This window comes from Dromiciops gliroides, chromosome 4 (genome assembly GCF_019393635.1).
Source record: "Dromiciops gliroides isolate mDroGli1 chromosome 4, mDroGli1.pri, whole genome shotgun sequence".
Lineage (NCBI taxonomy): Eukaryota > Metazoa > Chordata > Mammalia > Microbiotheria > Microbiotheriidae > Dromiciops > Dromiciops gliroides.
The window spans coordinates 154,245,464-154,389,642 of NC_057864.1; the positions used below are offsets into that span (position 1 = coordinate 154,245,464).

Below are 144,179 nucleotides of genomic sequence, written 5' to 3' on the forward strand. Positions count from 1 at the left end.
ATAATGCTGTTAAAGTGCTGCACTCAATATGCCAGCAAATTTGGAAAACTCAAGAGTGGCCAATGGATTAGAAAAGAACAGTTTATGCCCCAATCCTAAGGAAAGATGATGCCAAATAATGTTCAAATTATTAAATGATCACACTCATTTCATACAGCAGAAAGGTTATACTTAAGATTCTGCAAGCTAGACTTCAACAATATGTGAACTGAGAATTACTGGTTTTCAAAGAGGTAGAAGAACTAGAGACCAAATTGCTAATATTTGCTTCATTATGGAGAAAGTAAGGAGGTTTTAGAAAAACATTTCTTTCTGCTTCATGGATTATACTAAAGTCTTTATGTGTATCACAACAAAATATGGCAAGCCCTCAAAGAGATGGGAGTGCCAGATCTTACTTATTTCCTGAGGAACCTGTATATGGGTCAAGAAGAAACAGTTAGAACTGAACATCGAACAACTGATTGGTTAAAGATTGGGAAAAAAAGTACAAGGCTGTACATTATCGTCTCATTTATTTTGTTTTTGTTTTTGGTGAGGCAATTGGGGTTAAGTGACTTGCCTAGGGTCACACAGATAGTAAGTATTAAGTGTTTGAGGCCAGATTTGAACTCAGGTCCTCCTGTCTCCAGGGCCGGTGCTCTATCCACTGTGCCACATAGCTGCCCCCGTCTCATTTATTTAACTTACATACAGAATATATTATGAAAAATGTCAGACTGAATGAATCAAAAGCTGAAATTAAGGTTGCCTTGAGAAATGGAAACAATCTCAAATATACAGATAATATTATTCTGATGGCAGAAAGTAAAAAAGAATTAAAAAACCTCTTGATGAATGTGAAAAAAGTGTAAAAGATGGCTTGAAGCATGACATACAAAACCTTAAGTTTCATGGCAAATAGAGGAAGAAGAATTGGAAGCAGTATCAAATTTTATATTCTTACATTCAAACATCACTGCAGATGATTATTGCAGCCATGAAATTAAGAGACCCTTGCTCCTAGGAAGGAAAGCTATGGCAGATCTGGACAGTTTATTGTGAAAAAAAGATCTATCCATGACTTAAAAGCAGAAACACCATCTTGCCAACAAAGGAGGTCAGTATAGTCAAAGCTATAGTTTTTCCAGTAGCAATGTGTGGCTGTGAGAATTGGACTATGAGTGCTGCAGAACTGATGCTTTTGAATTATGGTGCTGAAGAAGACTTTTGAGAGTCTTTTGGATAGCAAGGAAATAAAATTAGTCAAAACTTAAAGAAATTAATTCAGATTATTCACTGAAAGGTCAAATGCTGAAGCTGAAGTTTAAATACTTTGGCCACATAATGAGAAGACAGGCCTCATTGGAAAAGACCCAGATGTTGGGAAATATTGAAGGCAAAAGGAAAAGGGGAATGCAGAGAATGAGATAGATAGATAGTATCATGGAAACAATAACATGAACTTGGATAGACTTTGAGAGATAGTGGAGGATAGAAGGGCCTAGAGTGTTATGGCTCATGGGGTCACAAAGAGTTGGATGTGACTGAATGATTGAACAACAAATTAATTGTCTCACTTAGTATCTTTGCTGATTCCCTGGTATTTTCCAAGTAAACATCAGCAAACAGGGATAGTTTTATCTCCTCTTTACCTATTTTTATTCTTTTAATTTCCTTCTCTTATCTTATTGTTAACATTTCCAACACTATATTAAATTATTGTGGGGAGAATGGGCATCCTTGCTTCACCCCTGTATTTACTGGAAAAGGTTCTAGTGTATCCCCATTGCATATGATGCTTGCTTTTGGTTTTAGATAGATGCTTTTTGTGGAAAAAAAAATCTCTCCAAGACTAAAGAATATTGTACTTTGTCAGTTCTTTTCTACATATCTTGAGATAATCATATGGTTTGGTATGTTTTGAGTTTTAGTATGATTAATTATGTTGCTTGTTTTCCTAATTTTGAACCATCCTTGTATCCCTGGTATAAATCTTAGATGATCATAATGAATGATTTATTGGAAAAATCACTATAATCTAATTGGTAGAATTTTATTTTAAAAAATTTGAGTTGATAATCATTAATGATATTGTTTTATTTTTCCCTGGTTTAGTTATCAGGACTATATTTGTCTCAAAAAAGGATTCTCATTAGGTTTTTATGTCATTTTTTGAGGATAATTTGTGAAGTATGGGTACTAGCTTTTAAAAAAAATTAATAGAATTCTCCTATGAATCCATTAGGTTCAGGATGCCAGTGTAACTCCATCCCCCATTGGGTAGTTTCTTTATAGCTAGATCTATTTCCTTTTATGAGATTGGGTTATTTAAGATCTCTATCTGGTCTTCTGATAGTTTGGGTATTTTATATTTTTGAAAATATTCCTTTCTTTTGTGTTTTTAGTTTGTTAGCATATAATTATGTATAACATGTACTGATTATTCTTTTTATTTCCTCTGGTTTTGCTTTGATTTACCTTGCTCATTTGCTATTTTATTGATTTGATTTTCTGTTCTCTTCTTTTTAATTAGAATAGTTAAGGGTTTGTTAATTTTATTAGTCTTTTAAAATGCCTTTTAGTTTTATTTATCATTTCTATGGCTTTTTTTGTTTTCAATTTATCTATTTCCCCTCTAATTTTTAATATCTATCCTTTTGTGGTTATTATAGGTCTATTTGTTGATTCAATAAGTAATTTTAAAAAATCATTGAATCTGATAAACATAGCAATTTCAATCATTAGATAAGGCTGATATTATCATCTTTAATTGAGAGGTGCTTTTCTTACAATTTCTTTAGCGATTTGATTAGGAACAGAAATAAGTGCAACTCATAACCCCATACCTGAATGGCTCCATGGAGGCTAAGTTTGGCAATGAGGATGAAATTGCATCCAACATCTAGTCTTAGTTTTTTGTTTTTTGTTTTGTTTGCTGGGCAATGCGCATTAAGTGATTTTCCCAGGGTCACATAGGTAGTAAGTGTCAAGTGTCAGGCCAGATTTGAACTCAGGTACTCCTGAATCCAGGGCTGGTGCTTTATCCACTGCACCACCTAGCTGCCCCCTTTTTGTTTTAGTCTTAGTTTTGTGTAGCCTCTCAGTGGTTGACCACATAAGGAAGTCAAAGTGAAGTGGAGGGCAACCAATAGGGTTTTAGCCCTATGACTCCAGAAAGGATGTAACACTTTCAAAACAAGTGCTTCATCAATTTTTATATAATCCCAGTCCCATGCCAATGGACTTGGGTGGAGATTAATGCCCTACTCCTGCATGAAGGGCAAGGCGGAGTTGTCAAGGGTAGGAGAAAGGAGAATGCTCTCTTTGAGTTACAAAGTCTCTTTGGGTTCTACAGTCATTTCTGGGAAGAAGCCAATATGAGAAGAGCTAGCAGTCTCCATCATGTCCTTATCCCCAGCTTGTTGCCCTAGAGACTTTGGGGGGCATTTTCCCTTGGGTCAGATCTAGGACTCTCTTGTTTGAGCTGAGTTACCTCCCTTTAAATGGGAGAGTTTTTTTTTACTCCGTATTGTTTAGTATATATTCTTCTATGTATACTTTCTCTGATTTATATTCGGTTTACCAAATTGGATAAATAAGTTTTTTGCTAATTTCTCTGTGTGTTCATTGTAAAACTTGTATTTAGTAGGAAAAGGGGGTCAAATGTTGGATATAAAGCTTGGAGTCCTGCTTTTCCAATTAGTGAAATAGCAATCAGAAGTTATATTGAATCTAAAAATCACATCCCCTAGACTAAAAATATCCAAGGGAGCAGGTACAATTCTAGCCCGGTACTCTCTCTCTCTAAGGAGAGTAGAGTGGTTAAGTTTCTGGCCTCCACCTCCTGCTTCTTTTCCTGGCAGGAATTAGTCTCCCTTGAAGAAGGGTGGGAGGAGAAGGGGGTGGAGATATCTATTCTGCCTCCCTTCAAGTCACACAATGATATCCACGTGCTATATGTGGAGCACAGCCCTCACAACATTCACAGCCCATGGCTAGTTGCTAGACCAGATCTGGGCAAAGTGTCTTCAGTGTCTTCAATTGCTTCTGCCTCTAACCATTTTTTTTTGTTAGGAGGGATTCTAGCCAGATTAGAGCCACATTAGAGCGCATTCCTTTGAAAAAGGCTCAGAAGATTTGTCTCTGGAGACAAATGCTGCTGTCTGGAGCACCTGATGAAATATTCTTCTCTGTCCTTTGTCACTGTAATCATCACCTGAGTGGGGCTACCATCACCCAATGTCATGATGCTGGGTTTTTTTTTTTGTTTGTTTTTGTTTTGTTTTTTTAGTGAGGCAGTTGGGGTTAAGTGACTTGCCAAGGGTCACACAGCTAGTAAGTGTTAAGTACCTGAGGCTGGATTTGAGCTCGGGTCCTCCTGACTCCAGGGCCAGTGCTCTATCCACTGTGCCATCTAGCTGCCCCACGATGCTGTTTTAAACAGATCAATGAAAGCACTGAGTGCCAGAGACCACTGAGGTTTCAGGGGAATCTAGTTGTTCCTGGACTAGAAGAGGTACTTCAACAAAACTTTGTAATTTTAAATCATAAAGACTTAATGGCCATGGTCACTGACACCACAGTCTTCTATGAAAACAGATACTTTGCATTTGATTAGGCCAGAGCTGACAAAGGTTGAAATACCCCACCCTAAGGGGCCAGCATTTGATTTATGAGCCAGTACAGAGTACATAGTGACACTAGGTGGGGGGCTTTGGGAGGGGGGAGGACCTGGACAATGAGTTTGTGTTACCCGGATGAAAAAATGAGCCAAGATACTGCAACCTTATGGGAAAGTTAATGGTGTTCTATTAGATGAAGAAAGGGAAAAGCAAGCTTTAGAGAGGCAGTGACTTGATATACTCAAAAGTATACTAGCTCTAGAGTCAGATGACCTGAATTCAAATCCTGTCTCTGATGCTTACTACCTGTGCAATGTTGGCCAACATTTCTCTGGGTTTCAGTTTCTTCATCTGTAAAATTAAACACTTGGATGAAATGATTTCTAAGATCCCTTCAGTTTAAGATCTAATTTTTCCAAGATCATATGGAAAGCTTCAGTGACTTCCATTAAAACCCAACATAGGGGCAGCTAGATGGTGCAGTGGTTAAAGCACCGGCCCTGGATTCAGGAATACCTGAGTTCAAATCCAGCCTCAGACACTTGACACTTACTAGCTGTGTGACCCTGGGAAAGTCATTTAACCCCCATTGCCTGCAAAAACAAAACAAAACAACCCAACATAACTAAGTTCCCTAGCATAGCAATGGGAAAGGATGATGAAAACTTGTGAGACCATTCGTCCCAGATTTCAAAGACACAACTTTGAAATTTCCAAGTTTTTGAGCTGTGCTGTTGAGCTCTCTAGTGACACCTAGGGGGTAATGCTCAGAAGGGGAGATTGGAACCAACACTACCCAATGGTCACCTCCAACAATATCATCCCTTTCTACATATATGTAGACTTTCTACATATATCTAGACTTTTGCCCTAGGCAAAAGTCTAGAATTTTCTATCTAAGATGCAGGAGAGGGAGGAAGCTCATAGACCCTACCTTTGTCAAACAGATGTGTCTGAGTGAGGATGGGGGCAGCCAAAGGGAGGTATCTCAGCAAGAGCAGGTCTAGTGCAGTTCCTCCCCTCCCCCACTTGGTCCTAGTGGGCATGACCCAGAGGAAATCCTATCTTCTCCACCCTCTCTTTCACTGCCATGGAGAGGCAGACTATAGACCACCATGGCCCCAGTGAAAACTAACATTCTGAATTGAGGCAAGTCTGCACTTCCCCTTGCCTCATCCCTATCTCTGTGCCCAGGTACCCAGTTCCTTCCTCACTTGGAGGTTTGTGATCTGTTCCTATTGTCATTTATACCTCCTAGCTTTCACTTGTGTGGGAGGTATTCAGCATGGTAAATTTGTCTAGAACAGCATTCTCAGGAATGGAATGGCTGTCTCTCACTTCTGTAGAACAGCTTCCTGCATCTTCACCACCCCACCCCACCCCACCCCAACAGGGATTGTCATAGTGAATGAACCTCATTTGCTAAAACAATAATCAGGAGTGTTGCTGGTCTTCCACACATGGATCAATAGTTAAATTTCTTGTGTCTGGTGGATCAATTTGGCACCCAGAGAATTTAGTACCTGAGACAACAACTTGCTTTCCTTACCCTGGTTTTAGTTCTGGGAGCTACCATTTACCTGCCTCTTTTCCCTAGAAAAGGCAGACTTTAAGCCTGTTATCACTACCCGCCCCAGTCCCTTATGTCCTCTAGGTCCCATCTTCTTAATCTGTGGGTCATCACCCCATATGGGGTTGAGTAACTGAATGTGGGGACCAAGATAAAATTTGGCAGTAAAAATTTGATTTGTATACTTATTTTATATACCTATATACCAGGGGCCATGTAAAATTTTCTTGGGTGAAAAGGGGTCATGAGTAGAAAAAATTTAAGAAGCCCTGCTCTAGGTATAGGTGTCTGGGCCTGGGGTTCCTTCCTCTCCTGACTTCTGTGACCTTTCTCCCCACCAAGACAAGTTTCAGACCCTAGACTCCATCCTGAAGGTTATATCCCTGAGAAGCCACAGTACCTCAGTGTTACTTCCAAATGGATTTCACTTTTTTAGCTGAGAGCTATCAGCAAGACTGCTAGGGCAGCTATGGTATCAATACCACCTCACCAACTAGCAGGTACAGATGCACTAGCTCTTTTCTCTCTACTCCCCAGAGTCATGGCCTGGCAGGACTCCAGCCCAGTGGTCATTTAGTTCCCCCATGTGATCTCCCATCATAGCTTTTCACCCAAATCAGACTATTTTAGAGAAATCCCAGAGAGATACCATTGCAGGCTGCTTTGATTTTGATTGCCTAAGTCTGACTGACCAAACCTTGTGTGACTCCCCAGTGGATTGTATTTGACTGACCATACCCACTTATTAGTTTGACTGTATCTGATTGGCTTGTTGACAGGTCTTATTGTGTTTGACATCCAGAATAGTCTATAGGACTAGCTGAATGAAGTATGGTTATCTAGTGGTGCCTATCTCATCAGCTGGTGTCTCACTGACTGATTAGCTGATGGGCTGCACTGACAGCATCTGATTTGCTGATTGACTCTACAGCACCAGGTGACACCAGTTAAATGGCTGATTGTCCAACTGCATCTTTTTAATCGGTTGTGGTGTATCTGTCGTCACAGTGCTTTAGCATGTAGCAGGTGTTCAATAAATATCTTTTAAAATTTGAATGAATCAATAGCCAACCAAGTGACTGTCCATATCTGACTGACTTCAGGACCTGGGAGCCAGACTTGGCTAGAAGCTAGCATTTACATAGTGTTTTAAGGTTCCCCAAAAGCTTTCTATGACTTCTCCTATTTGATCCTCACAATAACACAGTGGGGTAAGTGCTATCATTATCTCCATTTTATGGATGAGAAAACAGGCTAGGCTATGTGTCCAAGATCATATAGCTAGTAAGTATCTGAGGTGAGATTCAAACTCAGGTCTTGCTGAATTGAAGTCTGGCAATGTTGCCTCTTAGCCTCTTTAATCATTGAATACTATTGTTGTTCAGTTGTGTCTGATTCTTCATGACCCCATTTGGGGTTTTCTTGGCAAAGGTACTGGAGTGGTTTGTCATTTTCTTCTCCAGCTCATTTTACAGATGAGGAAACTGAGGCAAATAGGCTTAAATGACTTGCCCAGGGTCACACAGCTAGTAAGTGTCAGAGGCCAGATTTAAATTCAGCAAAATTAATCTTTCCTGACTCTAGGCACAGCACTTTATCTACTTTGACACCTAGTTGCCCTGGGTAGGGGTAGGGGTTGGGGGGGGGTTACCTCTCAATTTTCTACTCCAGTATTAACATGATTACCTGCTCTCTTCCTCCTCTTTCTCCGTCTCTGCCTCTCTTTCCTACTTCCCAGTAGAAACAACCAACCCTGACCTCTCTTTCTCTTCTCTTCAATTTCCACTTTGGTGCCAGGATTTGTTGTGACAGGGCCAGGCGCCCCAAATTATATCTGGGAGAGCTCTGAATTTAGAAGAAAGGTAGGTTTGCATGCAGCATTCAAATCTGTAGTGTGTTTTCCAACTTTTAAAAAAGTTTTTTTTTAAACAGAAATCCATTTTTCTCCCATCTCCTAACTCCATTGAAGAAAAGAAATAAAAACCAACTTTTTATAATAAATAAGTAAACATTTATTATAACAAATATAATATATTTATAACAAGTGAGTAAATATAACATATATTTATGCCAGCTGAGTAAATTTACTAATATGTGTGTAAATATATACATATATGTATCTATACATAATATACACACATATATTTCATTCTGAATCTTAAACCCATCACCTCTCTGTCAGGAGATGGATGGTATGTTTCAAATCAGTCCTCTGGAATCATGGGTAGCCATTGCATTAATCATAGGTATTATAGCTTTCAGAGTTGTTTGTTTTTACAATGTTATTGTTATTATTGTATAAATTGCTCTGCTTCTGCTCATATAAAAGTCTTTTAAATTGTTCATTTTTATAATATTGATGTTATGGTATAAATTGTACTTGAAGTTCTGCTCATTTCTCTCTATGTCAGTCCATATGTCTTTCCATGTCTCTGAAATCATTTATTTCCTCATTTATTATAGCATAACAGTATTCCATCACATTCATATACCATAATTTATTCAGCTATTCCTCAATTGATGGACATCCCTTTAGTTCCTTTTTTTTGCCCCCACAAAAAAAAGAGCCACTATAAATATTTTTGTACATATAGGAGTTTCCTCTTTCTTTGATGACTTTGCTGTATAGGCCTAGTGGTGGTATAGCTGGGTTAAAGGACATGTACTATTTAGTAATTGGTGGGGCGTAATTCCAAATTGCTTTCCAGCATGGTTGTGCATTGGGTGGGTTTCAGAGATAATCTCTTCCTCCCTCTTGCTTCTCTCACTGTTTTTGTTGGGTCCAAAAGTTTCACAGCATTTAGGAGTTGGGGAAACAGAACCTGAACCAGGCTGCAGAGAATCAGGAAGATGCTATGGTGAGTCTGGACCAATGCAAAGGTATCACTGCTTTGGGAGGAGCTCCTCACCTTGCAAAATGACCTCACCCACCCCCAACCTCTAGGCAATGCTGAATGAGTTCACCAAACATTGTAATGTACACTGCTGTAGCACAGATGCACCAGGACAAGTGAGGTGTCTTAGAGTTACTATGGTTTTCAGCATATAAGATGCCATACCCCCGCCCCATCATAAATTGACTTACATTTAACCAGAGGCATGCTCAATGATCGTTTCTTCTCCTCTTTTCCTGAGAGTTGAGGGCAGCTAGGTGACACAGTTAATCGAGCTCCCAGTTTGGTATCAGGAAGAGTTGAGTTCAAATCTGGCTGCAGACACAGCTGTGTGACCTTGGGCAAGTTATTTAACACTGATTGCCTTGGTTTCTTCATCTGTAAAATGAGCTGGGGAAGGAAATGGCAAACCACTTCAGTATCCTTGCAAAGAAAATGCCCAAAGGGGCCATGAAGAGTGGGACACAATTGAAAATGGCTAAACAACAACATTCCTGAAAGTAGGAACAACAGATTAGGAAAAAAAGCATTGGACTGGTTGGTTCTAGTCCCAACTTGATTACTAACTCACTTTGTGACCTTGTTAAGATTCTATTTCACTGCTTGGAACTCAGTTTCCTTTTCTGTAAAACCAGGAGATTGGAGTAAATGGTCTCTAAGGTCCCTTCTACCTCTTGAGATCTAGAATTTTGTGTCAAGATAATGGAACGCGGTAGATAAGGGGATTTAGCAGGTACTCAAAGGCCTACCTGGAGATTAATCTAGACTGATTGAATTAAGTGAGAGTGATTGACTACTGACTGATCTACTTCCAGATAACTAGATTGTAAGCACATCTGGCTAGCCCTTAAGAAGTTATTGTTCTCAGAAGCTAAAAACTTTGAACTTAACTGGAGACCACCTTCAAGTCCAGTGAACCAATGGATTTGAATGACGCCAGCCAATCAGCTTGAAGAACCTCCCATTTCTGGGAGGAGGACATGAAGGAGGAAGTTGACACTGTCGGGGGGACTTCTTCCTCTTCTTCCATCGGTTTGGTGGCAGGACTACAAGTGGGAGGTTTAGGAAGGCTAGGATTTCCATGGTATAAGAAATCTGTTCTCAATCTTTCTCTTTCTTTAATATCTTATATCTTTTTTTTTTTCAGTGAGGCAATTGGGGTTAAGTGACTTGCCCAGGGTCACACAGCTAGTAAGTGTTAAGTGTCTGAGGTCAGATTTGAACTCAGGTACTCCTGACTCCAGGGCCGGTGCTCTATCCACTGTGCCACCTAGCTGCCCCTATCTTATATCTTTTAATAAACCCTTAAAAAGTCTAAACTCACTTATCAGTGATTTTAGCCAGTTTCCCCCCAAAACTGGGGGGACAGATCAGAACCCACATTTAGAATTTTAAAATACACAATTTTAAATGTGTTTATGGATATAAACTGCCTAAGGAACTTATGAGTCCCTCACTGTCTAGCTTCCCTGGCTTTCTTCAAGACTCAGTTCATCCTCTGCCTTATTCAAGAGGCCTTTCCTATCCCCACCACTGCTAGTTTCTTCCCTCTGAGATTACCTCCCCCCTTTCTCTCTCTCTGTCTCTCTCTGTCTCTGTCTCTTTGTCTCTCTCCCTCTCCCTCCCTCCCTCTATCCTGTCCATACATAGTTATTTGCTGTTTGTTTCCCCCATTAGAATATAAGCTCCTTGAGAAGCATGTATTTGATTTTTTTCATATTTCCAGTGCTTAGCAAGGTGCCTGGCACATAATAAGCACTTAATAAATGCTTGTTGACTTGTTGACTTGAGTCCTTGTGAGTGGTTTCAACAGTAAGTTTCAACAGAGAAGCTTTGGAGAGAAAATTACCCTGAACTGTGCTGATAAGATGTGGGGCTCTGAGAGAGGAGTTATGACCCAGAAAAGAGATCTTGAAGAAAGACACTGTGGATTATTCTCTATCAGTAGAGGTTTTAAATAAAGTCTGGGTGTCTTTGCAGATGTTGTTCTGGGACTTCCTAGTAAGGTACAAGTTGGGATGCTCTCAGGGCAGGGAGGGGGCAGGGGGTTCTCCTCAAACTTTGAGTTGGAAGTTTAACTCATATACAGCTTAGAAATAAATGTATAGGGCAGCTAAGTGGCACAGTGGATAAGGTGTCGGCCCTGGATTCAGGAGGACCTGAGTTCAAATCTGGCCTCAGACATTTGACACTTACTAGCTGTGTGACTCTGGGCAAGTCACTTAACCCTTATTGCCCTACAGAAAATAGATAGATAGATAAAAAGAAAAAAGGAAAAAAGAAAGAAATGTAGCACTCCATGGAATAGAAATGCATTTTATGATGTTATGATACTGGCAAACTAAGTTCAATTCTACAAGCCTATGCTATGCATAGCGCCATGATCAGCGCCAGTGATGCAAGGTTGGAAAACAGGATACAGAGCTTCCTTTCAAGTGTTGGTAGTCTCATACAGTGTGTTCATAAAGTAAAAACAAAATGCTTGGCCTGTGAGGAAAGTGGGACCTGCTTAGTCTCCAGTGCATGAGTGATGCAGATTTAATTACAGATCTGGTCCAGGTGTTTCTCTCATATTCTCTTTTAAACTGGGGTCTGGCTAATCCTACTTTGAGTTCTCTTCCTTATATACACTCACATTCTAGCTGATACTAGAATGCCTCTCTCTTCATGGATTTATTTCTTCCTTCTCTCCCCAGATCCTAAACCAATGGGTTTTAGCATAGTATTCATTAATTACAAGGGATGGGGTAGAAATAGATTAACATCTTATAGAAGTCAAAGACTCATAAATTTCGTGCTGAAAGGTATCTGAGAGAACATTAAGTTTAATCCCCTCATTTTAGGGATGAGAAAACTGAGGCTTCTCAGAGGTTAAGTGATTTATCCAGGGTCACACAGTTCAGTTAGTGTCTGAAATGGTATTTGAATGAAAGTCTTCCTGACTTCAAGACATCATGATCCCAAGTGGACAGGGAGTTAGAGAGTGGTATAAAACTGTTTAGAGTGGGGTGACTGGAGCTGTGCCTCTACAGCTTATGTGATGGCCACTAAGCAGAGAAGGGAGAAGAAGAGAATAAGCATTTATTTAGTACTTACTGTGTTCCAGGCACTGTGCTAAGTGCTTTTTACAAATATCATCTCACAACAACCCTGTGGGGCAGATGCTAACATCATCCCCATTTTACAGTTGGGGAAACTGAGGCAAACAGAAATCAAATGACCTGCCCAGGGTCACATAGCTAGTATGTGTCTGAGGCCAGATTTGAGTTCAGGTCATTCTGACTCCAGATCTAGCACTCTTTCTGCTTAGTGTCACCAGCTGTCTCTAAGATGCTTTCTGACTCAAACTCTGTAATGCTGGGTGCTGACAGCACTTGCAATCCTTCAGCAGCATAGAAACAACAGAGATTAGCACTTACATTATAGTAATAACAATTAAATAAAATAGGTAGCTGCTAGATGGTAGCTGGGGTGGGCTTTTTTTTCATGCCCTGGCCTGCTCCCCTCAGTCAGGTGCACAGGGAGCTAATATTCTGGGTTTTCCCTTTACAATCAATTATCTATGATCCACCTCCTGAAATGAGGGTAAGGTTTGCTTTCTTGACCTGGGTACAACAATTCCTAGTTATGGTTCTAGAGTTCAGAGTTTCTGTCCAGGTACCCATTTATTTTACTAGTAAGTGGAAATAATCAGGTCATCAACTTGCTAGCATGAGCTTTCTATACTCCTGTTCCTTTCTGCCACCACAAGAAGGTGGCTTCCACAGTATTCAAGAGAAGAGCTGATTTTCGTTTACTTCCTGTATACTCCCCAAGCCCCACTAATTAAGGAGCAGACGATCATAGGTTAAGGCTTGAAAAGGACCTCAGAAGCTATAAAGTCCAACCCTCTCATTTTGGAGATGAGAAAACAGAAGTCCAGGGAAACCAAATGATTTACCCAAGGTCATACAGGTAGTGTTAGAGGTGGAATTTTAACTCAGGTCCACTTTTCTTCTCTTGGGAAGTTAAGAGTCATGTGTGGCTTCTCCCCTCAAATAATCATGAAATCAATTGTTCACTACCATCCCCTCCCTGAATGTGTTCTGCCCTGTGAATGAGTCAGCATGGAATCAGCCTGAATGGGATCAAATATGGGATCAAAATGGATTTTTGTGATCTCTAAAATCCAGCAAATCCCCACTCTGTCCTGGTCTCCAAAGCGTATCTGGTAAAGCATTTCTTCAAAGGACCTGACGAGGAAGGATATTGAAAACCCAAATTCCTGACATTGGGGCAAGGGATAGGAGCAGAATAAAAAAGTCTATGGAATTATAGAATCCTATAAACCGGAAGATAGTTCACATTTTATTTAGTCAAACATTTGTCTGCAGTATGAATCCTCTTTGCATCATCCACGGCAAGTGCTTAGCCACCCTCCAATTTAGAAATGATCTTAGAGAGATTATGGAATGATGCAGAGTGCTGCTGGACCTGAAATCAGGGTTATGTGTGTGGGGGGGGGGGGGTGGGGGGGGGGAGAGTGAATCCTGCCTAAGGTATTTACTAGCTGTGTGACTCTGAACAAGTCACTGAACTTTCAAAGCTTCAGTTTCCTTAATTGCAAAATGGGACAAATAATCCCTCTATCAATACTTTTTGTGGGGTTCATGAGATCATGGATGGTAGATGTTGAGCTTGAAGGGACCTCAAAGGCCATTTGATCCAATCCTGTCATTTTACAGAGGAGCACACCAAGGCCAAAGGAGGTAAGAAGTGAAGTGACTTGCAGTGAGTTTGCAAAGAGACTTAGGTATCAGAGGGGAAATTTTTACCCAGATCCTCTAATTCCAAATCCAGAGTTCTTTCCACTGTGCTACCGTGAGGAAGGGGCAACTAGATGGCACAGTGGATAGAATGTTGGGCCTAGTGTCATGAAGATTCATCTTCCTGAGTTAAAAATTGGACTCAGACCTTTACTAGCTGTGTGACCCTAAGCAAGTCAATTGACCTCCTTTGCCTCAGTTTCCTTATCTGTAAAATGATTTGGAAAAAAAATGGCAAACCACTCCAGTATCTTTGCAAAGAAGACCCCAAATGGAATCCACAAGAGTCAGACACAGCTGAAAAGACTGAACAACAACAATTGCTCACCAGGAGCAGCCTATGGTGCCTTCAAGAGGAAAACATTGTCAAAGATCTAGATCTTGAGAGAACTTTAGAGGTCATCTTGCCAAACTTCTTTATTTTATAGATGAGGAAACTGAGGCCCAGAGAAATCAAGTGACTAGTTGAAGGCCATATAGATTGGGAGCATCAGAGCTAGAGCTGGTACCTTCTGATTCCAACCCCAGCACTTATAATAGCAGCGCTTCCCTTCTGGTTTTTCTTCCAGAAACAGAGGCATCATTTACTGGAGATAGTCACAAAAATAAGCATCAAGTTGAACAGACCTTTTCCCATCTCTGTCCCCCGCCCTCACTCCCCTTTCCTGTGATCCTCACTTCCTCACCCCACTCTAGTCTACTTCGGGCTCAGGGCTTTGTAGCCTACAACCGAGGCAGTGGTGAAAACCTCTTCTGAAGTACCTCACTGCCTCCCTATGGTGAACCAAGCTCTTCACAACTCTTAAGACTGGGGATTCATTTCAGTGGATTTGGTCAGCCTTAAGAAAACCTTTGAGGGGTGAACATAAAAGACTGCAGAATTGTGAGATGTCACTTTCCAGAGAGTGGGGATAGTCAGCTAGTTTAGCAGACTTTAAAAGGGTACAGAAATAGAAAATATAGGGAATGATGCAAATGATCAGTCAGCCTTAGCTAGCATAGGTGAGAAGGCCATTCATTAGAAGAGAATGGGGCACCCAGGGGTGGGGCTATGGGAACCTAGTGGCTCTATAGTAAGTAGGTTAGCTAAACCAGAGTCTTAGAAGTCAGTCTATGTAGAGTAGATTTATTTTGTGTGTATTATTGACCCCTTTCACCCTTTGAATACTGTCCTTGTATATTATCCCCCTTTCTCCTTGTGAATTAAGCTTTAGAAAATAGAAATTAATTTAGTCAAGGTTGGGGGGGGGGAGTGGAAGGAAAGAGAAAGTGAATGCTGGCATCAAGAGCCCCAGAGAAGGAGGTAAGCAGGAAAGTGAATGGGTACCAGGAGCTTATTCACCAGGGTCCAGGATGAGCTCTGAGATTGAGATCAAAGCTTGTTATCCAGAGTTAGAGGCTCAGACATTTATAGATGATAGAGAAGAAATCGGGATCCTATGTAAGGGCTTCGAAAGCTAGGAAAACGCATATTCTGATCGTATGTGAACAAGAGCTCTTAATCTTTTGTGTATTATGGACCCCTTTGGCAGTCTGGTGAAGCCTATCAAACTCTTCTCTGAAGAATGTCTTTGAATGCATAAAATAAACTACACGGCCTTACAAAGGAATCCAATTATATTGAAATACAATGATCAAAACAGTTTTTTAAAAGGACACAGACGCCAGCTTAAGAACCCCTCCCTAGAGTTTAAACATCCTCATCTTGGCAGAGTCATGGGTAGCTGGACCATCAGAATGAAAGGAGAGTGATAGACAGACCATAAAGACAAGATTGAAGAGTTTGATTAGTTATAGTAACCAATAGGGACCCACTGTATATTCTTTTTTTCTTGGTGGGGCAATGAGTGTTAAGTGACTTGCCCAGGGTCACACAACTAGTAAGTGTCAAGTGTCTGAGGCCAGATTTGAACTCAGGTCCTCCTGAATCCAGGGCTGGTGCTTTATCCACTGAGTCACCTAGGTGCCCCCCCCCCCACTATATATTCTTGAGCAATGAAAGGAGAGGATCAATGTAGGAAGAGCAGGAGGCTGTTTATTCTGAAGAAAAGAAGACTTAGAAGGGACATGATAGTTGTCTTTGAGTTGAAGGGCAATCATGGATTATTTTTAGATTAGAGGAAGGATTAGATTTACTCTGTTTGATTCTAAAGTGCATACGTAGAAGCACTGGGTGGGAGTTATAGACAGGTAGATTTGGGATAGATGTAAGGAAAAAAAATCTCTGAGCAATTAGAGCTATCCCAAAGTGGAATGAATTGTTGTATTGGGAAAAATTTTCATTCAAGTGTGGGACTGGACTTCCTCACTTCTGAAATCCTTTTTTAACTCTACAATTCTGTGATTTAAAAAATTTCTCCTGCTAGGCTGAGTTGGAGTGACTTCACCACCATGATGGATCAGGACCTGAAGAATCTGAGTTGTGGCAGAGCAGGTAGAGATCTAAAGCCTGGCACAGGGATTGTAAAGAATCATCTTAAGAATCACAAGGTCATCCTATGGGTCCCCAATTCCTGAAGAGGCAGCAACTCCCAACTGAGATAACTCAGTTATCTGCTCCTGGCTCTATTCCCTCTTTCCCCACCTCCAACCATGCATACAACCCCATGATTGCCCTTCTGCTTTAGAAGATATGGCAACTCTACCTGAATACAAGCCTTCTGACCTTAAAGGAATTTTGCTTGGTAAAAGACAATAATTATATAGGGCTTTAAGCAGTAGGGTGCTGGAAAATGTTTAACAGCTGCCTCTCTGAAAAAAAATGCATGCATGACATACTTTTAAGTTTAATCTGCATTATTATTTTCTCCATCACCTTATTAAGTCTAGACAACCAACGAAATAATAAATCAAGCCCTGATTTGTAGCACTTGCCAATTTCAGAGGTGTAAATGCTCACATTGAAAATTTATCAGTCAGCTCTCAGAGAGCCAGTATGAGCTGGTTCCAGCACACCCCTGGCTTTAAGCCTCCATAAAAGTCCTACTTTCATTCCTCATTGTGGCAGTCATGTTCTCAAAGGCTATGCCAGCTAAGCACAAGCTCTGGCAAGTTCTATCATGATGGAAAGGTCTCAAGTATGGCTCCAGGAATAGACCATCTGTTTTTTGTGGACCAGCCTAGCTAATCCCAGAAAGGCACATCACCAGTAGGCTGGCTAGCTAGTGATACATGTGCTTTGATGGAGAAAACTCATGAATCAGAAAAATAAAATATGTCCCTCAGCCCTTTTCCTTATGCAGCAGTAACTTGTCAGAGTGGTGGGAAAGGGGGCAGAGGGTGCTAAGAATCATAGAGTCTTTAGATCATCAACACATTTTAATTTGACTCTCGGTACTCTAAAGGTGAGATCCTTGTCCAATGAACAAATGAGTGGACATATTGCTGGAGGAGCTGAATCATATCGGTCTTGACATTTTCCTATAAATTAAACCAAAAAAAGAGGGAATTTGCTGCTGAATGTAAGGGATGGCTCACATCTTTGGAGAGATAAAAAGAGGAATTGGCAGTATGTATTTTCTCTTGTGCCCTAAAGCTACAAATAACATTATTTCATGGGACATTTGGCCATCATGCATAGCAGTACTAATGAGAAATATTTTCAAAAAGCTCAATGTGAAAATAATTCCAGATTTCATACCATCAGTTGCAAATGATGAAGTGGTTGAGAAAATCTATGAACAATTTGTTAAGACTATTCAAGTCAAATCAACATATATTCCGATGCTGGCTTACTTCAATATAAAGATGGAAAAGAGTGAGGACAGGGGAAAATATTTAAGAACACTTGCTCCAGAAGAAAGAATTGAGAAAAACCAAAGATTTGTTGATTGCGCAGATGTCTCACACCTTTCCATATTAAACAGTTTTGCTTTTAAAATTTGTTAAATTAAAAAGAATTAGGTTGTACTGGACACAGTGAGCACCAAATAATATCACAAAGGATGGAAGTGACTACATTTTAATGCACAGGAAAAGATTTATTTTGGACAAGACAGTCACCTCTCTGTGCTGTCAGATTATCAACTTGTCAGAGCTAAAATCAGAATTTATAATAAACAAGAATAAAGAATAGTAATGAAAGAAAGATGGCACCAGGGGTACACTGTGGCTGTCCACCTATTCATGTACCTTTTACTAGTCAATGTCTTCTTTCTGTCATACAATTTCTATTTTCCTTCGGAATTTCTCATTGGTTACATGCTCACACCTGTCATATACATTTCCTTTGTCCCTAATGACGCTTATCTTTAGTTTTTCAGAGAAAGCGGTGTTCCCCTTGTTGCCATGCAGAAACATTGGTAAAACTTAGGCATGGTAGTTGTTAGCCTTTAAATTTCCAACTTAGAAGATTCTGCTCTTCTAAGAAGGAATGACACGTGTTTGTCAATAATCATTCATTAAGCACTTTTGTATCAGGCACTATGCTAAGCTCTGGAGATACAAATATGGTCCTTGACCATCAAGGTCAAGATGGTCCTTGACCTCAAGGACTTACAATCTAATGGGGAAAGACAATAAAAGGAAGCTGAAAAGGCAGGGAGGGAAGGCACTTGGTGATGGAGGGGCATGATGGAGTCTAGTGCAAGGAGTACAAGCTGGTGGTAAGGAGTTGAGCTGGGAACATTGTCTGGCTTCATTTAGGAAAGTATTTTCTCATCCTTCCCCTAGACATCATCATGTTGGTCCTCTGAGAAAGCATCAGAAGGACACAAGAAAGGACCTGAGAGGGATCAGTGAGAAGCGGAGATCCAGACCACTATAGACTAGGAAGTATAAACTAAACATTTAAGATTTAAGAAGAACCTAAGCAGGGGCAGCTAGGTGGTGCAGTAGATAGAGCACCAGCCCTGGAGTCAGGAGAACCTGAATTCAAAACCGGCCTCAGACACATAACACTTACTAGCTGTGTGACCCTGGGCAAGTCACTTAACCCCAATTGCCTCACTCGAGAAGAAGAAGAAGAAGAAGAAGAAGAAGAAGAAGAAGAAGAAGAAGAAGAAGAAGAAGAAGAAGAAGAAGAACCTAAGCAAGGAGTACAAGAGAAAATGGAAGATGCCTCCACATAACAGGTAAACCGACCATAGACTTCAGTAGATGGGAAAAGCCTGTGATATAGAACCTCACTCCACCCCAAAGAAAAGACTGGCAAATACTTCCTTCTTTTCTACCCACTCCCCACTGGGTGTAACTCTTATAGGAAGGAGGTAATTAATAACTGTGGTGAATTAACAAGGAGAAAGGATTCTCCAGAAGATTTGAGTAAAGAGCAACTATCCCAAGACTTTACCTGGAAAGTAAAGAGATTTTTCTGGATTCCTTGAGGATCCCATTTTCCCAGATCCAGTCCAGTTCCCTAGGGAAAGAAAGTTTCCATAAAGAGATTAGACTTGTTCTTCTTGGTCCCAAAGGAGTCAGTAAGTGGAAGTTAGAGAGAGGTATATTTGAAATGGATAGACAGAAAAATGTGCTAGTTGTTTAAAAACAAAATGGGTTACCTTTTTTTTTTTTTTTGTGGGGCACTGAGGGTTAAGTGACTTACCCAGAATCACACAGCTAGTGTCAAGTGTCTGGGGCTGGATTTGAACTGAGGTTCTTCTGAATCCAGGGCCAGTGCTTTATCCACTATGCCACCTAGCTGCCCCAAAAATGGGTTACCTTTAAACATAGTGAGTTCCCTGTCACTGAGATGTTTAAGCAGACAGTGAGTGACCCCCAACTTCTTGGGATATTGTAGAGTACATGTATGCTTCAGACAGATTGCACAAGCTGGCTCCTGAGGTTCCTTCACAGCTATGACTCAGTGGGGTGACACAGACAAGGCCCGAGATCAGGAATAAAGATTTTTGGTCAGAGTTTTTCCTAGCCTAGAATCAGGGGATTTAACACCGGGTACTCCAATGCATCTCAGCATTTCCTAAGATAGAAAGAAGCCTCTGGAGGCTTTATTATCTGGAAAAGCCCAATTATGCTTCTGTTTTGGAGAGGTAATAGAAAGAATACTAGACATCAGGAGACCTGGGTTCCTATCCTGGTTCCCTCCTAGTGATGTGACCTTGGGCAAGTAACTTCACCTCTCTTACCTCATCTTGAAAATGGGGATAATTGCATCATCTTCCTTGAGGGATTGTTATGAGGAATCTTATTGACTTGGGAGTTCCCTCCAATGATGCAGCTTGCAGCATCTCCATGGCTCCCCATTCTCTGTGTTACTCTCATTCATGACTTATAAAAAATTCCACATGGTGGGGTCTATCTAACATCTTGGAAATTTTCCTTACTCTCGCACAACATTGCAAGGAAGGAAGGAAGAAGGGAAAGGGAAGAAGAAAGGAAGGAAAATTTACTAAGTGCCTCCTATATTCCAAGCACTGTGCTGAACATTTTACCAATATCTCCCTTGATCATCACAATAACCCTGGGAGATAGGTACTATTATGATTCCCATTTTCTAGTTAAAGAAACTGAGGCAAACAAAGGTTAAGTGACTTGCCCAGGGTAACACAGCTAATAAATATTTGAGGTCACATTTAAATTTAGGTCTGCCTCTGGGAATCAGAAGCCCTAGCTTTAAAATTTGGTACCATTATTTTCTGTTTTTTTTTAAAATAATATTTAATTTTATGTTTTTTCAGTTACATGTAAACATAGTTTTCAACATTCATTTTTGTAAGATTTTGAGTTCCAAATTTTTCTTCCACCTTCCCATCCCTTTTCCCTCCCAAAGCCAGCAAACAATCTGATATAGGTTATACATTACAATCATGTTAAACATATTTCTACATTAGTCATGTTGTGAGAGAAGAATCAGAATACACGGGAAAAACACAAGAAAGAAAAAACAAACAAACCAAATAGTATGCTCCCCCCCCCCCCCGCCCCCCGGCCATGTGGAGAGCATTTTCCATCCTGAGTCTCTTTTGGCATTGCCTTGGATCATTGTATTGCTGAGAAGAGCTAAGTCTATCACAGTAGATCATCACACAATGTTGTTGTTACTATGTACAATGTTCTCCTGGTTCTGCTCACTTCCCTTAGTATCAGTCCACTTAAGTCTTTCCAAGTTTTTCTGAAATCTGCCTGCTCATCATTTCTTACAGCACAAGAGTACTCCATTCCATTCATATGCTACAACTTGTTCCACCATTCTTCAGTTGATGGGTATACCCTCAATTTCCAATTCTTTGCCAATTCCATTGCTTTCTAATTGTAAATACATTCGAGGTGTATCTAAACCAGGACGGAGTACAAGACTATGATGATTCCTTATGAACATATTTACTGTGAGCCCCAACACTGTAAAAAGGCAGCTCAGTGTTTAGCTTGAGTGGAGCTGCCTTTATATTTCAGAAGATCTCTCTTTTTCATGCAAAGTGGGAATAGAGAGAAAGAGATGTAAGATAGAAAGTGATGGTAGAAACAGGAATGACATTAAATAGGCTTGAAAGGGAACAGCTTTCCCACCACTGCCCTTCCTATCATCAGTGACAGTGGAAATCCTACTTTATCAAGAAAACATGTAAGGAAACTGGAATGGTTGCTGTCAACAGAGCTGGGACAAGGTATATGAGGAAACCATATAATGAACACAGCTCTTCTTTTTTTTTAAAGCAAGTTGGGGAAATTTTTATTAACTTTTAATTCTTTTTAAAATTTTTATTTAAGATTTTAATTCATTAATTTATTTTAGTTTTCAACATTTGTTTAGTTAAGATTTTCAATTTCAAATTTTTCTCCCTCCCTCCCCTCCCTCACCCCTCCCCTAGACAGCAGTTAATCTGATATAGGTTATATATATATAAATACATAATATATATACATATACATAAAATAACATTAAACATATTTCTGTATTAGTCAGGTTATACGAGAAGAATCAGAGCAAAAAAGGAAAAACCTCAAAAAAGAAAAACAACAGCACCAAAACCAAAAGAAATAGTATGGTCCAATCAGCGTCCATATTCCACAGTTCCTTTTTTTTTTTTTTTTTCTGGATTTGGAGAGCCTTTTCCATCATGAGTCCTTTGGGACTTTCTTGTACCGTTGGATTGGTGAAAAGAATCTAGTCTATTACAGTTGATCAACACACAATGTTGATGATACTGTGCACAATGTTCCTCTGGTTCTACTCATCTCACTCATCATCAGTCCATGCAAGTCCCTCCAGGTTTCTCTGAACTCCTCCTGCTCATCATTTCTTACAGCACAATAGTATTCCATTACATTCATATACCACAACTTGTCCAGCCATTCCCCAATTGATGGGCATCCCCTCAACTTCCAATTTCTTGCCACCACAAAAACAGCAGCTATAAATATTTTTGTACATGTGGGTCCTTTTCCCTTTTCCATGATAACACAACTCTTCTTGAGCAGGTACTAGCTGTCAATAAACACAGAAGGGAAATATCAGAGAAAAGTCACCTATGTGAGATCATTAAGAGTTGGCTTAGGGAGTGGGAAAGTCCCTACTCTGCCCAGAGCTGCCCTACTATGCCATGGAGAGGAAAAGGCAGGGGTGGGGCTGTGAAAATGGCATGGATGCTTCCTTTGTCTGCATAACTTCCCATGTGGGCTCAATACCCTGAGAGTGACATTCACTTCAAAATATTTCTCCCCATATCTGCATGACTGAAAAAAACTGGTTTGGAGACTCCTTCCTTCAGGTTGGTTCCTTCATTCTGTGTTAAAATCTTAATACCCCTGGAACAAATAAACTACTAACTCTATTAGAAATTAACTATAAGCTAAGGAGTTGATCAGTCTTTACAAAGTGACTCATAAAATTCCTAAGGGACTATATTGTAGAATCACACACACAAAAGCTGGCAAGCTTCCAGGGAGATGGGTAGGGGAAAGAGGGCCTGGTTATAGTGTTTCCATGTAGGTCCTGAGAAGCCTCTCTGCTGAGAGGAGTGGGAGAAGGTGAGATGGGAGGGCTTTTTTTTTTTTTTTTTTGCCAAGGCCAACTCCTCTACATACACAAATGATCCTTTCCTATCCCATCTTCTCCAGCTGATTGCCTCCACTATGACACATACTTTCTCACTTACCTTTAATCTCTCCATGTCTCCTGGTTACTTTCCTACTGCCTACAAACATACCCAGGTCTCCCTCATCCTTAAAAAAACCCCTCATTTTACCCATCCATCTCCACTAGCTATGATCCTTTATTTTTCCTCCCTCTTGAAACTCCTTGCGAAGGTCATTTGTAATAAGTACCTCCATTTCCTTTCCTCCTACTCTATATTCTGGCTTCCTATTCCATCATTCAATGGAACCTGCTTTCTCTAAAGTCACCACTGACCTCTTAGTTGTCAGATCCAATGGTCATTTCTTTTTTTTTTTTTTTTTTTTGCGGGGCAATGGGGGTTAAGTGACTTGCCAAGGGTCACACAGCTAGTAAGTGTCAAGTGTCTGAGGCCGGATTTGAACTCAGGTACTCCTGAATCCAGGGCCAGTGCTTTATCCACTGCACCACCTAGCCGTCCCCCAATGGTCATTTCTCAATCCTCATCCTTGACCTCTCTGCAGTCTTTGACACCGCAGATCACTCTCTTCTAAGTCTTCATGACACAGTTCTCTCCTGGTCCTCCTTCCTGTCTGACCACTCCTTCCTAGTCTCCTTTGCTGTATTTCCTTCTAGGTTGTGCCTACTAACCCTGTGCCCACCAAGATTCTGTCTTGGACCTTCTTTTCTTCTCTCCCTCTATACTATTTTACCTGGTGATCTCTCATCAGCTCTTATGACTTTACTTATCATCTCTATGCAAATGATTTTCAGATCAAAACTGAACACATTATTGCCCCTGCCCCCTATGGTTCCCTCTCTCTATTACTGTTGAGGGTGCTACCATCCTCCTAGTCACCCAAACTCACAACCTAGGAGTTAGGCTCAACCCCTCACTATCTCACCCTTTCCATATCCAATCTGTTGCTAAGTCCTATCCATTTTACCTTAGCAACATCTCTCAAATATCTCCAACACTACCATTACCTTGGTGCAGAGATTATATAAATTCAAACTATTATCAAGGTGCTAACCTATATTTTTCTGGGGGTAAGGAAGTAAATTCAATTTTGGGAGTCCCCAGTTTTCTTTTTTGTGATGATTGATCTACAAAAGGCACCATGAGTACCTCTTTAAGTAGGTGTCAGGGTCAGAGGGAATGGTTGGCAGCAAAGTTATTGTTTATTCTGATTGCCTCTATTAGGTTCCTTTTAGGGGCCTGTTCATTGAAGCAAAGGGTCTTCAGGCTAGAATAGGGAATCATAGGATTGCAGAATACTCAAACTGAATGGCACCTGGAGAACTCATCTAGGCCAACCTCCTCATTTTATAGATGAATAAATTGAGGTCCAGAGAGGTGATGACTTGGCTAAAGTTACACGGCTAACCTTCCTCCCTTTAACTATTTTTTTTCTCCTATCTTCTTGGGAGAGGAAAAGTTAGGAGGATTAGGAAACATCAAGCAGCCTGGATGAAGTCCAGGGCTAGGGCTAAAGACACAAGGCAAGAAAAGGGGAACCACAGTTTCTCTTTTTATTTAAATGTCTATTGGCTCCACAGCCTTTGTTTTGGAGATCCTGTCTAATGTTTTCCAGGGCCTTGGAACCCTCTGTACATCAATCAATCAGCACCCACTTATTAAGCACTTATTAAGTGTGCCAAGCACTGTAGCAATGCCTCGGATGGCTGGTGTCAGTTTTGGTAGTGTCCATGGAGGTAATGTTCTAGGCATTAGGTATCTATAGGGTCGTTAGTTCCTATGCCCCACTTTCTGGGACTAGTTCTACAAAACTTTCTGCTTCTTCTGCCTCAACTTCCTCCTCACAGCAATAGGGAGGAAGACATTGATGGTGCTGTGCCACTTGGAAGGATGGTCCAACATCTTCCTCCCTTGAGAACCTGCTCCATTGGCCTGTGCTATAAAGGAATCCATAAGCTTTAGGAAGAGTTGCCCAGCACCAGTATCCCAGGAGCTGAAAGAGATTCTTGAGAGAGGTAAAGGTACTGGGGGTGGTTTATAAGTGCCGAGCCATTCCCCAGGGCACCACAGGCTAAGCGAGTACTCCAAGGATGATCCCAGAAGCCCTGGCTCGATGGTGTCACAAGTATTCTTGGCAGTTGAACTACACCAGTGGTGTCTCTGTCTCTATGGTCACTCTGTCAGGAGAGTTGTTTCTTCTCTTTTTTCCTGACAAGGAGTAAAAGAGAAAGCACAGAATTTGGTATAATTCATTTCAACAAACATTTACTAAATGCTCACTATGTGCCAAGTACCATGCTAGATGCTGATGATTTAGAAACAAAAATGAACGTATCTCTCACCCTTAAGGTGCTTCTGTGACTCAGGAAGAGAGAGTGAGGCTGACAACTTTGAACACTTCTGTCTCACTTAAATTCAATTCACGCACAAGTCAAGATATCTATCACCTTGTGATGTCATTGGTCCTCTTGGAAAATGAAAGACTAACAACAGCAACAATAAGGAGCTTATATTCTACTGGACAAGATACAACTAAAATGCTGTGTAAATCTCAGCCCCACTGGGCTAGGAAGACCCTCTCTGTGCCATTTGGCTCTCAGGGCAGCCTTTCCCTAAATCTCTCCCAAACTTCTGAATCGCTAGGGGATAGATTTCATAACTTTCCCTGCCCCACTGCCCCTGATCCTTAATATTTAGGAATGAAAAATTCATCTTAAAATCTAACTTCAGGGGACAGCTAGGTGGTACAGTGGATAAAGCACTGGCCATGGATTCAGGAGGACCTGAGTTCAAATGCGGCCTCAGACACTTGACACTTACTGTGTGATCCTGGGCAAGTCACTTAACCCCCATTGCCCTGCCCCCCCAAAAGATGTAAAAAAAATCTAACTTCAGTCTCTCCTGATACAAATTTATTCACATAAGGCGAACAGAATCGGAGCCAGAAATGACCATTGAGACCATTGTCTAACTTGGAAGTTGGTAACTTTTTGTTTATTTGTTGTGTTTTGTTTTTTTTTTTGCTGGGCAATGGGGGTAAAGTGACTTGCCCAAGGTCACACAGCTAGTAAATGTTAAGTGTCTAAGGCCGGATTTGAACTCAGGTACTCCTGAATCCCGGGCTGGTGTTTTATCAACTGCACCACCTAGCTGCCCCTGGTAACTTTTTGGATATCATGGACGCCTTGGGCAGTCTGTTGATGCTTTTGTCTTCCTCTTTCTCAAAATAGTGTTTTAAAATCCATAAAATCCATAGGACTTTAAAATAAATCAATTATGTTAAAATATAGTTTTCAAAATCTCAAAACCCAACAATTTTATGGCCCCAGAGGGTAAGAATCCATGACACCCTGCCTTCATTTTACAGATAGAGAAATGGAGACCTTGTGGTGATGTGTCCAAGTTAATGGGAGAGCTTGGATTAGAACCAGTGTCTCCCAATACCTAGCCCAGTGTTCTTTGAATGACATTATATAAATGTCACTCCAGGAGAAACTTGGTTTCTGTAGCCTTCACTGTATGCTGATGTGCTTTCATAATCCATATTTGGTGGGGATATAAATGGACTCAAAATGACTGCATCAGCCTTGCAAAGGATTTTCTAAGTTAGTTAAACCTCTGCGCAGTGTTAGCAGAGGCGTAAAATATATAGCCAAGGACATACATGACCAAAAAAGGAAGTAGGCAGGCCATGAAATTCAAGCGTGAGAGATAGCTGATGGATGGACAGTGTGAATGCCAAAATGGTGTCCATGATTTACTGCAAGAAACAGAGAAAGGTCTGCACCAGGCTGTTTCTCAACTCAGTTTGATTCCTCAAAGGAGAGATAAGGGAAAGGCAGAGATGAGAATTGCAAAGCACGAGGAAGCATGAATGGGCAGTGTGGTGCAGGAGGGAGAATACCATTTTGGGGGATCCAGTCCTGGCTCTAGTATTTAACTATCTGTCTGACCTTGGGCAAGGTCTAACGTTACGTCCCAGGGTCTCAGTTTTCTCATTTGTAAAATAATGGAGTTGGGCTAGATGATTTCTAAAGTCTCCTCTGGCTCTGATGATCTGTGCTGTTTTTATTCTATGCCAGGCTGACCCCTTCCTTCTAGTCTATAAATCCTGCCTCCCAACTGAGGAGGCTGCTTAGCATAACACATGCTATAGCTTTTTACAGACAAGAATACAAGTGGTTTCATCTCCGTGTCTTATCCCCTTCCCATCTCTTGTGCCCCTCCTGCAGGAACATCAAGGAATCTTACCTGAGCAGAGGGCACAGTGCCATACAGAGAGGACCCCAGCCAGCAGCAAGAGCAGGGAGATGGGCACTGCCACTAGCAGAATGTCTTTGTAGGATTTATCGCCTGGCCCTGGGGCAGAGGAAGTTAAGGGTCAAGGTCAGAGGTAGTCACTGAGTGCTTGAAGCTGCCCAACCTTCTGTGGGTCCAAATAAAGTGCCTTCTCTTTTCCTCACCCTTCTTATCACCCCATCTCCCTCCTATGCCTCTTCCCTTCTATCAGGAACCCTCTGTATCTATCAGGATGGGGATGAAAGAAGGGTCTCTGTTTCAAATGGTATAAGTAGTGTCACCAAGAGCTCACACCTCTGCACTTTCAGGTTTAGAGAGCTCCTTCTTCACAACCTCTCTGTGAGGCAGGGAGTATAGGTATTGCCCCTATTTTGCAGTAGGTCAAGTAGACTTGTAGGTGACTCCACTCCCATCAGAGCCAGGACTTATACTCAGGGCTTCTGACTCCCAAGTCAGTGAGTGCCGTTTCCACTATGCCGTGCCAACCCTTAAAAATATGTGCTAGCGTGCATTCTGCACTTTAGCACCTGTCCACACATGGTGTTCACACTCCCATAAACTCAAGAGCAAAGTACCAACTTGTCACAAGGCCACTTAATATAGTGGAGGAAGCCTGGGAAACCTGTTTTTAGGGCTCAGGCCAAGGCAGTAGAGGCTAGGAGAGTGAGGGGCCAGGCTCTAGGGCAGAGTTCACCTCCTACAACATAAACCCTCATAGAGAACTCAAAACTGTTCTCAACTCTTAACTTCTCTGTTATGGGGCTTATGGTGGAAAGAACCTGAATCTGGAGTCAGGTCCTGGGGTTAGGTCTTGTAACTAGCTTTGTGACCCTCAATGAATCACTTAATTTTTCTCTGCCCTGACAATTTCTGTCATTTGCAAACCAGAACGTTTAGTGAGAACCTCTCCCTCATTGTGTGGATGAAGGAAAAACTTTCAAGCGCTATGAAAATATGTACTATTATTATGCCTAAGGGACCTTATTAAACCAAGGTCAATTACACTGTGGGGGAAAACCCTCCCTCCCCTACCCACCCCAATGTTTTTATCCAGGTGAAGCCAAATTAAAAAGATCATTAAAAATAAGGTTATAAGGACCAAGGAGTTATAAAAGGGAAGCCAGGCGGGGGTGGATGTAAAAGAAAGGACAATTTCACCTCTTGGCCTTGACAAGGCTGATCAGTATACTTGTGGAAACCTCTTTAGAGAGTTGTGGGTTTGTTTGTATTTTTTTAGCCTCAGGTTGCTGTCCACTTCCTTCTCCCTACTCTTCCCCCTCCCCCCTCTCCCAAAGTCATTGACTATTAGACTGAGTGAAGCCTTCACAGGTTGGGACCCAAAAGATTGGTCTGACCATATAGCATACCAGTTTTCTGGGAGCAACTTTCCCAGGGGGTGACAGCCACAGAGTCCCAGCTGACAGGGTTGGACACAGTGCAGGAGTAGACAGTATCCTCATCTCCTGGCCCCAGGGAAATCCTCAGCACCTGACTATCTATGAAGAGGCCCTGTTGGGGGTCCCCATGCTCAGCTGCACCCTCTCGCTGCCAGCTGTAAGTCACTTCGCTGCTATTGGGAACTACACAGGATAGGAAGACTTGGCAGATCTTGGGTGGCTGGGTACCACCTGCTACAGCAATGAAAACTTGCACTGTGGGTCTGGAAACAGCTTCTGGGAACAAAACACACAACACAGAGCTAAGATAATTACACTGGAAACAGTCATGTAGAGTGGACTTTGTGACTTAGATTGTGTCCCCCCTTTTCCCAGCTAAGACCTACTGCACCAGAGGATATACAAGGAAAGAAGGAAGGAAGGAAAGAAGGAAGGAAAAAGCATTTCTTAAGCACCTACTATGTACCAGTCAGGAGGACCTGGGTTTCAATCCTTCCCCCTCACACACTGAGGTTCTGCAATCCCAGGCAAGTGATTAAGCCTCTTGGAGCTCTAGGCAACTCTGTGAGGCTAAGTTGATGCTGACTTGCATAAGTAGAAAGAATATCCTCACCAGACAATTCCCTACACCACTGAAGTCATGGACTTAGCTTCCCTGTGTGCCGTTCAAATTTACCTTTATCTAAGCTTTGAGCCTTTCACAACCAACCCTATGAATATGCAGTGAAACATGGAGTTCATAGAATGCTAGATTTGGAGTTTTTCTTTTTTTCCCCTCAGGGCAATGAGGGTTAAGTGACTTGCCCAGGGTCACACAGCCAGTCTGTGTCAAGTGTCTAAGGCTGGATTTGAACTCAGGTCCTCCTGAATCCAGGGCCAGTGCTTTATCCACTGTGCCACCTAGCTGCCCCAGAATGCTAGATTTGGAGCTGGCAGGGGCCTCATAGTTCACTCAGCCTAACCCCATCATGTTACAGAAAAGGAAATGAAAGCCTAAGGAAGTTAAGTGTCTTGTTCAAGGTCCCACAGAACTAAGCTTCAGAAGTTGGATTTGAACTTAGGTCCTCTGACTCCAGAGCCAGGGTCTTTTCCACTTTACCCTACTGCCTTCCATGGTTCAAATATTATTACCTACTGTCATTTCTGATGCTTACTACCTGTGTCAAGGGCATCGAGGTGGCTCAGTGGATAGAGTTTAGGGCCCAGAGTTGAGAAGATGTGAGTTCAAATCTGGCCTCAGACATTTATTAGCTGTGTGACCCTGGGCAAGTCACTTTACCCTGTTTGCCTCAGTTTCCTTATGTGAAAAATGAGTTGGAGAAGGAAATGGCAAAACCACTGAGTATCTTTGCCAAGAAAACCTCAAATGGGGTCAGGAAGAGTGAGACACAACTGAAAATGGCTAAACAATGATACCTGTATTAATGTGGGCAGGTCACTTATTCTTTCTGGAACTCAGTTTCCTCATCTGTAAGATGGGTTGACGTTGGGTGATGTCATGACTTGCAGTAAATTGGATTTAAATGAGGGAGGGCTGTGCAAGGTCACCAATCTCACTCTCTCCTCCAGAGCCATCAGGGTCCAGTGGCAAGATACATATCAGGATGACTGGAGAGGGCCCCGGATGTTTAAGGCAATTGGGGTTAAGTGATTTGCCCAGGGTCACACAGTTAGTATGTGTCTGAGGTCAAATTTGAACTCAGGTCCTCCCAACTTCAGGACCAATGTTCTATCCACTGTGCCCTCTAGCTGCCCCAGGGAGATGGGTTGTACTACCTGGATTCTATTGTCCCTTCTGGCTTTAGATCTATGACCTATGACCTTATGATCTCCATTTTGTAGAGTGGGTAATTGGGGCTTAGAGAAATTAAGTAACTTGTCAGCAATCACATTCTGACTCCAAATCCTGTATTCAGACCACTGTACCAAAACTGTCTAGCACTTATTAGCTGTGTGAGCCTGTTAGCTAATAAATATTTATCAAGCAACTACTATGTGCTAGGCACTGTCCCCTTCATTTCCCCTCTTTTAACCTCAGCTTCCTCTTCTTTAAATGGAGATAACTCTACCTACCTAAAAACTATATCAATGTGAGCTAATAAAAAGAGTGTGTAGAGATCCTCTTTAAAAATTTATGGGAAGGGGCAGATAGATAACACAGTAGATAAAGCACTAGCCCTGGATTCAGGAGGACCTGAGTTAAAATCCAGCCTCAGACACTTGATACTTACTAGCTGTGCGACCCTGGGCAAGTCACTTTAACCCTCATTACCCTGCCCCCCCCAAAAAAAAAAGAAAAGAAAAGAAAAGTTTATGGTAAAAGGTAAAGAATAACACCAGGGGGAGCAGTAGGAATCTGCTTGAGTAGAGAAAGTATCCCCTGGACTTGGAGTCAGAAAGACCTGAGTTCAAGAGTTGGCTCAGATATTTATTAGTTGGGTGACCCTGGGCAAGTCACTTGATTTCTCTCATCCCAATTTCCTCATCTGTAATATTATGGATTTGCCTATAATGTCTCTTCTAGCTCTAAATCTAAGATCCTTTGCGGATATCAAAGAGAGAGAACAAATTGCTTTTAAACACTTCAAGGACTTAAGAAATGCCCACTGAAATTCAGACAATTAAGAAGCTAATTATAAATCATTGTTATCTAATCATTAAGCAGATCCACTAGGGACTCCACTGGGCAGCCTTGCAGGCTGAGTTCTAGCGACTGAGTATTTGAAAGTAATGAAAAAGATTTATTTGAGTACACCAATTCAGATGTTTCTTGTGATGAGTTTTCATCCTTCTCCCATCTGTTTTCATCCTGAACCCCCAATGAGAGAATCTAAATCTGAAAAAGTTTTCTGGCACCATTGATTGTGGATCATTCGTGTCTCTTCTTACCCTCCTTACAGGATAACTGAGATCTGAGTTTGTATGAAAGACAAGTCACTTGTTCTTCATTACCAGCATTTGTGTCTCTCAGGCAAGGTTGGAAAATTTTGCCTCTTGTCAGATACCATCCATCAAAGCTTTTGAGTTCCATGCGGGCTTATCCCAAAATAAATACCAATGAGCCACAAGGGAGAGAATTTTCTAGGAATAGGAATATATTATTTACATAAAGAAATATTAAAAAGTGCCTATCAGCTGCTGCTGAAAGATGCTCTGTACTTCTTGAGACAGGAGTTATGAGCTCAGGGGGCAGGAGGAAATCAACATTCTCACCCATGGCTACCATATGGATTTGTTTTGTTTGACTATGCTTATTTGTTACCAAAAATAAATAAATAAATAAGCTTTTCTTCATATCCTCTTAGCATCTAGACTGCTACATAGTGATTAATAAATGCCTGTTGACTGACTGCTATCTTCCTGCATTGCTTATCCCTTGTCCCTATCCTCCAGCTTAGGTGAGACTTGAAAGTTCTGGGCTCATTTTCTTTCTCTCTCCAACTGAAGTAGAAGCATCCAAGAAGCTGTAGGGATGGGATGGGAGGTAGAGCTAGGGAAGAAGGGCATGAAGAATGAGAGTCTGGGGAGGAAGTACTAAAGGCAGGGAGGGAGGTGTTTCAAGAAAACAGACTCTCATCTGAGTTTCTGAAGGACAATTGTATATGTGACAGTGAACAGCCTGTTCAGAGGGAGGCTGGAACTGGAACTTAGAAATTTCTATCCCTTCTGCTTAATAATAACAATAACAATAACAATAGCAACAGCAATAGCAACTATGGTGATGATAATGATAATAATATCAACAATGATATTGATAAAATAGTTATAATTAGTAATAATAAAATTTATCTAGGGCTTTAAAGGATTATTATGAATAAAATTAGGTTTAATTAAAAATTCTGATTTAATTAATAAAATATGGGGTTTATTATGAATATTTATTATTAAAGTTTCTATTAGCATTTCCAGTACTTAGCACAGAACCTGGAATACAATAGGCACTTAATAAATGCTTGTCAACTAACCAGAAATCACTATACATCTCATTTGACCCTCACAACAATGCTTTGAGGTATTAGCCCCAGACAGGGGGTGACGGATGGTGGCCAGGGCCAATGGTAGGCTCTACTTACCATACACTGTGAGCTGTATGCTGTGGCTTTCAATCCGGCCCCTGGTGTCCACCAGCAGCAGTGAGAAGTTGCCACTATCCCCTTGTTCCAGAGGTTGGATCTCCAGGCTGAGGTTGCCATGCAGCTGGGCCCTGCCCAGGAATCGTGAGTCATACAGGATCTCCGGTGCTCCACGGAAGAATGTGGCCACAAGCTTCTCTGAGGGCCATAGGGACCTCCAGATAGCATCACGGACTCGGAAACCAGGGGGCACGTCTGCCTCCAGCAACGCAGAGCCCCCCACAAGTCCCTGCACCTGGGCCCAGACAGCTGGGAGTAACACTGGAGTGAAGAACAACATGATCAAGTTGGGATGTGTCCCTCCCCCTTCCTTAGCATCATGAAACCTTGGAGTGGAAGGAATCTTGGAAATCAACAGTCAAACTTTCCCTTCTGGGGCAGCTAGATGGCACAGTGGATAGAGCAGTGGCCCTGGAGTCAGGAGTACCTGAGTTCAAATCCGGCCTCAGACACTTAACACTTACTACCTGTGTGACCTTGGGCAAGTCACTTAACCCCAATTGCCTCACTAAAAAAAACCCAACCCCCCCCCCCCCCCCAAAAAAAAAAACCCTTTTCCTTCCCCCCATTTTACAAGAACACTTTGGGCCAGAGGTATTGTGACTTGTCCATAGTCACATACCATACAGGTGTCAGAGCTAGGCCTTAAACTCAGGTCTTCTGATTCTAAATACAGTGCTTTTGATTTTTGGATTTCACTACAGCACAGGTGACTTTATTTTAGGCCAGGATGAGACGTAGCTTTGATTTCAAGAAATAATAATAGATAATAATAGATAGATGATAGATAGCACTTACTTAAGTAAGCAAAAAGAGCTTTGCAAATATTGTTTAATTTAATCCTCATAATAACCCTGGGAGGTAGGTGCTGTTATTAACCCCCTTTAAAAGATGAGGATACTGAGGCACACAGAAGTTAAGTGACTTTCTCAAGGTCATATAGCCAATAAGTGTCTGAGACAGAATTTGAATTCAGGTCTTTCTGATTCCAGGTCTGTTGCTCTATCCATAGAGGCACAATGATAGATTGATGATGATGGTGGTGATGATAATGATAGAAATAATTATAATAAATAGCCAGCATTTATGTAGCACTTTTAGGTTTGTTTGCAAAGCATTTTATATTTGTTAAAGTCAGCTGATCCTCAGCACAACCCTTTGAAGCAGGTGCAATTATCATGTTCATTTTTCCCATGAGAAAATTGAAGATGAGAAAGGTTAAGAGACTTACCCAGGGGTCCCATATCAAGTAAGGCTTCCAACACAGGTCTTCCTAAATTCAGCGCTCAATCCACTGTGCCACCTACCTGACTGATAGAATATAATCTGTCCCCTACCAGAAAAACAAATTTGCGTTTTTTTATTCCAAAGACCATCTCTCTGTACCTTATGTGAGTGTTTACAGATTATAGCAGTTAATATTGCCAAGAAGGGAAGAGTCTTATATTAATGAATGAATTTCATTTACTAAGCACTAACCGTGTGCCGAAAGTCTGTACTAAATGCTCAGGATTTAAACAGAAAAAAACAAAAAAAATGAGGCAGTCCCTAATGTTAGTGACATTGGCATGGAGTGTTGACAGCAAAGGATAGTGGGGACCAGACTGGCTGTTTGTCCTGGTTGTGTTCTGAATGGCAGGACTACTAGCCACGTTTTTGTAGCCCTCTGTGGTTTTTGTACCTTTTCCCCCATCCTCACCAAGCCTGAGAGCTCTTGCCTCTGTTAGTTGAATTTTCAATCAGGTTCACAGTGAAGGGGTCTACCCAGTTCAAGTAACTCCTTTCTGAGATTCCTCCAGACTCATGATGGTCAGTGACCACCCATCTGGCTCAAAGTTAGAGAACTGTGGGGTTCCCCATACTTAGGAGACCAGGCCCCTGGGCTATGTCCAGGGTCTCAGACTGCTCAATCCAATTTAACAAACATTGATTAGAGGCCTACTATGTGATTAAGGCAGAGAGATATGACATCTACCCTGCTCTTAATTAGTTGTTGAAGGGGGTAGGAGAAGGTAAGAAGGGAATATTACAACTATGATACTGCAATTGATTTCCTTTGTGACCTTGGGCAAAGGACTTCTCTTTCTGCCCCTCAGTTCCCTTATCTATAAAATGAAGGAGTTAGATTAGATAATTCCTAAGGTGCCCTCCAGCTTTACATTTCTAATAATCCTCTAAGGGATTAGGCAGTGAATAAAACGACAACATTCCAGATTGGCCAAATTTGAAGGAAAATTAGATTATTGTGTCATAGGTCATCTAGTCCAACCCCTTTGTTTTGCAGGTGATGAAACTGAGGTCTATAGAAGTGAAATGAAAGACCCAGGATTTGCTTCCAGACGCTCAGACTGTGAATCCATTCTTCTATGACATATGTAAGCCACATTACTTCTTGGTTGTATGTATAGGTGCATGAGTATGTGTGTATGAGAATATGAGCATGAGCTTGAGTGTATGAGTATGTGTTGTGAGTGTGTGTATTGTTTGTTTGTGTGTGTGTGTGTGTGTGTGTGTGTGTGTATGTGAATGTGTATGTGCTTGGAGCCCGTGTCTTTGAGAGGCAGCTAAGAACCCTAGTGGAAAGAGCCCCTGGCCAGTAGTCAGGATAGACATGAGTTCAAATCTAGCCTCTAACACTTACTAGTTGTGGTGACCCTGAGGAGGTAATTTAATCTGTTTGCCTCAGTTTCCAGTTTCCCCATTGTACTTCTCAGGGTAGTTGTGAGGATCAAATGAGATAATAGATATAAATAACTTTGCAAACTTTAAAGTGCTATACAAATGCCAGTCTTTATTATCTACCTCTAGTCACCAGGGCAGGTGATAACTTCATTCCCTGGGTCTTCTACTACAGTCCTGTTGAGCTTGACCAATGTTTATAAAGCAAAACAGGGCTATGCTGTAGGCGCACACTATTAAATTTAATCTGCATTATGAACTCTTGTTAAGTCCAGACAATCAATAAAACAAGCCCTGATTTATAGTGCTTTCTATTTCTGAGGTGTAAATGTTCACACTGAAAATTGATCAGTCTCTTGGCCAGCTGTTTGGAGCTGCCTCCAGCATACCCCTGCCACTATTGGAAGTTAAAGAGAGAGATGTTAGAGCCCCAAACCAGAAATTTGAAAGTTTGGAAGACAGAACAATAAGGAAGCTGTTTCTTCCTTCAAGTCTTCCAAGGGGGGGACCTTCCTGGTGCAGTGGCCAGTCCTTTTTGGCACACATCTTTATTCTTCTTTCAGGAAGCAAGCAGCCAACCAGGAGTCTCTAGGGGCATGTGCTATTTAGCAAGAGGCAGGCACATATGTCACAAGAAGTGACCAGATATCTGCTTGGCCCATTTGCACTCCTCCTCCCCCAGTGCCCCTAAATTTTATAGTGTCCAAGAAGCCAACTGAGAACTTCTGGTCAAACATGCTCTTTAGCAAGAAACCAGTGCATGTATCCATCCCCACACTCTACAGCTGTGCCTGTTATACCTGCAAAATGAGATCACTGGACAAGACATCTTTTCTAGCTCTAAATCCTATGATAAAGGTTTAAGATGTGAGTCCTTTCAGGAAGTATTTGCATTTTTGCAAAGGAATTTTGGCTTTAAGAACAGAAATATCTTACCTTCCTTCGGGGAGTGAATAAAAGCTTGGCAGGCAATCCCTGAAAGATTGCCAACCTCTAATCTAAACCCTTCTGGAACCCAGTTTTATTTTCTAGCTGGTGCCATTGCCTGAGATAACAAGTGCTGTAAATATGCCAACTGAGTTCCAAGGGCACACTAGATCATCTGGGGATCACAGGATTTAGCATTGGAAAGGGATTTATGATTACTCGGTCTAACCCATTTATTTTGCAAATAAAGAAACTGAGGCCCGGAGAAGGCCCAAGATCATGTCATTTTATTCTTCCTTAAACTCTCTTTTCTCAGATTTCAAGGGTTCCTGTTTGTTATGGAATGTATTGAGCACATCTATGTTCACTCTTAGCAGTCAATCATCTCTCTTCTTAGCTCTTATCTTTCCACAGTGAGGAGTCCTAATCTATTGGTCCCTGGCTAAAAGCAAATGGAAGTTATATTGTCTAAGTAAACATCAACTGTCCATGAGCAGAGGCAGGAAACCAGTCTAAATTAACCATTTGCCATGGATAAACTACAGAGTGGATGTGTCATATGTGAATAATTGAGAATTGATTAGTACCATCAATTCTATCATCTCCTGTTTCTCAAGTCTTGACTCTCACCGTAGGTTGTCTGATTTCAGCAATAATGTATCCTCCTCTCTTCCACATTCCCAATCTTAAAAACTCATTCCATTGGTGTTTTATTTTTAGAAAAAATAAATGAATGTTAAAGATAAATATGATTTTTTAAAAAAATATTAAATATGGCACAATGGAAAGAATGATGGATTTGGAATAGTAGAAACTGAGTTCAAAGTCTAGTTTTTCACTAATTATCTGTATATCTCTAGGTAAGTCACTTAATTTTCCAGGTTTCTATTTCCTTATCTGTAAAAGACTGCATATATACTCAGGCTAGATCAACTACATGGTCTCTAAGGTCCCAACTATCTCAAAATCTATGCTCCTGTGATTTCATGAGAAAAAACAAACATCCTGGCTTTGGAAGGGAGATGCATTTGTGATCATTGAAAATATTGAGGAAAAAAAAAAAGAAAATACTGAGGGTTTCCTCCTCTGATGAGACAAGATAGAAGTGCTGGAATATATTTCCATTAACCACCATTTTGTCGAGGTGGGCAACTCCCTCCACCAATGAAGTTTTTGACGACCCTTCTGTGACTCAAGAGTCACTTTGGTCCAAGTGAGTCATGACCATCGATTAAACTTCTCTGAACATAGCCAGAGTGGGTTCACAGATGGCACGCATATAGGCAATAGCTAGGCACATTTCCAAAGCCTTTCCATCTATCAGGAGCTGCCAAAGTTTCTGCTCCATTGCCTTGGACTTCAACCTCGAAGGGTTATATACCTCATGGGTATTGAAGCAGGACTTTATGGGGAGAGTTGGAATATAGGAAAATTTAAAAGGAAAAACGTTTACTCAACAAAATGGAATAGCATAAAAATGAAAAGGAAAGCAACAGGGTATCCAAAATACACGAAGAACTAACAAATACAAATAAGAGGTCAACAATCAGATCCCCTTTGATGAGTGATCAAAAGAGATGAATGGACAGTTTATAAGTGAGGGAAAATAGGCATTAGCAAATGATTTTCCTCTAGTGGACAGAATGATGTCCTAGACTGCAGGAAGACCTAGGTTTAAATCCTACCTTTGACACTTGCTAGCTGTTTGACCCTGGGCAAATCACTTAATTTTTATGAGCTTTAGTTTCCTCATCTGTTAAATGAAGGAATTGGACTTGGTGGCTTTAATGTTCCTTCCAGCTCTAAAGTTATTATCTTTTGAGTCTATGAATTATTCTGTTATTATGAATTCTTCTTCTTCTTCTTCTTCTAAGGCCTTCATGGTGCTGAGGTTAGGACTCTGGGTCCTTTAAACTTATGCCAGTGGGTCCCAAACTCAGGAAGATGCTACCAAATTGGAAATGCTTACAGTATGAGTCTGGTGACAGGCTATTTGTCATCCAAGGACCAACCTCAATGAGTTCAGGAAGGTTCATTACCAGAAAGTGGGGGAAATGAGGGTCAATAAACACAAGAAGATTGTCTACTGATGTGTGGCTGGTTACCCATATGGAGAAAAGCACAGATGTTGTGAAACACTTGAAGAAGGTGATGTAATAGCAATTCATATTTGTATAGTATTTAAGGTAAACAAAACATTTTATTCTTTCCAAAGTTATTTTCACGCATTATATCATTGTTCCTCAAAGTCACTCTGTGATCACTGATACTATAAATTAGTTTGAGCAAACTCTAGCATGTTAATGATATGGAAGTGCATGTCCCAAAGAGTATGTGAATCAGAATCTTAGCTACAAAATCTCTAAATGTAGAAGGCAATGTAAAGATTATTGAATCCAATCTCTTTATTTAAGCATGAACAAACAGACCCAAAGTGGAGAAGACACTTTTCTAAGTTCACACATCTAAGATTAAGTTGGAAAAAACTCCCACCAACCAATAGGGCAAGCAGGTGCAAGTAGGTCTTGTGCAGTTACAAATCTGGACCCTTGGAGCTTATTAAGAGTTTGGATTTGATACCCAACACACAAAAAATCTGAAGTCTGAGGATCTAAGTTTGAAACCCAGGCCAGGTTTTAGCTGTGTGATCTTGGGCAAGTTATTTTAATACTATGAGTCTCAGTTTCCTGTAAAATCTTTTCCAGCTCTAAGTCTATGATACTTTGAGCTTTAGTGGGGAACTCCCAGCATAAGAACTCTTTCCACCAAATTGCAATCTAGGAACTTACCTAGGCCTCTTATCTAAATACTGCTTCTAAACAAGCCATTATAAACTATGTTAAAACAACACATTTGAAAAGATTTCTTTAAGGAGAACTTAGAAACATGTCAATAGTTCCTTTTTCTCTGTAAAGTTGTGTAAATTCTGATTATGTTAAAGAAGGAACTCTATAATAAACACCATGATCAAGTTCTGGTCCCCTGGAGACAAAAGAGGAACTGGGGGCGGGGGTGGTCACTAATCATTTGGATTGTCCAAGCTTCCCAAACACTGAAGTTTTTGGTTAAGAAGGCCAGTCTTATGCTGTCGGTGTCACCCTACAGGAAACTAGCAAACCTAGCTGGCCAGAAGTGACTTCTTTACCCTTTCATAGAAACCTACCTCTCTCCCCAATGAGGCAGTTGGGTATCACAGTGAATAGACCTGGAATAGGACTTGGAATCAGAAAGACATGAGTTCAAACCCTACCTCAGATACTTAATAGCTGTGTGGACTGGGAAAGTCATTTAACCTCCGTTTGCCTCAATGTCTTCAACTGTAAGATGGAGATAATATGACCATTTACATCTCAGGGTTGTTGTGAAGATCAAATGAGAAAGATAATCTTTCTGAGGTGCTTTGCACAGTGCCTGGCAAATAGTAGGCACTATATAAATGTTAGCTATTATTACTACTATCAATACACATAGTTGCTCAAACCTTTTATTACTTTGTGACTATAGACAAAGGTGTTAGATACACAGAGCAGAGCAAAGAGTAGCTGCCGAATGATGTTCATTGAGTCAATTACATGTTGGCCAAGAGAAGCCAAGATAGAAGATTCCACACTGGGCCTTAAAGTTCACAGATGACATACTTAACCTTCCTTTCACAACAACCTTATGAAGTTGGTAGCACAAGTTGTTAATACATTCATTTTACAGAACAGGTTCAGGGAGTGAAGTTACCTATAATAGCATAGTTCATGTCCTGAGCTGACACTCAAACACTGGATTCCTACCAGTGGTCTTAGACTGTAGCATTTCTCATACCACTTAGTGGTCAAAATAGATAGTACACTGGACTTGGAATCAAGAAGACCTGAGTTCAAATCCTGATTCAGACTCTTATTAGCTGAGTAAGTCACTTAAGTTATGGTAAGTCACTTAACTTCTCTGATCTTCAGTTTTCCCATCTGGAAAAGTGAGGGTGTTAGTCTTGATGTTTTCCAAGGCCCCTTTATGATTTGAAAGTGGAGCCAGAGGACCTACCTTGAAATTTTGACTCTGTTATTTACACCATTGACCTAGTATTGTTTAGGGGAAGAGGGTATTGGATGTGGACTTAGGAAGAAGTAGATTCAAATTCCATCTCAACTCTTTATATTAGCTCTGGGACCTGACAGTCACTTAATCTCTCTGTCTCTCAATTTCTTTTCTTGTAAAATGAGGAGGTTGGGTTTAATGATCTCCTTATCTGCAAATGAAGGAATTTTAATCCAACAAATATTTATTAAGAGTCTACCATGTCTACCAAAACACTATATTAGGATCTGGGAATAAAAAAGACCCCCAAATTAAATAGTGTCTGACCACAAGGAGATTGTATTTTATTGTGGGAGTGGAGGGAATACAATATGTATAGAGATAACTAAGTGCAAAATATGAACCAAGCAATATAAAGTTAGAACAGAAGGTGGCTAGGCGGCGTAGTGGATAGAGTGCTGGACCCGGAGTCAGAAAGTCTTGAGTTCAAATCCTGGCTCAAATCCTTGCCAGCTTTGTGACCCTGGAAAAGTCATTTAATTATTGTTTGCCTCAGTTTCCTCATCTATAAGCTGGGGATAAAAATACTACTTACAAGTTGTGAGGAACAAATAAGATAATGTTTTCAAAGTGCTTTGCAAGCCTTAAAATGCTAGTTTTGATTGTTATTATTTATCATCATTATTATTTGTAAGTGATTAAATTTGAACTGTGATTTGAAAGAAGCCCTACAATAATGAATGTTGCAGACACAGGGGACCAGGAACAGAGAGTGCATGAAGTGCAGTAATGTGAAATAAGATTAAAGAAGGTAGGTGGGAGCCAAACTGTGGAGGGTTTTAAATTCCAGCCAGTTTGTGGATTTTGCATTTTATTCCAGATGCAATAAAGAGTCATGAATATTTTTAGTATGGGGTGACCTGGTCAGATCAATGTCTTAGGAATATCAATTTGACAGCTGTGGGCAAAGAGTATATTGGAGTAGGGAGTTGCTAAGAAGCAGGGAGACCAATTAGAAGGCTATTGGAATAGTCAGGGCAAGAGATAAGGGTATGAACCAGGGTAAAGGCTGTGTGAGTGGAGATAAGCAGACAGATTGTGAGAGATTTGGAAGAGGAATGGAGAAAACTTGGTAATTGATTGGATGTGGTAGGTGAAGGAGAGGAAATGAGTCAAAGATAAAGCCAAGGTTATGAACAGGAATGACTGAAAAAAAAAATGGAAGCACCTTTTATAGAAAGGAAAAAAAGATGGAGGACAGGTGGGCTTGGGGGAAAGAATAATGAACCACCTGAGATCTTGAGCCTTGGGGGTCAGAGGTGCTAGAGAGCCAGGACAGGAGGATACCTACAGCCTTCAACAGAATTTTTGTTTTTGCCTGGGAAGATGGGGTTGAAAAGGTAATCCCTTCCAACTTGAAATGATGCATTCTACACACACTTCTTGGACCAACACAGAAATCACTCAAAAGGAAGGCTATACCTTCTTTCCCCTTCTAGGCAAATACCCCTTTACCCCCTGGGGGAGGTTTTACCTTTCCCTCCAAACTGTCTTTAGAAATAAAGTATTTTGAGCCATCCAGATGTGCCTAGTTCTCTCACATCATCTCTACCCAAGAGTCACCATGATGTCCTATTGCCACTGACCCCCAAAAGTGCTCTTTCAACTTTAGTTCTTCCTGGTACCCTCTCCTGTCCCCCATAACTCTCCATTAGTGTTTTTTCTTAGTGCTACCTTGCAATTAAACCATGATAACATCTTGGCTTTGGTGGTTCTCCCCCATCTTCCTTTGGCCTTTATTGGCCCTTCAGATGCAAACTCACAATGAATCATGGTTTGCCCAGACCTGGCTGGTGGAAAGACCTATAGTCAGATGGAGATCCAGCTCCCTGGTCAGTCCTCTTGATCCCTCTCCCTACCCCCAAACTCCCCCTACCTTCCCAGAGAAGGAGACTTTGAAGTGTCCACGAAGCCATCTTGCTCCAAGGTGGGTGAAGAAAGGACCCAGGGAATGAGTGTGCATGCATGTGTGTGTGTGTGTGTGTGTGTAGTGGAAACCATTCAATAAGAAACCAACCAATTGGAAACTGGAACATCCTAGGCTAAGAGGATGTGGGGAACCTCACTGTGTCCAGTAATGGAAAACCCCATCCCAAGAAGGAGGAATCTTGACTCAGAACAAGATGCCCTGAAAACACCCCCCCCCCCCAATAAAGTAGAAGTTGGCTCAGGCCAGAGTGGACTATTTTAAGAACAGATTCTTATAAATCAGCCCCTTTCAGATGCTCCTATTCTGCTAATGCAACCATGACAATTTCCTGGGCACGTTATTGGGAAACAAAATTGTTCATCTCTTTACCATTCATTTCCTGAAACAACATTTTTAAAGTGGCTACTCAGTGCTAGTCAGTAGTAAGAGGAGAGGAAAGCCGACTTCAAGGGGGTAAAAAGGAATGGCTAGGAAGGAAGACCTGGTAGACAGTTTTTTTTTTTTCTAGAAGGTTATCAGTGAAGAGAAGGAGAGAGACAGGCTTCAAGGGCCAAAGGTGTGTTTGCAGGCTGATACGAAGGAGCCAGTGGCGGCTGAGTGATCAAAGACTGATGATACAGGAGGGAGGGGCTGCCTGCCTGCCTGCCTGCCTGCCTGCCTGATGGAGCAAGGTTTGGAAGGGGTGACCCAGCTAGTGAAAGAGAAGGGTTAACTCTGCGGTTGGTCCTCCAAAGCCTTCTAATCACTAGTACACAGCACTGCTCATTACCCAGCCACAGGGGGGAGTTCACTCAGGTAAATTAGTTGTGGAGTTCAAAGGGGCCACTCCCAGCACTCCCTAATTAAGACAGCAGCTTGCAGCCGGAGCTTCCAGCTCCCAGCTCTCTATTCCTCAGGGCTTTTTGGGGAAGCTAAGTGTCTGCTACAAATGCAAGCTCAGTAGCTCCATCTGCCACCCACAACAGACTGGCTGCAGTTAAAAAAGACTTTTTTAGAACAAACTGATGCACAGAGGCTGGAGGAGGGGAGGAAATCTTTGTAAACAGACTGCTTTGACCACCCTCCTGGGCCACGTCCTCCCATTAACCCTTTCTTGCCTTGGTTTTTAGGATTTAGAGTAGTGAGGGACTCGTGATCACCTAGTTCAACTTCCTCTCTTAATAGAAGGGGAAATAGAGGCCTAGGGAGGGGAAATGACTTGCTCTAGTGATCAGGCAAGCAAAGTCAAGATTCAAACCCAAGTCTCATGGTGTGAAGTATAACACTAGGTACACGCTTGTAGTCTTATTTACCAGTCCTTTAGAAACACCAATTGGAGGGGCAGCTAGGTGGCACAGTGGATAAAACACCAGCCCTAGAGTCAGGAGGACCTGAGTTCAAATCCAGCCTCAGACACTTAACACTTACTAGCTGTGTGACCCTGGGCAAGTCCCTTAACCCTCATTGCCCCACAAACAAACAAGCGAGAAAAGAAACACCAATTGGACTTATACCCAGTGGAATGATGGTAAATGTTTAATAACCTCCTCTGAAAAAAAAATGGACAGCTTTCAAGTTTAATTTTCATTATTAACAATTTATCTATCACTTTTTGAAGTCTAGAAAAAACAACCCACACTCAAAAAAACAATCTATTGAGCCCCAATTTGTGATGTTTGCTGATTTCTGAGGTATAAATGCACACACTAAAAATTTAACATTCAGCTCTAGATAACCAGCTGGCTCCAGTAGACGCCCCCCCTCCTTTATACCTCTCAATGAGTACAATCAAACTTTATTAATCAATATATACAAATGATACAATTATTATCCTCCTTAAGGAAAAACCACCAAACTGCTTCTTAGAGGTCCTAGAAAGAGTTTTGTACTGATGCTTAGCTGGGGACTATGTGTTTCCCTCCATGGCCAGTGTCCAGCAGGTGTCTATTAATCAGCACTGCCCTGAAAGAATTCTAACAGCTGAGTCTCAAGTTTGGGGGAACAAAGGTACTTGTCCCTGGAGCAGGCTGAATGCTTGGGGCTCAAGTGGGTTTCTTATAGTTCTAGCAATGGGTGTTCCTAATTTGTTTGCCACATAATTTGATTGTCTAGTTTATTATATAAGTCCTTTTTAATATTTTTGCATCAATGATATTGTTATGGGAGAAATAGCTTCTCTCTGGGTTCATGTGGTAGGCAACTGCTGCCAAAATATATTTAACACAATATAAAAATTATAGAGGTAAAAACCTAGGTTTTATTATTATACTCAAGCATAGGTTCAGACTTCAGAGAAAACAATAAACCTGAACAACCATTGGAATTCTAACAAGTCCTCTTATAGACAAAATTACATCAGAGGGACAGAGAAATAATTCTTTTACATATTGCAATCTTGTACATTCCTCTTAGGCCATAAAAGTTCAAGAAAAGCTAGATCTATAATCCTATGCTTTCTTCAATGTCATAAAAGTTGAATAAACTTGGTTAAACAGAGTCATAATCTCATACATAAACAAACCTATTTAAACAGACTCCATAGGTAAACTAAGTTAGATTAAACTACATTTAGAGGGCTCACAAATAAAGGCTGATTGAAGGGGAGATTTACATGTTGAAAGAGTCAGGGACAGTTAAAAATCTTCCTCTGGCTCCTCATCTAAGGAATGTTTAAGGTATTAGGTAAATTTTCACATCTCATGGGACACATTTTGGTCAGATGAGGTTAATATTAACAGAAGATAGGCTTTCAGTTTACCAAAAGTTCTATGAGGGATAAAAGGAAATTGAAACCCTAAAATTCCCTTTACAATATGTCCTATCAGAAGATCCACATGTGTTTATTAATGTTTTTTTACTGGATCATATGACCCAAATTCTCATCTTGTTATTGAAAAACAACCTATATGCACAAAAACATTTTTGTGGTGGCAAAGAATTGGAAATTAAGGGGATGATCAGTTGGGAATGGGATTCCCTAATTGGGGAATGGCTGAACAAAATGTGGTATATGATTATGATTGGAATGCAATTGTGCTATAAGAAATGATAAAGGTGATGGTTTCAGAAAAAGCCTGGGAAGACATATATGAACTGATACAAAGTAAAGTGAGCAGAACTAGGTCAACTTTGTACACAGTAACAGCAATATTGTAAAGATGATCAACTGTGAAAGACTTAGCTATGCATAACAATTCCAAAGAACTCATGATGAAAAATTCTAACCACCCACAGAGATGAACTCTGCATGGAGTTTGAATTGAAGCATATTTTTTTACTTAATTTTTCTTGATTTTTTTTGCAACATGGCTAATGTAGAAATATTGTGCATTACTTCATATCATAACAGATATAGTATTTCTTGCCTTCTCGTTGGGGTGGAAGGAGAGATTTTAAAACTGAAAATAAAAAGAAAAAAGAAAAAATTTATAGGAAAGCAACTTAAAAAACAACTCAATCACAAAATGAAGATTTAAAACAAAATAAAAAAGACTTAAAACTTAGTTAAATTGACAAACTTATTTATACTCTCTTGGTTTTTTGTTGTTGTTGGGCAATGAGGGTTAAGTGACTTGCCCAGGGTCACACAGCTAGTTAAGTGTCAAGTGTCTGACGCCGGATTTGAACTCAGGTCCTCCTGAATCCAAGGCCGGTGCTTTATCCACTGTACCACCTAGCTGCCCCTATACTCTCTTAATAAGTTAATAAAACTTAGTGTCACTACAAGGTACTGTCCACTATACCAGTCCGTCAATAAATATTTATTGAGCCTGCTTACTATGTTCAGGTCATGATGCTCAGCACAGGGATGCAAAAGCACTGCACCCTTTCCCTACTTTTGAGGAGCTCATGCTATAGGACAATTGAGGACTGAGAAAAAACTAGAAAAAAATCCTGAGTGCTACTGCACAGCAAGTGAAGAGCAGAGCAGTCCTCATCACCTTTCTGGGAGTATCTGGAGGGACACAGCAGATAGAGAAGGGGAGAGGCAAGATGAAATAATTTGGGTTGCCTTGGCTTTTATCCTGGGTATGTGCCTCCTGGTTGTGGTAGCTAGTACAAAAGAAAAGAGGAGAGGGACAGGTAGGTGGCGCAGTGGATAAAACACTGGCCCTGGAGTCAGGAGGACCCGAGTTCAAATCCAGCCTCAGACACTTGACACTTACTACCTGTGTGACCCTGGGCAAGTCATTTAAACCCCATTGCCCCACCCCCCCCCAAAAAAAAGAAAGAAAGAAACAAAAAGAAAAGAGGAGAGTGGTAGGGGCAGGGAGAAAGGGGGAGAGGCAAAAACAAACAACCTGGTTTGAAGGACTGGACTGGGTTGGTCTCTGAGAACTCAATTCAAAAGTGTGTGTAAGGAGAGGAGGGGGCAGGGCAAGTTGTGTAGCCCAATGCATCCTCTGCTTCAAGGGACTTTCTCTTCTCAAAATCAGCTGCCATTGGCTCTGACTTTTGAAAACTACATTGAGAGAGGAATAGAATCTGGGACTAAGTTCTTTGTATCAAACCCTGGTCCAGTACCCACCTGAGGTAATGTGTTCATTCCTGTGTAATGTTCCTGCAGTAAATTCTTTCAGTAAACTGTTCATTCCACAGTTTAGGAAGGACATTGATAAACTAGCTAACAGAGGAGGGCAACTAGAGCAACTAAAAGACCTCACAAATGTGACACATGAAGACATGTTGAAAGGGCTGGAAATATTTAACTTAGAAAAAATAAGACTTAGGGGTGATGGGACAGCTCTCCTCAAATATTTGAAAAACTATTTGAGGAAGAGGGAATTAAATTTTTGGCTCCAGAGGGGAGAATGGGTAGAAGCTGCAAAGAGATAACTTTTGTGCTTGATGTCAGGAAAAATTTCCTAACAATTAGAACCATCCAGATGATGAATTTGGAGGTCTTCAAGCAGAGGTATGTTGCTGAGGGCATCCTTGTTTAGACGTGGGTTGAACTACATTAGATGGCCTCCAAGATGCCTCTCAATCCTGAGATGCTATGATTCTATGACCTGTACCTTAAGGGTTCATATGACAGGTCTCTAGGCACCAACTGGATACTGTTATTAGCACTTCCCAGCATAAAGGTAATTGTCTAAACACCACATTAAATTAAAGCTTCTTTGAGCACAGAAAGCAGACAGCTCTCCAGCCATGTCAAATGCATCTGAGAGCACCAGAAGGATGAGAAAGAATAAGCAGGTTTTTGGGCAGAAGGTGGGTGACCACTTGCTGGGATGTCGTGAACAGAGGTGCTTCAGGCTGAAGAGATGGGTTGGAATGGATGACCTCTGAGGGTTGTTTACAATTCTAAGGTCTAGAGTCTAGCTTCTATGAGATAATTGGGTGAGGCCTGTAGGAACTGAACCTGTTCTGATGGAAGGGAGGTAGTGTAATAGCTTAGAGGAGAGAATGGAAACAATAGAGTTGAGTTATAAAGTTTACTTATGAAAAACTAGAGAAAGGGAGGTGCTCTGTCATTGACAAATGGCAATAACTAGAGTTGAATGAAGGTCTTTTTTTGTTTTTTCTTTTTTTCTTTGTAGGGCAATGGGGGTCAAGTGACTTGTCCAGGGTCACACAGCTAGTGTCAAGTGTCTGAGGTTGGATTTGAACTCAGGTACTCCTGAATCTAGGGCCAGTGCTTTATCCACTGCACCACCTAGCTGCCCCAAATGAAGGTCTTTTTAAAGAAAGGGTCATAGGATCTAGGTCCAGAAAGAGGATCCAAGAAGTCATCTTGTCCAAATCCTCCATTCCACAGATGAGAAATCTCAGGTCTTTTGTCTCTGGTTCATTTTTTTTTTTCTCTCCCCTACTATTAGCACCAAAAACCTTCTATGGAAAAAAGTGATCCATTTTCAAGCGTGTCTCCCACCTGATGTTCTTGCCTCTATTCTCCCTCCTTTTCTCACCTGTCACATAGGGAGCTAGGTAGCACAGTGAGTTAAACTTGGAGTGTGTCTGACCTGGAGTCAGGAAGACCTGAGTTCAAACCCTGCTTTAGTTACTCCTTAGCTGTGTGACCCTGGGCAAGTCACTTAACCATTCTGAGCTTCAGTTTCCTTATCTGTAAAATGGAGATAATGATAGTATTCACCTCATGGCCTTGTTATGAGGATCAAATGAGATAACGAAGAAGAGAATAAGCATTTATATAGCGCTCTTATGTGCCAGGCACTGAGCTAAGCACTTTGCAAATATCAGCTTACCATCTGATAAACTATGTACAGTGTTTTGCAAACCTTGAAATGTTATATAACAGCTAGTTATTATTTTTATAATCTTCTACATAGATCTAACCATCTTATTCCCTTGACCAAAAACCTTTATGGGCCCCCCTTATATTTAGGATAAAACATAAACTCCTCAGCCTGGCTAAATTTTAGCCACCAGTCTAATCTGATTCCAACCTACTTTTTGGACTTATTCAACATAATTCTCCTTCTCACACTCTATGTCTCAGCAAACTGGGTTATGAGATGTTCAGGGTCTCCTCCTGTCCTTTCCCATTTGTATTTGCAGCTGCAGTTCCCAGCAACATCTGTGGAAATTCTTTTCTTTTTTCAAAGTCAGTATCAGGTGTCTGTTCCTTCTTAGAGATGTAGGACCATGCAGTCAATAAAGAGGCTAGATTTAGGGTCTCGGAAGACATGGGTCACACCTCTAAAACATCAGCTGTCTGACTACAGATGAGTCACTCTTAGCTTGTTTCCTCATCTGTAAAATGAGGAATTGTACTAGATGTCCTTAAAGGTCCTTCTTGCTCTGAATACATCATCTCTGAAGCCTTGTCTGAATTGCTCAGCTCATCACTTCCCCATCAACATTTACTAGATCTTTCCTTTCCCCCCATTGAATACCTTACCTTACATCATAACTACCTATTCAGAAATTATATTTCCACCTATTAGATTGCAAATTTCTTGAAGGCAGGGTTTGTGTCATAACCATCTTTTTACCCTGATACCTCATAACAGTGGCTAACACATGATAGGTGCTTAATACATGTTTATTGATGGGAAGAGGAAAGGGAATAAGCATTCATTAAGTGCCTACTATGTGCCAGGTACTGTGTTAAGAACTTTACAAATATCATCATATTTGATCCTTACAACAACCCTACGAGGAAGGAACTTCTGTTGTCCCTACTTTAAAGTTGAGAAAACTGAGACAAACAGAGGTGAAGAAACTTGGCCAGGGTGACACGGTTAATAAGTATCCATGATTGGATGTGGACTCAGGTCTTCCTGACTTTAGGACCAATGTTCTATCTGTCCTACCTACCTGCCTGTGTGACAGATAGATTAGAAGGGACAAGAAGGGATGACGTCTAGAGTATAGGAGAGGTTTGATTTTGAGGGTGAGAGACTTTTCTCATTGACCTGAAGGAAGGAGAAGTGGGGACATATTGAGGTGAAAGGAGTACAGCTGGAAAAGCTCATTCCTGCCTGACCCTCTCCAGCTGCTTATCTATCCATCCAATAAGTACCCACTGACAGCACCTCTCATGTTCCTAGCACTAAGCCTATGGGGAAAACAGAGTTCAGTAAGACCCCATGTAGGGATGGAGATACATGAAAGGTGTAAATATCTGACGGTTCCAACGTTCATTTTTCATTCATGGCCATAGAATCAGTGATCACAGAGTGTGAAGGACAGAGTTATTTTAACAGATAATTATTTCCCCAAAATTGGAAATAAAAGTTCTAGCAAAGCTGCAAGTAATAATAAGAATACGAATGGTGTGCCTGCTCTCTCTTTGCTCCAGGATGAATGAGAAATATGCTTCATTGCTGTTGCCTGTAACTAAATTGTAATTCCCCTGTGGGCAAGAACTGAGCCTGTCATTCCATCTTGCTCCATGCTTCTGTGACAGCAGGTGCTCAGTGAGAGAGATCATAGAAGGGTAGGCAAAAGCTGGGTTTCTGAAATACCCGGGGTGGCCACAAGGGGCTAGCCCTGAGGATACTCGGTCTCATTTTTTAGGCAGGGCTCAACAAAACAGCTCCCTAGCTGTCTCTGAAGAGAGACAATGTGCTGACATCACCAAAGGACAATGGCAGCCCAGCAGCATCCCATATTGTAGGAGCCGTTTCTGTGCTTCATGTATAATTTCTGCTCACACATATCCCAAGTGTGTCCCCTTTGTGCATATTTTCCAGCCTGTGTGTTCTCTTCATATGTGTCACCTATTTGTGTCCCTTGGTCACAGGTGTTTTCTATGTCATGTGTGTGACCCTTATCTCCCAGAAGAGTCATCTTTAACTCTTCTTTCTCCCTTATCCTTACATTCAATCTAGTGCCAAGAAATATTGATTCTAGGTCTTCCATGTTTCTCACATACAAATATACCATTCTCCTTTACGTCTTCTATTCTTACATGGGTTATTTTAATAGTCTCTTGACTGGTTTCCCTGCCTCTGGACTCTTTCTTCCAGTTTGTCCTTGGCGCTGCTAATGGAATAATTGTCTTAATGTATAGATGTAATCATGACATCTTTCCTCCCCTGCTCAAAAACCTTCAGTGGCTTCCTCTCATCTGCTTAGTAAAAGATACATTTCTTAGCTGCATTGTCAATGCCAACTGATTTTAACCCATTTTCCAGCCTCATTTTATACTACTCTGACTCTTCTTCTCTGTGTGAGCCCAGACAATTGGTTAACCTTAATATAGAGAATGGGTGGTGGGAGGGTCACTAGTTTATATCTGAGATTTCTTGTAGCACTAACTACTTTGATGAAACTATCCTTCACAAAATAATGGAATTTGAGAGTGGAAAGGGACACCAGCAACCAAACTCATAACTCCTCATTATAATGTACCCCACAAGTGGTTGTCCAGCTTCTGTTTGAAGATCTTCAAGGAGGGGACCCCCTCACACATTTCTTGAGCCAGTCCAATGGAGGCAGCCCATTCCATAGCAATCTATATGGTTTATTTCCTATTCTGTGTCCCTTTCTCAGGACCTTTGTGAGTGCTGTCCCCTTCAATATATCTACCTACTAAGATTTTTCCTTTCCTTTGAGGTCCAGCTCAGGTATCACCTCCTTTATCATCTCAACTAGATGGGATTCCCCTTTCCTTGAAACTTCTTGCCTCAGACTTCTCTTAAGCATTTATTGTTCAGTTATTTTTTAGTTGTGTCTGACTCTTTGTGACCCCATTTGGGATTTTCTTGGCAAAGACACTGGAGTGGTTTTCCATTTCCTTCTCCAGCTCATTTTACAGATGAGGAACCTGAGGCAAACTGGGTTAAGTGACTTACCAGAGGTCACACAGCTAGTAAATGTCTGAGGCCAGATTTGAATTCAGGAAGATAAGTCTTCCTGATTCCAGACTTCGTGCTCTGTCTACTGTACCACCTAGCTGCCCAATCTTAAGCACTAATCATAATGAACTAAACTAATCATAGTTTAATTTCTATTATGCTTATTTTTACACAAGTCTTACTCTCTTACCAAATTATAAACTCCTAGAGGGCTGGTCCCGTGTCCTATTTATCTTTATACTCTCAGCACATACAGAGTGTAGCACTAGTCAAATTATGCTGAATTGAGACAAGTTTATGATGTTGTAAAGGTTATGCTTATATCCTGCCTCCTGGCATGGAGATAAATGAAGACTGAGAACCCAGCAACTCAAGAGACAAACAGAGTGGGTTTTTCCCTCATCCCTCTCATCATATTTTTTTCTTCAGTGCACAGTTTGAGAAATGGAAGAAACAAGAGGCAATTTTTTATAATGGTTTTTAAAGATCACATCGGACAAATGTTGGTCTGCTGTTTCTTGCAATGTTGGTATAGGGAATAAAGGATCATGGGCTGTAGACCTGGTCTTGATTTGGGCTTCGGGTCAGACCTTAAATGAAGGACTTGGTACAATGAGGTTCAGGGTGGCAGTTGCTTAGGACAGGTAACCAGGTGAGGTAGGGAGAATTTGAAAAGGTGGGGAAGGAGGTGGGATCTCTCTGGCTAATTAGTGTTATTCATGCTTGATACATTCTGGGTAAACTGGCTTTCTTACTATTTCCCTGAATTGCACAGGCTTTCCCCAATGCCTGGTAAGCTCTCTCTCCTCCCTTCTTCCTCTTAGAGTGTTTAGCTTCATTTGAGGCTTAGATCAACTCACCACACTTTTCCTGATTATTGTAGTCATTAGTGAGCTTTCTTTCCTCAAATTGTTTTGTATGCAATTATCTTTTCCTTGAAGCTTCCTCAGCTTAGCACTACTTTCTTCCATCTCTACCCAACAGAAACTTGGAATCCACTCTTGTGTTCCCTGCTTCTCATAGTCAAATTTTTCTGCCTCCTGACTACTTTTTTTTTACCATGGTCCTACTTTCTTTTCACCTCCATCGCAAAGGACATTTGGACTCTACTTCTGGGTCCCAAACCATTTTTCTTCACCATGCCCCAAAGAAGGTAACAACATCCCCCCCTTTTCAGCACATCTTTATGAGTTGTCGTTCCTCATTAGAACATCAGCTTCTTGAAGGCAAGGTCTGTCTTGCTTGTTTGTGTATCACCAGCACCTAACATAGGACATGGCACATAATAAATGCACTGTTGGTCTGTCTATCCTTCCCATTTATCATCTACTTGTTTACATTTCCCAATAGAATGTACTATTCTTTGTCCTCACCCATATCTCCTGGAATCCCTTCAAGGATCAGATCAAGTGCCACCATCTACAAAAGATCTTTCCTCATTTCCCCAGTTATTAGTCCCCCTTGCCTTAAAACATTACTTAGTATTTGTAAGGAGACAGGTTTTTTCCAGTGGCCAAAAGACAGTACCAAGGATGCTGCTGACAGATATGTATAATAAAGACAGGAATAAGGTATGTGGTTGGAGGTGAAGGAGCTTACATATTTTACTTATCTTTTGCTCTGGCTCAAATTCATTTACATCCTAAGTTGGAAAAGACCTTGGCAATCTATAATAATAAATAAGTTTTTAGTAACAGAAGACTTTGGGCTTTTTTAGAAGAAGGGATCAAAAAGAAAAGATAGTCTTAGCCTGGGGATCTCTTTCTGGTTTAATTGTTTTTTTCTTTCCAGTGGGGTATGGTAGCTATGACTTAAAAGCAGGGAGATGTTCTAGCTGCTATACCCTAGTGGAGTGCAGTTGAGATGACTTGTGTGGGTCTGAAAAGGTAAGTCTAGAAACTAGTAGCTTCTTGGAAGCAATGATCTGCAAAGGTTACAACCTGAGAAGCTATCAGAGTTAGACTTAGATGAGACTATGTGCTCAATGGTCATCATGAGACCATCAGAGATGCCATGAAAGTAGCACAGACGTGTACCAGTGGAGAATGCATGCCTATCACTCACCAATAGACCAGCAAAGATATCACTCCAGCATCAAGCAGGCTCAGTGAGGGTAGTATAATAATATCAGAAGATGTCTCTTTTGCTTCAGTGATGGGGGGTTTCCCCTCCAAGTATGTGCCTCAGCCACACATAGTCCCTATTCCTGTGCTCCTAATGCACAATGCTTATATATGCCAATTCTCCCACTAATGGGATGTGCATAGGATGTAGGATAGTACACCCTAGGTTTATGGAAGGAATGTTTTATTGTGAATTTTCTTACTATACAATTTCATTAAATGCTTTTACTTTGAATTAATCATGCTCTGGCTGACTAGAATAAAGTAAAATATTAGCAGAGGCTCATGAGCTATGGTTTTGTATAGATGTTGGATCACAGCATATCTTTAACTTGAGACAGCTATTCTAGGGCTTCCATGGGTATGACCCAGGTGCTACATATTTATTTTGCTTTTACTTATCTGTGTGTATGTTGTTTTACCCCAGTACAATGTTAACACCTTGGGTACCCAGACTCAGCATAATGCTGAGACTTAGGGCTTGGATCTCTGATTTCACTAACTCCCAGATAAGGAAACTCCCATGAAAGTTAGCACTTATAGCCTTAAAGAATAAACAATGAGAAGCTAAGTGACTCTCCCCAAGGCCAAGGCCAGTAGGTGTCAGAGGCCAGAGGTCAACCCCATTCTAACTGGCTCAAAGACTGGCTCCTTATCTTTGATGCTGCCTCTGACGGCAGAGCAGAATCAAAGTATTTGCCTACAATATTTTTGTTAATCTAAAGTAGAAGTCAGAAGCTAGCTGATATGAGAATTAGGAACTATGGACAAAGACCTGACTCCTTTCAACTTGTAGACATGGAAATGGTTGCAGTGCTGACCACAAATGGTAACTGGTCCGATCCAGCAACATTACTCCCATTACCCACCCTGAGGCTTCTGAAAGATTTAAGTCTTTGGTTTCCTGAGGATGCATGATTGCACAACTGAAGCCTGATGCAGGGATATACTGTAAAATGTTGAACAACTACCTCTAGGGGAGAAAAATGTACCCATGATACACTTTCAAGTTTAATCTTTTCAAAATTTACACTTTTAAATTTAATTAATTAAAAGTTAACATTTTTTCTCCATCATTTTTTTAGGTCCAGACAATCAATAAAACAAATTAGCAGAGATTTGAGTCAGCATGATGTAGCAGATAAGAGCCTCAGGCCTGGTTCAGGAGAGCTCTGGCTTACTGGCTGTGTGGCCCTGGCAAGGTACAGAGGGGACTGGAGACCACATCTGTCATACAAGGAACTCCTGAATGAAATGGGGATGTTTAATTGGAGAAGTGAAGATTTAGGGAGACCGAGAGAGTTTTTTCGTGTTCCGGTAAAATGAGGGATTAGACTTATTCTGCTTGGCCCCACAAGGCAAAACTAGGAAAAATGGAGGGAAGTTACAGAGAGCCAGGCTGAGTCTGATAGAAAGCTTCTTAATAATCAGAGCTATCTGATAGTACAGAGTGGCCCGAAAGTCACCAAGTCACAGAGGGATTTCAGTATTCAATAAGTCCTTTAGTTTTTGTTTTTAATTTATAACACCATAGCATCATAAGTGGCATATATAGGAAAAATATAGGAAGTAAAGAATAAATCATTTTCAAAAAGTTTTTAAAACATCAGACCTCTTTGTGAATTTTGGCCCACCCTATAAAATGAACTACCTTGAGGGAGGAGGTTGGGGAATAGAATAGGCATTTATATAGCACCTACCATGTGCCAGACATTGTGCTAAGCACTTTACAAACATCACCTCATTTGATCCTCACAACAATCTTGTGAAGTAAGTGCTGTTTTTATTCCCATTTTATAGTTGAGAGAACTGAGGTAAACAGAGATTAAGTAACTTGCTCAGGGTGACACAGGTATTAAGTGTCTGAGGTTAAATTTGAACTTTTTTTTTTTTAACTCTAGGCCCAGTGCTCTATCCACTATGCCACCAATTGCATTGGGTTTGAGATTCCTATGGGACATCTAGCCTCTCAACTATGGCCTATAAGAGGTAATTGCAAATAGAGTAGCCCACACACTATAAGACCAGGAGAGATGGTCCTGGGGAGTTTCTCTGTTAGCTTTACTCAGCAATACCTCACAGGCCACAGAAACTTGAAGGTCACAGATAGAATGCTAGAATGCTAGGTTGTTAGGGAGGGCTCCCAAGTTGTCCCAGTTTATAGATGAGAAAACTAAGTTACTTGGAGGTGAAGTGCTTTGCCCAGAGAACACAGTACTGAACTTGGAATCGGGAATACCTTGGTTCAGATCCTGTTTTAGTCATTAAATAGCTGTGTGGCCCTGTGCAAATTACTTAACCTCCCTGAATTTCCTCCTACATAAAGTGGGCATAACAATAGCACCTGCTTCACAGAGTTATTGTGAGGATGTATATCAAATGCACAGCAAACTTCAAAGTACTATGTAAAAGTTTTTGTTATTTTTGTTTGTTTGGGGACATATACAGCTTTTATTCTTGGCATAGAATCAAAAAGCAAATTAAACAGTACATGATAATGATAAAACCAATGGATAATAAAATAATTACAAAGTGACTGGATACCCGCTGCTCTCTTGGACTCTGGAAGTTTCCAAACAGTACAGAAGTTACTTTGAACCTAGGAATTCTAGGAAATGTAATTTATGTGGACAAAAGAAAGTACACAGCAGAACACGGTTTGAAACTCAATGTTTGACTCACATATTCTGTAGGATCAGTCATGAGGTGAAAACTCAGAAACTCGTCAGGCACTATGGGCCAAGGACCTATGCACTCCTCTCTTCCCATGGAGCCATGGACTTGGGAGAAGACAGACACCCTCTCTATGAGTTATTATTCTTGCCTAAGGTCACATAGTTAATGGCAGACCTAGGGCTCAAACCCAGACTTTCAGACCTGAAATGCTTTTCCCATGACACCATGTTGCTTTTCTAAGTATCAGAATCACCTCTGGAGCTCTTCTCCAATGAGTGCAGATGTGAGCTGCCTTCCATCATCCACATTAGAACCGAACAACAAGGAACCTCTCTCTCACTTGGCTATACCTCAGGATGGGGGAGTAATAACACTCAGGGACTAATACCACCCTCCCCCAACACAGATGCAGAGAGAAAAAAGCAGGTGAGACCAGCTCCTAACTACAGTGAAAGAGGATGTTACTTCCTGTTGCCCAATGAAATTGCCATGCCCCATTCTCAGCTCTTGTTGCTTGATTATCTTCCGGGAAGTCTACCGTGTTTCAGTCCTTGATGATGAGCTGGGTGAGGGCCCAGGGACTCCTTATCTCTTTACAGAGGGAGGAAAGGCTCAGTTTCATCTTCTGGGTTGGAGGGGAGGGGCTCTCTTGTTGGAGGTGATCTTTTTGCAGCCTCTCCGAGGGGCATCCCAAACTGGAGGGTGGGTGGTGGTGGGGGGGAATCAGGGATCACCAGAGTCGAATTGCCATCATTTCTTGTATGTGCCTGGGACTTGTCTTCCTGGGAGGCCTGAGTCTCCTGTATATGTCCCCTTACCCAGGTGAGAGTTTCTGGCTCTGTGGCAAGGCCACCTTGGAATAGATGACAGAGAAGTCCTATAGAGAGAGCAGTCTTATCAGAAGAAGAGAAACAGGAAATGGAGGACATGAGAATACTGGGGAACCATACTTACCTCCTTCCTTGGGGATGGGTCTTCGGAGATGGCTATGGAATGAAAGGGAAGTGTTTAGATTCAGGCCTTAAGGCTTACTTGCTTATCTCCTTCATGCTTTATCCCTTGTTGTCCAGCTCTAGGGTGAGTGGGACTACCATAGAAAACAGTGGGAAGTGGGATGACCCCAGGGAACATTAGAAGGTTGACTTCTAGCCTACAGCACGACACTGCTACCCATCCCCCCTTTTTTACCTGTGCTCTGTCCTTTGATTTCTGTAACATCACACTCTTATCCTCCTTTCTCGCTAACTGCTCCTTCATCTTATTTCCTGGCTATTCTCCCTTTCCCCTCTCTAACTATAGCTTTATCCTTGGTTCTTTTTTCTCCCTCCATTTTCTCTTTTTTGTGATATCCAAGACTTTAAGAAATCAATATCTCCAGTCCTGACCCTTTCCCCCGGCCCTCGGACAACCTTGCTATAGCTGCTTGTGAGACATCTTTATCTCTATCAAATTTCCACCTGCATTTCAAGCTCAAGATGCTGCCTCCCCAAGGAATTGTAAATTGAGGGGTTGCCCATCAATTGGGGAATGGCTGAAAAAGTTGCGGTATAGGAATGTAATGGAATACTATTGTGCTGTAAGAAACGATGAGCAAGCAGATTTCAGAGAAACCTGGAAGGACTTGCATGAACTGATGATGAGTGAGATGAGCAGAACCAGGAGAACATTGTACACAGTATCAACATTACGTGTTGATCAACTGTGATAGACTTGATTCTTCTCAGCAATGCAATGGTCCAAGATAGTTCCAAAGGACTCATGATGGAAAATGCTCTCCAAATCCAGAAAAAAAAAAGAAATGTGGAATCTAGATGCAGATCGAACCATACAATTTCTATTGTTTGTTGTTGTTGTTTTTCTTTTTTGAGGTTTTTCCTTTTTGCTCTGATTCTTCTCTCATAAAATGACTAATGCAGAAATATGTTTAATGTGATTATACATATATAACCTATATCAGATTACTTGCTGTCTTGGGGAGGTAGGGAGAAAAATTTGAAACTAGAAATCAATCATAAAAACAAATGTTGAAAACTATCTCTAAGTGTAACTGGAAAATAATAAAATATTTATATGGAAAAAAAGATTCTGCCTCCCCCACCTAAAATCTGCTTTTTATGCTAGTGTCATAAGAATTTCCTCCTCTTCTTGTCTAACCTTGGCTCAAACCCAAGACTCTATCTACCCTGTTTTTTGTTATATCAGTTCACGATTGTGTTATGTGCTTTATCCATCCCAGAGTAAGAATACATAGAAACCTTTCATTTGTATCTGTAAAACCAATTAAATTTCCTCTCTTTTTGTGCCTGCTTAACTCTCCAAATCACAAATCCCCCTTCTCAATGCCCTCATGTGAAAGGTAAGTGCTTTGAAGTCACGTGTTTCATTTTGGATTTTTGTATCCCCAGAACCTGGCTCAATGTTATCCACTTAATAGGTCTTTAATAGATTTTTAAATGAATGTCTCATCACTATTGATCATAGAACAGGATAGAATTTGGGGTGGGGTGGTAAGGAGGGTGGATGTGCCCAGAAAAGCCTTCAGTGAATCACCCACTATATTTGGTTCTTTAATGTTTATGTCTTCGATGTGTCTCCTCAATAATCACTCATTATTTACTGAGTAAGGCTTAAGTTCCTTTGCCTGTCATTCAATCTCTTTTACAAACTGGTGTCTGCTTACCTTCCCAGCCTACATTATCTCACAGTCTTCATTTCAATAAACATTTATTTAGCACCAAAGGTGCTGAAGGAAACGTAAACCACTCCAGTATCCTTGCCAAGCCAAATGGGGTCACGAAAAGCTGGATATGACTGAAGTGACTGAACAACAACAACATGTGCTAGATGCTAGACATACAAGGGCAAAAAAGAAAGTTCCTGCCCTCAAGGGGCTTACATTTCTACTGGCAGATGTAACACATATACACAAGCACATATGACAATAATACGAAGTGAATGGAGGAAGGAAGTGTGATACTATGTAAAATAGAGACTGCGTGAAGGGAACTAGTCGTCAGTCATCAAGCATTTATTAAGGACTTACTATGTGTCAGGCACAGTGGTAAGCACTGGAGATACACATATAATAAAAAAGAAAGACCATCTATGTCCTCGAAAACATTACATAGTAATGGGGGAAGAAAACATGTGAGAGGGAAGCTGAAAAGGGGTGGGGGTGATGAGGTGCCCAGGCAAGGGCATGGTGGCTTATTCCAGGGAATCAAGGATAGCTGGTTGGGGCACTTCCAGAAACAGAGGCTCCAGGAAGACCTCACCAATGGGTGAAAAGGCTAGCAGAAGCAGAATCAGGAGTGGGCGGAGGCACGCTAGGTGATTCCAGAGAATAAGGGCAGTTGCAGATGCAAGATTGGAGATCAGAAGAAAGGTTAGGGCTGGATAAGTAGTTCTGAGTATTATCAGACTAGAAATTATAATTGAATCCATGGGAGCTGATGAGATAAACTAATTGAAAGGAACAGAGCCTTGGGGGATAACCACAGTTAGTGGGCATGAACTGAATGAAGATTTAGTGAAGGAGAGGAGTCATTCAACAAGTAGGAGAACCTGGACTAATATGAAATGAGACCAGAAGTTTAGGTGGGAACTAGGTTATGAAGGACTTTAAATGCCCGGCTGAGGATTTTGCATTTTGTACTAGTCTAAAGGGACCATTGAAGATTTTTGTGCAGTAGGGTAAGGGACTGTCTCAGTTTTCTCATCTCTAAAATGAGCTGAAGAAAGAACCACTCTAGTATCTTTGCCAAGAAAACCCCAAATGAGGTCAGGAGGAGTCGGACACTACTAAGATGACTGAGTGACAACAGTGTAAAGGCGAGTGATGTGGTCTTATCTTTGTTTAAGGAATGCCAATTTGGCAGCTGTGTGGAGTATAGAGTGGAGAGGGAAGAAGTTGGAGGCAGACATACCAGTTATTAACTGGCTATTATAGTGCTCCAGGCACTACAATATGTAGAGAGGTGATAATGGCTTGATGCAGAGCAGGCACTACTGAGTAGGGGTTGGAGGAAAGAGATGCAGAAACAGAATCAACAGAACTTGGTAATGGATTGGCTCTAGGGGTTGAGGAAGAATAAAGAGTCAAGAATAACTCCAAGGTTGTGAACCTCAGTGCCTGTTGAGGGCACCCCTCCAACAGAAATGGGAAAGTTTAGAATGAGTTTGAAGAAAAGTAGAATGAATTTCATTTTGGATGAGTTTCAGATACCTAAGGGACATCCAGCTGACCAGGAGGCACATAATAATGTAGGACAGGTGTTCAGGAGAAATATTAGGGCTAGAAAGATAGATTTAGGAGTCATCTTCATAGAGATAACCATTGAACCCTTGGGAACTGGTGAGACCATGTAGGAAGAGCTTATTATATCCAGAGGAGTGATGTGACCCAGGCTTGGAAGTGCTCACTCAATAGGTAGCAGGAGGAGAATGGTCCAGTCAAAGAGTGGTCAGATGGGTAGAAGAATCCAGCAAGAACAGAGTAATGAAAGATAAGGGAGGAATGTCCAGGTGGAGAGGGTGGTTGACATTGTCAAAAATCACAGAGATTGAGAAAGTGAAGAACTGAGAAAAGGCTTTTGAATTTTGCAGTTTAAAGATTGCTTGCAATCCCCTGAACAGGCCCCTCTGGCCCTAAGTATCCTCATCCTTTCCCGTTTTGCCTATTGAATTTTTACCTATTCTTTTTTAATTGTTAAAATTTAAAAAAAGATTCGCCCCAATGTAAAATGCCACCTTCTCTAGGTGTATCTCCTGATTCCTCCCTTCCCTTCCCCCAGAAGCAGCATGAGACACAGGGGGGAAAACTGAATCTGAGATCAGAGCCTCTGGATTCAGAACCTGGTTCTGCTTCTCCAAACCTGTAGAGTTGGTCAGATTTATTGATCTCTCTGGCCTTGGTTTTCTCATCTGTAAAGAGAGGGGGGTTGGGGGCAGCTGGATGGCGCAGTGGATAGAGCACCGGTCCTGGAGTCAGGAGTACCTGAGTTCAGATCCGGCCTCAGACACTTAACACTTACTAGCTGTGTGACCCTGGGCAAGTCACTTAACCCCAATTGCCTCACTTTAAAAAAAAAAAAAGAGGGGGTTGGAAGGGATAATCTCAAAGGTTCCTCCAAGAGCTAAATCCTGTGATTTTGGAAACCTCGCATGGTACTTTGTTTTGCATTTCTCATGATCATAGGATGTATATCTGGAAGGGACTTTAACAAAACTACTTTATATTATAGATGAGGAAACAGGCCCAGAGAAGCTGTGTAGGTAGTACAGGGATTTTGGCGGTTAGGGTAACTGGAATGATGAGTAGAGCAAAGGTTCCCAGCCCCACCAGACTCTTCGCCAGCCCCACTAAACTCTTTTCACCTGAACTGATGGTGTTTGAGAACTCAGGCTAGGGACCCACAGGCATGATTCAATTCAATTAAATTCAGCAAACATTTATTAAACACTTATTATATGCTAGTGAGGGCAGCTAGGTGGCACAATGGATAGAGTATGGGGCTCTGAGTCAGGATGACTCAACTTCCTGAGTTCAAATCAAGCCTTAGACACTTACTAGCTGTGTGACCCTCGGCAAGTCACTTAATCCTTGTTTTGTCTGTTTCCTGTAAAATGTGCTGGAGAAGGAAATGGCAAACCACTCCTTTATCTCTGCCAAGAGAACCCCAAATGGGGTTGATTGTGATCAAAACAGCTGAACAACAACAGCATGCTAGGTTCTGAGGATACAGAAAGAAAAATGAAATAATTTCTGTCCTCAGGGCGTTTATATTCTATAGGAGGTTGAGGGCTTGCATCATGTACGCAGTTATGCAATTACAAAATATATGTGAAATAAATACAGTAGAATTGGCAAAGGTCTCATAGGAAATGGCCATTGAGTTGAGCCTCAAAGGGAGTTAGGAATTTCAAAAATTTTCTAACTATAGAGTCACCCAGCTCTTGTGCAGTTTTGCAAAGTAGAACTTCAGGGCTGGCTGGTATTTAAGGACCCAAGATAACAACAAGGAGTATGATGGGATTAAAAAAAAATGAACTGATCCTGGACACCAGAAGAGGAGTCGAGTTTTCAAAAGATAGACTCCATCTAAGCCCGATAGTTTCTGTTTTATTCTGCAGGTTGTCTGGATGAGTGAGCTGCAATAACTCCTGGGGCTATGGCTAACAGAGTAGAGAGTCTCCCTGCAGGGCAGAGGCCCTAAATAGCAGCTGCAATTCCCTGCAAATTCAGATGGCAAAAAAGCAGCAGGATTTGAAGAGAATGCATGAGCATGTGAAGACCAGAAGATGGCAGCAGAGAGCAATTTAAAAGCAGTCGGGGAAGGACTCCAGCTCCCAGGAGAAAGCAGCTCACAGTCAAAAGACATCACCAAAAGGATATTGATATCATTGGCTCTGAGAGGGAGAAGCAAGCAGCAACATCGGAGGCATAAAAGGATTTGAGCTTGCACATGATCCTGCAAGCATGAGTTTAATGACCATATGTGGCACAGTGGATAGGATGGAACACTGGGCCGGGAGTCAGGAGGATCTGAGTTCAAATCTTACCTCAGGCACTTACTAGCTGCATGACCCTGGCCAAGTCACTTCACCCTGTTTGCCTCAGCTTCCTTGTCTGTAAAATGAGCTGGAGAAGAAAATAGCAAACCACTCCAGTATCTCTGCCAAGAAAATCCCAAATGGGGTCACAGAGAGTCAGACATGACTGAAAGGACTCAACAACATACTGTATACCACCCTTATACACCCAGTTATGTGTGTGCCTGTCCAGGCATCTTCCCTTTCCCTTTTCTAGGTTTTTTTTTTGGGGGGGAAGGCGGGGCAATGAAGGTTAAGTGACTTGTCCAGGGTCACACAGCTATAAGTGTCAAGTATCTGAGGCTGGATTTGAACTCAGCTCCTCCTGAATCCAGGGCTGGTGCTTTATCCACTGTGCCACCTAGCTGCCCCCATACCTATGTTTCATGGAGACATTATATATGTGTGCATTCAAATTTCCTGGCCATGTATATTTGCTTTCTGTCTAGTGGTATGGCAAACTTGTGAGAATATAACCTTGTTTTTGTATGAAGAAATCTCTCGTTACTTATTTTGCTTTGCTGTTTAGTTGAATTTTTTTTTTTTTGCTTTAAACTATTGCATCTCTTGATTAGCTATTAAAATAGAACATTGGTGGGGACTGGTGAGCGCCGGTTCTGAGGGAATGCTGACTCCTCAAAATCTACTTCAACACTGGGGTAGGGCTCCAAGGGTGGTCCCAGCTGATTTCCCCAGGGTCACAAAGATAATGTGTCAAGCTTAGGATTTGAGCCTGGGTCCTCTGGCTCAAAATCCAGTTCTCTTTCCATTATACCACAGGTCATGTCTTATGTTATTTTAATAGTTACCTGTGAATGTGTCATATTTGTGCTCCAAGAAAGCAGGCACTGTCTCATTTAGCTTTGTATCTCTCCTAGAACAACGCTTGCACAAATGAGGTGTTTTGTAAATGGTTGTTAAATTGAATTGGATTGAACTGAACTGGAATTTGGAAAGGGAGGGAATAAGATTGATGCTGTTTTGCTTCTTTCCTAAGAGAGGGCCTTGAACCAAAAGTACTACCTTAGTCCAAATTAAAGCTAGGTTTGTGCATAGACTATGATGCTTCCTTATTTTTCACACTGAAACCGTATACAGAGCAGACTACTTATACATAGCTGATCACTTCCCTTTTTCCATTCTTTGTCAAGCCCTGATGGTAACTGTTCTCAGAATAGGACTTCATCTATTGTCCTACAAGCCCCATTTCCCCCACCCACCCTCCAACTTTGTGCCCTAGGCAGTAGCCATCCAGCTTCTGGCAAGGTGGCTAATTTGCCTCTATCTCCTGTGAGCCCTATGGGCTCTTCACCCAGATGGTGTAGGGAATCAGAGGCAGCAAGGCCCCTCCCCCGCCTCTTGGAGACAGAGATTTGCTTCCTAGTCACATAGCAAGGCTAAGGGAGAGGCTTCAGATTTTTCAGTTCCTAAATCTGTCATATTACAGCTCCAACAGCTAAAACTGGAGTCTGTATGCTTCTTCTTCCATATTAACTTACATTCAGATATGCCCTATTTTGACCATAGGCTTCTTGAGGTCAGGGATCAGTTTCACCTTCCTCTATTGCCTCTTTACAGGGCATTGTCAGAGGTGGACATTCAAAGCTAGCTCCTTTCAATTCAATTTAATACATGTTTAGTAAGCATCTTCTATGGGCAAGGTCCTGGGACAGCTAGCTAGGTGGTACAGTAGATAGAGTGTAGGGGCTGAAGTCAGGAAGACTCATCTTCCTGAGTTCAAATCTGGCCTCAGACACTTAATAACTTGTGCAGGCCTGGGCAAGTCACTTCACCCTTTTGTTACAGTTACCCATCTGTAAGATGAGTTGGAGAAGGAAATGGCAAACCACTTCAATATCTGCCAAGAAAACCCCAAATGGGTTCACAAAGAGTCAGACACGACGGAACATGGGCAAGGCCCTATGCTATGTACTGGGGTTACAAAGAAAAAATAACAAAACAATCCATTCCTTCCAGGAACCTGCAATCTAATGGGAAGGATAAAAAACATATGCAGGGGGCCGCTAGATAGCGCAGTGGTTAAAGCACTGGCCCTGGATTCAGGAGTACCTGAGTTCAAATCCAGCCTCAGACACTTGACACTTACTAGCTGTGTGACGCTGGGCAAGTCACTTAACCCCCATTGCCCCACAAACAAAAACAAAACAAAAACAAAAACATATGCAAATAAGTATACAAAAGAAAATGTAAGAAGGGAAAATGAAGTCAAGACAAGGTGCTTTAAGAGAATTTGAGAAAGGAAGATCACTTTTTAATTTTTTCAGGGCAATGGGGGTTAAGTGACTTGCCCAGGGTCACACAGCTAGTAAGTGTCTGAGGCTGGGTTTGAACTCAGGTTCTCCTGAATCCAAGGCTGGTACCTTATCCACTGCGCCACCTAGCTGCCCCTGGAAGATCACTTTTAATGGGGTGGATCACCAGTGTCTTTAATGGAGGAGGTGACACCTAAGGTGGGTATTGAAGAATGAGGAGGCTTTCAAGAGGTCTCAGAGATGTGGGGGGAATGGGTTTGAGTCTGTGTGAATGCACTAAGTTGGGATAGGGCAGGATGAGATCGGGACCATTCCTGGTCCACTGTATCTGGAATGCAGAGTGCATGAGGGGAGTAGAGAGGAGTGAGGCAGAAAAAGCAGTTTGGAGAAGACTTTCTGGTATGAGGGTGACGTGAAAACTCCTAGAGGATCCCTTATGTCCTGCCAAACATTCAGCAAAGATGCAGAGGGTCTCAGATGAAGGAATGGTCAGGTTGGCCAAAGAGAAACAGCAGGAAGCACCTCCATCCATCTAGCCAGAAGCCTGTGAACTCCTGGAAGGGGAATAAACAAGGAAAAGGCAAAAGCCCAGGAGAGCTTAGTCCACAGGACCCGAAGTCAGTGGGATCTTGGCCCTGGCCTGTTAGAACCTCAGGGTGGGACAGAGCTAGCTCCTGGTAGGACACTATACAAGAAGAGGGGCTGGACAGTGTGTGCAAAAAAGAGAACTGTCCAAGAGACCTGCAGCCAATATGACCAGAGCCACAGTAGGATACAGGGCTAATGAAAAGCTTGCACCAGCGGGGAGAGGAAGTACTCCAGGAAGCTTGAGACCATTGAGATCTCTGATATCTGGTCGGGCCCTTCCCGGGCAAGAACAAATGATGAAACCAGCTCCCAGTAGGTCACTGGGCAGCGACCTGTGCTGGGTGGCGTTTGCAGGCTTGGGGACTGACCCGCTAAGAGTACTGGAGCCAAGGCTGCTTCTCTAGAGCAGGAGACAGGATAAACTCACTTTCAGGACTTCCCCCTTTGGAGGGGAGGCAGGGGGTGCCCTCCAAGGGGTTGCACCATTTCAAAAGGAGAAAGGGCTCCAAGGGGATGAGGAATCAAAAAATAGGGTACAGTGTGAGGTTGAATTGGCTAACTATAGGGTTTGAAATAAGGAAGTGAGAAAAGTGAAGTTAGCAGAAGAGGAAGAGGAAGTACTAAGGGAGAGGTGAGGCAAAGGGAGAGATGGAATAAGAGGTTTTGCTGCTGTTCAGACATTTCAGTTTTGCTCGACTCTTGGAGGACCTTTTTTGGGGATTTTCTTGGCAAAAATACTGGTGCGGTTTACCATTTCCTCCTCTAGCTCTCGGCTCTGTTACTCTGTCCCACTGAACCACCTCATTACCCCGAGAGGAGGTCACAGTCAGATAAATGAATGCCAGAGTTTTTGGTCAAGGAAGTGGAAAGTGTAGGCAATGGCAAGATCCCATCCCCATGCATGACTGAGGTGGAGTGCGGGAGCAGGCCATGATATTTGAGGAGACTGAGGGATGGAGAGTTAGGGTTGTTTGGGGGAATATCACCATGAATGTTGAAGTCCCCCAAATATAAGGGTAGACATTGGAGAAGAAAAGAAGACAGTGAGCTAAGTGCTGAATTACTTCAGAAAGAAGGGAGGATGGAAAGAATAATAGACAATAGCCCCTATCATTTGCAGAGGGTGAAAAGTTTTAATAGAGTGAACTTCAAAAGGGGAGAGAGTCTGGACATAATAGTGGGGAGCAAGGAATATTCTGAGTCTCCCTTTAGGACCAGTGCATTGGGGGGAATGGAGGAGGAGGTACAACTATTGCTGGAGAGGATAGCCAAAGACTCAGTGTTGTCTGGGAGAAGCCAGTCTCAGTGAGAGCAGTTATAAGGGGAATATGAGATGAAAGGGTCCTGGATGAAGAGAGATTTGCTCCTTATGGATGGGAAACCCAGAGGGCCGATCGGAAAGGGGTAGGCAGAGCTGGAGTAGGACAGGACATGGGTGATATAAGGTTGAGGAGGATGAAGATGAGAAAATAGAATGAAGGGGGCGTTTGTCATATATTGAAATATTGATGCTCCTTAAGTACACGATAAAAAGAGAACCTTTAAGAAATGTAGGTTGGAGCCAAATTGTGGAGAGCCTTAAATACCAAGCTAAAGAGTTTATTTTATTTTATAGGTAACAGGGAGCCAGTGAAGTTTTTTGAGCAGGATGATCAGATCTTGAGGGATGGGTTGGAGAAGGGAATTGTGGTGGAGGGTGGGTGCAAACAGCTTCCCTTGCTCCTTACCTCATCCACTCCTAGTTGCTTACCTGTCTTTGTCTGCTTCCTGGCGAATACCACAGAATAGATCACACCCCCACTCTCCTGATCCCGAGGACTCACTGGAAGGAGAGATGAGATTTCAGAGATGACCCACCTGACCCAAGACCATGAATCCCAGCCCCCTTGTTAACCCAGCCATGGATCAATGGCTCTGCAGCTATCTGAGGGTGCTTCCAGAGGAAAGGATATTCTATGTGAGGATTATCATGCTAGCAAGGGGCAGCGGGGTACAGTAGAGGCAAGGGAACTTGCTTTTGAAAGATGTGGGGCAAAAGAGGATAACCTCCCCTCCCCCACCATAGAGTGGTGCTTTGCCATTTCCTTCTCCAGCTCATTTTACAGATGAGGAAACTGAGGCAAGCAGGGTTAAGTGACTTGCCCAGGGCCACAGCTAGTAAGTGTCTGAAGTCAGAAGATGAGCCTTCCTGACTCCAGGCTCAGTGCACCACCTAACTGCCCCTATCTAAGCTATTATTGCTAATATGATCCTCCCAGAAGTGCCTGAGGAAGCTCTAAGGCCCATGACTTCTTCATCCTCCTTTTTGAAGAGGTCTTTTCTCTGTCTCCAGAGGACAGGCCAGTCCAGCAGAGCGGCTGTATCCTTACCATTGACATACACTGGACAAGACTCCAGGTCCTCTGATGGAGAGGCCTTAGGGGTTTCAGGAGTTCCTGGGAAGAAAGGACCCCTAAGAAACATAGAGAGTAATGCAAATGAACTTTGAGGAAAAGCAAGGCTATGACATAGATTGTGGATTCTGGGCTGGGATTGGAGAAGGGGAGTATCAGTTCAGAGTGGGCTTAGAACCCTGTTCTTTTTGTGAGGGTTAACCCATAAGACTATACACAATTAATTTCTATGAGATGATTTCTCCTGAAAACATACCTCGGGGAAATGGTATGGCTCAAGAGGAATCCTAAACCATGGGAAAGATAGGCAGTAGAGGACTAAAACCAATGTGAGACTGCTCAAGAGAGTTGGTACCTCCAGAGCTCTGTAAAGGACCACGGATAGAGCCATAAGTAGGATTTCTGAAATTCAGCTGAGTTGGATTGAGGGTAGAGTCTAAAGTAAGACCATTTCTCTGTGTAGCTAATGTAGACTGAAGACAGAGGTCAGGGGAATTGAGAAAGATAAACATTTGGAAAGGTCAGTTTAAGAGGGAGCACGGGTTGGAGTGAAGAAGATAATGAGGGAAGTACTGAACTTCTTGGGGAGGAGGGAGAGTGAGCTGAACGTCTCTGGATGCTAACAACTAGAATCTGGACAGGGTGGAACAAATCTTACAGGAGGAGAGGTGGCTGCTGAGTGATAGTAGCAGTGGAGAGCAAGGAGGATACTAAATCCTCTTCCAATGTCCTATGTGTTAGAAGGTGTAAGAGAAAGGGCATGCAGTCATGAAAAGGCTGCCAAGAGATGTGATGTCTTCAAAAGATAGCTAGGTTGTGTCGAGTACCAGGTAAATAAATAAAAATCAGGAAGGAATCTAGAAAGAAGAGATCTAGATTGAAGGGAAGTTTGTTAATCACAGAGGAGGGTTCCAAAGCTCAGAGTGGAAGGGAGGCCAAAGGAAGGACTGGGGAAGGCTGAGTTAGACAGGGATGAGAGTATGGGCTTTGAAGGTGGGCAAGAAGGCAGGCCAGCCCTGGGAAAGATATTTCTATTTGGATGCAGTCCTTGGGAGTGGCTCATCCTCATCCTTCCCTGGTATCCACCACCAGCAACTCTGCTTCCTTGAATTTTCCCAGGGTGACCTTCTCCTCCAAAGTGCAGTAGTAATAGTAGTAGAAGGGCAGCCTGTTTTCTCCTCCATCTCCACCTCTACCATCATTGACCCTTGTCCTCTCACTCTCTCCTGGGGCTGCCTTCCTGTCCAAACCCCATGGGGGCACAAGTCAGATAAGAACTATAATATGTGATGTCTTAGGACAACTGTGTATTAACATTGGTGGGGACAAGGTGGGGCCCTGCCCTACTTGAGGCTCTTACTAAGGGTAGGCATTGGTTCATGGGGTTTATATACCACTTGGGCCATTGCTGGTGTCTCAGGAATATTCAGTAACTTTCATAAGATGAAGGCAGCAGACTCACCTGGCAGGATCTGAAGTAGCAGCACTTCCTTCTGTAAAATCAAGTAGGTATAAAAATAACTAACAGGAACCTAATAGATATTTCACATTGTGCTTTCACCACATCTGTGTCCATGTTTCCATGGGAATGATTAGTCATAGAGAAGCTCTGGAGTGGGGGCACATAATAGCTATCTTCAATGATTTGAAATTCTATCTTGTCGAAGAGAGATTAGACTTGTTCTGCTTGGTCCCTGAGGTTAGAACTAGGAGCAATTGTTTGGAAGTTCCAGAGAGACACATTTTGGCTTCACTTAAGGATAAAATTCCTGACAATGAATCATCAGAAGGTGGAGGGGGCTGCTTCTGTAGCTGGCGAATTCTCCACCACTGAAGGTTAAGTGGAGGCTGGCTTCTCTGTTTCCTTTCCTACCTTTGAAGCTAGGAAGACCTGGCTTCAGGTCACACCTCTGACAATGTTGACTGTGTGACTCTGGATAAGTCATATTACATGACTCTCGGTGCCTGGGCAACGATCTTGGGCTCTAAGTTGCAGGGCAGGAGCCAACTTGTATTGGTAGAGGGAGTGCCCTCACTTAGGAGTGCCCTACACTGACAAAATCACAGGTCAGTCCTTATCCCTATTCCTGTCCCTCCTTTACCACTGAAGAACTTGGGCAACTTCCTTTGGGACTGGGAGAGGCTAAAGGGAGGGACCAGCAGTATGAGGAGAAGGTTCTGAAAATGAGACAATTGGTTAGTACAGGAGAGGGTGCTGGTTCCCTGTGATTAATTGGCTGGAGACAAAGGCTTTTGGGTTTAGATGCAAGGATTCTTCACCTTTTAGTGTGTGTCATGGACCCCTCTTGGCAGTCTGTTGAAGCCTATGGACCCCCTTTCAGAATAATGCTTTTAAATGCACAAAATAAAAAATGTAGGGTTACAAAGGGACCTAATTCTATTGAAAACACAGTTATCAAAATATTCAAACAAACAAACAAAAACAAATGTACTGACACCAGGTTAGGAATCTCTATAAGTGGGAGAAACTTGAACCATCACTATTAGCCTGGGTGTGTATGCCCACATGTGGGCATGGGCTTGAGGGTTTTGAAGTATTATTTCCCAGTCCTCATTTCTTCCTCTGTCTTCCACACCAATCTTTTGAGTTTAAGATAGCTAGACCTTGTTCTTTGTGTCCTAGGCAAGTCACTTGGCCTCATCTGCAAAATAACTGGGTTGAACTTGGCAGTCTATGAGGTCCCTTTAGGCTCTACGTCAGGGGTCCTATAATCAAGTCAGAAGACCCTAGTTTGAGTCTGGCATTTCCCAGCCATGTAAATCCCTATGGGAAAGTCACTCCTCCATCCTAAGGCACGGTTGTGAATCTGTAACATGGGGATAACACTTGCCCTACCTCACAAATATGTCACATGTGTAAATCTTGAAATGTTATAGAAATGTGAACGAATAAACTATAATCACACTCATGCAGAGTTCCCCTTTTCATAAGCAGTGCTTTCAAGTGCTTTCCAGAGTTGTCTACTGGCCGACCTTTGACTGGCTGAGCCAAGATGTTGGCTTGAAGCTGGCCGCTTCTTACCAATGTGCTATTAATGGCCAGCTTTTGTTTGTTGGTTTTCTTTAGCAAGTTTTGATTTTTATAGCCTTATTCTCCTAAGTATTCTTTGAGTATATGTGTGAAATATCAGAGAGCCCCCTTCTGAAGGGTGAGAATGAGTCAGACTGCCAGGGAGTAAGTTTCAGGGTGAAGCTTGGGCTGGGGTTCCAGCCAGGGTGGGAATCTATCGCCAGAGGATGCCAAAGGAAGATACTGACCTGCTTTCTTCAGGAGCCTGAAATAAATCAGAAGGGCCACAGTGATGGCAGTCATGCCCAACAGGGCCAGAGATATCCCCAGAACCAGCCGGCTCCTCCTGTGCCCCATGGGGACTGAGGGGAGAGATGTGGAGCCCTAAATGAAAGAGACTTGGTTGCTGAGATTTTCCTAAGTCATTTTAAGGGATAGGACAGGGAAGCCTAACCTAACAAAGTGAGAGACTGAAAGGTCAATGAATGGGGTAGTTCAGTTCCAGGAGTGGTGTATGAAGGCAGTTTGAATTTATTGGGAAATAAATTAGCTCATTATTTTCCCACTGAATTGAGATGTTCCAGGAATGGGATTAGAAGCAGAGGAAAGGAAGAACACATTCAGTCAACACACACTTACTGAGCAGCTCCCGTGAGCCCAGGACTGTGTCGGATAGTGGGGTACAAAGCTTAATACGTCCTGATCTCAGAAAAAATTCTTTTGGGGAGACCACATACTCTCTATGTACACTTAGCTGCAGTCTCTCTCTCTTTAAGCTGGGGGCTATTTTCAAGAATAATTCCCTGCATCTCCCTCTAACGTGACAGAGAGGAGGAAGGAAGCAGGTTTTCCGTGAGCACCTGAACTTGTTACTGAGGATTTCTCCCTTGTGGGAAAATTGGTCCAGGACTTGGGGCAGAGCCCTTCTGCTTGTCACCCTGAATCTCACCCATGTGCCCTACTGTGACACTGTCAGTTAGGTGAAGGAATGATGAGATAATGGAATTGAAAGAGAAGACAAGTTAGCAAGTCTGCTGGGCTCTGGATGCTTTCTGGCCTATTCTGGGGCATTGCAAGCTCTATATTAATGGGAAAGGTCATTCTTTCCTCTCATCTGGATAGCTGTTCCTCTCCTGGCTTCAGTTGTATTTCCATTTCCCAGACTCCACAGGTAGTCTTTCTCCATCATTTCCCCAAGTTGGCTCCACTCCCACTCCCCTTTTCCACTCACTTGAATCTCCAGCCTGAGGCTCTGTTTCTGAACTTGGCCATCCTCGGTGGCTGCCACACACCAGTAAAATCCAGCACTTGCCATGATGATGGCTGGGATGTTGTATTCTGGGGACCGGTCTCTGCTTCTTATGGTCCTGTTATCCTTATAGAAGGAGAAGTAGAGCCGGGAAGCTGACCTCTGAAGGGGTAATTGCGTCTTACACCTCAAGGCTACTGGGCTCCCCTCCATGGCTTCAGTGCAATTGCTGATTCTTAGTTCAGGTCGAGGGAACAGCTCTGGGGAGAAGTCAGTCTTAGGGTCAAAGAAAATGGGGTGGCGGGAGGAAGGTCCTGGGAGATAAGGGTTAGAAAGGCTAGAGAAAACTGAGTTGTAGTTCATTCTAGCTAAATGATGCAATGGATAGAGTACTGGGGCTGGAGTCACGAAGGCTTGAATTCAAATCTAGCTTTGGACTACTTACTAGTGTTGTGACCCAGGACAAGTCACTTAACAGTTGTCTGCCTCAGTTTCCTGAATTGTAAAATAAGGATAACAACAGTACCTAACTCACAGAGTTGCTGTGAGGATCAGATGGGATGATGTTTGTAAAGCATCAAGCACAGTGCCTGGCACATCATTGTTGTTGTTCAGTCATTTCAGTCCTGTCTGACTCTTTGTGAATCTTTGTGGGGTTTTCTTGGCCAGGATATTGCAATGGTTTGGCTTTTCCTTTTCCAGCTCATTTTATAGATGAGGAAACTGAGGCAAACAGGGTGAAATGACTTGCCCAGGGTGACACAGCTAGTTAGTGTCTGAGGCCAGATTTGAACTCAGGAAGATGAGTCTTCTTGACTCCAAGCCTTGCACTCTCTCCACTGTACCACCTAGCTGTCACTGGCATGTAGTAGGCACTGTATAAATACTTATTCTTTTCCCCTCTCCATTCCACATCCACAGTGGTACTCCCAGTCCCCAAATCCAGGAACTCAATAGCTTCAGTGTAAGATAATTACCTATCTGCCAGGCTTTGCTTCCCTCCCCTCAACCATCCTGCTCTAGAATATTTCTGGGCAAGCAGTCAAAGCCCTGGCCCTTGTAGCTAAGAATCTTCCAGGAGGATGGGTTTCTGTTCTGAGACTTTATAGTTTCCAGTGGCTACTTATTCTCAGCAGTCTCTACCCCATGGCCAACTGATCTTACCTTGGACTTGAAGGATGACAGATTTAGAGCTTTTCTTTGTTTTTTCATTCTTCACATACCCATTACAACTGTATTGGCCACTGTGCCCTATCCTTGCTGTTTTGATGGACAGAGGTTTGTTTTCCTCAGTGAAGTAAATGGATTGTTTCCATTTATGAAATGTAACCTGGGATAGCTTAACTTTCATCCATCCTTGGCATTGCAAAATCACAGCATCTCCTTCAAACACAGAGTAAGGAGCCTGGAGGATCAGCCAGTCTGCAACACAATGGAAGATACACCAAAGATTGTCCCTTTCTACCTTTTCTTTCTCTTCTCTAGTATCTCCAGGCATATGGCTTCCCATACTGAAATCCTACCCATCCTTGCATCCCAGCTTGGATGCCACCTGAAGTCTTTTCTGATCTTTCCACTCAGATTGACTAACAAAAATAAACACATAGGTGGGGGATTGTGAACTACACTCTTGAGTGGGTGTGGAAGTGGGATAACCTGTCTGAGGGCCCCATGTGTTGAAGAGGGATGCCCTAGGAGTGCAATCATAATAACCAATTATTATGTGAAAATGATACTATGTCATATCCAGAAAGGGGAGAAATTATTGCTGTCCTGGGTGGATCAGGGAAGGATTCTTGGGAAGAGGTGGCAATTGGGCTAGCTTTTAAAGGATCAGTAGAGACTTAAATGGCAGAAAAGGATGGTTGGATGACATTCCAGGGATACAGAATAAGCATATAAGCAATGGCATGGGACAGTCAAATGTGGGGTATGTACAATGACTGGTGAGTAGCTTAATTGGGCTAGAACATTCATTGGCTTCCTTTCTTACTCCTCTACTGCCTACAGTTCCACCTTATTCTTTAAAACAAACAAAACCCCCAAAACAAAAATGCTACTTGACCCTGACATAACTTCAAACTATCAGCCTATATTTTTCTTTTTCACAACTAAACTTTCAAAAAAGCCATCTACATTTATTGCCTCTGCTTTCTTCCCCTGCTCTCTTTCATATACCTTTCTGCCTTCTGATTCCCTCACTTGACTAAAACTGTTTTCTCCAAGGCTTCCCATTATTTCTGAAACATTAAAACCAACAGCCTTTTTCTCAGTCTTCATTGTAACTGACCTCTTTAGAAAGCACCCTCCTGAATACTCTCCCTGTCTGGGTTTTTGTGACTTTTCTCTTGCCCAGTTTTTCTCTTACCCTTAGGATAGAATCTTCTCAGTTTCTTTCACTGAATTCTAATACATTTCATGGCCCCCAGGCTTTATTCTAGATACTCTTCTCTCTATCTGTTCTCTGTTGTGGATCTTATTGGCTCCATCAGGTTACTTTGTCATTAAAGTGTAAGTCACTCCTAAATCTATGTATCCATCCCTCATCTTTCTCCTTAGCTTCAATCTTGCATAACCAACTGTCTGCTGGACATCTCCAATTGAATATCTCACAGGTACCTCAAACTCACAATCTCCAAAATGGAGTTCCTTGTCTCTTCCCAAGTTCTCCCCTCTTCCCAATTTCCCTATTTCTGTTGAGGATATTACCAGGCTTTCAATCACCCAGATTTGCAACCTGGAAGGCAACCTTGACTCTTCCTTCTCTTTTACCTTCCATTTCCAACCAGTTACCAAGTGTTTTTGATTCTCTGTTCATAATCTCTCTCAAATTCATCCTGTTCTCTCCACTCACAGTGTCTCCTAGTTCAAACACTCATCATGTCTCATCTAGACTATTGCAATTACCTACTAATTAGACTATACCTCCAGTTTCTCCTCTCTTTAATCTATAATCCAAATTGTTGTTTAGTTGTTTCAGCCATGTCTGACTCTTTGTGACACTTCATGACTCTTTGTTTTCTTGACAAAGATACTGGAGTAGTTTGCCATTGCTTTCTCCAGTTCATTTTACAGATGAGGAATGGAGGCAAAAAGGGTTAAGTGACTTGCCCAGAGTAACACAGCTAGTAGGTGTCTGTAGCAGGATTTGAACCCAGGAAGATGAATCTTCTTGACTCCAGGCTCAGTGCTTTATCCACTGTGCCACCCAGCCAACCCCTATCTTACACATAGAACTATTGAATTAATATTTCTGGAGCACAGGCCTGACCATATTATCCCCTTCTCTAAAAGTACCAGTAGCTACCTATTGCCTCTAGGATAAAAAGCAAACTCTTCTTCTTCCTCCTCCTCCTCCTCCCCTCTTCTTCTCCCTTGTTCCATACGAGGAGACATACATGTATCAAACTTACATGAAGGGAAACTTGGCCATCTTTTGCCTACATTCTCACCTAGCCTTTAATTATCGAATGGGCGACATTGCTTCAGACAAACTGAGACCTGGGGAAGACCTTAGCTTAAAAAGGCCAAGGTCTCCCACTTCATCCTGGGCCATCAACAGTCATTTTGACCTATGCCTTGCCAATGGACTCCGGTGACTCAGGAGGCTGTTCACTTGCACAGCTCTGCCTCATTTAAACCCCACTCACTCACAAGTCAAGACATCACCTGCCTGATGTCATTGGTCCTCTTCAAGAATGAAGGACAAACAGCAATTCTCACACCTAAAATATATCCTCTTCCTCTCCTTTCCTCTGGAAATCCTTAGCTCCATTCAAGACTCAGCTCAAATGACACTTTTTCCATGAGACATTTCCTAAGTTGTTAGTAGTTGTCCTTGCCAAAATAATAACTGTGTATTTCCTTGGTATATGTTTTCTATGTTCTTATCTGTGTATTCCCTATTTTTTTTTGTGGGAAAATGAGGGTTAAGTCACTTGCCCAGGGTCACACAGCTAGTAAGTGTCAAGTGTCTGAGGCCGGATTATACCCTACTTTTAAAAGCAAAATGTAAGCTCTTGGAGTGGACAGATTGTTTCATTTTTTTTTTACTTTGTGTCTCTAGCACCTAGAACAGTGCTGGGTATCTAGTAGACTCTCAATACATGCTTATTTTTCATTTTGTTTTTATGCTAGTTGAATTTAATTGAAGTGGAGGGGATTCGTATGAGATGAGGCTGAAAGGGTAGGGATGGTGCTAGATTGTGGAAGGATGTGGATGTGACAAATGGGTTTTAACTTGACTCAGGAAGCAATAGAGAGTCACTGGAGATTTCTGAGCTGAGAAAATGACATGACTACATCTAGGCAAGATACAGGTCTGGAAGTGGTGTGAAGGCTAGACTTGGGTGGGGAGGGGATTGTGTAAATGGGAGGATCCACTAGATGGTTATTGAAATAATGTGAGTGAGTGGTAGGGATGTTTTTGATTTTTCTTTTTATCTCAAGTACCTCCTATAATGCCTGGCATATAGTAAGTGCTTAATAAATGCTTGTTGGTTGACCAACTGATTAAATAAGGACTGCTATAAGGATTTTGGCAGTAGGAATAGACAAACGGTGACAGATATGAGATATTGCAGATGGAGGATTGAGGTATAAGGGAGAGGGAAGAGTTAAAGGTAGCACTGATGTTTCTTTCAAACAGAAGAAACTGGATTATGTTACTAATGAAATAGTGAAGTCAGAAGGAGGTTCTGAAGAGAAAATAATAATGTTGGCTCTGGACATGCATTTGGTATGTCAATAGAAAACCTAGGTGGAGACATCCTGTAAACTGCTGGAGACAACTCTGGAACTTGGAAAACAGGTGTAGTTTTGAGTATTGTCTGCATAGAGGTGGTAATGAAGTTGGGATAGTTAATGAGATTACTAAGGGAGAAAGAAAAGAAAGGACTAGGGATACAACTTTGGGATAGATCCACCTAAAGGGGTCAGGAAGTGAAAGAAGAGCTATTAGTATAGGCAAAGAAAGAGCAGTTTAGAGAGTTAAGAAGAGAACCAGGAGAATGTAGTATCTTAGAATCTGAGGGAGGAGGCAGTATTTAGCAGGATACTTTTAAAAATTTGTTTTTAGTGTCTTGAGAACTGATGGAAATTGAAACATTTTCTTTTCTTTCTTTTTTGGACATGGTTAATGTGGGAAATTATTTTTCATGACTACACAGATTTGAAAGATTGTTTTTGGTCTTCTCAATAGGTGAAGGAAGGGGCAGAAGGAGGAAGAGAATTTCGAAATGAAAATAAAATGAAATTGAATGAAATGTTTTTCTATCTTCCCTGACACATAGCACAATGCATTTCAAATGGTAAGTACTTCATGAATGTTATTACAACTGATAGATGCCCATTAACTGAAGAATGGCTAAGGAAATTGTGGCAAATGAATGTAATTGAATATTGTAAGAAACAACAAATGTAATGAATATAGAGAAGCATGGAAAGACTTCTGTGAACTGATGCAAAATTAAATAAGGAGAGTCAAGAAAACAATGTACACATGACTACAATGATGGAAACAGAAAGAACAACAATGACAAAATAACTGAAAATGAATGTTACAAAATTACAAAGAACAAACTTGATCCCAAAGAAAAAATATGAAGAGATCTTTCTTTACTACTTAGCAGAGGCGTTTGTGTGTGTGTGTGTGTGTGTGTATTTCAGAGTGTGTAACATTAAATATAGCCAGTTTTTTTTGATATGTTGTTTAATTTTACTGACTTATTTTTTCTTCTTCCTCTTTTTCTTTAAAATAAAACCTTGATCCTATGGGATGGCCCTCTGGGAGAGGAGATGAGAGGGATATAGGGAAAAACTTAGGGGATTTAGAAACAAAAGATATCAATAAAATTATATTTTAAAAAACTACCTCAGTAAATATTTGTTGACTATTTGAATAATTTTAATGTCATTAATCAATGTTATACCAGTTATGACATGATTTCCTGTCTCCCTCCTCTAGGGCTTTCATACTGGCCCCCTGGCATGGTACTCATCAAGAGGCTGAATTAAATTCCAAGGTGAACTTCTTTCCTCTCAGTGAAAGCTATGGGTCACATTTTGCTTTTCACTTAGTGCCCAAGGTCCAGGGGCTATAGAATATCATTTCTCTCCTTCCTACCTTGATTTCTTTCCTCCTTCCCTTCCTCCCCAACTCCCCTCATTCTTCCCTTCCTTCTCTTTTTCCCTTCTTCCTTTTCCTCCTTCCCTCCCTCTCTCCCTCCCTCCCTCTCTTCCTTCCTTCCTTCCTTCCTTCCTTCCTTCCTTCCTTCCTTCCTTCCTTCCTTCCTTCCTTCCTTCCTTCCTTCCTACTTCCCATCCATTTCTCCCTTTCTACCCCATTAGTCCCTGACCTTCTCTGCTGTAGTCTGGTACATTTCTGCCTCCTTTTTCACTAATTTTTTTTTGGGGGGGTGAGGCAATTGGGGTTAAGTGACTTGCCCAGGGTCACACAGCCAGTAAGTGTTAAGTGTCTGAAGCCAGATTTGAACTCAGGTACTCCTGAATCCAGGGCCGGTGCTTTATCCACTGTGCCACTTAGCTGCCCCTCACTATTTTTTACTTGAAAGGAACAGTATGGCTCTGTGGATAGACAGGTGCCCTTAGAGTTTGGCTGGGCTTGTACCCTGCATATGACACATGCTGGCTGTGTCATTCTGGATGAGTCACTTAACCTCTCGGTGTTCCTAGACAAGTCTAATTGTAAATGGAAGAGAAGGCATTTATCTGCATTAATAGGTGTTCTTTATTAGATTGGACAATAGTCCAATCATAGAAAAAAAATCCTCATTACCTCCTCTTCATTCCTGCCTCTGAAGACCCTCATAAGGGTAGAAAAACTAGACACATTACTATTGTTAAGGGTAAAATTCTAGCTATTCTGTCTAAAATATCTAATGAGTGGTCGCCAATAAATTACAAGCCTTAGCAAGAGTTAGGCTTTTAAGCATTTATTACGGAGAATAAGAATTTCATAAAGAGAGAAGAAAAAAGGCCTACATTCATCTATCTATTAAAGGGAGAGCACATTTCTAGCTCTGCTCTCCACCAGAGTCCAAAGGAAAGAGCGCGAGTCAGAGCACCCAGCTCTTCCTTCTTCCTCCCACTAGCAAACGTCACTTCCTGATGCCAAAGAAAAGACTCCTGGTCTTGCCCTCAAAGACCTTCGCTTCATGGGCGGAACTCTTCTACAGTAAGTCTCCAGAAGGTGGCGTCATTCCAATCATTACACTATCTAAGAACATCTCCCTCACTCTAGTCACCAGGACCTTTTCCATAGACCTCCCCAAGATTTTAGCTCTTTGAAAAACTCTAGATGCATACCAGGCTTTCGTCAGTTCCTAGAAAGTATGGGATGTAAGGGAAGGGAGGACATTCATAGTTGAGTCCTCAGTACATCCCCTTGGGATCTTTAAATGGTATAGACATAACACAGAGCAACACTATGCCCCTTTGCTCACCATAATAGAAGGAGATGGCCACAGGGTCACTGAGAGCAGAATCCTGTCTCCCACAGCTGTACTGTCCACTCTTCAAGATCACAGTGGTGTTTCCAGAGGTTTGGTGGAACTTCTTCCCCTCATTGTACCATAGGATGTCTCCAGATCCCATGAGATCCAGATGCTCACATGTCAAATGTACTTTCTCATAGGAGAAGAAAGTGTTCCATGGAGGTTGAAGAGACAGGATGGGCTTTGTGATGACATCTGAGATGTTAAAAGGAGAAAAAGATGAAGATATCAGGGAGTGTGGCTCTGGCTTCTGAAGGGAGGGGGAAAGTGAAGGCTAGGCTCCTTACTGGAAGGGAGGGAAGCTCAGGGCCCTTGGAGTGAGGACAGTGAGGCACCCTTAGTTAATAGTGAGGCTCACGGTCTCTACTGAGAGGGTGGAAGGTTCAGAGTACTCTATGAGGTGGAAACAATATTCGGATGCTGCTCAGTGATGGGAAGTGAGATTTAGGGCTCTCAGTGAAAGGAAAAGAAGACTTAGAATAATAATTTTTTTTTTGGTGAGGCAATTGGGGTTAAATGACTTGCCCAGGGTCACACAGCTAGTAAGTAAGTGTTAAGTGTCTGAGGCCGGATTTGAACTCAGGTACTCCTGATTCCAGGGCCGGTGCTCTATCCACTGCGCCACCTAGCTGCCCCTAGAATAATTCTTAGTGAGGGAAAAGTGAGGAGTGGGGAGGAGTAAAGCTCAGGGATGTCAGGAAAAGTTCCTCACTTGGAGAAAGGGAGACTTAGGACTCTCAGTCAATGGGGTGTTAGACCCAGAATTCCCAGTGAGGGTATAGGTGTATGTGGTGGGAGGGCTAGGGGGTGGAGTAAATCCCAGAGTGCTTGGTAAAGGTGAGAGAAAATTGCCTTGGACACCTCCTTCTAGGTGAGAGATACCGTTCTGCAGAGGGACCAGTATGTAAGCCAAAAAGCAGTGGGAGAGGGTCAGTCCATGTTGGCTCCTGCTCTGGGGCCAGGGGATACTAGATTAGTATAAAATTAGTGTTCTTTTCACAGTCTTTCACTCCCTGTCACAAAAAAGCTCTGGGGAATGAAGAGATTTCTCCTTAGACAGATACCTAGATTCCCAAGGGATCAGACTGGTTCACAATGTCAGAATGTAGGACTAAATGGGGAAACAAGGAAGGTAGGACTCACCGAACTTCCCAGTGAATGGAGCTGTAAGAGATCAGAGAGGTGAAGATTAGGTGGGACTCTAGGAAGGACTTCCTTATGGGGAAGAGGGGTTAAACTCTGAGTGAAGTTGTAAGAAAAGTTTTTGTTGAATGCCCACTATGGGCACTAGGTGCTAAGATACCAGGTCTCGTGGGGAGGGGAAATAAAAGGGAGAGAAGACAGTTTCTTCCGGCCCTAAAGGATATGACACTATAGCTAGAGAGTACAAGATAACACATAGGAGAGCAAAAGGATGTGTTTGATGGATTGAAGAATAAAAACCCAACTAATTACTGTACTCTGAATATGGAAATGTTTGGCATGACTACACATGTATAATGTATTGAATTGCTTGCCTACTTAAAGGGGGGTTGGGGAGGGAGGAAGGAAGAGAATTTGGAACACAAAGGTTTTAAAATGGATGTTAAAATTGTTTTTTCACATAATTGGGGGGAAAATAAAATGCTAAATAAACAAAAAAATTGGAGTCTGTATTTAGGCACTACTCTGACGGGAAAAAAAAATCACTTAATTTAAGATCAATCTAAGTGTAAGTCTTTTCTGATTTAGAGAGGTATCCTAAATGGTAAAGTATCTCTCTGCCTTCCAATATGCCTGCTGTAAGACTGCTTTAGGCAACTTTTTAAGGAATCTTAAACAACTTGGCAGCAGAAAGAATGATGGATATGGGCACCTTTCAAGGTAGTAGGTTCCTCATCAGTCAGTAAGCTAGTCAAAAACCCATTTATTAAGTTCCTATTGTGTGCCAAGCATAGTGCTAAGTGCTAAGGATACAAAGAATAGCAAAAGATAATCCCTGCCCTCAAGGAGCTGACACTCTAATAGGGGAGATAACCTGCAAATAACCATGTCCAAACAAAGATATATGGAGGATGGATTGTAGATAATCAATACGGGGAAGGTACTAGCATGAAGGGGAATCAGGAAAAGCTTCTGGTAGAATCTGTGATTTGAAGGATGCCAGGAGGTAGAGGAGAAGGAAGAGTATTTCAGGCATGGGAAGACAGCTAATAAAAATGTCCTGAGTCAGAAGATGGTGTATCCTGCTTGAATGATAGCAAGAAGTACAGTGTCATTGGGCTGAAGAGTATGTGATAAGGAGTAAAGTGTAAGACTGGAAAGGTAGCCGTGGACCAAATTCTTAAGGGCTTTGAACATCAAAGAAAGGATTTTATTTTTGATCCTGGAGGCAGTAGAGAGCCAGAGGAGTTCATGGAATAGGGAAGTGATGTAAATGAACAGTATATGGAGCACTGGCCCTGGAGTTAGGAGGATCTGAGTTCAAATCTGGCCTCAGATACTTGACACTAGCTGTGTGACCCTGGGCAAGTCACTTAACCCCGATTGCCTAAAATATCTGGGGCCATTTCTATTCATCCTGATATATATAAAATCTATATCTATCTATATATCTTGCCACTGGACCCAGATGGCTCTGGAGGAGAGTGAGGCTGGGACTTTGCACAGCCTTCCCTCACTTAAATCAAATTCACTGCAAGTCATGACATCACCTGCTGATGTCATGGTACTCTGAGAAGGAAGGACAAACAACAAGGAAGATCAGGTTGATAGCTGAGTGGAAGATGAATTGGAGTGGGGAGAGAGAATGCAGGCTGACCAACCATCAGGCTATTGAGATAGTCCTGGGGCTCACAGGTTCCCAAGGGTTCAGTGGATAAATTTCAAGGATGTTTGAACTTAGATGGGAAAAAATTTTCATCTTAATTTCAACATCATCATCATCCTTCAAATTTTAATGTATTCTGATTTATGCATTTAAAAACAGTATTCTGAGGAGTCCATTAGGTTTGCCAAAGAGTTGGGAAGGCAAGGAATATGTGGTTTTTCACCTTGGGCAGCAGAAGGCAGCAGAGAGTAACTCAAGGCAGGGGTTGGTTAATAATAGCCAATCTGTCTCCCAGAAGCAATGAAAGGATAGGATAAAAGCAAAATGTGGACTTTGGAGTGCTACCAGAAAGAGAGGAAGGTAGGGTTTGCAGCCAACAAGCCCCAGGAGTCCATCTGTGGAGAGGAATCAGCTTTGCAAAGCCAAGGAGCAGTACAGAACAGAGTATAAGTGGTTCAGCAGGCATAGTGGTCAGACACAATCCGAATGGACAGACTCCCTGTAGGAATCCCCCTGGGAGGAATAATTATGAAGATGGCTTGCATTTATAAAGCACTTTATTCTTACCGAGTATACTCTCTGATCTTCATAATCCTATCAGGTAGGTTATGCAAGTATTAGTACTCCCATCTTATTCATAAAATTTGCATTGACATACTTTATTGTTCCATCATATTCATTTCTAAAGATACCTCTTTCCCTGTCCCTACCCATAAAGCCATCCTTTATCCCCATTTTTGAGGTGAGGCCTCTACAAGGCATCTCATAGTTCCTATCACCCTTTTTTTTTTCCTCTTTCATTTTGAAAGGCAATCCTATCTAGCCTCTGATATTTTATTAGGAGCTCACACAAAACGAATTTCTAATACTTTGTGTTAAACTTACAAATTTGTGTAAGGTATAGTGGGAAAAGTGTTGGATTTGGAGTGAAAATGCCTCAAGTTTAAACCTTTGGCTCTATTACTAATTACCTGTGTAAATTTGGGTGAGTCACATCCCCTCCTTTAGGCCCAAGTTTCTTCATTTTTTATAATGTTATTTTATTTTAATTTTTTGCAGGGCAATGAGGGTTAAGTGACTTGCCCAGGGTCACACAGCTAGTTTGTATCAAGTGTCTGAGGCCGAATTTGAACTCAGGTCCTCTTGAATCCAGGGCTGGTGCTTTATCTACTGTACCACCTAACCGCCCCCAAGTCTCTTCATTTTTAAAATGAAGGATTTGGACTAACAGAGATGTAAAATTCTTCCCAACTCTAAAAACCTCTGTAACAGAGGCCACCCATGAAGCATGTATGGGGATAGGCCTTGGGCCAAGCCCCTTCTGGCAAGTCCCTTAATAAAAAGGGTTGGTCCCTACATTGGTGCCTAGGCATTCTTCTACCCCAAAACAGGGGTGGGTTGGGCAAAGAAGAGGATTGGGTAGGAAGAGCCTCTCACCCACTTAACTTTAAAAGGAGAAACAACTTTCACTCCTGCTTTCTTCTGAAAATGTGGCATGGGATACCAATAGTTCTTCTTTGGACTTCCCATTGTAGGAAGTCTCTCCCTCTGCCCTGGTAGCTATTGTGGGGGAAAAAGAGGAACCATAATTATTTTGCATAATTTGATAGACTAACAATGTAGAAATTCCCTAACCACCTGGTGGCCTATTATTAGAAAGTCTCTAATCTCTACTCAAGGACACAGTAAAGCAGATGGTCTCATCTATGCTTGTAACAACCACTTGCTGTCCTTAGATAAGAGACCCAGAAATTTTGTCTAAAAGGATTGTTTTCACAATTATAAAAGTGTTTAGTTTCTTTCCCTTGTCTTCTGACCTTGGACAGGGAATATTTTCTTGTTTTGATAATAAATCCTGCCACTTGCATTTCAAGTATTCCCCTTTTGTCCCTTGACTGACTTCCTTGGCTCTTTTTCTATATTTTACTCTCCTGTCAAATAGTTTACTTCATCCTAAATTGCTACAGGGGCCAGCTAAGTGGTGGAGGGGATAGAGTGCTAGGCCTGGAGTCAGGAAGACTCATCTTCCTGAGTTCAAATACAGACTCAGATACCTACTAGCTGTGTGATCCTGGGTAAGTAACTTAACCTTTTTTGTCTCAGTTTCCTCACCTGTAAAATGGGCTGGAGAAGGAAATGGCAAACCATTATAGTTGTTGTTTGCCCTTTGTTTTTTTCAAGAGGAACAATGATGTCTCAGAGTGATAACTGTACGAGTTAGATTTAAGTGAGGCAGAGTTGTGCCAAGAAAACCCTAAATGGTCTGGGAGCCAAGATGTAGGAGTAAGTGGTAAATTGCCATAAATCTCCCATATTCACTTATAAACAACCATAAAATAGCACCACAAACAAATCCTAGAACAGCCAAACCAGCAAAAAGATGGGATGAAACAATTTTTGATCCAAAGAAACATGAAAGATCTACAGGAAAGGTCTGTCTCACTTGGGTAAAAGGGGAATGAAGTTCAGGACAGCAAATGTCCCAGCAAGCCAACAGCAAGTCCCACCTTAGCAAACTAATGGAACGTCCTTTGCCCAAGTGAGGTAGAGCAGGCAAATGCCAAGACCAGGACCCCTTATGTGCCTCAGCATAGCCAGGGGAATAGACAGACTCCAGTTCCAAGAATCGCCACATACTTTAGCCCCAGGTAAATAAGTAGATGCCAACCCTATGGGTAGATAAGCAAACTGGCAGCAGGCAGTGGACAGACCACCGCATGCTTTAGGGTAGCCCCATGGAAATGCAGAAATACCCCCACAGGCCTCAGTACATGACAGGCACCAGCACTAAGTCCCAGGCTCAGCACCAGGTAAGCTGCCAGACACCTATAGCCTCCAACAGTGCCAGCTATCCCCCACCCCCACTGCACTAGACACAAGGGCTTCAGGGCAACATCAGTGTATCACCAAGTAAACAGCCAGGGTATAGAGCCCCTGGTAAAAGTAGCTTGAGACAGTGCTTCTTCCATCCCAGGAGCAGAGATCAAATTTAAAAGAAAGCAAAAAGGACAAGAAAAGATAAGCATAAAAAACAAAAGAAGAGTCTGACCATAGAAAGTTATTATGGAGACAGGGAAGATCAAGACGCAAACTCAAAAGAGCACAACAATGTCAAAACATCTATGGGCAAAACCCCAAAGAAAAATGGGAAGTGGTCTCAAGCCCAGAAAGAACTCATGGAAGAAGTCAAAAAGAAGCTTAACAATCATATAAGAAAGAAGAAAAATTGGGAAAAGAAATGAGAGTAAGGCAAGAAAATTATTAAAAAGAGTCAATAGCTTGGAAAAAGAAAACAACTGCTTAAAAAGTAGAATTGGCCAAATGGAAAAGGGAGTATATAAGCTAACTGAGGAAAACAATTCCTTAAAAGTTAGAATTCAGAAAGTGGAAACTAATGACTCTTTGAAACATAAAGAATCAGTCAAACAATTCAAGATAATGAAAAAATAGAACAAAGTATAAAATATAAAAAAATAAAATTGGAAAAACAACTGACCTGGAAAATAGATCTAGGAGAGACAATGTCAGAATCATTGGAACACCTGAAAGCCATAAACAAAAAGAGAACCTGGACAGCACCTTCAAGAAATTATCCAGGAAAACTGCCCTGACATCCTGGAGCCAGAGGGCAAAATAGGCATTGAAAGAATCCACCAATCATCTCAGGAAAGAGATCCCAAAATGAAAACTCCAAGGAACATTACAGCCAAATTATGGAACCATCAGGTCAAGGAAAATTGATTGCAAGTAAATTACTGCAAATGGTCAGAAAGAAACAAGTCAAATATCTCTGAGCCACAATCAGGTTTTAGCAGCTGTATCATTAAAGAATTGGAGGTCATGGAACGTGATATTCTGGAAGGCAAAGGAATTAGGAATACAACCAAGAATTACCTACCTGGAAACATTAATCATAAAACTTCAAGAAAAAAATGGTAATTCAATGAAATAGAAGGATTTTAAGCTTTCATAAGGAGAAGACCAGAACTGAACAAAAATTTTGATCTCCAATATCAAGACCCTAGAAAGGCAAAAAAAGGGAAAAAGGGAAAAGAAAACATAAGGGATTCAATGGAGCTAAACTGTTTACATCCCTACATGGGAAGATGATACTTGTAATTCTTAAAAATTGTACCACTAATAGCATAACTAGAAGTAATATACATAGACAGGTACTGATATAAGGTGAATTGTAAGGAATGACATAAAAATAATTAAGGGATGGAAAGATGAGCACACTGGGTGCAGAAGAAAAGGAGAGATAGGATGGGGTAAATGATTTCACGTGAAGAGGCATGAAAAAAACTTATAGTGGAAAGATGTGAGGGTGGGCAATGGGCATTTCTTTTTTTTTTTTTTTTAAAGCATCAATAAGATAATGTTTTTTTTTGTTTGTTTGGTTTTTTTTTTGAGATATTTTATTTTTTCCGTTACATGTAAAGATAGTTCTCAACTTTTGTTTATACATGCTTTACAATTTCAGATTTTTCTCCCTCCCTCCCTCCCCTCCCTCCCCCCTCCCCTAGACAGCAGGTAATCTGATATAGGTTATATCTATATATATCTATACATATACATATAGATATATATATACACACACATATATATATACACATAATAACATTAATCCTATTTCTGCATTAATCCTGTTACAAGAGAAAGAATCAGAGCAGTGATGAAAAACCTCAAAATAGAAAAAAAAACAACAGCACCCAAAACAAAAGAAATAATATGGTTCAATCAGCATCTATACTCCACAGTTCTTTCTTTCTTTTTTTTTCTTGGATTTGGAGATCCTCTTCTATCATGAGTTCCCTGGAACTCTTCTGTACCATTGCATTGGTGAGAAGAATATAGTCCATCACAGTAGGTCAACACTCAATGTTGATGATACTGTGTACAATGTTCTTCTGGTTCTGCTCATCTCACTCATCATCAGCTCACGTAAGACCCTCCAGGTTTCTCTGAACTCTTCCTGCTCATCATTTCTTACAGCACAATAGTATTCGGCAATGGGCATTTCTTGAACCTTACTCTCATCAGTATTGGTTCAAAGAAGGAATAATCTATACAATCAGTTGAATATATTTTTAATTTCTTCTTCTTCTTCTTTTTTTTTTTGCTGGGCAATGAGGGTTAAGTGACTGGCCCAGGGTCACATAGCTAGTAAGTGTCAAGTGTCTGAGACTGGATTTGAACTCAGATCCTCCTGAATCCAAGGCCACTGCTTTATCCACTGCATCACCTAGTTGCCCCCCAATCGGTTGAATATAGAAATCTCTCTTACCTTACAGGAAAGTAGGAGGGGAGGAGGTGGGGGGGACTAACAGAAGAAAGGGCAGACTTGGGGAGGTGGTAGACAGAAGTGAAACACTGTTGAAGAGGGAAAGGGTGAAAGGAGAGACAGTACACACAGGAGGGAAAATAGGATGGGGGGGAATACAGAGTTAATTATCATAACTGTGAATGGGATGAACTCTCCCATAAAATAGAAACAGATAGCACAGTGGGTCAAAACCCAGAATCCTACAACATGCTGTTTACAAGAAACACACTTGAAGTATAGAGACACACACAAAATAAAGGTAAGGGACTGAAGCAGAATCTATTATGCTTCAGCTGAAAAAAAAAAGCAGGAATAGAAATCCTGATCTCAAAGTGAAAGCAAAAATAAATCTAATTAAAACAGATAAGGAAGGAAACTACCATAGACAATGAAGATGTAATATAAATACTAAACATATATGCACAAAGTGGTATAGAATCCAAATTCTTAAAGGAAAAGTTAAGGTTTATGACCAAACAAGAGATAGAGAGCATCACAAAATGCAAAATAGATAATTTTGATTATATGAAATTAAAAGGCTTTTGCACAAACAAAACCAACGCAACCAAGATTAGAAGGAAAGCAGAAAGCTAGGAAACAATCTTTACAGCAAGTGGCTCTGATAAAGGCTTTATTTCTCAAATATATAGAAAACTGAGTCAAATTTATAAGCATACAAGCCATTCCCCAATTGATATATGGTCAAAGGATATGAACAGGCAGTTTTTGCATGAAGAAATCAAAGCTATCTATAGGCATATGAAGAAGTGTTCTAAATCTCTTTTTTGTTTGTTTTTTGTTTTTTAATAGAATTTTATTTTCCAAAATATAGGTAAAAACAAATTTTAACATCAATTTAAAAAAACTTTGTGTTCCAACTTCTCTTTCACCCTCCATTCCCACCTCCCACCCACAAGAACTCAAACAATTCAAAATAAGTTATACATGAGTAGTCATGGAAAAATTCCCATATTAGCTAGTTGTGAGAGAAAACAATAAAAAAAAACAAAAAAAATCCAAACTTCCGATTAAGGAATTGTCAAAGAGGAAAAGAAAATTAAAAAAAAATGTGTTTCCATCTGTTTTCAGATACTATCAGTTATTTCTCTGCAGCTAGGCTGCAATCTTCATAAGTCCTTCAGGGTTATATTGGTTCATTGCCTTGCTGAAAATTACCACATGCTTCCCAGCAGATCATCCCCCACTATTGCTGTTATTTTGTATACAGTACATTTCACTCTGTTTAAGTTCATGTAGGTCTTTCCAGGTTTTCCTGATAGTATCCTGTTCATCATAACCTGTATATAGTACCTTAAGCTTGATGGAGAATTTTCTTCATAAAAGCCCAGCAAAGTAGGCACCATAACTATTTCCCTCCATCCCACTCCCTTCCCATGACATATACTCTATCTTCTTTTTACCTATTCCTCCTCAAAAGTGTTTTACTTCTGACTATCTTCTCCCCTGTTCTGCACTCCATTTTTTAACCCTTCCTTCCTTATCCTTCTCCCCTCCTACTTTCTTGAAGGGTTAAATAGATTACTCCTCCCAATTGGGTATGAATGCTATTCCCTCCATGAGTCCACTCTGATGAGATCAAGGTCCCTGAGCTAATTCTGTGTTGTAAATTTTTCTTCCTCCCTCCCTCCTCAACCTTCTCTATGAGAACAAGCAATTCAATACATCATACTTGTGCAGTAATGCAGAACATCTTCATCTTCCTTGAAAGTGTTTTACTTTTTACTGCTCTCTCCCCCAATCTGCCCTTCCCTCTTTCCCTATCTCCCTCCCCTCCCTCAGGGCAAAAATATATTACTATACCTACTTGAATATGTATGTTAGTCCTTCTTTGAGCCAATTCTGATGATATTAAGGTTCACTCACTCCCCAATTCCTTCCCCCTCTTCTCCTCCCCCTCCATAAGCTTTATTCTTGTTTCCTTCATGTGAACTACCTCTCCCCAGACCATCTCTCCCCTTCTTCCTCCCCCAGTCTATTTCTCCTACACTTCAATCCTATTTTAATGATGTCATCATGGGTTAGTTAGGTGGCACAGTGGACAAAGCACCAGCCCTGGACCCAGGAGGCCCCAAGCCCAAATCTGGCCCCAGACATAATACACACCACCCTGTCTGCCCCACAAAGAACAAAACATAAATGCTTTACAGATAGCATCCCTTCATATTCAGTTCAGACCTGCATCTTCTGTGAGTTTCTTACTGAGATAGTTCTTATGATTTCAAAGTATTATCTTCCCATGTAGGAATGTATACAGTTTGATCTTTTAATATCCCTCATGAAGTCTTTTTCCTGTTTATTTTTTTATGCTTCTCCAGGGTCTTGTATTTGAAAGTCAAATTTTCTATTCAGTTCAGGTCTTTTCATCACAAATGCCTGAAAGTCCTCCTTTTCATTGAAATCCCATTTTTTCCTCTGAAACCTTATATTCAGTTTTGCTGGGCATGTGATTTTTGGCTGTAGTCCCAGTTCCTTTGCCCTCTGGAATATCATATTCCATGCCCTTCAGTCCTTTAATGTAGAAGCTGCTAGATCTTGCTTTAGCCTTATTGGAGCTCCACAGTATTTGAATTCCTTTTTTCTAGCTGCTTGCAATATTTCTTCTTGACCTGGGAGTTCTGGAATTTAGCTATAATATTCCTGGAGGTTTTCCTTTTGGGATCTCTTTCAGGAGGTGATCAGTGGATTCTTTCAATTTCTATTTTAGCTTCTGTTTCTAAAATATCAGGGCAATTTTCCCTCACAATCTCTTGGAGGATGGTGTCTAAGCTTTTGTTTTGGTCATGGTTTTCAGGTAGTCCAATGATTTTCAAATTATCTCTCCTAGATTTATTTTCCAGGTCAGCTATTTTTCCAAGGAGATATTTAACATTGCCCTCTATTTTTTCATTCATTTGGATTTGATTTATTGTGCCTTGGCTTCTCATAAGGTCACTAGCTTCCATTTGTTCAATCCTAATTCTTAGGCAGTTATTTTCATCAGACAGTTTTTTTAAAATTTTTTTTTTGGCTGGGCAATGGGGGTTAAGTGACTTGCCCAGGGTCACACAGCTAGTAAGTCAAGTGTCTGAGGCCGGATTTGAACTCAGGTACTCCTGAATCCAAGGCCGGTTCTTTATCCACTGCGCCACCTAGTCGCCCCCAGACAGTTTTTTAATATCCTTTTCTATTTGGCTTTTCAAACTGTTGACTTTTTTCTCATGACTCTCCTGCATTGCTCTCATTTCTCTTTCCATTCTTTCTTCCCTTTCTCTACATCTTCTTTCTATTTCCCCTACCTTCTCTTCAAAGTCCCTTTTGAGGGCTTCCATGGCCCGAGACCAGTTCATATTTTTCTTGGAAGCTTTGGATGTTGGAGCTTTGACCCTGTTATTATCTTCTTCTTCTGAGGTTGTATTGTGGTTTACCTTACCCCTAAAGAAGTTTTTGATGGTCTTCTGCTTTTTCTGCCTACTCATCCTGGCTTACTATTTCTTGGCTTTTAACTCCTTCTTAAAATGTGACACTGCTTCCAGGACACACTGTTTGAACTACAGCATGGCCCAGGGGATGATTGAGCTTCCTAAATCTCTTTGAATTAGAGAAATGCAAATTAAAACAACTCTGAGGTACCACCTCACACCTATCAGATTGGCTAATATGACAAAAAAGGGAAATGATAAATGTTGAGAGGATGTGGGAAAACTGGGACACTAATGCACTATTGGTGGAATTGTGAACTGATCCAACCACTTTGGAGAACAATTTGGAACTATACCCAAAGGACAACCAAACTGTACATACCCTTTGATCCAGCAATACCACTACTAGGTCTGTATCCCAAAGACATCAAAAAACAGGGATGAAGGGAAGGACTATGAATCTGATATTGGATCTTAAAGTCCTACCTGTCTCTTTTGCTTTGTTTCTTTCCTTGAACATAGGTGAGTGAAGAGCTATCTTGAGATGGATAGTAGGTTGCCTTAGGAGCAATGAGTTTGAGCATTTGAGAATTCCTGGTTTCCAGTGCTGGCTGCCTGGAAGTAGGTCACTTATTTAAAAGCTTCTTGAAGGAGATGACTAACTCAAGGAGCATAAGCCTAAACCATGCCCTGACTTGCCAGATATGGATCTTGAGGGAACTACTGGGAAGAACCAAGATAAATTGATATACCTATTTAGGAATTCTATGAAATGTTTTATGTTTTAAATATTAATTTCCCAAGAGAGTACCACAGGGATGTTAGTTGTTATATTGTGCTTTATGTATTTGTCAATACATAGTTATGAGCCTTCAGTTTTCAATATTACTTGTGTGGCAGAAGAAATGAATAATTTTCTTATGTCTGATCTACTTTGTATATCAAATAAGGTAATGTTTTAAAAGCACTCAAGGCAGTACTGGAGGGTACAGTGAATAGAATGTGGGGCCTGGAGTCAGGAAGACTTGAAATCAAATATAGCCTCAGATGTTACTGGCTGTGTGACCTTTGGCAAGTCACTTAATTTTAGTTTCCTTACCTGTAAAATGGGGATAAAGAAGAGTTGTTGTGAGGATCAAATGAGATAATATCTATAAGAGTGCTCAGCATATTGCCTGGCACATGGTAGACACTTAATAAATACTTATTCTTATTCTCTTGCCTTATATTGAATACCTTTCTAGAAGAGACTCTGTTTATTTACCCTTTTAGGGTAGACCCTAGACATGAACCAAATCTAAACTTCAAGAGATTTTCCAGGGCTCTTGGGTAAGAATGTAATGATCCAGAGAGTGTGAGGTGAGCCTGATTTCTCTCTTTTAGAACCTTATTCTTCATGAACCCAGAGCTGGGAGTCCCTTAGTAAGGGAAGGTACTCCACCCTCTGGTTCACAGAGTCATAGTCACAGAAAAGATAAACGTCATGGGATAACTGATTTAGAGCTGGAAGTACCTTGAGCTTAACTCAAATCCCCCCTTCAATATGAGGCCTTTCCTGTTCTCCCCCAGTTTCTGATAAATCCCTCTTGAAATTACCCTGCATTTATTTTATATATCCTCATGTATGGACACATGCATATTGTCTTCTTTGATAGATGAAAGCTCCTTGAGGGCAGGGACTCTAAAATCTGTCTTTGTTAGCCCTAGTACCTAATATAGTGCCTTAACCATGGTAGGTGCTTAATCAATACTTATTGAATGACTGATCTTGAAATGATACCATTCAACTCATTCCCAAACAAAAAAATCTCCTTAAAACATCCTGTCATTTAGTCTCTTCATAAATATTTCAAGGAAGGGGAGAGCAACTATATATTCATATTGAAGCAATATAGCAGAATGGAAAAAACAATGGGCATGAAATCAGCAGAACACTTTCAAAAGGCCAATGATGAAGTTTCACATGATGTCCTCATAAACACGATGGAGCAATGTGGGCTGGGTCTTATGTAGAGATGGATTTGTAACTGATTGAACAGTTCTACTAAAAGAGTATTAATTTATCCTATCCTTAGCCTTGTCTTCTTCAATGTTAAATATTGTTATAGATAACTGACCATTACTTGTGTAGGATATAAAACTGGGAGTGATAGCTAATACTTTGTATGACCAAGCTGAGAGTCAAGAAGATTATAGAATTTAGAGCCAAAAGGGACATTAAACAGAGGAAGGGAATAGGCATTTATATAGTACCTTTGTTCCAGACACCATGCTACAAGATTTTTACAAATATTATCTCATTTAATCCCTACAATACCAAGGTAGGTGCTATTATTATCTCCATTTTATAGTTAAGGAAGCTGAGATAGGGATTAACTGACTTGGCCAGGGTCCCATAGCTAGTAGGTATTATGAACTATATGAACTCAGGTCTTTCTGACTACAAGCCCAGGACTCTAGCCACAGAATCACCAGCTGCCTCATGAGTCATTTATTTCAACTCCTTCATCTTAGGCTGCACTAAGAAGTGTTTAGTGTTCAAATTTTAGGGAGTTATAACCTAGCCCACTTCTTTTTTTTTTTTTTTGCGGGGCAATGGGGGTTAAGTGACTTGCCCAGGGTCACACAGTTAGTAAGTATCAAGTGTCTAAAGCCGGATTTGAACTCAGGAACTCCTGAATCCAGGGCCAGTGTTTTATCCACTGTGCCACCTGGCCGCCCCCTCACTTCTAATATACCTATTAGCTGTGATCATAGGTCAGTCACTAAATCTTCCTAGTGCCCAGTTTCTTAAGTTGCTAAATGGTACCTGTAGTATCTTTCTAATAGAGTGGTTGCAAGATTTGTGAGAAATAATGTGCAATGTTCTTTTCAAACCTTAAAGTAACATATAGGGCAACCCAAAAGTCTTAGTGCAGCTTTAAGCAAGAATTCTGGGAGAGTATTTCAGATATTGGTTAGATCCTTCCTCTTTACTAGAAAACATCATTATTCCCACCACTACAGGCTCACAATGGACAGGAAGCCATGAAGTAGGAGAAAGGAAATGAGATCTGTACTTTGGCACCCACAACTTATTTTGTCCCCTTTCTGTCTTTGCCCTTTGAAGGAGTCTTCCTGTTTGCCATGCTAGACAAAAGGAGGTATAGCCATAGTATTTGGACTAACACTGTAGGTGTGGCCCTCTACAGATACTTCATCTGCCAGGCTCAAACCCTGCCTAAGGCTAGCCCATGGAAATGACCCAAAGTGATCTGTAGGCCAGAGACACCAGCAACTAACTGAAACAGAGTAGGGAGAGTGGCAGGTACTGTGATTCCTTTCTTATTGATGAGAAAAAGAGAAAACTGATCTCTCTCCCTATACTTCCTCTGTTTTCCCTTGCTTAGAGTTAAAGACCTGACCCTGAGGTGGAGTCCCAGATATGCAAGTCCCACCTTTGATTTTTCCTCCACAGCTTGAGTGGCATTGGAAGGATTTGGGATAATCCCTGAAAAAGCTAGGAGGGCAAGGAGGAGGAGGTTTGGGGGTATGGCTGGTGTCAGAGCTCCCATGTAGAAGTGCTGAACTATTTTCCCTGGCATTTTTATTATGTTAAATAATCATGTAGCCACAGTGATTGATACATTTTCTGATTGCCAGTGCCTTGTGGATTTGGGAGGCAGGAGACATTTGCCCACCCAGAGAAAGGAAAGTTCAGATGTGGTATTGAGGATTGGCTCTAAACTGTATGCTTTCATATGAATAATATCCAATTATTCACTAATCTAAATTCAGAACCAGGCCAGTTTGAATTTTAAACTTGCCTAAGCAAAGCTCTGAGTGCACACTAGAGTCCCTGACAAGACCACTCAGCTGGCGGGCTTTAGTATAGTGCCACCTAGTGAACATCACAGATATTATATTCCCTCTGGATAACTCATGTAGTGACATGCTACCTTTCTGTAGGTTTAAAGAATGTAGTCAATGAATGCATTTCTGCTGCAGGACAACAGAACTCTAGCTGTTGCCAAGTTTTTCATAACATCTGGTCTCTTTAGCTCTATACACCTGTTAACAATGTATATAAGGATGTGTTTGCCATTTAGGATTATTGTTAACTTCAACAACTACAATATTGTAACTATTTTTCTTGGAACATAAATGAACTGAAATTGCTTGCTGGAAAATGTATACATGTATATGTAGTTACATTGATACACTGAGACCTTTTTCCTCCTTAACATTGGGAATCCTTGTTAAGTTTTTCCTTCCCCACTCAAATGACTTATCTAGGTTAGCATTCATATGTAGAATTCAAGGGGAAAGCTTAAATTCCTTAAAACCAAGACTAAATTATACTTTCTGAAGGAATAAGACTCTAGGTCATTCCCATTGGCTGTGGTAAAACAAGTTAGGGATCACACATATACACAACTCCTTAGGATAATTGTGTTTGTTTTCAGCCTATCTATGCAATTTCACTATGTTGACTTATATCCCAGAACTGTGGAGAAGATCTCTTCCTGTTTTCAAAACTTAAGTAATGTTTGTTTCAGCATAAGTGAAGTAGAACTTTTTTTTTTAGTATTTTCTTTAGATAAAAGATTCTCTTAGCCTAACCAGAAATAAACCCTCTCTCACCATCCCATCTCATTCAACCAATCAGAGGTCTAAAGTCCTCAGAAGAAGAAAATTAAATCATCTGGAATGTGTATATGAGATGGAACCTTAAAAAATAAAAAGGAAAGCTACCTTTTCTCTCCCTGACACCCCCTTCCTCACCAGTCATCTTTGGTATTAACACCTGGAAAAAGTTTCTCCCTTTGGTTCTAGCCCTGACTTGCTTTTGGACTGCTATCATTTCCCTCCAGTTATATCTCATCTAGAAATCCTCCTTGGGATGCCTAAGGGCACCCCTATTTCCCTCCTTCCCAATAGCCATTTGTCCTTTTCCTTTGCCTATATTTTTTTCTCCCCCACTGGTGGTGATCTTGGATAGGTTGTAGAGAGCCAGTTCAAGACACCAATCTGAAGAACACTTAGTCTTTTTTGTACCTGTTTTAAGACCTCTAGAGGGTTTATTCAATAAACTTCTCTCTTGAATTGCTAAATTTTACTTATGCCTGTGGTCTGTTTCTTTCTTGAGTGTGGTGGTCAGTTCATCACAAAATCACTCATTTAAAGGGCAATTCTGCTAATAATGTGAATAAGATGATCTGATCAAGCCTTCTTTTCAATGATTTTCTTTTCAAGAGTACCCAACCCCAGATCATTTTGAAAAAGGAGTAGGGCTCAAAAACAAATACCCCAAAGGGTAACCTGGGGAAGCAACTGAGTGCACACACCTGTCCTATAAGTATCATATAGTAGTCCTTAAATTTCAGAAGAGATGCAAAATCAAAAAAGAAATAGGTTCAGTTGTTCCTGTAGAGGACACAACCAGGACCTGTGTATAGAAATTACAGGGGGTAGGGAGCAACTCTCAGATCAATTTAAGGACTAAATTTCTGGGCAAAGATGCCTGCCCTGTCATATGGCTAACTACATTTCTTCTCTATCCCAGTAAATGACAATGAGGCAGCTTGTGCAAATGATTCCCTTTTAGCTGGTGTTGAACCCCTAATGGAGTCGATAGAGAGAGCAGGACCTGGAGTCAGGAAGACCTAGTTCAATTCCTTCCTCAGACTAGCTGTGGGGCCCTGGGCAAGTCTCTGAACTTTTCTGTGCCTCAGTATTCTCATTGGCAGACTGAGGGGGCTGGAATGGATGGACTTGGAAGTCTCTTCTAGCTCCAAACATACGGCGGCCCTTCATCACTAAGGCAAATGTTTAAACTAGTCCTCCCATGAGCACACTCAACACTCTTGCTTCCTTTGGACTGTTCTAGTTTTGTGATTGACTACTTTTTTTCCTTTCAAGGCTTTTCCTGATGTATATTTTAACATGATTTACTTGGGGTGAAAATGTTGGAGGAGGAAGCAAGGAAGAAGCAAGGTTTAGGATTTAACATGCCTTGACTCTGTTCGAACTTCCCATCTTCTCCCCTACCACCGGGTACCTTACACTATTAAAGTCTAAGACTGCCCCGACTGCTAGTGGCTCCCCTCCCATTGTATATAACTACTAAATATCTATTTGCATTTACTGTCTTTGTATTTGTACTGAATAGAATTATATATGAATGCATGTATAGATAGGTTTGTATGTGCACACCTACTTTCTCCATTAGCACATAAACTTGTGACTGGGGATTGTTTCAGTCATTCTCCTTGAATCCCCAGCTGAGCACAGGGCCTGGCATGTAGGAGGCACTTAATAAAGACTTGATTGTTGGCTGGCTACTAGTATGTTTTGCACATAGTAGGTGTTTAACAAATGTTTGTTGAATTATTTGCTGGGTTGAATAGGTAGGGTAGGGATGCAATAGGGACAGAGAGTGATATTCTGAAGCTCAAGTTTCTAAGGAAAATAAGTTCCAAGAGTTCAACCAATCAGCCTACAAAGTGGTCAATTCAACAAACATTTTATGGACCCTCACTATGTGTAAAATGCTGTGCTAATAGATGTTTGAGGGGAGCACAAAGATACTCTGCTCTCCTTCTGTTTGCTCCCAGAGACAGTGGGAACAACACGTAGAAGTTGTAGAAGCAAATTTGGCTATGTATAAAGAAAAAGGTCAGACAACATTGAAAATATTGTTTTCAGCTCTGGGTTATACATTTTTTAGGGAAATCAATGGAGGGGAACCGTTTTTGTTTCTCCAACAGAACTGACTGAAAGTAGAACAGACTGCCTTAGGAGGGTGTGGGGATCCTAGATTTTTTTCAAGCAAAGGCAGTGGGGGATAGTATTGCAAGAATTCTCATTTTGGAATGGCTTGGACCAGGTGGTTTCTGAGGTCCTTTCAACTCTGAAGTTCTTGGATTCTCTGATTTTCTGATCACCCTGTCAAGTAACCAGATTTGGAGGGGTTGGGAAAATGAACCTATGCCCACTTTCCTTACTCTTTCCCCATGAGTAGATCCTGTTGAATGAGAAAACCTGAGCTCCCAGGTTTCTTATTCTGGAATTTCTATGAAGCTCCTCTGAGGCTTACTTACCCAAGAGCAGCAGAACCACCTTCAGCAGCATAGGGCCGAGGAGGAAAGGGGTAGGCACAAATTCCTCAGTAGAAGGTAGGTCAAACTGGAAGCAAAACACATCTGTGTTTGTTGCAGTTGTGATCTGGTTATGTGGGTTCCTAGGGCATTGGGCTGGAGTAACTATAGAGGAAATAGAATCCTCTAATCTCAGATAATTGTTTCCTTTCACTGTGAGGAAGTAGCTACAGCACTGAGTTTTCTTTAGCACCTTCTTCTCTGTATGTCCATTTGCTGTAGTTGAAATGAGTATGCGGTGGAAAGGAAGAGTATAGAGTATGACTAATGAGATCATGTCACTCATTGGAACCTCAAAAACTCAGATTTGTGGTCTTTGGAGACTAAAGGAATGGTAAACAGACAAAATAATGATGATGATAACTAGCATTTATATAATGCCTTAAAGTTTACAAAGCACTTTAAAAATATCTCATTTTATACTCATAACAGTCCTGGAAGGTAGGTGGTATTATTATAAAGAAACTGAAGCAGACAGGTTAAATGACTTGCCAAGAGTCATATAGCTTGTAAGTGCTTAAGGCTAGATTTGAATCTAGAACCTTCTGTTTCTAGGAGCAGTGCTCTTACCCATGGTGTAACCTGGTTAGAACAGCCAAAGGGACAGACATGTAAGTGTTGTGATCTACCTTTAAAATCATCCTAATCTAAGCTTATTGTAATGGAACAAACTGACCACAAATGAGATTATGGGTTTCCAGAAAATGAAAGTCTGGAAAAGGACCAGGTGGCTGGCACTGTTATTTTATGCTTCAAGGTCTCCCTGTCTGTCCTGGATTCAACCTGAGTCTGCCCTGGTATTGCTGACATTGCATGAGTCTACCCCCACCCCAGACGTCAGTTAGAAAACTGCAAAATTGGGGGTGTTTCTTCAAAGCCTACATGGAAGAGGCTATTTAAGGTGGGGTACATAAGGAAAATCATCCCAATGATTAGAGCTATCCTAAAGTGTCCACATACTGGAGAGGAAGTTGGTTGTCCTTCCCTGGAAGTCTACAAGCAGAGACTGGATGATCCCTTGTCAGGGATGTTGTGGAGAAGATTCCTATTCAACTATAGGTAGGTTCAACTATAAAATAGGTATCCTTTGAGGCTCTTTCCACTTCTTAAGATTATGTGTTTATTCCCATTTTATAGATTAAGAGACTGAGGCTCAGAATCACATGACTAGTAAATGGTAAAGTCAAGATTCTAATACAGACCTGTTCAGAGTTTAAATCCAGAATTTAGGTCTTATTGTTCTTCTCTGACAAACCGTAATGTAGGAAACTACAGATATACAAAGGAAACAAACTAAGCACAAATGGATAAGAAGTAAAGGTAGGATGCTACAAAGGAAGTTGGCTCAGGAAGAACAGGAGATATTCCAGAATGAAATTCTGAAGACACACAGGGAAACAATTTCATAAAGGAGGAAAAATGGGATTTATCTATATGTAGGTACAGAGAACTCACCAACCAACTTAGATTTTTTTTTTAAGATCAATGTCCAGAAGATAGAAGTAAGGCCAGGTAATGGAGGATGACTGTAAGAACATGTGTTGGGAATGATAAATTTCTGAAAGAGGTGAATCTGTTGATGGAAACTAAAGACAATGAAAGTGGTCATTTATCAAAGATGAGATAGGACCTTTACTTAGAACAAATGGGACAATGATAACTTCTAACAGAAAGCAGGTTGAGCTGCTCAAAACTTTTTTTGCCTGTTTTCTCTTTCAGGGAGAATAGCCTTTGCCATAATAGTTATTGATAAACAACTGGAAATGATGAAACAAAAAATGTCTACTAGGGAGTTGATATCCAAGATCAATGAGGATATAGTAAGAATACACTAGCTGTCTTTGGTGAATTCAGGTCGCCTTGCCCAAATGAACTGTTGAAAAGAAAACTCTTCTTTTGGACTTTCACACTGATTAATGAGGTGAAACTCAGAGCAAAGGGAATTAAAAGGATTTTATTAGTAGTACTTCAAGGTAGTGGCACCTTGATGTCTGATCACAGGAGATCAGCAATGGATTCAAGGTAGAGACAGCTTTTATAGGTAACTTTAAGATAATCCAGATAGGTCCACTACGACAAAAGAGGTAATGCTCTTGAATCTCAGTTCCTTCCCAGGGTAGCAAGAAAATGACAATATGCAGATAGTGGTTAGTGGCAAAAAGCAGGTGATACAAAAAGTGGTAGACTTGGTATCTCCTTTCCCACAAGATCCTCCCCCAACACTGGTAAGTGGGGCTGGTAACTGAGTCAACATAACCTTTAACATAACCACATCCTCGGGTATTAAAGAACTGAGATATATGATTGCTGAGCATCTGACAGTGATATTTGGAAGGTCACTGACAACAGGAGAGCTATAACAAGATTGGACAAGGACAAATGTCCCAATTTTTGAAAAAGAGAAGAGAACAGGGTCTTTAAACTATGGGCCAGTGAGCTTGACTTCAATGCCTGGGGAAATTTGAGATGGCTGGCAAACATCTAGAAAGAAAAGTGGTGATTACAAAGAGCTGGCATAGCTTCATCAAGAAAAGGTCATACTAGACTAACCTCATTTCCATTTTTGACAGGATTATTAACTAGTAAATGAAGGGAATGCTCTGGGTTCTGGCAATGATTTGCTAAAGTATCTCATTATTATTGTGGAGAAGATGGAAATATATGGATTAGATATACAGTTAGATGGATTCAGAAATGATTGCTTGGCAGGACTCAAAGAAGAGCTCTTAGTTAAATGGTTCAATGTCAGTATGACAGAGGATTTCCTTTGGGGACCCCTGGGATCTGTACTTGGCCTTGTGTTGTTTAACAATTTCTTCAATGACACAAACAAACATCTAGATGACATTCTCATAAAATTTGGAAATGACACAAAACAGAGGGACAGCTAACTCACTGAATGGCTGACAGTCAGGATCTGGAAGGATAAGGATGAATCTAATGAGATAAAATTAAGTAGGGAATAACTGTAAACCTGTATATTTAAGTACAAAAAATCAATTCCATAAGTACAAGGTGGGGGAGGCATGGTTAGATTTAGATCCCTGGATTTTAGTGAACTGTACATTTGATATGAGTCAGTGATGTGATGTGGCAGCCAAATAACAACACCACCAACATCTAATGTGTATTAAGAAAGATATAGGGGGCACCTAGGTGGCGCAGTGGATAAAGCATCGGCCCTGGATTCAGGAGTACCTGGGTTCAAATGGGGACTCAGACACTTGACACTTACTAGCTGTGTGACCCTGGGCAAATCACTTAACCCCCATTGCCCCACAAAAAAAAAAAGAAAAAGAAAAAAAAGAAAGATATAGCTTGGGGCAGCTAGGTGGTGCAGTAGATAAAGCACTGGCCCTGGATTCAGGAGTACCTGAGTTCAAATCCAGCCTCAGACACTTGACACTTATTAGCTGTGTGACCCTGGGCAAGTCACTTAACCCTCATTGCCCTGAAAACCCCCCCAAAAAACAAACAAACAAAAAAGATATAGCTTGATGATGGTGGAGGAAAGACATTAAACACACAGAGCTCCTGACACAATTACACCTCAAATAGCCACAAAACAACCCCTGGAGTAGCAAAATCCACAAAAAGACAGGCTGAGATTATTTTTCGGTCAAAGACAGCTTAGAGGGGGCCATGCTGGGCTGCTAGAATAGTCCAACCCCACGATTCTGCTGACAGAGTCCCCAGGCAGGCTGTGCCAGAGAAACTTACCCCCAAGCCTCCAAATCAGCTGCAGCACTGGAGTCTTCTGGAACTAAGCTTATGGTCAGGTGAGAGGGCTGAACAGCTGGTGGGGTGTGTGTGTGTGTGTGTGTGTGTGTGTGTGTGTGTGTGTGTGTGTGTGTAAAATACAGGGGTGTCTGCAGGACCTAAGGAGGAATTTGGCTATCCTACCCTAGCCCCTAGCGGGGAACCAGGTAGAAATCTTGAGCAGTGGGAGGCCCAGGTGGGGGAGGTGAAATGTACTGTATACAAAAGAAGAGCAATAGTGTAAGATGATCTTCTGGGAAGGACATGGTTATTTTCAGCAATGCAATGATCCAATATAACTCTGAAGGACTTATGAAAATTGCAATCCATCTATATAGAGAAAGAACTGATGGTATCTGAAAACAGATTGAAGCATTTTTTTTTGTCTGTTTTCTCTCACAACTTGGCTAATGTGGAGATGTTTTCCATGACTACTCATGTATAAATTATATTGAATTGCATGAGTTCTTGGGGGTGTGGTGTAGGAAGGGAGGGAGGAAGAAAAGTTGGAACACAATGTTTTACAAAATTGATGTCAAAATTTGTTTTTACATGCAGTTTGGAAAATAAAATTCTAAACAGAAAAAAAGAGAAAGATATAGCTTCCAGACATAGGGAGGGGACAGTGCCACTGTACTCACCCCTGGTTAGATCTCATCTGGACAATTGTGTTCAGTTATTGCCTCCCCCTCTCCCCACACACAGTTTGAGGACATTGATAAGCTAGAGAGTGTTCAGGGGATGACACCGAGGATAGTAAAGGACCTTTATTCCTTGTCATACTACAATTAATTGAAGGAACTAAGCATGTTAAACCTGGGGAAGAGAAGACTCAAGTGGGGGCATGATAATTGTCTTCAAGTATCTTAAATGTTATGTATATAGTAAGCATGAAGACTTTTTCTGTTTGTCTCCAGAAAGCAGATGCAGAAGCCACAGTGGAAGTTTCAGAGGCCACTTTAGGCTGGAGGTCAAGAAAACCTTCCCAACATTTCACTTCCCATACAGATCTGCTTGGTTTTGAATCCATGAATAAAGCTTCCACCAGGCTAAGCTCATCACTTGAAATCTCATCATCATGGAGACTGATTCAGCTTTGATACTCAATACCTCCTTAGCACCCTCATTTGCTTCTCCCCTCTGATTGGAGGGTTGGAGGGCAGAGGAATAAATTCCTTCCAAAGGCTCCTTTTATAGAAGGCTAACAATTTTTTTTCAGGGCAATGAGGATTAAGTGACTTGCCCTGGGTCAAACAGCTAGCTAAGTGTCAAGTGTCTGAGGTTGGATTTAAACTCAGGTCCTCCTGAATCCAAGGCCAGTGCTTTATCCACTGTGCCACCTAGCTGCCCCCCCCCCCTTTTTTAAGACTAACAATTTCTCAGCTAACTTCATTACCTATCAGTCAATTCTTGGTTCCCACTGCAAGAAGATCATGCCCTCTGCTCCTCATACCCCAGCCCTGCTTCAGCTTCCTTTTGTGTATTGTCTTTCCTCATTAGATTGTAAAAGCCCCTTGAGGGCAAAGACTGTGTTTCTTTTTCTTATTTCCTGGTACACCGTAGGTACTCAATAAATGTTCATTAATCATTCATTAAAAAATAGAGCTACAGGGGCAGCTAGGTGGTGTAGTGGATAGAGCACCAGCCCTGGAGTCAGGAGTACCTGAGTTCAAATACGGCCTCAGACACTTAACACTTACTAGCTGTGTGACCTTGGACAAGTCACTTAACCCCCATTGCCTCACTTAAAAAAAAATAGAGCTACACGAAAATAGAATGAACTTGGAATGAGCTTCCTTGTGAGATGACAGGTAAACTCCCCTTGGGGGTCTTCTTGCAGAGGCTGTATGAGAACTACTGGTCATACAGTGGGAATTCCTTTTATGTATGGATTGGATGACATGGCCACTAAAGTGCCTCCCAACCTTCAAATTCTTGGGTTTATCAGACAATTAATTGAAGGGTTTCTTTACAGACTGGGCTCCCCCTAGAGTACTTTAAAGCACTGACTGGAAGCATATTTTTGAAAGTTTAGTTTATATGCAACCATTTAAGGAACTCGACCAAGAACTTAGCACATACACCTTCCAAGAGCTAGGAATATTTTAACATGCTGAGTAATGGCAAATGCTGAATTCATTTCTGTATATTAAGTTCTGTAAACCCAATCAGTCTTGAGGCTAGCTCATGGTAGGGTAATGCTAGCTAAATAAAAGGGAGTGTTCCTCTAAGAGGAGACTATATTTCCATTCTTGAGAGAAGCAGCACTGAGAAATCTACCCAGGCTCCCTTTAGGGATAAGAAGGACTGTTTGGGAGGTTGCTAGGGGAGGTTTTCCAGGTGATGACTGACCCTCAAGCTGGAAAAGGGTTAGTCCAGGAATCCAGGTACCATGTTTTTAAGAACCTATTGTCATGAAAACTTAGGGACTATCCAAGTCCCTATGCCTTTAGTATCTTGTGACAGAGAAGGCAGATCTACCAGGTAATTTTTTCCATGCTCCTCTAATGTGCTTATGATATTATTCAGTATGTCTAAATCATGGACCCATTTTGACCTTATCTGGGCATGTGGTGTGATATATTGGTCTATGCTTAGTTTCTACTAGACTGCTTTCCAATTGTCCCAGCAGTTTTTGTGAAATAGTGAAAGCCAAACATAGGATTTTATATTTGATAGTGGAGATAATTTGGAGGCACTAGAATTTATTGAATGGAAGGTGATCAAGTGATTTGCTCAGGGTCACACAGCTACTAAGTGTCTGAAGCTAGATTTGAACTCAGGAAAATGAGTATTTCTGACTTCAGGCCCTGACTCCATCTACTGTGCCACCTAGGTGCCCTGATATGAATACAACTATGGAAATATAGACTTAAATAATTAGAAAAACTTCAATTCCTCATAGGTAGGATGTGCCAATATGTTAAAAATGACAATACTACCTAAATTTATTTATTCAGTCCCAAACCAATCAAACTACCAACAAATTGCTTTATAAGGTTAAGAAAAAATAAAATTAATTTGGAGGAACAAAAGGTCAAAAATTTCAGTGGAAATTGAGAGAAAAAACACTCTGAAAGATGTGAACACTATGATTGATGCAATGACCAATCACAATTCCAGGGGACTAATGATGAAACATGCTACCTACATCTTGACAGAGAGGTGATGGTTTTGATGTGGGATAGAATTTGGGGTCAAATTGATCGTGAGTCGTCCCAAAAGAATTACAAGACTCAGTGACTCAGTTTCCCAAGTTTTATTGCAATACTGTGGGTGACCATGGGGAGAGAACCAGAATAGTGTAAAGGTATCTTTCAAATAAGGAAAGGAAAGACAGTTACATTTATAGTATGGATAAATTGATTTTCAGTCTCATTATAATAATCTCCACCTTGAGGAAGTACAGGGGAGGGCCTGTCCTTCTCATTTTAATATTTTCTACCTTGGGGTATTTCAGGGGAAGGCTTATCCTAATTTGGAGTTCCTGGGGTCCTAAGCCAACCTCTGAGGCGGGTACCTTTTTCAGTGGAGGTGTGTTTTGGGGGTTTACACGTCATAAGGTGAATCTGGGGACAAATTTGGCCTTTTCTGCGCATGTCTCTTTCTGGTTCCCATGACTAGTTTCAAAATATCTCCATTTTTCATTAGAATTTCTATACCCTTGTCATTTCCTTTATTGTTCTTTGACCTGACCCTTTATGGTCCCGTTATGGGTACTGATCACTGTGGGTACGAAAACCTAGCATAAGTTATCCATTAACTGGGGTCTAACTCCCTTTTAGAGCTAATATCTGAATTAGAGCTTGGATTTTAGGTTTTTCTGTTAACTCCCTTTTGCCTCCTATATTAGTTTCAAGATGCAGAATAAGTGGGAAGGGATCTATACGCTCTACCAGACTGCCAAAAGTTCAATTTCCTTTTGAACATAATCAATGTGGGAATTTGTTTTGCTTGACTATATGTATTTCTCACAAGGGTTTTTTTCTCTTTTCTTCTCTTTCTTTTCATCCAATGGGGTAGTGAGAGGGTGAGGGGATAGAGGCAGGGTAGCTAAAAGAAGACAGGAATCAAACAATTAATAAAGAAAAAAGAAAGGAAGGAGAAAAGAAAGGAAAAGAGGGCCATTGAGTCATAATTTTAAAAATGCATAGAAGAGAATAAAAAGAAAATATTTTATTATATATTTAAAAACAAAAGCAAGCTGTATGTAACAGGGATAGTTTCATATAGAGTGGGAGCTAGCAATGGGGAAAGGGAGATAAACACTCTGAGATGGGGACTAAAGCATTAGAGAAGGAAGCCCCTCCTGCTTCTCAGGTTTACCCCTAGAACCCTGCAGGGTAGATGTAGTTTTCCTTACTTTGAAAAAATTAATGCAGAATCTCACAACACATGGAAAAGTAAACACAAAGCATTTTATTATGTGAAAGTAAGGAGGGAATACATCCCAAACATGGAGTACAACCTATGAAAGTCACCCCCACTAGACCAGAGCTGTGACAAGAGCTCCAATCCCATTAACATTATAACTAGCATCAATGAACTTTTACAAGATGTTTACTAAGAAGACATAGCATGGACAGGAGTACAAACTTTTCCCCACATTGAGATCTTGGAGAACATTCTCCCCTATGCTACCTCAGTCCCTAGGGGAAATAGGTTCAAACAACATAGTTTCTACTAAGGAGAAAAGGGATTTCCCATATTTTGGCCAATATAAATTTGTAGAAGGAAAAAAAAAATTAGTAGAAGAAGAAATGCCAGGAAAGGTGGTAGCAGCAAGTGTCTATAAAGTCACAACCTTTGTCTGTCTTGGTTTCTTGATCTGCAAAATGGGAATAATAATAGGATCTACTGCACTGCTTTATTATGAGGATCAAAAGAATTAATAGATGTTGTAATTGAATAAATTATTCTCTTGGTTCTGCTCACTTCCCTATGCATCAGTTCATACATGTCTTCTCAGGTTTCTTTGAAACTGTCCAATTCTTCCTGTCTTATCATGCAATAATATTCCATTATATTAATATGCTATACTTTGTTAGTCATTCCCCAATAGATGGCTACCCTCTTATTCACCCGTTGTTCACTACTACAAAAAGAGTTGTTATAGTTTTGTATATATGGGCCCTCTTCTTCTTCCTTTGATCTCTTTGGGATCTAGCGGTGATATTGCTGGATCAAAGGATATGTATAATTTAGGGATTTGGGAGGCATAGTTCTAAATTGGTTTCCAGGGTGGCTGAACTAATTTGCTACTCTTCTTACAATGCATTAGTGTGCTTGTTTTCCCACAGTCTCTCCAATATTTGTCATCTTTCCCAATTGGTAGAATCTTAGAATTGCTTTAATTTGCATTTCTCTAATTATTAGTTATTTGGGGACATTTTTCATATGGTTTGTTGATAGCTTGGAGTTTCTTTGTACATGGTTGTAGTCTAACACAATTATATCTGAAGTCTTTCTCCTGCTATCAGAGGTTTCTAAGCAGGGGTCTGTGATCTTGTTTGTTTAATATTTTATCCCTTTATTTTATACATTATCCACTATAGACCCCCCCCCAAACTGCTACAGGGGTCCATGATACAAAGAAGGTGAGAAGTCTTTGATTTATACCTAATTTCTTCCAGAATGCTTTCCAGATTTCTCAAACAGTTAAGACTTTATACCAGTAACAAGGGTCTTTGTCTTGGGGGGACTTGTGACCTGGTTGGGGCGGGGGCTAGCTCACTCAAAGAACTGGAGGCTCATTACGAATCTTGTAAAATAAAAAGAGATTTATTAGGAGAGAGGAATATATGGCCAGGGTACAGATCACCATGGTGACTGTCCCACTTGAGTGAGAGAATACCTAATCTTTTGTATCTTTACAAAACAACAACAACAACAACAGCAACAAAAAAGGGAGGGAAGGGCAAGATAACTGTGAGGGGATCTTTGAATAATGGAGTATCTGTAGGATATGCAGCATCTATCCATACCCTGCATATCATCTTGGGGACCTTGGTACTCCTTATCAGTGTACCTGGGTCGTGTTCAGCAACACCCATTCTTGAGGTGGGAGTCAGAGCTGCCCCTCCCCTGGGAGAGTTCAGTGATTTCTTGGGGGGTGGGGGGTGGGATCTTTAGGTTTCTTAGAGTCCTACTGCATTTCCATAACATTTGGGTTTATCAAAAACTATGATACTGTATTCATCTTCTTCTCTATGTCATGTACTTAATCTGTTTCACTGATCAATGTCTCTCTTTAAAAAGCAGTACCACATAATTTTGTAGCATAGCTGGATATCTGGTACTTCTAGGCTCAGGTCTCAGAAAAGCAGTTGAGAAGTCTGAGATAAATGACCCCGGAAGGGGGCCGGTAACCAAGGACTGCTGAGAATGCTGATTCCTGTTAACTCCTATTATTGGACAGAGTGCTGCATTTGGAGTCAGAAAAGCATGAATTAGAAACCTGTCTCCAACATTTAATAGCTGTGTAAGACTCTGGACAAGTCACTTAACCTCTGACTAGTTTCTTCATCTGTAAAGTGGGAATAATGGGATCTACCTTATAGGGGTTTTGTGAGGATCAAATTAATTAACCTATGTAAAGCACTTTTCAAATCTTTAAGCTTCATGTAAATGTTATCTACTATTATTAAGAACTAATCTGAATGATCACATGCTAATTTGGGTAAAGGTGGCACTGCCTCTTCCAACTCTATGCCTTTGTCTTGGCTGGCTCCCATGCATGGAATGCATTCCCTTTTCAACTCATTGGATCCCTCTTTTCCTTCAAGAAGTAGCTCAAGCCCCACACTCTATCTTTCCTGATCCCATCCCCCAAATTGCTAATGTCTTCCCTTTTTAACTACCTTGTATTTAAGTACTTTATATTAATTCTCTCTCTCTCTCTCTCTCTCTCTCTCTCTCTCTTTCTCTCTCTCTCTCTCTCTCTCTCTCTCTCTCTCTCTCTATATATATATATATATATATATGCTTACATGTGTACCTATTGTCTTCCCTTCTAAAATGTCAGCTCCTTGAGAGTAGGGATTGTTTGATTCTGAAATGTGAGCATCAGGGGGCAACTAGGTGGTACAGTGGATAAAGCACTGGCCTTGGAACTCAGGAGGACCTGAGTTCAAATCTGGCCTTAGACACTTGACACTTACTAGCTGTGTGAGCCTGGGCAAGTCACTTAACCCTCATTGCTTCACCCCCCCCTTCCTCCCCAACCCCTCCCAGTCCCCCCAAATTAAGCATCAGTGAGAGGAAAGATAAAAATACAGATGAAGGAGGCAAAAAGGGGTTAACAGATAACCTATCAACTGTAGCTAAAAAGGTTTATCAATAGTACCTAAAAGGGTTAACAGAGAAACCAAGGTTTGTGTTCTTATCCTGTACTGTAACCAAGAGGGTTCAAGTCCCTATCAACCAACACCATCAACAGAAACAGTAACTAGGGACTGTGAGGAAATGGGGTTTGGTCTCCTCTCAAGAATATAATAGTCACCATTCAAAATACACTCCTCTGGACCTGTTTGAGGAAAAAAGTCTCCTTCTCTCCCCCCCACTCCCAACAAAATCACATGATTCAGGGAAATCCAATTAGGTTTGCTCCTGAGCTGTGTTCATATAAGGGAGGAATGGAAGAATTGTCCCTGTCTCACCTCCCTCATTGGCTAAGAAATACTGCATTCTGATTAGCTAGTTTTTGGCGGGTAGATTGTAACCCTTGAGTAGTCTAAATAATGGTGAAAAAGGGGAGGGGCCCTTTGATTTAGGGACTAGGAGATAAAAGGAGGTCTGTGAGCCTCCATTTTTGGTCACCCACCAGATGGACAAGGGGTGGCCCATTCTTGTGAGAATGACAATAAATGAGCCTTTGACACATCACCAACTCTGAGTTCCAGAAGTTATTGGAGTGATATTTCTCACAGGGACCATTGACCATTAATAGCCATTAATATTCCTAGATGACAGGACACCTACAAACCAGATCTTAATTAAAGAGATATCATAAACACAGAAACCCTCTGGGTCTGACAAGTTTTAGCATGCCTTTAAGAGCATGCACAGAAAGGGCCAAATGTGTCCTTAGGTTCGCCCTACGATGTGTGTAACCCCCCAAAACAAACCTCCAAGGAAAAAGGTACCTGGCTCCAAGGTTGTCTTAGGACCCCAGGAAGTCCAAATTAGGATAAGACCTCCCTTGAACCTCCCACAAGAAGGAGATTAAGATAATGAGGAGATAACTTATTTTTCCTTACTATAAATATAACCATTTTTATCCCCCTATTGGAGACACCTATCTCCTTGGTGATCTCCCCGTGGTCAGCAGTCTTTCAATAAAACTTGGGAAACTGAGTCACTGAGTCTTGTAATTCTTTGAGATGCCTCATGATCAATCTGATCAATTAAATCCATCCCCCATATCAATACCAAGGGGCAAGGAGGTGTTTTTTTTTTTTGTTGTTGTTTTTTAATAAAATTAAGATGGCTCTCATTCCCTTTCTGAATAAATCTCTTCTGGAAGTAGTCTATTTGGCTATGTCCCTCTAAAGTGTGGCACTCAGTGGGAATTGTGGAGAGATTAAAATTCTTATGTTCCTGGAGGAGGGTCTTGCCTGGATTAGCCATTTCAACAGCCCCCTTAGCATGCTACAATTCCACGTGGATTGCTTGCCTAGCACCGACCTCCCCCTCCCCCCCAGTGTGTATGCTTCCTCCCTGCTCCTCAGTCCCCAGTAACCCCCTCCTCCCTCCCCAATCAGCTATATATACCACTGCCTGAGCCCTGGGACAACTCCACCCTAAGGCTCAAAGATTCTTGCCTAGCATCTCCATCTAGCCTCACTAATCACTCTCCATTACCAGCTCATTCTCTATCCTTCCCCACATTTACACCAGCTGCCTGGCCTCCTGGGAATGATGACCAGCTTTACCTCATTCCTCAATGATTACCAGACTCTCACCATCAGTGATTCTAAGCTGGTGTCTATTATAGTACAAACCCCATTCCTCATCCTCTTCCGCCTACTTCCTTTTTCCCATCCCCCTCAACCTGGACCCTCTTCTCCCAAGTGCCTCACTTACCATATGCCTGTTCTTCCATGGTGTTAATCTGGAATGTCTGCTCTACAGGTAACAAACTTGCTCTTATAGCAATCTTCTTGTACTCACAGAGACCTGGCTCTTCCCTGATGATGTATTTTCCCTAGGCAGTCCTCCTACTACTTGGATACACTTTCTTGCATACCCTGCTGTAACTCACTGGTCCTGGTAGGGGAGTCAGAATGCTCCTTGCTTCCTACTGTCATTTCCAGGATCTCCCTCTATCAACATCAAGTCTTCTCTCCAGCTTTGAGGTTCATTCAATCTATATTTATCAGTCAGTCAACCTCCAGAACTGCCCTCCCCACCCCTGACCCTGCTTCCTCAATGAGTTCAGTGCCTGGATCACAGGCTTTTTCTCCTCCCTTACTCTTGCCTTCAAACTAGGGGACTTCAACACACATACTGATACTCCCTCAAACACCTTAACTTCCCAGTCCTTCAACTCCCTCATTTTTCATGACTTGCTCCTCCATCTCATTTTAGCCACACCCAGACTCTTGCCCATTTAGACCCCTGGTTGAACCAGCTCAACTTCATAATATCCTATTTTCTTGAGTTCCTTGCTCCCTTGTCCTGTTGTTGTTCTTGCCCTGCCAAGCCTCAACCTTGGATTATATCTACCATTTGTTGCTTTTGCTCCAATTCACATCAACCCAACTTTAGTGCTGCACACACATAAATGTTTATGCAAATGCACATATATGTAACAAACTATCAAATAATACAGTTACATAATTAGCATATATGTTACTTCCTGTCTATATACACATGCATGTAGACACACACTATTTAGTTATTTAGTCCATGGATTTCAACTTCTGATTTGAAAATATAGCCACTCTAGTGACAGTGGTTTGTTGAACACATAGGGCTAAGAGATACATAAATTACTTTGGGGACATTTTAGTTCAAGCCAAACAAGCCCATCTACCACATAACTTCTTCCCACAGGGAATTTCAGCTCTAATACAAAGTCCTAATGATACAAAAGGCATATGGGAGGGGATGTTTACCCTTCTAGGCATTGAGACAGATTTGTCAGGGGCCTAGAAGTCCTAATGCTCACTTTAGCCACAGGGATGGAACAATCTTCAAATAGAAATCTGAAAGCTCTTTCCATGTATCACATAGTGGTGAGGAAAGCACTTGGTGAATTGTAAAGTATTCGTCCTCATTGTCCTTCCTGGATACATCTGAGGCAAAGGATCCCTTTCATTAAAATAGATTTAATATGTTATTCATACATAAATAAAATATAATGCTTTTGGTACTATATATGCCATAATATTTTGTTATATTTATAATAAAACCTATAGTAGATTTTGTCATCAAAACCATATTTTTATAAAAATAAAAATATACAAAATAAAACATTGAATAAAAATATCTCCAAGTAAAAGCCACAGGCAAGGAAATTATAAGCAGAGAGCAGGGAAGTTCCCTAGGGTCCCAAGAACCCTTCTCTATCATCCTAGAGCTGACTTCCTATGGGAGCAGCCCTTTTCCTCCAGCCCCAAAGGCTGTTACCCCTGCACCCCCAAAGAGAGAAAAGAACTCATGTTTGAAGACCTAGAACTCTCTCTAGCCCCAAAGAAAAGTGAGTGCTGAAGGAACTTAGGAATATGCTTAGCTCTAAACAGTTATCTCAAGAAAAAATGTCTTTCTTCCTATTTACCAGTTTTAGAATTCCTTTCAAGTCACTTCTGGCTTAGCAAAGATTCACATTTTTCTGATGCACCCCAGATCACTGAAGGCAGGGAAACTATAGTCTTAGACTCAGAAGAGACATGGGGGTCACACATTCACCAGTTCTGTGACCATGGGCAAGTTATCCCTCTGAGCCTCAGTTTCTCCATCTGGAAAATGGTGGTGATAATGCTTGTTGAATCTACTAATGGGATCATTCATTGGATCAGAGATTCGGAGGTGGTAGGGGCATTACAAGTCATCTATTCCAATGTTCTAATTTTACAAAAGAAGACTGAGACCTAGACAAGATAATTGACTTAAGCAGGAGAGGTAAAATTTGAACTTAGGCCTTCTGATTCCAAATCCATACTCTTTCCGTTGTACCACACAATTGTGAGCAAAACACTTTATAAACTATAAAATGCTATAGTGCAACATAAATAATTAAAAGAATTATTCTACCCTACCAACATGTTCACCAAGGTTTTATCCTTCTGATCTGAGGGTCTTAGTGGACTGCACACTCCACTTCAGCCAACAGTGTTGTGGGGCAGCCAGAAAGAAAGAAAGGAAGAAAGGAAGAAAGGAAGAAAGGAAGAAAGAAAGAAAGAAAGAAAGAAAGAAAGAAAGAAAGAAAGAAAGAAAGAAAGAAAGAAAGAAAGAAAGAAAGAAAGAAAGAAAAAGTTAATGCAATCTTGGGGCATGTTAAGAGCAGTATAGCTTCCAGAAACATGACTGTGATACTGGCACTGTACTGTGCTGTGATCAGACCATTCTGAAGTACTGTATTTGATTCTGGGCATCACAGTCTAGGAAGTACAGTGATAAACTGGAGTGGGTCCAGAGGGCAACCAGATGGTGAAGGAATTTGAATTCAAACCATATAAGGATTGGTTGAAGGAACTGGGCGAGTGTAGCCTGAAGAAGAAAGGACTCCAGGGAGAGTGTAAAGCTGTTTTCAAATGTGTTTTTTGTTTTGTTTTTGCAGGGCAATGAGGGTTAAGTGACTTGCCCAGGGTCACACAGCTAGTGTCAAGTGTCTGAGGCCAAATTTGAACTCAGGTCCTCCTGAATCCAAGGCCAGTGCTTTATCTACTGCGTCACCTAGCTGTCCCCTGTCTTCAAATGTTTTGAAAGGCTATATGTGGAAGAGGGATTAGACCTGGTCTCTGGCCACATAATATAGAACCAGAAGTACTGACTAAAAGTTGCAAAGAGGAAAATTTAGGCTTGATATCAGGAAAAAATCCTGAACAATTATAGCTATCCCCAAATTAAAAGGTCTGGCTGGAGAGGAGGTGGGTTCCTACTCAGTGGAGGTCTTTAATGAAAAGCTCAGTGACATTTGTCATGCGTGCTCTTGAATGAATTCTTTTTCAGCTCTAGGTTGGACTATATGGCTTCTGAGCTGCCTTTAACTATAAAATTTTTATTCTGTGTAATCCTTTGATTCTAGTTCTTTCAGACACATTTTGACATTACCATGGAAAGGAAAGGTGGTGTGAAAAGCATTCCCATTGTCTCCTTTTCTCACTATTGCATTGCTGAGAGGTGCTAAATATACCTTCTTCCCTATTGTCTTCTTTGCTATTTGGGTCTTCTGCAAGGGGTTAGGGTAGTGGTCATGGAAGTACGGGCTATGCAGCCTTGGGGGGACATGGAATGATCCCAAAGTATATATGATCAATCAATTAGAGAGGGGGATAGGACACGTTCTACTTTCCTTGTGATAAGAAATCCTGAGCTAATCTCTAACACAATTATATACACCCTTTCATTCATTATTGACTTGATATTCCCTCACTTTCACTCGTTGGTGATTGGCTATTGTCCTTCCTGCTTGAAGAGGATCAAAATGACACTACCATATTGGGGTCAAGGTACAGTGTCTCCAACTGTGGCTGATTAGACCAATACAAGCTTGGAAGGCCCTACCACAGGTCGGGCACAAATAATCCATGGGAACATTTGGAGTGGCTTCTCTAAATTTGCGCATCTCCTATTTCTTTTGAGCTACTTCAATTCTGCTTTGCTCATAGAGCACAGGGTTTTCTTTGATGGAGGTATGCCATGCTGGTTGGTCCTGTGCCAGTGTTTTCTTTGTTTCAAAATTGATTCCAAAGTTCTTCAGAGAGACCCTGAGAGTATCCTTGTATTGCTTTTTCTCACTATCCTAACCTGGAAGCACTGGGATTTGGCTCTTCATAACAATTGTGTGTGTGAGGCAATCAGGGTTAAGTGACTTTCCCAGGGTCACACAGCTAGTAAGTGTCAAGTGTTTGAGGCCAGATTTGAACTCAGGTAGTCCTGATTCCAAGGTCGGTGCTCTATCCACTGTGCCACCTAACTGCCCCTCTTCATAGCAATTTTAACAGAACCCCAAAAAGGATCCCACAATCTGTGTAGGCAAAATTCCCTGAGCCCCTCCCACCCATTCTCCTTCCTCAGTTACCATTTCCATCTTCATGGCTTTGACAGGTACCCTTCAGCATGCTATAGACTATGTGCTTTGGTGTGGTTGGTGAGTAAGAGTCCTATCCTCTCATTTAATTTTTGTCTGGACAGAATGAGTCATATAGAATGAGCAGTCATGGATGGGTTGTGATCTGCAACATAAATCTTATTACATTATCTTTCCCTCTGAAAATGCCTCTTTTAAAAACTTTCCTATTACTGTCAAATGTACTGCCATCCTTTTGGTCACTCAGGTTTAAAAACTTGATGTCATCCTCAACTACTTATTCTCACTCACTCCACATATCCAATCAGTTGCCAGATCTTTATATCTCCACAACAACTCTCACATCTGTCCCCTTTTCTCTACTCATACAGACACCATACCATTTCAGGCCCTGATCTGTCAATCAGAATTCATTGTAAAAACCTTTAATTGGTCTGCCTGCCTAGAGTTTTTCAACTCTCCAATTTCTCCAGTATACAAATGCCAAAGTGATTTTCCTAAGGTATAGAGATTACTAAGCCACTGCTTTACTCAATAAATTCCAGTGGTTCCCTATTGGATTTAGAGTGAAATATTATTTCATGTTTAACTCATCATTTTTAATGCCTATTTTTGGTGTAGGTTTTATGTACGGCTTGAATATCTCAACTGCATTTGAAGAGGACGGGGGAAAATGAATTTGCTCCAAGATCCAGGCTTCTTTGTCCCTAGCCACTTATTTGAATAAGACTTTAACAGGAATCTGGGAAGTGTAACTGGTTGATTATTATAAGTAAGGATGGAGTCCCTCATTGAAGGAAGCTAACAATTAGTGGGGAAGGATTACTGAATTGGAGAGGGATGCTAGACCTCTCCCATTTTTTTGTTAGAGACAACAAACCTCAAAGCGCAAGCTCTAGGGGTGTCAAAGAGCATTTTTCCAATCCTAGGTTAAGTGTCACCCTTCTTATTTAAAAAAATATATATTTTTAAAAGCCCTGTACTACTCCAGTTGAAAAAGAATGCTGTAAGACTTATAGACTGAAGGTGGTGAAACTGATACTGCCCATTAAAGAGTAAACTCAGGAGACTGACTTGTCCAGCAGAAACATGATGTACTAAGAAGAGGCCAGTGAGAGAGATCTGCCCACCCCAGTCCAGGAAGCAACAGCTTCCTATTGACTTCTGGACTTATTCCAGCAGGTGCCCAGTGGTAGAACATCTTATTTAGTCCAGCCCACCAGTAGCCAACCAGTCATCTGAGTGACCTGCTTAATACAACTCAGGGCAGAAAAACCCAGTCTTTACACATTTTATAGCTACTTCCAGTTAAAGGTGCAAATGCAGAGGGTACACCACATAATTATTGGTAGGTGTATACAATTTATAAATAAGTAGATATTAGGTTTGTATGTTCAATTTGTTTTTCTTTTTTATGGATAAGGATACATTATCACAAAAGTCTAGAGACTTCTGAGTTAGGGGATATTGAGCTAGTTCATCCAGGTTGGGGGGCAAGCAACTTTGTCCCTTCAAGGGATTGCAACTCTGATGGGCTGGCCATATTGTTTGAATGCCTAAAAGACAATTCTACAGAGAACTCACACAAGGCTAGTGATCACATGGAGGTCAGAAGAAGTGATACAAGGACACTCTCAAGGTCTCTAAAGAATTCTGGAATTGATTGCAAGACTTGGGAGACACCGGCAAAGGACACCAGCATGGAGTACCTGCACACCGAATGGTTATATAGATTAACTATTTGTGCCTTACCTGTGGTACGGCATTGTGAACTTGTATGGTCTGATAAGTCACAGTCAGATACACTGTATCTTGACTCTAACGTAGTGATATCATTTTGGTCCTCTTCAGGAATGAAGGACAACAACCAATAATAATACACTGCATTTCTACAACACTTTAAGGTTTGCAAAGCACTTTACAAATATTATCTCATTTGATCCTTACAATAGTCCTGGGAGGTGGGTGCCATTATTGTCCCCATTTTATAGATGAAGAAACTGAGGCAAAGCGATGCTAAATGACCTGTCACACAGTTAGTCCGAGAATGGATCTGAACCAGGTCTTCCTGATTCCAGGTCCAGGGCTCTATTCCCCGGCTCTACTAACCACCTCTAGTGGGGAGAAGAGTACTTTTAAAGTTGTTGGCAAGCTTTTGCTCCTCCTGGAGAGTCCCGACTGATACCAAAAAGGGCTGGGTCCCAGACCTGAGTTAGGTTCAGAAGGGATCTATCTACAGGTCATAAGGGCACTCACAGAATGTTAGTCCTTGAATAGATTTTAGGGATTATCTAGTCCAATGCCCTCATTTGATCCATAAGCTCTGAGCTTAGAGGACTTGACCAAGGTCACACAGGTTTTTTTTCAGAACCAGGATATTAAAACAGGCTCAGAGGGATGCTCTTTCCATGACACTGAATCCCAGTGCTAGAGACCCAGGGCACTGAGAAAGCCCTAAAAGGTTCATGGTATCACACTGCAAATGACATTTTAGGGCCTAATTGGAACTTCTGGGGACAGTAAACTATCCCTTTCCACCCCATGAGGCAACTGAACCTAGTCATCATGGCCCTCTGCTCTAGAACCTAGGTCAGAGGGATGCTGGAAGAAGGAAGAAGCCCTTGCTTGGGCAAGGGCTACAATGCCCCCTTGTGGTCCCATGAGGAGATAGCAGTCCCAGAGAGGAAAGCTTTACTTAGTATGTTAAGCAGTAGAAGGGAGCTTAGGGCAGCTGGGTGTTACAGTGAATAGAGTGCTGGACCTGGCCTCAGGAAGACTCATCTTCTTGAGTTCAAATCTGACCTTGGACACTTACTAGCTGTGTGAGTCACTTAACCCACTTTCCTCAAGATCTGGAGAAGAAAATGGCAAACCAGGCCAGTATCTTTGCCAAGAAAACCCCGAATGGGGTTATGAAGAGTTGGACAACAAGAAAAGATTTTAGAGGTCCTCAAGGCCAACCCACTGATTTTACAAGGGAGAAAACTGAGACAAAAGGAGATAAAATATGACTCAGGGTGAGTCTAGAACTCAAGTCACTTGTGTTGAGGGACCAGTACTTTGTTCACTATGCCTCAGAGATGTTTTTAAAAAATTACACTAAAGGGGCAGCTAGGTGGCACAGTGGATAGAGCACTGGTCCTGGATTTAGGAGGACCTGAGTTCAAATCTGATCTCAGACACTTGACACTAGCTGTGTGACCCTGGGCAAGTCACTTAACCCCAATTGCCTCACCAAAAACCAAAAACCAAACCAAAACCACCCCCCCCCCCAAATTACACTGAATAGTCACTCTGCTAGTCACTTTTTCTGTGTGCTGGTGCTGATAAATGTTTAACAATTGGCTCTCTGGTAAATGTTTAACAATCAGCTCTCTGGAAAAAAATGAACTTGATGCAATTTAACTGTATTATTAACATTTCCTCTATTACTTTCTTGGGTCTAGACCATGAACCAAACTGTAAATCAATTTGGTGAAGCAGGGGAAAGGAAACAGGAGAACCCCACTTTGCTGTTGTAGTAGTAATAATAACAACAATAATAACTATTTACATAGAACTTAAAGTTTTGAAAACTGCTTTACAAATATTAAGTCACTTAACCTCACAACAACTCTAGGAAGGTTAATACAGGTTAAGTGGTTTACTTAAGTGATTTACTTAAGAAGTTTCTGAGGTCGAGTTTGAACTCAGGTCTTCCTTACGCCAAGCTCTATCCACTGCACCACCTGGCTCCATCTCAGAGTTCGGGAGGTAAACCACTGGCATTCCAGTGAGCTCAAGGCAATGGGGAAAGGGCCCTGAAACTTCATCAAAATACTAGAAAGTAAATTCATTTAACTGCAGAGGTACTGACCTCCCCTCTACTTCCCCATGATTGGTCCTGGCCTCTTTCCTTCCGCGCATCCATTGGCTAGATAGGTTGTCAGTGTCGGGAGCTGGCGCTGTGGCGACGCCCGGAATGAGCGCGAGGCACTTCGGGAGATATAGTTCTATTCTTGCTCTCCTGACGTAGGGCTGCGCCCGCCTCTGAATCCAAGAGCAAAGGAAATTAAGGAACTTGGATTTGCAGCATCTATTGTGCAGACTGGTGTCTTTGCACTAGAGCAGGAAACGAAGGAGTGTGTCTGCATGTGGACTCAGGGTCGGCTTCGGATTGGGCGGATCGGACAGAAGCCTGGAGCTCTGAGTCTCCAGTTTTACTCCTGACTTTGACAGCCTAGTCTGGCCCCACAGGGGGACCTTGCAGTGCTTCCCTACCTAGGTAACGGACTTTTTGGTGGGGAGCTGTCTCCGCGCCCCCCCACCTTTGCCCTAGGAGCAAGGAAGTGATCAGGGGAGCTGGTTTTCCTGAAGGCATATATAGACCTGAAGCCCTCAGCCCTTTCACAGAAATTAATTTTCTCCTAATGTTAATTTGGGGTAAAAGGACAAGCATTTCTGCCCCTGGTCCCCTGCTCTGGCCACTCTTTTCCTATTCTCTGCCCTGTAAGAGGGTCACATGTATTTAGTGCTGGAAACTAACCTAGAGGTCATGCAGTCCAAATCTTCATTTTACGGGTGGAATCAAAGTATCAGGCCTAGAAAATGTGACTTGACAAAGATCACATAGGACACAAATGGTAGACCCAGGAATTCTAACCCACCAAGTAGTAAAACAAATCCAAGACCACCCTCCTGTCAGTTCAATGTAGCTGAATTCAACAAATATTAATTAAGTGCTTACTAGATGCTGGAGATTCAGAGAGATAAGACCCACGATCTAATAAAAGTGGGGGAAAGTAGAAGCATATAAAATGCTACAAGGGAAAGTGTGGGAGAAAACTGAGGAAGAGATCACTTTCACCTGGGGATGAGAGAATCCGTTTATAGGGAGGGTATGGTATCAGAGATTGGCCTTGAAGGAAAGGAGGAACTACACTAGATATTGGAGGGAATCCATTCATTGGATGAGAGTTGGAAGAGAGCTAGGAAACAGCATTGCTCAACTTATTTGAATCCCCTCCATATCATACAAACAACTAGCGCTTGAAGCAGAATATCCCATTTTGGATGGCTCTAATTTTAGGAAGTTGTCCTTAAGTCAAGCTTCAAACAAACTAAAATCTTTCCATCCGTTGCTTTTAGTTCTGTCCTCTGTGTAAGCAAAACAAGTTCATTCCTCTTTAGTTAATCAAATAAGTATTTATTAAATATCAAGACGTTGACTATGTTGGGTACTTGGTATAGCCCCTGCCTCTCTCCCAAATCATTAGCTTTTATACAGTGCTTTAAAGTCTGAATAATAATTTACAAATATTATTTCATTTGATCCTCACTACTAACCTGAGAGGCAGGTGCTACTATTATCCCTACCTTACTGGCAGAAACTGGGGTGGAGAGAAGTTAAATGACTTGCAGGGTCATCATACAACTCTAAGGCTGGATTTGAACTTAGGCCTTTCTGACTTAAGTAAGGTCCAGCACTCTATCCACTGCCCCACTTAGCTGTCCCAAACAGTCTCAAATCTCAAGTCACTAGGCAGATAAGTAACTACAAAGTAATTTAAAGAGGGAGACAACTTTAAAGCTTGGGAGATCAGGAAAGTTTTCAGGTAGCAGGTGGCACCTGAGCTGTATCTTCTTTTTCTTTTTTTTTTTTTTTTGTGGGGCAATGAGGGTTAAGTGACTTGTCCAGGGTCACACAGCTAGTAAGTGTCAAGTGTCTGAGGTCAGATTTGAACCCAGGTCCTCCTGAATCCAGGACCCATGCTTTATCCACTGTGCCACCTAGCTGCTCCTAGCTGAGCTGTATCTTTTTTTCTTTTCTTTTCTTTTTTTTTTTGGCAGGGCAATGAGGGTTAAGTGACTTGCCCAGGGTCACACAGCTAGTAAGTGTCAAGTGTCTGAGGTCATATTTGAACCCAGGTCCTCCTGAATCCAGGACCCGTGCTTTATCCACTGTACCACCTAGTTGCTCCTAGCTGAGCTGTATCTTTTTTTCTTTTCTTTTTTTTGCAGGGCAATGAGGGTTAAGTGACTTGCCCAGGGTCACACAGCTAGTAAATGTCAAGTGTCTGAGGCCAGATTTGAACTCAGGTCCTCCTGAATCCAGGGCCGGTGCTTTATCCACTGGGCCACCTAGCTGCCCCTAGCTGAGCTGTATTTTAAAGGAATTTAGGAATTCTAATCTGCAGAAATGAGTAGGGGGTATATTTGATGCATGGGGAATCACCTGTGCAAAGGAATGTGATGAAGGGGAATAACATGATATGACTTGAATTTGGTGGGAGCCAGATTGTTGAGAGTTTTAAATGTTATGCTGAAAATTTTATATTTTGTCCTAGAGGTAGTAGGGAGCAACTAAAGATTTCTGAGTATGAAGTTATATGCCCTGCTCTGTGCTTTGGAAGTATTAATTTGATGGTGAGGTAGAGGAGACAGGAGGAGGGTGGGGAGAGATCCTTAGTAGGGAGACTAATTAGGGTAGAATGAAAGTATGTGAATGGAGAGAAGAGTATGAATATAAGACTTGGTAACTGATTGGGAAGAATCAAGGAAGGTTGTGAACCTGGATAACTGCAATGATACAGAAATCGGAAAGTTTGGATGGAAAGATAATGAATTGTTTTATAAATATTGAAGACATGACTTTTAGGACATCCAGGTAGAGATAACCAGGTTGGTAATATAGGACTGAAATCTGGGAGAGAGATAGGGTTGAATATACAGCATTGGGAGTCAACTGTATAGGGACACTATAAAGGTAGAAACAAAAAGGCTTGACAACTGATAGAGTATGGAGGAGGAGGTAGTCAAGAATGAATAAGGTTGTAAGCCTAGGTGACTAGAAAGATGGTGTTGCCCTTAGCAGAAATAGTCAAATTTGGAGGACTGTGTTTTGGTGGAAATGTGAAATCCAATTTGGACATATTGGATTAGATATGCCCACAAGAGAGTGGATAGAATGCCAGATCTGGAGTCAGGAAGACTCATCTTTTTGAGTTCACATCTGGCCTCAGACATTTGCTAGTTGTATTACCCTGGGCAAGTCACTTGCCTCAGTTTCCTCATTTATAAAATGAGCTGGAAAAGGAAATGGCAATCCACTACAGATTCTTTGCCAAGAATACCCCAAAATGGGGTAAAAAAGTCAGACACTGGGGGCAGCTAGGTGGCACAGTGTATAAAGCACTGGCCCTGGATTCAAGAAGACCCGAGTTCAAATCTGACTTCAGACACTTGACACTTACTAGCTATGTGACTCTGGGCAAGTCACTTAACCCTCATTGCTTGAGAGAGAGAGAGAGAGAGAGAGAGAGAGAGAGAGAGAGAGAGAGAGAGAGAGAGAGAGAGAGATCTCAACATCACAAGACTTCTAGATAGAGCTGTTCAATAGGCAGTTGGTAATATAGAACTGGAGTCCAGGAAAGAAGTTAGGGTTAGGGATACAGATTTAAAAGTCATATGCATAGAGAAGACAATTAAACTATGGAAACTGATGAGATTATAAGATCACTAAGAGTGTGTTCATATATGTATATATAAAGTATATGTATACTATATAGTACATACATGCACGTATGTGTATATGTACATATATACACATACAAATTTAGTTATGTGTATGTGTGTATGTATATATATGAGAGAGAGAGAGAGATACAGATACAGAAGAGAAGATGACCCAAGACACAGCTTTGGGGGACACCTACATTTGGTGGGCCAGATGATGATAACTGTGTAGGAGCAATATCCTGATACCTCCCCCCATGCAGTTTAGGGTACTTTTTTTCCTAAAAAGAATTCTTAACATTCTAGAGACCTGGTTGGCTCAGGGAACCAAGGGCTGTTAATGTCCCTTCTTCATTAGAGTACAAAGTAGCTGTGAGGACCTTGGTAGGGGTAGGAGGGGGGAGCTTAGAGCTTTGCCTGATGAGTCATGATGGGTAGCATAGCCAAGGAAACTTTTCTTAGATAAATCAATTCAAAGTGTTCTCAATGCCTATTGAATGTCCTCCTGCTATGGCTAAATAAATCTCCTTTTGTTAATCATTGAATGATTTATGAGTATCTCATTTTGTTCCATTATCGAATTGCAACTACTGGAGGACTGGCCTGAGTCAGGTGCAGGTTAGAACAAAGATGGAGCAAAGGAACCTGAGAAAGAACAGTCAGATAGATAGGAGGAAAAGCAAGAGAGATGAGAGTGTTATAGAAGCCAAAGAATAAGACTGTGTGCGGGGGTCGCTGACAGGCAAAAGCTGTAGAGTGGTCAAATAGAATGAGGTTTTACAAGAAGCCATTTTGTAAACTGTGAAATTAATATTTTGGTTGGAGCAATTCAGAAAGACCATCTATCAAGCTGTAGGGGTAATTTGTAATGCAGTTTCTTGGGAAATTTTTTAGTTTTTATTTATTTTCAATTACATGTAAAAAGTTTTTAACATGGAATATGGATGCATATTGAACCATATTATTTCTTTTGTTTTTGGTGCTGTTGTTTTTCTTTTTTTGAGGTATTTCCTTTTTGCTCTGATTCTTCTTTCACAGCAAGATTAGTGCAGAAATATGTTTAATGTGATTGTACATATATAACCTATATCAGATTACTTGCTGTCTTGGGGGGGGAAGTGAGGGAGAAAAATTTGAAACTAGAAATTTTATAAAAACAAATGTTGAAAACTATCTCTACATATAACTGGAAAATAATAAAACAATTTTATAATTAAAAAATTAACATTCATTTTTTTTTGGTGGGGCAATGGGGGTTAAGTGACTTGCCCAGGGTCACACAGCTAGTAAGTGTCAAGTGTCTGAGGTTGCATTTGAACTCAGGTCCTCCTGAATCCAGGGACGGTGCTTTATCCACTGCACCACCTAGCTGTCCCCAACATTCATTTTTTTTTTTTTTTAGTGAGGCAATTGGGGTTAAATGACTTGCCTAGGGTCACACAGCTAGTAAGTGTTAAGTGTCTGAGGCCGGATTTGAACTCAGGTACTCCTGACTCCAGGGCCCATGCTTTATCCACTGCGCCACCTAGCTGCCCCTCCCAACATTCATTTTTAAAAATTCCAAATTCCAAATTCTCCCCCTCCCCTCTCCACCTTCTTGAGAAGACAAGTAATTTGATATAATTATACATGTGCAGTTATGCAAAACATATTTCTGTATTAGCCATGTTGCAAAAAGAAAAAAGACAGAAAAAAGGTAATTTGTGATTTGTAACATAATTTGCCTGCAGTGGTAGAAGCATTCATGCTGCTGAAATTGTAAATTTTTTAAAAAGTATTAAATAAATCAGTAAAAGCTAAGCTCTAAATGCTGGTCTCTGGGTCCCCCATTAATCTTCTGGCCAAAAGCTGTATTCTCTGCACCATTAGTCAGTTGGCTTCCCAGCTTAAAAGGGTGGTGGGATGGGGGTGTTCTGCTCTTTACTTAGGGGAGTGGGTTCTCTCCCAGGATCCTGATTCTGGTTTGCCCATGGGAGCCTGAGGTTCATGGTCTACAGACCTTGAATGGGCACCGCACCCAAGAGTCCGCTCTCTTTGTACTTGGTTTGCCAGATTAAAGGGACATTCCAGCCCAGGATTTTAAAATGTGTAAGTCAGAGCAGTTAATGTGCAGGAGTCTGGACTAATCATCTTTTAAAAAGCACACCTTTCCATCGAGCAGGGATAGTGCTCACTTAAGATTCTCTCCCTTTTGAAAAGCATTAAAAAATCATAACTTGTAAGCCCAGAGGGTGAACACTTTGACTTAACAACCCCTGCTCTTTCTTTTGCAGAGCATTAAAGAAACCATTAACTTCCTGCGCTAGGGGATAGCGGGCGTGCCCTTGGCCCTCAGCTTTCGTTAGAGAAGCACTCAAAACCACCAGTGGCAAATCCAGAGGGAGAACCCTTGCTTTACTTAAAGCTCTTGTCTCTCTCTTGCAGTGTTAAATTATAAAAGGAAAAAGCTGATGCTCAGTCGTCTTGTCAAAATCGAGCCAGAAGCCGGACTTGGTGAAGCAGGGCTCTAGTTTTTCCCTGTAGTGACTCTAGGCTGTCCATCACATAAAGTTCTAACCCTTTTGCAGGAGCTCTGAATCCTCCAACCAAAAGTTCCTTCTGTTGTTCTGCCCCCAGCTTCCCTGATTTCTGGCTAAATACTGGTTTGAAGTCTCTACTCAGTTCAGGCAAAACTTCTTTTAACCTTCTTTCACCATACCTTTTTCTGCACAGAATCACATCAGATTTCAGGGTCTGAAGGTACTTCAGGGGCCACGCAGGGCAGTCCACACCTAAACAAGAATCCCTAACAAGTGGTCACCCAGCTTTCACTTGAAGGCCTCTGGGAAGGGGAATTCACTACCTTTCATGCACTTTAGGATAGCTTTATTTCTTAGGAAGGTTTTCCCCCTTATATTGAGCCTAAATCTGTCTCAACTTTAGGGAATATATTGATTAGCCTAATTAAACAAGAGAGGTGTGTAAGCTATATGGTGGGTGAAGAGGGTACAGAATCAACCCATCCAGTCTGCCATGTAGGGAAACCACCTTGTTGAATGTACGTTGGGAAGAGGATCCTGGACCAGTGAGACACTGGAGAAGAGTAGGCCTTTTGGAGGTCAATGGAGCAAGAAAAACACAACAGGAATAATCTCTCAGACTCAGGGCATAAGAACCCAGGGGAAAAGAAGGAATAGCACTGAGTGGATAGACTCTGAGGAATCGAGAAGCCTGTTCCTAGGAGGATTACTTTTTAGAATTAGGTGAGACCTATAATCTTGAGGCTCTGCTATTCTAGATTGTTAGGTTCTGGAATGCTAGGAGTTGGAATGGTGGAGGAATTACCTTGTCTGAGACATTATTCTTTTTCCTTCACCACCCCTGTCCTCAATCCTTGCTTAAGGCTCAGCTCTGCCACAGAAACGAATTTAGTCTGTCTGTGGCTAATGTGGCTGGCCCTCTTTTCACACTGGTGCATTCCTTCTGGGGGCCTTGGGGATGGATCTAACTTGGTCATGCTTCATTGCCCTCCTGGTTGTGCCTCTTGACTGTCTGGGCTTCAACACTATCTCCCCTTTCAGCTCCCTCTTATGTGTTGTCTTCCCCCATTAGAATGTAAGCTCGAGGATAGGGACGACCTTTCTTTGTACAGAGCTCAGCACAGTGCCTGCCATGTGTCAGCAATTATTAAATGCTTGCTGCCTGCCTGAAACTCTTCTGTACATAATTCTTTATAGCTGCATTAGTTCATTCATGTGTGTGTCTCCTGTATTCCATTAGATTCATTATAAGTTCCCCGGAGAGAGGAACATGATAAACTCAATCATCTGTGACCAGACATTCAGTAGGCTAAAGCATGGGTCTAAAGAGGCCAAGGTGGTAGGCTTAATCCCATTGTGGGCCACTTAGCTTCACTTTACTCCAAGAGCACAGGCTGCACCACCTGGTACACAGAGTCCTGTGGAAGAGAAATCAAATCTTTCAATTTTGGGGAAAAAAAGCTCAAAGTGCATGCCCTACTGATGGCAGGCAATAGTTTCATCTGCATATGAAAGGCTCCAGTGCCCAGCATGGTGTTTTATCCACAGGAGATGCTCAATAAATATTGACTAAGGAGATGGGCAGGGTTTTTATTTATAGAAGACTGAAAATAAAGTAGGGCAAAATAGAATTAAAGAGGTTTAGCCTGGAGGAGAGAAAATTTGGGAGAATATGCTTATTGTTTTTATATATTTGAAGGCCTGCCATGCAGAAGACAGATTAGACTTATTTTGTTTGGCCCCAAAGTGTGCAACTAGCACCAATGGGTAGAAGTTATAGAGAGGCAGATTTCACTTCAAAAATAAGGAAGAGCATTCTAGCAAGGAAAGCTGTCCAGAGGTAGCGTGGACCACCTCGGAAAGTAGTGAGTTCCCTGCCAGTGTTTAAGTCAAATGCGGATGTTCATCTCTCCAGAAAGTTTCGGAAGGGATTAATTTCTCAGGTACAGGAATAGGTGATGTCAAAGTTTCCTTCCTATTATTTTTTATTATTCTACTTACCACAAGGCATTTCTTTGAGGCAGTGCTGGAAAGAATGATAGATTTTGAGACAGATAACCTAGGTTCCAATTATGACCTTCCTACTTGCTACCTTATAGTCTTTAGCCAAGTCACTTAATCACTCAGTTTCCTCATCTGTAAAATGTGTGTGTGTGTGTGTGTGTGTGTGTGTGTGTGTGAGGGGGAGGTAGGTGAGTGGGTCGGTGGGTGGGGGTTTGGACCAGATAACCTCTAAAGTCCCTTCTGTTGCTTCATTTATGATCTCATGATCCATATAATGAAGACTTAGAGGTGGCATTAACAACCATGAAGTCAGAGCACAGTAAGGAAAAGAGGTGTTGGAATGAATGGCTGATTATAATTCATGTTCCTGGCACAAGAAGACTCAAATCATCTAGCTTTGCAAATAAATCAGCAAATTCAAACATGGAAGTACGCTGGGCAGCATTTCCTGAAAGTTTACTTGCTTTGGTAAATTATGCCCAGAGGGTGCTTTGAATATGTAAGAAGCCGAGTATGTTTAAAAGGTAGCAGGAGAAACACTTATGTAACTCATTTCAGGATCAACAACTAAATCTATTATTGACTGTATTGGAAGCTTGAGACAAGAAGCTATTAATGATGTTGCCCAAACAGGCCCACTTTCAATTCAGTTTGAGCCATCTAGAGCAAGGCATGACTGCTGGGTGCTCAGAAAAACTGAGTCATAGAATCTGATGGTGACAGGAAGCTTGGTCTAAAGAAAATATGATGCAGTTCTAAGATAAAATCATACTTCTGAAAAATTGTAGGGAGGCTAATTTAACATTTGTCATGAAAGGGCATTTCATTTTTATTTTATTTAACATGCCCCTCCCCCCCAACCCCTCGATTATCTGGGAACTGAATTTTCAAAGGGCAGATGCAATACTAGCTGTGTCAACCTGGGCAAATCACTTCATCTTTGAACCTTGGTTTCTTCCTTAAAACAGGTATACTGATTCTAAGCACAATAGAAATGTGAGGGGTTATCATTTGGGCTTTTACATTTGTCAGGCTGCACTTTTGAGGGTCATACAGCTGGCATGAATGCCATACTAACAGTGGTACATTGTCCCACTCTGAAGAAATGATGGAGTGGTCACTGAAGGGAGAGAGATGTGGTTTTGAGTCCGTACAGTTCTGGTCATGCAAGCTCCCCAAGTTTCTGGTCTATTCAATTCAACATATGTTTATTAAAGTACCTGCTCTTGACATTCACATTCATATATTTTCCACTTCACCAGGATCTTCACAACCTGGTGAGGTAGATAGTATAGATATTATTATCTTTACCATTTTTTAGAGATGATGAAACTGTGGGACAGGGAGGTTAAGTAACTTTTTCAAGGTTATATAACTAATGTGGGGTGGAATCAGTATTTGAACCCAAGTCTTCTGACACCAAGTCCAGTACTCTTTTCATTCTACCAGGCTACTAGGTGCTGTGTTTGGGGTTCTGGTCTAGGTCCTACATGCCATGATAATGGCGAAGTTTGGGAAAGGAAGAAACATTACTGGCTAGCATGTCACACCCAAAGTGTCTAGGCCAGTCCATCACCTTTATCTCAACCTCAAGCTATCATCCCATATTGCTTCTTCATTTCATAGCCAACTCCTAGAAAGGGTCATCTATACTTGTGGTCTTCATTTCCTCATTTCTCACTCTCTTCTTAGACCTTGATTTAAAAAAAATTAATTTTAATTAAAAAAAATTTAACATGCCTTTAAAAATTCTGAGTTCCAAATTTTCTCCTTCCCTGAAGTCCTTCCCCCATCCATTGAGATGGTAAGCAATATGATACCCATTATACTTGTGAAGCCATGCAAATTCAGTCCCTTGAAGTCCACCTACCAACTAACTTAACTGTTATTACCCTTCAGATTCTCCACATTCCTAACTGGCCTGCTAGCTGTTCCTTCTTTATGAAATTCCCACCTTTGTGCCTATGCACAGGTAACCACCATGTCCAGAATGAAGTCTTTCCCCACATCTACTTTAGTATCCTTAGTGTCTTTCAAAGCATAACTTAGGTCCCAACTACTACACAAGATTGTTCCTGATTTCCTGAATTGTTAAGGTTGTCTCCCTCTTGAAATTACTTTGTATATAATGTGCATTTATATATGCACAGAAGCATCGTGGTTTAGTGGATGGGGTCCTGGACTTGAGGTCAGGAAAATCTGGGTTCAGATTATGCTTCAGACACATACTAGCTGTGAGAACCCTGGGCAAGTCACTGAATTTTTGTGCCTACGTCTCCTCACCGCAGAAAGGGGCTAGGAGGAACAGGTGGGGGTCAGACTTGAAGGCCTATGAGATCCCTACTAGCTGTAAAATCCATGATTCAGCAGTTCTGTGTTGTTTCCTCTCCAGCAGATTGTAAGTCCGAGGGCAGGACCTATTTCACTGTTGTCTTTGTTAATCACTATTGGTCTAGCACTGTGCTTTCCATACTTAAATGTTTGTTGAATTGAACTGAAAGCAGAATGCTTCCATTGGACACACAATAGACACGTCATCAAACAGGCTGAGTTTGCGGACAGACTGATATTATAGGAAGCTCCTCTGTTGTAAGCAGTTATACAAGTGCACTGGGGCCTATTTTGGCTTTGGGCAATTGCCGGCTGGCCCATTTATAGATGTGAGACACCCTAGACATGAAATACTGAACAAAAGATCCCTGGGTGAATATTAATCTGTTCACTGTATCTATACTATGCTTTAGATCCTAGACCCCAGAGGCTGGTTCAGGAGAGTTAAGATTTAAATCAGAAGTTCAAGCAATGAACAAACTTTGGCACTTTTTGTTCTCCGTATCATTTCATAAGCACCTGTGCAGAGAAGGATTTCTCAGAATGCAGTCAAGGTCATGAAGAGCTGCTTTCTATTCTGTGAGGGATAGTGACTAGATCTGTGATTTTACTGGCACAGCAAACTTTCTTTGTTGTTGTACACCAGTACTTAGAGAGTTGCCTAAGGTAAAGTGTCTTTCCCAGGGTCACACAGCCAGTATGTGTCAGGGGAAGGGCTCAAACAGAAGTCTTCCTGGCTCTAAGAGCTTTCTATTCACTATACTACCCTGTTGTTGTTAGTACAGGTCCAAAGTTAGCCATGAAATGAGCTAATTTCAATCTTCTCTTAACTTTCTTTCTCCTTCACTCCACTGATCAATTACAATGTTCAAAAATCCTGAAGCATAGATCTGGGAACAGAGGAAACATATGACACCTTACCAATTACCACCCCTGAACACCCCTGAAGTTCTGGGGGAAGGTGGGGAGAGAAATTCTGTAAGACATAGGACTATTCCTATACAAAAAAGGAAAGCTGGGAAGCCATTTTGGGAAGCTGCTACCTGATCACCCCAGTCTGGCCCCAGACTTGGGGAACTGCTGTATCCTTCTTGTCTCTAGCTGGCTGTAAAGAATGTTCTTTACTAGATCTCAACTGGACACCTACATTTTTGACCATTCCCCTCTACCTATTGTGGATGCTGATTTACTCCATAAGTATTCATTTGGAGAGGCTTTGCCACCAATTGAAATGGAAGGAGAAATTGATCAAATCTTCTGTCTTTGAAAAAACTCCTAAAACACACAGAAATAGCTCTCATTTAAATTATTGCATCAAATGGTCTTAATTCAAAAAGTCTACATAACAGATTGTGACAACAATAGAGTTATAAGGGGACAGGGACCTGTGAGGGCTGTTTTCCCCATTCCACTCACTTTAGCATCTAGGACATATGGTCTGTATAGTAAATCTAGGTTGGAAATGATGGCTTGCAGCTAAGCTTCCTGACATTTCTTGACGATCTGGGCCACAGGTGGCTAAATACTGTAAGAAAAGAGAAAAGCAGAATGCAAAGAGAACCCTGTCAGTGTAAGGAATGTTGAAGCTGTGTCTTATGGCTCACCAGAGAAACATACCCGGGAGACACTTTCCCAAGGTAATGAGCATGGTTGATGTGACTGGGATAACTCCAAGCTTTTTGCCCATCCGAATATCCCACCCAGGAGATGAAGCCAGTATATGTGATGAGTGCAGGGCAATGTATCTGTCAGGACTCAAATTATAATGAGCATCAGGGAATCCACACAGTAGAGAAGCTTGAGGAATGTATTGTGAGGAAAAAAGCTCTATCTCATTGGCAAGTCTGCTTACGTACCAAGAAATAAGTGTTAGAGAAAAACCTTGTAAGCACAAGGAAAAGGGAAGTTATTTCAATTGTGTTTACTGGCAAACCCATCTAGAAAATTTAAAATAAAACCAAAACATCAACCCTATGAGAGAGGTGTCAGATGCTGTACTAGAAAGGGTTAAAAGACCTCAGTTTCTTCATTTTTAAAATGAGGAAATTGGACTAAAACAGTTTTTAGCCTGGGGTTCAAGAATTAAAAGAAAATTGATGACTACACTTCAATATAATGTTTCCTTTCTAACCCTATGTTTTATGTGTTTAAAAATATTATATACATATATGGGATAGCTCAGTGAAGTGGTGGATGGAATGCTAGATGTGGAATCAGGAAGATCTGAGTTAAAATGTCTTCAGACACTTACTAGCTATGTAACTCTGTCTGCCTTAGTTTCCTAGTCTGGAAAATGCAAATCACAACATCGACCTCTCATCGTTGTTGTGAGGATAAAATACTTGTAAATGTTAGCTATTATATTCTGAGGAGTCTGTAATTTTCACCAGACTGACAGAGGGGTCCATGATACAAAGAAGGTTAAGAACCCCTGTATGAGATGATTCCTCTGACCTCTTCTAAGTATACATCCTTAATCCTGACTCTACAAACAATGAAGGAAATGATTTGTTGGCCTCTTGTCTGAAATTAAAATGCATGCATCCACAGCAAGATATAAACATTTCTCTATCTCAGATCCTATAGGCAACGAACTCTTTCAAAGTGGCCTGTCCTTCTTGACAGAGATAGCCAGTTTCTCAATGCTAAAGACTGACAGAATTTAGTCTGTTTGACAGACGGGAGAAAAGTAGAAGGTAGCAAAGAGGGAAAGGGGAAGGGGTGGCTAGTTTCCCGCTTAATACCAAAGTTATCACATACCTAGTGTGGAAAGGGAGTTTGCTTTAGTTCTCCCCCATGCCTGCAATACCCTATCCCCTCATCTATAATTCTTAGTTTCACTGGCTTCCTTTAATATTCAGTTCAAATCCCATTTTATGTAAGGGGCCTTTCTTTTCTATAGTCCCTTCCATTTACTTTGTGTATATTTTATAGTTATCATTACACTAGAATGTATACTCCCTGAAGTCAAGGCCCCCTTTTTTTTTTTTAACCTTTCTTTGTATTTCCAACACTTAGCACAGTGCCTATCTCCTGATAAGCACTTTCTAAGTTCTTGACTGAATTTTGTAAGGCAGGGCCAACAAGTAACCACACATTTATGTAGTGCTTTAAGGTATGAAAAGTGCTTTCCTTACAACACTTCAGTTGAAATCAGACAGTGCAAATATTATCTCCATTGAACAAATTAGGAAACTAAGACTCTCTGAGGTTAAGTGACTTGCTCAGGGTCACCCTGTCTGAAATGTTAGTTCAAAGCAGGGCAACTAGCATGGTAAGGCCTGAAGACTATGTCACATAAATAATGGTTAAAGGAAATGGGCACGTTTATCCTGGAGAAGACTCAGGGGAACTCGAAAACTGTCTTCATGAATCTGAGGTTCAGTGGAAGACAGTAAACTTGTTTTCCTTGGCCCTACAGGGTAGAACTTGGAACAATGAAGGTACAGACTGGTGGCTTAGACTTAAAGTAACAGAAATCTTCCTGAAAATTAGAACTGTCCCAACGTGGAAGGGGTTGCTTCCAGGGAGTAAGTTCATAATCACTGGAGGTCCCACTTGTCAGGGATGTTATCTCAGGGATTATAGATATGGGTTGGATTAGGTGCTCTCTTTCTACCAATAACCCTCCAAATCCCTCTTTCACAGAATCACAGATATCATCCCATAGGATGGAAGGGTTTAATTCCCACAATTCCCTCAGTTCTAGGAGGTGGACTCAGAGATCCTATAACCCACAAGTCATTGTTTCATGACCAAACGATTCAGAATTCCATAGCTCTGGTCTCTCCTCAGTTTTAAATCGGAAGATCCCAACGTCATATCTTAATGATATGGAAAATTCAAGCTCTGGTTGGAGATGGCCCTTGGTGCCTGTCTGTTGAAGGAAAGACATCTGGGTCTATACCCTCTAGGCACTGCCTCTTACAACCACAATGGGGCTTTCCCCTGATTTAAGTGTGAACTGGGAGCCATCAGTCTGTGGCCTGAGGGGAGGTGCCAGTTGAGCCCACAAAGTTGCAATTAGGGGAGTATTTAGCACCAAGTAGTTGGAAGATATCAGTTATCCACAGCACACAAACATCTTGATTTCCTCAGTGAGATGATATACTCTGCAGGTAGGTCTGGGATCATGAGATCTACTAATGGGAAGTGGTCTATTAGAGACTCAGAAATGAGGATACTGAAGAATAGATTGATGTACTGCAACTGTACCATCAATTGGCTCCCTGAGATCTCCAATAAGACATTCTCTCTTTTTTTTTGGTGAGGCAATGGGGGTTAAGTGACTTGCCCAAGGTCACACAGCTAGTAAGTGTCAAGTGTCTGAGGCCAGATTTGAACTCAGGAACTCCTGAATCCAGGGCCAGTGCTTTATCCACTGCACCACCTAGTCACCCCCTCCAATAAGACATTCTCAAAGGCAAGAGAAAGTTTCAGTCATTTTATTGAGGGAAACACAATGTTACCCATGTACGCGTTTGTAAAGAGACCCATCAATACCGGCAAGGCTTGCATTCAGGTCCTGTCTCACTGCCTGATAGGAACAGGGGTGTATCTCTTCTAATCCAGATAGAGTATGGTTGCTGTTGTGACCGGCCTCTGTTCTTCCACAGCATGGGCTGGCTCTGATTCTGGCTCCGGATCCTTAGGTCCATGTACCATATGGGTTGGGGGAAGAGTGGTGCCACACCTTCCACTACTTGGTTCGTTGGTAGAACTGGAAAACTGCTTTCTCTTGTTCATGGGTCTCGATGGAACCTGGTCGCAGTCGCCGAATCTCGGCCACAGCTTCTCCCCCTGCCAGGCCTTTCTCCTTTACCAGATAGCAGGCCAGCATGGTGCCTGTACGCCCAAAGCCCAGGGCACAATGTACCCCCACAGCCTGTGGGGATGGGGCTCAGTGGGGATAGGGTCCCAAAGGCTCTGTACCCTCTCAGTCCCAGGGTTTTTAGGCTCTATCATTATAGCTAAAAAGGACCTCAGAGACTGAATTTGCCCAGAGAAATTAAGTGACTTACCCAAGGTCAGAGAAAGTAGCAGAGCTAGTATTTGAATCCAGGTCCTGCCTCCTCAACCTCCCATAAAGACTTGAACCATGCCCCACTTCTCTAAATATGTTTAAGAATTGGGCACATAATCTCTTAGAGGGGGCCTAGTAGTTAGTTACTACTAACATCAGAGGAAGGAGGTAGCCTGGTCTGGGGGCTATCTACTCATGCCTTTGAAGGAGAGAAGCAGCAGGTCCCAAACCCAACTTCCTTTGCTAGGTAGGGTAGATGCTCCAGCTGAGCCCAAGGAGTGGTACCTGGGGTAGGAGGCAGCATCTATGGGTTGGGATATAGCAGTTATCCATTGTACACATACCTAAGCCCTCTCTTGCCTCAGGAGGAATGAATCCGATGACTACAAATGACTCTAGCCTCAGGGTCTCTGCCAGTCAGAGGGTATTTGTGGCACAAGAGTCTTGCTCTCCAGGTACCTTCCTCTCACCCCATGCTTAGAATTTTTATATCTTAATTTTTTTTCCTTCTAATGCTTCTTTTAGTACAACCCTATCCCCCCTGATCTGCTCCCCCAAGAATCACTGACCATCTTCCTTGCCATATCCCCTCAGAGACCTTCTACTTCTGCTGCCAATCCTCCTGGTGCCAATAACTTGTTTTTCTATCAGCATTCACATCTCTCAAGCTGGGAATGTTACTCTTTCCCATCATTGACTTTCTTTTGGTCCTTAACAACTATTCACCAGCCTCCCTTCCCTTTAACTCTACTGGCTTCCTTAAAGACATCTGCTCTTGGCCGGAGTCCCCTTCCTGACCTTTTCCATTTACTCTGTGAACATGCAAATACATACACACATTCTCTGTGGATTCCCTGATGCACATATGTCTAGACATATATGTGCACACACACATATTTCTGTGTATATGCTATATATCCATATGTATATATTCTACACACTTATCTTCATAACTCCATCAGAGCTTGGGATCCTTCAGGGCAGAGGCTGTAATTGCCTTTCTTTGTATCCCCAGACCTAAGCACAATGCAGTGACCACTCTCCCCACCCACCATGCAAGTGGCAGGGGTCTTGTCGGCCACACGATCCCCTTTTGCACGGTTCTCACCGCCTCCCTCCAGTTCTCCGGGAGCCCGCTGACCACGCCTCCCTCTCCCCTCCGCCTGTCCTTGACCAGCTCGCCCCCGCCCCGCAAGCTGACCTCTCCCCGCGCGTTAGCCTCGTCCACGAGGCGCACGAAGCGGTCGATCTGCTCAGGCGCTGGCGGGCAGAAGTCGGGGATGCGGAGCCGGTGCACGGTGAGGCCCGGGCAGGTGTCACTGTGGGGAGGCCAGCGCTCCGTCAGGGACACCAGGTGCCGCACTCCCTGAGTCCACAGGAACTGGTAGTGGGAGGGGAGCCGGGGCAGTGCCAGCCCCGCCAGGCGTCCCGGGAGCACCCACGAGAAGTTGGGGGGCTCGGAGCCCATAGCTGTAAGGGAGCAGGGGACACCAGGATCACTTGGAGCTGAGGGACAGCCGCCCGGTCCCACCTCTCCGGCCCCGCCCTACCTCATGCCCTCCACCCTCCCCGTGGGCACCTGCACTCCTCTGGGGGGGGTCCTCCACAGCTTCCGGGGAAGTGCCGAAGTCGAGCAGGCCACGCCTCTCATCCCGGGGATTGGCTGATCATCGGGGGTGGGGCTGAGCCAGATGCCGGAACTCTTTGTTACAAGGAACCGGGTATCCCGAAAGGGCAGGCAAATGCAAATTTATTGGCTGACTCGCCAAGAATGGGCGGGATGATTAGAACGGCTCACTTGGTGACTGGTGAAACCTCTCTATCAGCTGAGTAGGTTGGTAGAGGAAGCCAAGGAGTTTACTCAAAGAGAGAAAAACTCTCCGAGAATTTGGGCTCTGCTGCCTCCTAGCCGCGGCTCTGCGATAATTCACCACTTGTCGCCTACCCCTGTGTTTCCCTTTTAGGTCTTTTCCTGCATCATTCTCTTCTTTTCCTTTTCATTGGATTTTTCTTAAACCCCTGCTGCGTGCCTAGCCTTGAGTAAGGCACTGGGGAAGATTCAACGACGAAATAACTGGCTGCAAAAGGACAGGCTTTCAGTGTGTACTCAGCCGTGGTCAGAACGCATCTGTAATAGTGTCTCCTGGGCGCCATGTTTTAGGAAGGATATTTATTAGCCCCCATGGTGAAGGGCTGTGACGTCATGCCCTATGGGGGATTGAGGACTGGAATTATCTAAAGTATGCTTGACCCCTGGGAGGGCAGAAATAGGAGATGCAAAGAAGCAAATTTAGGTGATTTAAGGGGAAAACATTACAGAAAGTGGGGTTTCCCCTGGCCTGAGGTCTTCAAGCAAAGGCAGAATAACTCTTGTGGGGTATGACGTGAAGAGAATTCTAATTCATCTTGGACTCAATATCCCTCAAGATTCCTTCCATCTCAGATTCTGTGATTGTGTGACTCAGACCCTGTCCTCATAGAGCTAGCAGGAGAATATGACTCATACACAAGTAACTCCAACGGAATATTAATCGTGACAAATGCATAAGAAAGATAAAAAAAGGAGGGTGGGGAGTACTAATTAACTAATTCAGCTATACGTTGTCCTCTCTTGTTCCCTTGTCTTTTGTCTGTTATGCTCAAACCTTCTCCCTCCTTTCATACTTCTTTATTACTACTGTCAAGGGCACCACCATTCTCAGTCATCCAGGCTCACAATCTAGGTGTCATCCTCGCCTTCTCACTCTTTCTCACCCCCATTTCCAATCTGTTGCTAAAACCTGTCGATTTTACTTTCCTAACATCTCTATTATATGTCCCCTTCTTTCTTCTGACACTGCCTCCACCCTGCTACAGGTCCTGATCACGTTACCCTGGGACTACTGGTTGCTCTCTCTGCCCCCACAAGACCCTTCCCATTCCAGTCCATTTTCCACCTTGCTGTCAAACTGATCTTCCTAAAGTGCAGGTCCTTCCTCCTCCCATTGACTCCCTATCATCTCAGAATCAATGATAAAATCCTCTGACTTTCAAAGTCCTTTATAACCTGGCTCTTTCCTACCTTTACAGTCTTTTTACACCTTATTCCTTAGGGTGTATAGGGTGTTCAGGGAGGACTAATACCTGTGGTGTGAGGGTTTTCTGAGCTCTTTTCAGGCTGCCCATTTATTTTTTGGTGTTCACCTAACTTTCACTTGTGGCTCCAAGAAGCTGTAGCATGTATAGTGGCCACAACCTGGTAAAACCATCTTGGCAGACAGGCTAAATGATGTTGAGAGTAAGGAACAGGTATCATACCCATTGGTGAATTCTGGGGATTTCTACACCAAGCATGTGAAGTGGATTGGGCAGATGAGAACAATTTGTTACAATGGTCATGAATATGCCTGAAGCAGACACTGTGGAGCATTTAGAGTTTGGTCAGACATCAAAGACACCAAGATCATCTCCAGTCATCCTGATTTTTGTCTTGCCACTGGATTTCAATGACTCTGGAAGAGTGAGGCTGATAACTTTGCTCAACTCTCCTCATTTAAATCCAATATGTGAGCAAGTTAAGATATCACCCCATGATGCCACTGGTCCTCTAAGAAAACAAAGGATGAAACAACACCTTATTCCCCTTTGTACTCTGCAATCTGGTCATTGATGTTTCCATCTCCCAACTCTGCATCCATTTTCACTGACTGTTCCCCATGCTTGGAATCCCTTCCCTCCTCATCTCTGCTTCCTGGCTTTTCTGGACTCTTTTAAGTCTCAACCGAAATCTTTGTGTTTGAAGAAGCCTTTCCCCTTCTTCCTTAATGCCAATGGCTTCTCCCTGAGATTATCTCCAATTTACCTTGTATATTTCTTGTTTGTGTGTAGTAGTTTGCATGTTGTCTGTAGTATCTGATTGTACATTTCTTGACAGCAGAAAATAGTATTGCCTCTCCCCCTGCCTTTTTTGTAACCCCAGAGCTTAGTATAGTGTGTGGCATATATTGTTTTTCAGTTGTGTCTGACTCTTCATGACCCTGTGGACCATAATGTCCATGGAGTTTTCTTGGCAAAGATACTGAGGTAGTTTGTCATTTCCATCTCCAGTGGATTAAGACAAACAGAGGTTAAAAGACTTACCCAGGGTCACTTATATATAAATATTTTTGGCTGTCATTGAATTTAAGTTTTCCTGACTCCAGGCCCAGTGTTCTACCCACTGAGCATCTAGCTACCTTTTCTGGCACATAGTAGGTGCTTAAATGCTTGTTGACCTCACCTAACTGTTGTTTCCCAATGACTCCTCATTTACCTTCCCAGCTCCAAAGCAACAATGAAATAAATTAAAATTAAAAAACGTTGGCTACACCTAACAACATATTCCTCATTCTGTACCTATAGTCCACTACCCATCTGCTGGAATGTGCTTCATTATCAACTCCCTAAAGTTACTATTGATCATTGCACTTATCAAGAGTCCTGCTTCATTTCAATGGAACATGAAAATTACCTTATTATTGTCATCATATAAATTATTCTCTTAGTTCTGCTTATTTTATTGGCTATCTGTTGCTGGAGGTCTTCCTGTATTTCTTGGAGTTCTTCTTATTTGTTGCATCTTCCAATGCAATAATATTCTACTACATTCACATACCACAATTTATTCAATAATTCCCCAAACAATAGGCACTCACTTTGTTTCTACTTTTGTTTCACTTTGTTTTGCTTTGGATGGACTGCCACCAAAGTGCTCCTATGCATATTTATATAGGGTTTATTTCCATCGATCTTTGATCTCCTTGAGGCATATGTTCAATAGTGGTATCACTAGGTCAGTGGGTACATACTGTTAATTGACTTTTCTAGTTTAGTTCCAAATTGTTTTCTAGAATGGATGGATCAATTCACAGTTCCACCAGCAGTGCATTAGTATGCCTGTATTTCTAGACCAGAGCCAAGTTTTGAAATCTGGTAAAACTCCAAGGCTACTTCAGACCCTCATAACACCAAACAGAGTTATCAATTGATTTTGTTCACAGGCCTGGAAGGTTGTCCAATACTAAATACTGTAATTTGCATGTTCATGATTTGCTCTATTCAGAGTTTAACTGTTGTTGCTGTTACTGTTTTGAGAGCTGGAAGGGACATTAGAGATCACATAGTCCAACCTCCTCATTTTATAATTGAAACTGAAGCCCAAGGGAGAAGTGACTATTCCCAGATAAGGACTTGAGTTCAAACCTGCTGGCATTCCAAAGGTGGGGCAGAACTTTAGGAAAAGCTCAGTGGCATATTTGTGGGAAAATTGTCTGTTCCTTTAGCTATTATAGCATTTTAGGATTCTACTTGACCCACTGCTGTTAGTGCTACAGAAGAAGAAGTCATTGGAATAGCTTTCTTTCTTCTGCTTTAAAGCCTTTGTCTTTTTCTTTCCCCATTGAATTTTACCCATCCTTTGAGGCCCAGCTCAAGACATACCATCCTCAAGCAGCCTCTTCTGATTGCTCCAGGATGAACTGATCTTGATCTTCTGTGGTGCTTACAACCAATATTTAGCCCTTGGTTACTAGATGCCCTTCATGGTGGGCTCTCTGAGCTCTTCCCACTGATGGGCTCTAAGCAAAGGCTAGGCAATTTCTTGATGGGACATTATAGCTCTTATGTGAAGAAGTCACCTAATTCAAACCCTTTATTTTAGAGAAGAGAAAACTGAGGCCCTGAGACCTTAAGTGGCTTGACCATAGCTTACTACACAGGTAGTGGGTAGCAAAGTCAGGATTTGAACCCTGGTCCTCTGAATTTAGATTTAGTGTCTTTGCTCTTATACCACATTGTTTCACTGCACCTACGTGGTGCAGTGGATAGAGTGCTCTGCCTGGAAGACTTTTCTCCATGAGTTCAATTCTGCCCTCACACACTAGCTGTATGACCCTGGGCAAGTCATTTGACCCTGTTTGCCTCAGGTTCCCCATCTGTAAAATGAGCTGGAGAAGGAAATGACAAACCACTCCAGTATCTTTGCAAAGAAAACCTCAAATAGGATTGTAAGGAGTAGGACATGACTGGAAAAAAAAAAATGACTGTACTAGAACAACTAGTTGATTAACATATCCTGTAAATTTTGTCTCCTTTTCAAGACTGTAAATTTCTGGGGCACAGGCATAGTATGTGTCAACTATGTCCATGCCTAGGACAATAGTAGAGTCAGTACAGCTGTTCTATGCATATTATTATGAAAGCTGTTTTGGGGGCAGTTCTTATGACCCATCTTCCCTCTTTTGGGTTTAGAGCAATAGTATTGGGGGGGAGGCAGGCGCTAGTGAGCAGAGGTGTGGAAAGGGAGCCCCGGGGTAAAGGAAGGAGGAGGGGACTAGTGATGCAACAACCTACTCTCTATGTTCCTTGTAGCTTTTGGTGTGGAGATTGTATGTATTTTCTTTGGCTCTGTGTTATGTTTTATATTTCTCAGTAGTTAATGATTCATTTTCCTACCTGGGCCTTGGAATAGAAATTTCTAAACTTGGTTTGATGGTACCCTTGGGTGTTTTAAGATGTCTAGTGAGATGTTGTGAAATTCTCCAAAACAAAATTCTCTAAATCACTTTAATTTTAAAAGTAAATAAATACCACAAAGTTATTTGTGAGTGGAGTAGGGGAAGGGAGAGAGAGTATGTGAATTTGTGTGACTTGTGTAAAATATATGCATGGATGTTTTTGTGAAGAAATCAAGCTAAAATGACAGGGCTATTAGATTACAAGCTCTTTATCTTATTTATCTCCCAAATTCCATAGAGTCTAGCCCAGTGCCTTATAACTAGTAGATATTAATAAATTTCTTTTTTTTTTTGAATGAATGAAGTCATGAATGCATGAGTAAGTGAATAAAATGATACAAATCTCAAAAAATTTGAGAATTGGGGCTTTATGTAAAAATCAATCTATTATATTACAGTAATGGGGTGAAGTGGGGTACAAAATCATACACATATGTGTGTGGGGATGGGATGGGGTGGAGACAGTTCCATTAACAGTCAAACTGTCTGATTTGTTTGAATATTTCCTCAGTTCTGTTTATTTCAAGTAGTTGGGTGACCAGGAGAGAAGTGGTAAATTAATGTACCCAGAGCTTAGTCTGCTATAGTTGTAGTATGCTGGGGTTTCCTGATCTCTGATATCGGTATGCCTGAGAGAATAGAGAAGGGCAAAGAAAATGGTGTCAAGTACCCAACTACTGGTGAGCTGGAAATGGTTTGTACTGTTTAGAGAGAGTCAATTGTTAAATTTTCAGTTCGAACATTTATATCTTGGAAATTGGCAAGTGATGCAAATTAGGGCTTCATTTGTTCTTTTGATGGTTTAGACTTAAGAAAGTAATGGAAATAATGATGATGATGATGATTCCCCCCCCCCCCCACTAGTTGTTGAACATTTATCAGTACAACTCTGGAAGCAGCCATTATTGATCTTGCTATACCATGCCATTTTTGCCGATCCCTGTGGTTTTCACTGTATCCAAGTCCTCAAGTTACTCACAGCATGGTCTGGCACATAAGACTTCACCAGGAATGCACATAACCCAAGAGATCACAGAGACACACAAGCAAAGACACAACTGAGTCCCATGTTCCCAAGGGTTTTATCTTTGGTCCTATCCCTTATTGGCTCTGGAATACTGAATCTAATTAGAGAAATGTTTAATGGAAATAAATGTGAGTCTTACAAATCGACTTTACAAGTATAAGACAAGGTGGATGGAGCTAGACAGCAAAGATCTGCAACCTCAATGAATCAACAATGTTGATCCAATATGGAAGCCAAGGAAGTTATTGTGATTTTAGATTATATTAGGATAGGCTTTGTAGACTGTAGGTCAGAGGTGTCAAACTCAGGAGGTGAAAACTCCTGAGTGAAACCCAAACAAGATTAAAATGTAATTGGGAAATGTTTAACAAAATAAATAATGCAATGCAACATAGATAATGTTAATTTCTGATTTTCTAAGTCAGTAAGTGGCCTGCAGGGATTGTTTATATTTATTTGACACCAGAGTCTTATGCCAAATGCAAGTTCCAAATGGATACTTGACTTAAACTTTAAACGATACATTATAAAAACTTAGAGAAAATTGGAAGGCAAGTACTTGTAGAACTAGGGTAAGAATTTGTTTGAAATTTAATTTTATTAAAGGGAAAATGACCTATTTCTACAAAAATATTTATAGCAGCTCTTTTTGTGGTGGATAAGAATTGGAAATCAAAGGGGTGCCCATCAATTGGGGAATGGCTAAACAAGCTGTGGTATATGATCGTGATGGAATATTTTTGTACTATAAGAAATGACTATCAGGATAATTTCAGAAAGACCTGGAAAGACTTACATGAACTGATGCATAGTGAAGTGACCAGAACCAGGAGAACACTGTACACAGTAACAGCAATATGTTCAATGAAGAACTATGAATGATTTAACTATTCTTAGTAATACAATGATCCAAGACAATCCCATAGGACTAATGTTGAAGCATACTATCTGCCTCTAGAGAAAGAACTGATATTATTTGAATACAAATTGAAGTATGCTAGTTTCACTTTCTTTCATTTTTTTCTTTTATTTGAGTCTTCTTGGATAAAATGACTAATATGGAAATATTTTACATTAAAAATTTCATTATTTTTTTCAACTAACAAGCATTTATTTTCCCTTCCTCCCTGAGCCCCCCTACTATATGAACAATAACAATCAAAAAGCTAAAACCCTCTTAACAAATGTGCAAAGTCTAGTGAAGCAAATGTCAAGGGAAGAATTTTAAGCAAACAAGGGATAGGGGTGATGTTCCAAAGAGGGAAATTTAGGTATAATGTGAAGAAAAGTTTAACAATTATGGCTATCCAAAATTGAGTTGTGCAGCTCTGGGAGGTATTGAGTTTCCTTTCACTGCGGTTCTTCAAGCAAAGTCCGGATGACCACTTGTCACAGGTGTTGTAGGGGGAATTCTTGTTAAAGTATGAATTGGATTCAGTAGTTTCAGAAGTCCCTTCCAAGTTTGAGAAATGATTATCTGAACCCTGCCTCTTTCCCCACTTAGGGATGGCTACAACTAGAGGGTGATACTATAAGTC

The 144,179-nt window shown here is 41.5% G+C and overlaps 3 protein-coding genes across 4 annotated transcripts; all 3 read right to left on the reverse strand.

Moving 5' to 3' along the window:
* Nucleotides 1-24,377: 24,377 nt before the first annotated feature.
* On the reverse strand, nt 24,378-42,300 carry SLAMF8 (SLAM family member 8). Its single transcript, XM_043964103.1, has 5 exons — nt 42,261-42,300; nt 32,633-32,953; nt 28,530-28,835; nt 27,115-27,222; nt 24,378-25,071 (listed from the first exon to the last, which is right to left on the reverse strand). The coding sequence occupies exons 1-5, from the start codon at nt 42,298-42,300 to the stop codon at nt 25,007-25,009; spliced, it is 840 nt and encodes a 279-aa protein (XP_043820038.1). The 3' UTR covers nt 24,378-25,006.
* Nucleotides 42,301-55,537: 13,237 nt separating this feature from the next.
* Nucleotides 55,538-98,753, reverse strand: FCRL6 (Fc receptor like 6). Its single transcript, XM_043962590.1, is given in 11 exon segments — nt 55,538-57,241; nt 57,319-57,350; nt 67,567-67,638; nt 68,186-68,268; nt 69,672-69,702; nt 71,489-71,624; nt 72,472-72,749; nt 73,654-73,911; nt 79,953-80,198; nt 81,147-81,167; nt 98,640-98,753. Coding segments are annotated over 11 exon segments (1,521 nt in total). The 5' UTR covers nt 98,671-98,753; the 3' UTR covers nt 55,538-56,908.
* A 35,735-nt stretch (nt 98,754-134,488) lies between these two features.
* On the reverse strand, nt 134,489-136,793 carry DUSP23 (dual specificity phosphatase 23). Of its 2 annotated transcripts, none has more exons than XM_043999543.1 (3): nt 136,661-136,793; nt 136,283-136,551; nt 134,489-134,943 (listed from the first exon to the last, which is right to left on the reverse strand). In XM_043999543.1, the coding sequence occupies exons 2-3, from the start codon at nt 136,547-136,549 to the stop codon at nt 134,758-134,760; spliced, it is 453 nt and encodes a 150-aa protein (XP_043855478.1). In that variant the 5' UTR covers nt 136,550-136,551; nt 136,661-136,793; the 3' UTR covers nt 134,489-134,757. The 2 variants fall into 2 exon arrangements, with proteins under 2 accessions (XP_043855478.1, XP_043855479.1); XM_043999544.1 differs by having other exon boundaries at nt 136,632-136,666.
* Nucleotides 136,794-144,179: the final 7,386 nt, after the last annotated feature.

Excerpts from the sequence above, each read along its gene's own strand:
- DUSP23 (XM_043999543.1), bottom strand. The coding sequence starts at position 136,549 with ATGGGCTCCGAGCCCCCCAACTTCTCGTGGGTGCTCCCGGGACGCCTG. Across the intron at positions 134,944-136,282 it reads AGGCTAACGCGCGGGGAGAG|GCTGTGGGGGTACATTGTGC; the intron begins GTCAGCTTGCGG and ends CCATCCCCACAG.
- SLAMF8 (XM_043964103.1), bottom strand. The coding sequence starts at position 42,300 with ATGGCTTCGTGGACACTTCAAAGTCTCCTTCTCTGGGAAG. Across the intron at positions 32,954-42,260 it reads AAGTCTCCTTCTCTGGGAAG|TGTTACTCCCAGCTGTCTGG; the intron begins GTAGGGGGAGTT and ends TCTTCACTCCAG. Across the intron at positions 27,223-28,529 it reads AAGTTGCTCCCAGAAAACTG|GGCCAGGCGATAAATCCTAC; the intron begins GTATGCTATATG and ends CCTCTGCCCCAG.